The sequence below is a fragment of the Sphaeramia orbicularis genome, chromosome 19 (genome assembly GCF_902148855.1).
Source record: "Sphaeramia orbicularis chromosome 19, fSphaOr1.1, whole genome shotgun sequence".
Classification (NCBI taxonomy): Eukaryota; Metazoa; Chordata; class Actinopteri; order Kurtiformes; family Apogonidae; genus Sphaeramia; species Sphaeramia orbicularis.
The window spans coordinates 33,682,786-33,814,219 of record NC_043975.1 but is presented as its reverse complement, the minus strand read 5'-3'; the positions used below and the strand labels follow the sequence as shown (position 1 = coordinate 33,814,219).

At 37.2% G+C, this 131,434-nt stretch overlaps 6 protein-coding genes across 10 annotated transcripts; 4 read left to right on the top strand and 2 right to left on the bottom strand.

Annotated features, from left to right (window-relative positions):
- The first annotated feature begins 18,792 nt into the window (after positions 1–18,792).
- lrrc4bb (leucine rich repeat containing 4Bb) lies at positions 18,793–29,353 on the top strand. Its single transcript, XM_030121588.1, has 3 exons — positions 18,793–19,184; positions 23,071–23,660; positions 23,762–29,353. The coding sequence occupies exons 2-3, from the start codon at positions 23,418–23,420 to the stop codon at positions 25,751–25,753; spliced, it is 2,235 nt and encodes a 744-aa protein (XP_029977448.1). The 5' UTR covers positions 18,793–19,184; positions 23,071–23,417; the 3' UTR covers positions 25,754–29,353.
- A 7,770-nt stretch (positions 29,354–37,123) lies between these two features.
- LOC115410659 (testicular acid phosphatase homolog) lies at positions 37,124–46,290 on the top strand. 2 transcript variants are annotated; one of them, XM_030122396.1, is made up of 12 exons: positions 37,124–37,263; positions 37,509–37,638; positions 38,652–38,747; positions 41,493–41,579; positions 42,724–42,879; positions 43,134–43,232; positions 43,988–44,083; positions 44,578–44,710; positions 45,010–45,092; positions 45,214–45,320; positions 45,583–45,764; positions 45,946–46,290. In XM_030122396.1, the coding sequence occupies exons 2-12, from the start codon at positions 37,549–37,551 to the stop codon at positions 46,053–46,055; spliced, it is 1,239 nt and encodes a 412-aa protein (XP_029978256.1). In that variant the 5' UTR covers positions 37,124–37,263; positions 37,509–37,548; the 3' UTR covers positions 46,056–46,290. The 2 variants fall into 2 exon arrangements, with proteins under 2 accessions (XP_029978256.1, XP_029978257.1); XM_030122397.1 differs by having other exon boundaries at positions 37,183–37,263; positions 37,503–37,638.
- Positions 46,291–46,296: 6 nt separating this feature from the next.
- Positions 46,297–81,899, bottom strand: LOC115410658 (myosin-binding protein C, fast-type-like). 4 transcript variants are annotated; one of them, XM_030122392.1, is made up of 30 exons: positions 81,793–81,829; positions 77,699–77,716; positions 72,441–72,461; positions 71,798–71,818; positions 62,818–62,886; positions 61,870–62,018; positions 61,628–61,745; positions 61,467–61,515; positions 61,177–61,236; positions 60,879–61,045; positions 60,518–60,650; positions 59,113–59,237; positions 58,908–59,013; positions 58,606–58,772; positions 56,898–57,063; positions 56,677–56,783; positions 56,545–56,574; positions 56,282–56,424; positions 54,272–54,431; positions 52,834–52,938; positions 52,572–52,760; positions 52,346–52,480; positions 51,926–52,093; positions 50,956–51,044; positions 50,217–50,412; positions 49,993–50,132; positions 48,839–48,998; positions 48,465–48,601; positions 48,048–48,234; positions 46,297–46,424 (listed from the first exon to the last, which is right to left on the bottom strand). In XM_030122392.1, exons 1-30 carry the CDS (start codon positions 81,812–81,814, stop codon positions 46,399–46,401), a joined length of 3,363 nt encoding a protein of 1,120 aa, XP_029978252.1. In that variant the 5' UTR covers positions 81,815–81,829; the 3' UTR covers positions 46,297–46,398. The 4 variants fall into 4 exon arrangements, with proteins under 4 accessions (XP_029978252.1, XP_029978253.1, XP_029978254.1 ...); XM_030122393.1 differs by having other exon boundaries at positions 71,798–71,815; XM_030122394.1 differs by lacking the exon at positions 71,798–71,818 and having other exon boundaries at positions 81,793–81,899.
- Positions 81,900–104,001: 22,102 nt separating this feature from the next.
- Positions 104,002–105,426, bottom strand: LOC115410321 (tripartite motif-containing protein 16-like protein). Its single transcript, XM_030121927.1, has 5 exons — positions 105,328–105,426; positions 105,078–105,110; positions 104,827–104,889; positions 104,582–104,724; positions 104,002–104,482 (listed from the first exon to the last, which is right to left on the bottom strand). The coding sequence occupies exons 1-5, from the start codon at positions 105,377–105,379 to the stop codon at positions 104,054–104,056; spliced, it is 720 nt and encodes a 239-aa protein (XP_029977787.1). The 5' UTR covers positions 105,380–105,426; the 3' UTR covers positions 104,002–104,053.
- A 3,299-nt stretch (positions 105,427–108,725) lies between these two features.
- On the top strand, positions 108,726–113,080 carry LOC115410624 (stonustoxin subunit beta-like). Its single transcript, XM_030122348.1, has 5 exons — positions 108,726–108,855; positions 110,869–110,901; positions 111,018–111,080; positions 111,807–111,949; positions 112,261–113,080. Exons 1-5 carry the CDS (start codon positions 108,807–108,809, stop codon positions 112,687–112,689), a joined length of 717 nt encoding a protein of 238 aa, XP_029978208.1. The 5' UTR covers positions 108,726–108,806; the 3' UTR covers positions 112,690–113,080.
- A 3,844-nt stretch (positions 113,081–116,924) lies between these two features.
- On the top strand, positions 116,925–118,385 carry LOC115410583 (stonustoxin subunit beta-like). The gene is made up of 5 exons (XM_030122284.1): positions 116,925–117,035; positions 117,302–117,343; positions 117,442–117,504; positions 117,587–117,726; positions 117,812–118,385. The coding sequence occupies exons 1-5, from the start codon at positions 116,984–116,986 to the stop codon at positions 118,220–118,222; spliced, it is 708 nt and encodes a 235-aa protein (XP_029978144.1). The 5' UTR covers positions 116,925–116,983; the 3' UTR covers positions 118,223–118,385.
- The last annotated feature ends 13,049 nt before the right edge of the window (positions 118,386–131,434 follow it).

Here is a 131,434-nt window from a genome sequence, read left to right as displayed (position 1 = left end):
AAACGACCTTTCTGGTGTCATTACTCAGAAATAGGGTTGCAGATGGACCTGTGGAGTTGAATTAATGAAGAACTCAGACCCAAGTATAGGATTTACAGTTTGTGTAGACCACAGGGAAATGTTTTAAAATGCATAATTCAATTTAAAAAAGCAAAATATCAATTCTTTATGGCCTATGAAAGTGTAAAGTTATTATGTCATGTTCTTATCTTTGCAAAGTTTGCCATTTGTTGGTCCACAGTTCAGACTAACCTGTGGATTCCAGACAGATCTTATGTGCAACAGAAAACAGAGGTGATTTTTGCTTTTTCTGTGGCTGTTTTCTGTCTAAAAACAGAGCTAAGCTGACAGAGCTATAATGTAAACTATCAGCTGATGCAGCATGTGAAGATTATACGACACAGTGTCAATGAGCTGTATACTTTATTCAGTGAGTGATACAGTCTGTAGATACATAGGGCCTGATTTACTAAGATCACAAATAACGGGCGCAAATGTGCTTGCTCGCATAAAAATATGCTTGTGCTATTGATTTCCATGTCAGGGGTGATCAACTAAGATTGCCTGCGCAAATGACAACAGGCACAAAGTCTTAGAGACCGCCCTAATTAAATGAAGATTTTGCGTGCGCTACTGGTTGTTGTCATGGACACAGTGCGCTGTAAAAATTGCTCTGGGATATGCCAGCACTCATAAATATGAAGTTGCTCTTTTTCCACACAGAGGGGTGATTGGGCATTTCTCTGTTGTTGTTTATCAGTGGTGAAGTGTGTTATTAGTGAAATAAATACCTTCTGTCTTTATGTCGCTATGCATGGTGAACGAAAACTTTTAAGTCTGTGGGTATGAGAGAAGACCTTCCACATCAGTGCTTATATAGGAGGAGCCCAGTCACAACACTGTGGACATCGCTGTTTGTGTGTGTCTGTGTGTGTGCGTGTGTGTGTTGTGCAGCGCTAGAACCTGTCCCATTCAGTTTCCCTTGCATGCGTGTGCATGTGCCGAGAGAAAGAAAGAGAGAGAGAGACATCTCTCAGGAGTCAGGCCCTGGCCTAATGTGATGTGTCACAGGTGGAACCGTCATTCCAAAAATGTTGATGTGATCAGAACAAATTGGTTCTCTGCGTTGTACCTATGCCTCCTCCTCGCCACAACTACTGCAGCCAGTTTTGCGCGAAGTTAAAACCTGCCTTTCAGACGCACTAAATATAGATGCAAAATCAGCCACCGCAATTAGTTTCAGGTTTGGTAAATCACATTGCATGCGCTAAATAAATATTTGCATTTACTCCTCCCAGTAATTTTGCGCATTCCTGGCAGAAACGCCTATATTGCATATTCATCAGGGCAAACATGCTAAATGGGTTGCGCAAGCTATTTTGCCCATTTGAGAGGCGCAAACCTCGGTGCGCCCTGTTAATAGATAAGCTTCAACGTGTTTTTGCGTGCACAGTCAAGTTTGTACGCGCAAACCTTTCGTAAATCAGGTCCATAGTGTTGATTTGTTGGATGGTTTCGATGGTCCTGTTTCCATGTACACAGCTTCCTCCTGCTGTTGAGAATTTAGAATATCAATACTTCATAGAACCCCTTTAATCACAGATAGGATTAGAGTTCAGCCTGTGAACAGAACGTTTTGTATTATTTTCTTATATGATTAATATTCTTTTATAACAATGTAGAGTTTAAGTGATAGACTCTATAGTTTCTGATTTTGTTGTGACAGTAATGTGGGGCAAATGTCATAAACAATCATTAACTACAAAACGCAGTACTACCAGGTTTTCAGTAGTCTACCTAATCTACCTAGTGTACCAGACTTAAATAATAACGAAATCAAAAATGAAACACATAACAATGTTGAAGGGTCTGAACAATTAATATCTTCTCTTTTCTCCTGCAGGACTGATGAAGATATGTCTGAATAAAGACAAAACACTTTTGGGAAAACAACAAAAAAGCTCAAGTAAACCCAACCCAGCTGAGCTCAACAGTCTCATTCACACATTTTGAATCTCCTTTTTTTCCCCCTTTGTTATTTTCATGTTGACTGACCAATGCCAAATTTACACCCCCCCCCCCCCCCCATTTGAACATGTAAAATATTGAAAATTATATAACTAATTTCATTCTTTTGAACTCGTTTCCTGCACATACTGAGCTATCCGTCCACTTATACTCCAGAGTGCAAATGTATGTGCCCCAAACCTTTCCTGTGTCCTGTATTAGAGGGGGGGTCTACTGCACACGCACCATTTATGACGAGAGTTTATATAGTAAAGGGAGTTAAATCTAAACTAGACTGAAATCTAATCATGAAGAGACAACTGTCTGTTCAAGCAGCATTTGGGTCTGCATGAGAAACAAACAGTCAGCCACAGAAGGTATGGGATGTATTATTATTATACAGTCAGAACTATAGAACTGAATGGACTGAATATTAAATATCTTTGAGTTGCCGTAGAACAGTCAGTGATTGAATGAATCACATTGTCAAACACAGGCCTACACCACTGCTGTATGCTGTTGTTTCTAATTTTATATTATTTGGAATGTAATGGAATTCATTGTCATAACTGAGTCCAACCTTATCAAAGCCAACTCTTTGCTTTGGTTCCAGTAGTGGTCACATTAGTGAAGTTAAACTGTGTTCATTTTATTAGCGTATGATAAAAAAAAAACAAAAAACTGTTTTATGTGGTTTAAAGCATTTATAATGTTGATTTTGCTTTGCTTCGCCCCCTTGATCCCCCACTGGGGCTCTGACCCTGTCTCCCCCCACCACCCCTTCCATTTTTTCTAGATCCACCACTGCAGATGCGTATATTTTTGCTCCTCTTCATATACATAGAACAATATATGTCTATATAGGACCGTTCTGTTTCACTTAATCATTACAACTCTTCAGCTTACATTTAGCTTGTATATTACAGTGTAACCTGATTGCTTGTTTTAATACATGGTCTTGAGTGTCACATTAAGGCAGGGGTGCACACACTTTTTCAGCATGCGAGCTAATTATAAAATGACCAAGTCAAAATGATCTACCTACTATAAAATTGCAAAACATGTATTTATTCATAAATATATTGAGAATTCTTTATATGAACCAGACATGTTGGTGTACCTTGCATAACTGCGTGAACCCATATTGCTCAATACAACTCTGTACATTTTTTGTTATTACCTTACTCTAACTGCTTTCCAGACAATTGGGATTTTAGTTCCTTCACCTTTCTCCTTCTCAGGTTGCTTTTCAGAGGGAAGTCAGTGTTGTAGTTTTTATGAACAAAATGCCGCTCCACATTTTCCTTTTTTGTTACAGCGATGGCAGACTGGCAGATGAGGCAAACGCACCAGTCCACCTCCCAGTCCGTATGGAAGTGGTACATTTTTGTCTTTTAACTAGGTCCAGCTCCCCCACTCATTTTTATACCCTTAAGTTTAGAAGACATAAATTGGAGGTAACTCAATAGCTTGCTAGAATGCGCCGTTATGTGCGCATGCGCAGTGACACCTGTGTCAGAAAAGGTCAGATTGGTCAGACCGGCTGCCCTGCATGTCAATCAAGTGACAAATTTCATAGTGAGGACAGACGATAGGCTGACATCTACGTTTTAATGCCATGCGATCTACCCACACTACTTTTGCGATCGACTGGAAGATCGCGATCGACGTGTAGGGCACCCCTGCATTAAGGTGTTTGTGTGCATATGGGTTTGGCTACATGCTTTTCAGAAACTTTGTTAATTCTGCTGCTTCCTATCTTTACTTGTGTAAAAGAAATGTTTAATCTCATGAATGTTTCATGGTTAAATAAATACATTTTTAAAAAGTCTAAATAAAGCAGTCTCATACATACTTGTTTTCCAAACTGATCTGGGTTCATTTGCAGGCTAGAATGTGGTATTTTGATAAAGCCTTAAGTGTGTGTATCTTATTTCATGAAGTTGAGAAACTTCTGGTAAATCACATTTGTGTGCCCGGTTTTCCGCAAGGAGAGGATATTCCCACCAAGCCATGTTCAAAACAGAGTCATAAATAACATGTCATCATATTTGGCTAAAGAGTCTATCACGTACACGTCAGATAGTTTATTCCTTTTATGGTAACAATGATGTCAGATCACCCCTGTATAAAACCCCTGTCGAATAAAGAATGGGAGACATTCCCTGAAGTCGTGGTTTCTTCATTATTTTAGCCACAACAATTGGCACCCAACGTGGGGCTCGAAAGAGGCCTTGGTCATTTAGCAGAGGGGATGTGGTGACACTGTGTTTGGGGCCCAAACTAAAGGTAAGAGATTTCTTTCTTGCCAAATACATGCACAGCCTCATCACACCTTACTGTGAGTAGAATTTGGGCTCTCTTCAAAAAAGATCTTGATTTAAAGTGATTGGATGCAAGCTGGGGAATCTCCACTCATCGACAGGCTGTGGGACCCCTTGGTGTTTTAAATAAATTGACATGGGTCTGGAATTTAAGAATTGGCAGTTAGGAGTTTGTGTGCCATCCATGAGGGACGAAGTGTTTTGTTGAAGACATAACAGTAGTGAATATGTAAATGCTGTTTGAGAGGGACGAAGTGCTTTGTTGAGACAGAGCAGAAGTAAATGTGTGTGAGTGCCATAGCAGTCCTCTGGCCCTGGGGACAGTATTGGATCTATATATAAGGTTGATTGCATTATTTTGAGTCATGGTTATAGTGTTCTCTGACATGCGTTTGCATATCTACGTTCCAGCCTATGTTGTAAGTACTGCACATAAGGTGTAGGAAGTGTTAGAGAAAGGCACCCTAGTCTGAAATATTGAAAGTTCCCACCAAGCCATGTTCAAAACAGAGTCATTAATAACATGTCATCATGTTTGGCTAAAGAGTATCACATATGCATCAGATGGCTGATTCCTTTTTTGGTAACAATGATGTCAGATCACCCCTGTACAAAACTCCTGTCGAATAAAGAATGGGAGACATTCCCTGAGACCATCCCAAAGTCACGATTTCTTCGTTGTGTTAGCCACAACAGTTACTGGAGTCTCATCAGGTTTTCTTACATTTGCTACAGTGTTCCATATAAAACTAGGAAAACAGACAGAGCTACAAGACAGAGCCACCTGCAGGTACATTGATCCTTTTCTATACTACAGTTCTTTAGAGACTTTATTCTCAGCTGGTTAGTCCTCTGAGACTTGAAAGTCAGCACAGCTTGGAGGAGACAGAAAAATCTGCTCCAAACCCCAGTTCTACAAACGTTAGAGCATTTTCTAAAATGAACTGAAATCTGTTGTTTTTTAGTATAGTTGAACCAGTATTTAACAGACGCAAATACAAAGAAATGATTTTCAGCATTTTCATTGACCAGCTACATACACTGTTGACCATAAACTTACATATTTATATTATTTATTACTTATATATCGTTGTGACTACTATTACTGTTATCACTTTATTGTAACTTTTATCCTGTATTTATTAAACTATACATATACATATTGTGCATATTATAATATTATTTTACAATATTAGAACATAATAAACTATCCATTATTATTATTATTATTATTATTATTATTATTATTATTATTACCACCACTTTTTTATTATTACTACTTTGCTACTTGTTTCTACTACTAGTTTCCAATGTGCAAAAGCAATTTTTCACTACTGTTTTTTTACATAAATGTCCAGGGTGTACCCTGCCTTTGCCTGTAAGTAGCTGGGATAGGCTCCAAGCGACCCTCGAGACCCTAGTGTGGATAAAGCGGGTTCAGATAATGAACGAATGAATGAATGAATGCTTTTTAAAAGTTATTGTTTTTGCTATTTTCTTGTAATATTTCTTGTGTGTATATTCAGTATTGTGCTGCTATTAGAATTTCAATTTCCTGAAGGCTCTGCCCAAAGGATCAATAAGGTTCCATTTAATGTAATGTAATCTAATGTAATATGATCTAATCTAAAGTTGAAATAAAATGTGATTTAGTTTTTATAGATAAGAACAAAGAACAAATCATTGCAGCCAGTCAAAGGGGATTGCTGATGTGTATAAATAGGAATAAAAAGGAGAATGTACTTGAAAACATAATTATTCTAATGTTACCGGCAACAGTGTATAAAGGAATTTCATACATACAGGACCTATAGGTAACACTATTCTGTCAGATTCCGCAAGTTAAAGCTAATTAATAAAGTGCAAATCATGACTGGATGTAAAAGGAACACTAACCAGAAGCTTAGTCTTTACAAACAAGGATGAGTCATGGCTCATGAGACAATCTTGAAAATCATTAGTGTTGGTCACTTCCAAAAGAATATTTCTCAATACATGTCTTTCACCATCTCACTGCACTGCAGCCAAAGAAAGAAAACAGCTGTTGCATGTGTACAGTTCAAGACCTCAGGTAGCTTGAACAGTTCACTCAGGTAGCATTATATATTAATGTTTATGTGTCAAAACAGCATGAACATCTCACAAACTGTAACCATGATGTGTCCCAATATTTTTGTCCATATAGTTTATAAACATCAATATTTCCTTAAAGTTTAATGGGAGATTTTTCTTCTTGAGTGAGATGTGAAGTAAATAGAAGGTTAGCTGTGCTACAAAATTATTTACAGTCAGACCACAAACAATATTTTAGAAATTTATAGATAGAACATTTAAAATCATAATCATCAATCAATCAATTAAAAACAAAACAAAACAAAAAAACAATGTTGAGAGAAATTAAGCAAAAACTATCTCTGAGGCATTTTGGAAGCAAAGATAACAATTTAAACCAAACTAACCAATGCAATGATATTTATCCCAATATGAAACTATATTATGACCTTACCTATTGTTTTATTAAAAAGGAAACACCTGCATTCAACGTGTCCCAATACTTTTGTCCATATAGTGTGTAACTTAACACGGTATTACACAGAGGAATCCCTTTATCAAATCTTGAAACAAACAAACAACGGAGGCTTGTGTGGTCTGTTGTACATGTGGACCACACAGCTTTTCAGTAATGTCACTTGGCTTTAACAAACTGTGGAACAGGTCCTGAAAGACCAGCATGTACAAAAATTAGTGAAATCAGGGACATTACTTCATGTGATATTTATGTTGAAGTTAAATCAGAATATAAACTCAAAAAATATCTGTTATATGAAAACCTTGGTTACAGGCAAGCAATTTGTAACTTCAGAACAAACAACACAAGGATCCCTAAAGGTTTGGAAAGAAGTGTCTGAGAGTCCGTCATTTGTGCTGTAATGGTTGTGTGGGAGATGGATTGCATATTTTATTTGAACGTACTAATGTACAGGTTATTGAATTTAGGTAAAAGTGTTTGCCAAAATACTACTGGCAGCATTCATCAATGTATAAACTTATAATGCTTCTTCAGTCTGAACAACCAAAGACAATCCATAAATTGGGCGCCTTTCTGAAAAGGGTTTCACCTCTTTTTCAATGAATTTGGTTATTATTGAATGTATATCATTCTTTTTTTTCTGTTATGACATGGTGTTTGTGCTCCATACCATGTATTTGGTGATGAGCAAAATAAAATAAAATAAGATGAATGTTTTAGTCAGATATCATATGTTTCCATTCCATTTTGCTTTCGGGAAAAACATGTCAGATTCTATGACAGCGTATTAGGGCCACATAACAGAAAAAAACAAAACAAACACTTTTCACTATGAGAATAAAGTCGTTATATTTCGAGAATAAAGTCATTTAATCAGAATGAAGTCGTAGTTTTAAAAAACTCATTATTTAACGAGAATAAAGTCATATATTTCGAGAATAATGCCATTATTTAATTAGAATAAAGCCGTTATATTTCGAGAATAATGCCATTATTTAATTAGAATAAAGCCGTTATATTTCGAGAATAATGCCATTATTTAATGAGAATAAAATCATAGTTTAAAAAAAACCTCATTATTTAATGAGAATAAAGTTGTAGTTTTAAAAAAACTCATTTAACGAGAATAAAGTTGTATTTCTATGAGATTAAAGTCAAAATATTTTGAAAATTCGACAGAGTTTCTGGTTTTACAGTGAAGGCAACAAGTGAAGCAGCAGTGTGTTCATAGGGGGATGGGCTCAGTATTTGGCCGAGCGTAACCCCAAATGAAAGTATAACTTCACAAAATGTTCCAAGTTGTCCATTATTTGATGAGTGGGTACGATTTTATTCTCATTACATTATGACTTTATTCTCGTTAAATAATGGCTTTATTCTCGAAATATAACAACTTTCTTCTTGTTAAACGCCGTCGTAAGATTCTGTGTGTCAGTGATGAAAAAAACTGTAAGTGCCATCATCTGTGATGGTCTGGGGCTGCATCGGTGCCCACATGTCCGTCCTGGAAACCTGCGACACTACTATAGCTGTGAAAGTATAGCTGGGACTGTTAGAGAGGCATATGCCACCATCTGCGCTCTGTCAGTGTGTGGTTGTTTCAGGTCTGACTCTGCACAGGTTCCACCAGTGCTGCCTCTTTGCATAACCTGGACTGTCATGTTTGTCTCCTACTGAAAATGTAGAGGAGGACCAGACAACAGTGTCCATGGAACCCATGATGTATTGTAAACAAGAAGTATGGGCAAAACTTCCACTTCAAAAAGTTAAATAATTAGTTTAGGAAATGTAAGAAGTACATTTGATGCAATACTGTGGTAAATGTGTCTTGAATACTGTACATAAAAGTCATTGAAAGCAATTTTTATATTTGCAAAATACATTGAAGTTGGTAGGTAAAGACACTGCGAAACCTTTCTTTGTATTTCTGACAGTTAAATGAATGTAAAAATGTATTTAACTTTACATTTGTTTAAAAGGTAAAATGCATTTTCTTGTGACAGATATGTCTTTTGGATATTCCGAGGCTCCATAGCAAACACAGAGATATATTCTGCAACAACAATCCACTAATAAAAGCCATGTACACTAGTTTGACAAATGACAGTGGTTATAGATGCGTGTTTTTATGGTCACTTCATATATTTTTTCAAAAAAGTCACCTTTTCTTCAGTTTTCCTTGATGACAGCCTTTGAATTTACTCTGAGCTTTCATGAACATCTACATGGTCAGTGGATTAAATATAGGAAAATAACAGATTTTCACTGCAAAATGTAGAGAGATTCAAAAGTTTTTTTTTTTGTTTTTTTTTAGTTTAGTTTATTCCGAATATGCAACACAACAAAGTAATCTCACTTAGTCCTTAGAAAGAAAACAGGTAGTAGAACATCATGGAAAAAAAAACAAAAAAACAAAAACAAAACAAAAACAAAACTCATACATATACATGACTTCATTTGTACATTCGAAAAGGAGTGGGAGGAAGTAAAAGTAAAAAAAAAAAAAGGTTGTAGGTCTTAACCCATAAGGACCCAGTGTGACATTTGTGTCAGTTCCCAAATGATTTTTTTTCTCTATATTTAACCATCCTCAAGAGGTTTATCACTATTTATTGTAATATTATCCTCTGTATTCTGTATTTTTCGGTGTAAATCATGTTCTTTCCAATGTTTAATTCACTGATCATGTAGATGTTCATGAAAACTCAGAGCAACTTCAAAGGTTATTATATCAGAAATAGAAAAAAAAAAAAAGAAATAGTGAGTTTTTCAGCAAAGATATCAACAATTGAATGTAAAAATGAGTGTCTACATCCACTGTCATTGAGCCAACTCCATGGGTTTTACTGGTGAATCAATGTTGTAGAAGATGACAGTGTTTCCACGGTAACTACAGAGCCCCTAAACGTTCGAATAGGTCATATCTGATGACCATTTAAAGATGACAAACTGCATTTTACACCAATTATTTTCATATATTGATAGGATTAATGGATCAACAGGTATTAAACAGTTTATATCAGGAGGTGGTTTTGGTCGATGGTGGATGTTTGGGTCTTTATGGGTTAAAGTGTTATCAAAGTTGGCAGTTTTTGTTTTTCATTGCATTTTAGGAGATCTAAAACCTGTTTTTGGAACTAGGGTTGGTCCATATAGTATCCAATTCAATCCAATCCAACTTTATTTGTAAAAGCACTTTAAAACAACTGCAGTCCTATACAGAAGAATAAATAAAAACCAAAATAAAATAAATAAAATACAAGGATAGATTAAATAACATAAAAAGCTGCACAAACAATAAAAAATAATTTAAAAAAAATAAGAGCAATATATCAATACCAGCTAAAACAATAGAATAAAAATAATACATTCAAACATCTCACATAGTTTTGAAAGCCAAGGAGAAAAGAAGGGATTTAAAAACAGACAGAGAGGAGGTCTGTTGGATATGGAAAGGTAGATCGTTCCATAGTATATAGAGTAGTATATTCTCTTTTTTTACATTTCACTGGAATCAAGAGTCTAAAGAGGACATGACTTCTGGTTTTTTAAATAAAATGTACCTGAGTTCCTGGTACCGGAGTTTTCTGGTGTAAATACTGGTGCTGAGCTGTGTGTCAGTCCTGGTTGTCTGCCTCTGTTTTGAGCAGGAGTAACTTTCCTGTTTTTTACTCATATTTCTCTCTTACATATGGTTGAGGACGTTGTGTGCTTGCATAACAATGATATGCTGAGATGTGTACATTTTGCTGAAGCGTTGCCTTAGCTGAGCGTTGTACATGGATTCCTCTGGGATGTGTTGTAAACTCTATACTGACAGGATGGGTAGTCTGACTGTGTGTGTGTGTGTGTGTTACTGTCTCCACTGATTGGAATAATAATCCTCAGGTAAGTTATAGATCTGAAACAAATCCCCCGTCCTGCTGAAGGTCTCTGTCATGACTTTTCCTTTTATGTCTTTAGTCATAGTTGTATCCTTAAAGCCAAACAATGATGACATTCATTTCTATTGTCCCATGATGACTCTTGCACCTCTTGGCTTTCATTTGCCCTGGTGTCTAGAGTATAATTTCTGTGGTGTCAGGCTTTTGTAACTGTATGCAATCACAGGCCTGTTACCCTTGAGTTGTCTGCTGTAAAAACATTGTAATCTCAAGCCTGTAGAACGTGTTGTGGCGACTTGAAAATTAGTTTTTCAGTTTCCTTTTACAGTGTATAGAGTTGAGATTAGGCTCTTTTCCATTCTATAGTTGGTGAACACAATATTGTGCACACTTTAATGGTGTCATCAATCTCTCTGTGTTTTTGGTAGTTTCTGCTCAATGCATCTGCAAAACAAAAGCATTACTTTTAAACACCTTTGCAGCCAGCTGTGCTTCTATATGAGGGTTTTTTTTTTTTTTTTATTATCAGTGAAGAAAAATAAAAATCACACCCAAACACGTATGCTGTCATGGGTTTGTTTGATGAATTTGGAGTCTCACAAAAAGCACAGGAGGAAAAAAGGCAACACATCCCAAAAGATGGTGGTTGAAATCAGTGACAGTCTTTATATATATTTGTATATGTATACAGGGGTTGGACAAAATAATGGAAACACCTTCACCTCAAGATGATAATGCCCCAATCCATACAGCTAGAATTGTTAAAGAATGGCATGAGGAACATTCTAATGAAGTTGAGCATCTCGTATGGCCGGCACAGTCCCCAGACCTCAACATTATTGAGCATTTATGGTCAGTTTTAGAGATTCAAGTAAGACGTCGATTTCCACCGCCATCGTCTCTAAAAGAGTTGGAGGGTATTCTAACTGAAGAATGGCTTAAAATTCCTTTGGAAACAATTCACAAGTTGTATGAATCAATACCTCGGAGAATTGAGGCTGTAATTGCCACAAAAGGCGGACCTACACCATATTAAATTATATTTTGTTGATTTTTTAAGGTGTTTCCATTATTTTGTCCAACCCCTGTATATATTAGTGCTGGGCAACAATTGAAATTCTTAATCACAATTAATCACGTGGATTTCTATGATTAATCATGATTAATTGCGTAGTTATATGCGCGGGGGGGGGCATCAACAGTGTATATTGCCTTTAAGTGATATTTCAGACTGGAAGTACTCCGGTGATAAAAAAATAATTCCACATTGCAGTGCTTACAAACAACTTTGTCCTTCTCAACCCCACCATCTGAAGACATTTAAAAAGAAAATGTCCATGGAAAAGACCGGTACTTTTCTCCATGTTATGTCCCCAACAGTTTATTTCTGGTTGTTAGTGATTGACAGGAGTCTTAACCCCACTAATAAGTACTAATACTAATAAGCCCAATAATATGTGATGTTCAGTTGTTAAAAGCAAGCAAAGGGGGCCTTCTTGTGGCTGGAATAAATTGCACTAACATATGTTTTGTACTTGTGGTGTTCCCGTAGTCAATTCGCACATAAGAAGCAACCCCCCCCCCCCCCCCCCCCCCCGCGCCCCATAATAACTATGCGACTAATCATGATTAATCACAGAAATCCATGCGATTAATTGCGATTAAAAATTTTAATCGCTAATTGTAAGTTAGGCAGACTATCATTTAGACAGTTACTATGCGTAATATACATCAGTTTCCCTAATCTGTTTACTATCTGTTATTTATATTATTAGGACTCTAAACAGATGTAACTTTATCATTAAGGAAGCAAAAGTAATGTGTAATGTTGCATAAATGAGAGGTGGGAGTAGGATTTAATACGTTTTCTTCTTACCCACTCCTTTTTGAGCAGTACATGTTGAATTTATTTTGTTATTATTAGTGTACATGACAAATACTGTATTGTCTTGATCACCTCTATTTATTAATTTATTTGCTCTGCTATTAGTTCCTTGTACACACGAAAGTTTAATTTTTTCTTCTGCTCGAAACAAATAAATGAAATGAAAATGAGTTATATTTTCTTTGTGTGTCAGTTGTGAGATAATTAGGAAGAAAAACAGGCACAAAAAAAATAATTGAACCTTTGGATCTAGTGAGAGAATACAGCTTATTAAAGTTTACATAAAAAGGGAATAACAGTAACTCAAACAGCTCTAAATACATTGTACTGTTTTGCTTTCCTTGAATGTACTTCACTCCACTGCTCACAAGATGGCAGTTGAAGATGACATTTGCTTTGTAACGGAGATGCTGCTCAGTACACGGACGGCACACTCTGTAAATACTCCATTACTGGCAAAGCTGACGGTGGAAGTCCAGGCTAATGTTTTACAGATATCCTGAAATTAGTCAATTAGTAAGATGTCCAACTAGTGCTGATAGCAGCTATGAACTATTTTGTGGGACTGACTGGGACTTCATGCTCTGCAAGAACATGGTTTTCAAATAGTTAAGAGCAAGAATTAAGCACATATGAAATCAAATTATTTTTATTTGCATGTGTAAGATTTTCACCTAATTTTTATTAGAAATAGGATAATGTTACAGGTCAGTTAAAGTTGTAATTTTTTAGAAAACATGGTCATAAATGAGTAAGTAGTAAAAACAGACCGATATAGTTGTCCCTGGTGTAAATGGTTACGGTTCTTCCGAATTACTGACTTAAAATGAGTGACATTCTTTTACTGAACCACCAGATTAGGTCCTGTTTCCATTGGTTCACATACTGCAGGCCTATATCTGCATATGAACGTGGACGTACGCCAGCACACACACACACACACACACACACACACACACACACACACACACACACACACGCACACACACACTCACACACACACACACACACACCTACACACACACACACATGCCCTCAAACTCATACACACAAACACACTGTGTATAAACCAAAAAGTGAGTCCTCACAGACAGGAAATGATGTCAGTTCTTGTCTCCAAGGAGATGGAGGCAGTTGCTAAGATACTGTGACACTAGGATTTTTCTCTCTATTTTCTCTCCCTCTCTCCCTCTCTGTCTCTCTAACATGCGCGCACACATACACACACACACACAGGGATGTCACCATGAATAACTCGAAACTCTCCCTGGTATCTCTCTTATACTCTTGTACAGATGGCAATGAGAACCATTCCAACTTTTTCAGTTTCATTTCTAAAAATAACCGTCAAAATATCACTTTGTTCGTAATCCCAATTGGATGCTCAGAGCCATTAAACAGATCACTAATGCTTGTCACCCAAATCTAACATCAGTGTCGCTATAAAAATTACCCACATTCTTAATCTTTGCTTTGAACTGTTTGCAATTACTCAGCCACCCACTTCCACAGTGGTGGGGCCTTTAGCTCGTATCCCGAAACGATGGAAGTGATGGATGTGTATCAGCACCCCTCCAAAGCCTCTTCACAGTGTGAGCTGCACCTCTCTAGTGCTATCAGCATGCCACATATGTCTTGGCACTAGCATGTTGCTGCCAAATCCTCATCCCCCTCCCCTTCTCCTCCCCTGTGGCTCCACAGCATTAAGAGTTTATGGGGTTTGGGTTCTATTGGAAATGCCATGCACTCGTCCTCTGGATAGTGGGATTAGCTCCCTGCGCTGTACTCCAAGAGCCTTCCTGTACTGATGACACAAGCAATACAGCGATGAGTGTTTGTTCATTTACTGTGCACAAATGCATGTCCCTCTCCCTCCCTCCTTCCCTCCCTCCCTCCACTCTATTGCTCCTGCACACACAGACACACAGAAACACAAGGGCTCAAGGTTGCCTGCATACACACAAGCCCGGCACACATGCATAAGGGGAATATCAGATTCAATGTGCAATGACACAGTGAGGACATAGAGTGGAAAGAGGGGGGAAGGCGGAACAGAGGCACAGGGTGGGTTTGGCATAGGCGGCGTGGAATCATTTTAAATGGCGCGGGGGTTGGAAGACGAAAAAGATGTGCAGAGAGGAGACGAGAGTGGCAGCAAAAGCACCAAAAGGCAACCAGGGTCGGCGAGCAACTGGATGTGGGCTAAGATTTCAGCATGAGTGAGAGGGAATGAGGGAAGAGGGAGAAAGAGGGAAAGGAGGAATATCCTCTGCACCACTGTGTGACTGGAAATTTAATAGAGGGAGAAAGAGAGGGAAGGAGAGAGAGGTAGATGGGTGGGAGAGGGAGAGGGAGAGGGAGGGAGGCAGAGGAGGGGGAGGGGAGAGGAAGAGAGAGGCAAAAGGCACAGAGACCTCATTGCTGTGCGGCTTTCAGCAAAAGCTAGTGGTCGTGAACAATGCTCACTACGGCATTCACGGAGAGGGAGGGGAGGAGCGAGGGAGAGGGATGGAGTGATGGAGGAGAGAGAGTATATATCTTGGGGGTCTTGGAAGCATAACTGGCCTTCTCTGTCCTTTGACCTTTAGTGTGAGCTGAGACAGAGTAAAGACGTACTGAGATTTATTTTTATCCACAAACAAATCTTTGGAGGAGAACGCAAAGCTACAAACCGTGATGCTCCTCTTTTGCACATTCTCCTCTTTTGCTGAAACAAAAACCTAGCGAAGGGGTTAATGACGATATAGATGTGGTAAAGGACTCGATGCATGTAGACGTAGACATGACAAGATCAATATGGGGAGGCTAACCGGCATCCGTTGACTGACTGAAGCTTTCTTTATTGGCTAATAACTTGTTTACATCCTTTTCAATCCACTGATTAAAACAGGCAGCACTAGTGGTCTAATAAACTCACCCTGCACACAACACTTATATTTCAGAGATTAAAAAAAAGGAAAAAAAATATATATAATTGTTGGGGTTATAGTTGTATTCAGACTTCACAGAGATGGTTGGATGATCAGATCCAGTCAGTGGCAGTGGTGGCTTCTTTATGTACGGGCTTTAAACCTGAAACTGAGAACTGCTTTGGGGAAAAAAACCTCATATGCAAAGTCTGCAGAAAACAGACCTCATTAGTTTGCTACATTTAATCTTAGCTGGCCGTTTCCAAAATGCATGTGCTAGCACTGAACACTCATTATGAATATGGACATTAGTAGGCCTACAATGTCTTTAAGGATCATTGAACCATAAATATTTCCTAATGCAGATACTTTGGCAAAAACTGTAAACAGGTGTCCATTAAATGACAGCATCACTGTAAACACACATGGAATCTTTAATAACAATGATTAAAAAAAAGACATATAGAATAAAACACACACATACACACTGGATCTAACGTATAAAGACCCAAACAACCACCAGCGACACAAACCATCTACTGATCTAAACTGTTTAATACCTGTTGATCCACTAATCCAATCAATACATGTAAATAATATGTGTGAAATATAATTATTCATTTTTTCATGGTCATCAGATTTGACCCATTTGGATGTTTAGGGGCTCTGTAGTGAACGTGGAAACACCGTCATCTTCTGCAACACTGATTCACCAGTAAAACCCATGGAGATGAAACAATGACAGGGGATGGGGACACTTGGTTTATGTTCAGTTAATAATATATTTTGCTAAAAAACTCACTTTTTCTTCAGTTTTCTGTATTTTGATATAATAAGAACTTGAATATGAACCTACTGTGAGCTTTTATGAACATCTACATGATCAGTGAATTAAATATAGGAAAATACATGATTTACACAGAAAAAAAACGCAAAATAAGGGGGATAATATAACAATAAATGGTGATAAATCATTGAAGAAAGGTTAACCCTTTATCGGGGAAGTGACTATTATTGGTAATTTCCACACATTACAAGACAGTGACTGCAACAGTTACAGTGAGTCAACAATCTCCAATGTGGTCTACAGGGTCTGTAAGGTCCACCTCTGCATGAACAGTGAGTGTACCTGCTTTGTTAGGTACCATGAAGTAATGGTACTAACGTAAGGAATGACGTTCAAAGGGATGATGTGGATGTGGACAAGTGTCTGGATCAGCACTTATGTTGGTCTAATGTTACAGAAGTGATGCTCTAATGTTCTAAAAGACATGTTCCTTTCACATTATGTGTGTTTTTCTTTTATTTTTGATATGTACTTTTTGTATTTATTTATTTTTTTTGCTACATACAGGCAAAGGAACCAAATACGCTAACTTCACTGACCTTTATTTTATTTTATTTATTTATTTCGAACATCCAAAGGGACAAAATAAAGCAAAATGAAGCAAATTAAAAACAAAAACAAAATAATTAAATGAACAGAATCTATCTTCAAGTATGTGCAAGTCTGAATTTTGCTTGGTCGAAAAGGAGTAGGAAGAAGTATCAACTTATTTAATCCTACCTCTCAAGTGCTTTTACACTTTTATCACTAACTTAATACAACAATCAAACAACACATCTTTCCCAATTTTAGCACTCAAACACAACAAATACACAATGCAGTAACTGACCCACACACAACAATATGTTCATGGCAGTACAGTCATACAAACAGACTCAACAGTTCAACAGTTTTCTTCAATAATTACAGCATATATATCAATTCAACATTATCCATAGACAAACAGACCTTGATTTTCTACATAACAATACATTTTTTTAACCTCCTAACACCCAGCTATGGGTTTTCTGTCCACATTTGTGAACAAGTGTTTCACAACTTTATACAAAAAAAAAAAAAAGAAAAGAAAAGAAAACTGTCCACCACGAAGGACATCCCATAAAAATTTTAAAAACTGCATCTGAAAAAACTGTTGCATCATGATGTTTCCAATATAGGCACTTTTTTAATAAAAAACATAAAAAGCTTGTACTTTGCTGACATTTCTTGGGTCTTAGGAGGTTAAATATTTTACAAAAGTTATAAAGTCTTGTGACGTCCTTTAACAACACACTAAGGTTGAAATTTGGAATTTCAGAGTATTTCTATGACCCTATAACCCTATAGAGCACAGGTGTCAAACATGCGGCCTGGGGGCCAAATCAGGCCCGCCAAAGGGTCCAGTCCGGCCCTTGGGATGAATTTGTGAAATGCAAAAATTACACTAAGATATTAACAATCCTTTTAGTTCAGGTTCCACATTCAGACTAATCCAATCTCAAGTGGGCAAGATTCAGTAAAATACTATCATAATAACATATAAATAATGACAACTCCACATGTTTCTCTTTGTAAATGTAAATATTTTAATGTATTTAATCTAAAACAAAGTATAATTTTGCAAAACAAAGCGTATAACCTGAAATGCCTTAAGAGAAGCAAGTACAATTTCAAGAATATTCTGTCTGTTACTTAATGTTTTGTGTATCTGTAGATCCACTGTGATCTGTAAGTTATAACGTACATGTGTAAATGATAAACTGAGGCAGAATATTGTTAAAATTACACTTATTTTTTCAGATTATTCATGTTATTCACATCTTTTGAAAGGATAGTTTGTAGATGTAAACCTGTTCATAATGTAAATTTACTTTTTTTACTCTAAAACATAGACAAAAGTTTGGCGTTGACATTATTTCTGTATTATTATGTTATTATTTTACTGGTTCGACCCATTTCAGATCAAATTTAGCTGAATCTGGCCCCTGAACTAAAATGAGTTTGACACCCCTGCTATATAGAGTTAAATATAGAGGAAAAAATTCATTTTCTCTACATTCCCAAAAGTATCACTGGGTCTTTATGGGCTAATATGTTGTTGATGATGAAGTGCTGCTGAGTCATATTAATAAATATTCTCCATGACTTCATACTCATTACATGCATAAAGCTCATGTCCCACCTGTTAAACACAATCTGCACATAAATACAAACAGGCTTTCCTTTTTTTTTCTTTTCTTTTTTTTTTTTTTTTTCTTGATAAGATCTTTCTATGGATGTTGATTTTAATCGGTTTAATCATCCGGTTAACGCAGGTACATCCATGAGTCGCTGGTCCTTCATCTATTCTTCTAATGCTGTCTTAGTGGGATTCTGGCTCAAACATACGGAATGTGCGTAAAAGCGCCGCTTGTGCTGTACGTAAAATGCTCTGCTCAGCGGGCGCCGTCGCGTTTGCTGCCTGCGTTCCTCTCCAAGGATGATAAGGCGCATGGATGCATTCGTCCCAGACCTCGCCGTTAAATGTGATAATACTAACATCATTTCCACCGACTATCCTTAATTTGATCTCCGTGTCTTTTCCCCCCGTGTGTGTGGATTGTGTTCATCTGTAACCTGCCATCTCTGTAGCCCCCCGCGTTGCGTTGGCGCTGCGGAATAGCCTACAAGAACAAGAGTCAGCTCACAGCCCGTGGAAACAAGCGAATCAATTTAGGGGAGAGAAAAGAAGAGACAGATAGGGACGATCGGGGAAAAAAAACAGGGGACGAGAGGAGAGAAAACATCGACCTTACAAACGCATCCTCCGAAACATGAAGGTACGTGTATATTACAGGTAGATGGAGCTGAAATGGCCGGCGTAATTATTGCATGTGTTACCTAATCTGCATGGATGCTGAAGCCAATCATGGAATGGTACAGATTGTATGAGAAAACGTGCAAAGGTTACACAGATGCATTAGAAATAAACAGAAGAATACGATCCAGTCAGCGTCGAGGTCAGTGTAATAAACCTCCTGCAGTCCTGGAAATTGTGTGGAAATAACACGGTTCCTTATGTAAGGCTGTGTTCGGTTTTTTTTTCGTGTCCACACATAATTATTTGGAAAAAAAAAAAAAAAGCAGCCTATGGATTTTTTTTTTTTTTTTTTTTTTTTTTTTTGGGGTGCAGTCATGTTGTCATTACCCTGAAGAGAGAATGGATGCAAGCCATTTTGTAATGCAGCATGTGCAGAATTAGGCCTATTCAGAATTTCAATTGCGTTCCCGAGAAGGTGCGCCGTAGTGAGCGCAGCTGCATTGATGAATAAGGCCATTCTGTTGAATTGTAGGAGATATTATGCTAGAGGCTATATGATGATGAGGAGGAGAGATTGCAGATTAAAGGTTGCGACTGCAGAAGAAAGCGGTCAGGTTTTGCCCCCCACCCCCCCCACCCCCTCCTTTTTAATTTTTTTATTTTATTTTTTTTTATTTTCACAAGTTGACATTAAGTAAAATGCCATCAGTTGAAATTCTACCAAATATCTGTCTGTCATCAACCTGTTATTTTCCTTTTCTATAGGGCTGAATATTACCATACTGGTAAAATGCGTTGCATCCTACCCTGATTCCCACGTCCTGAATCAATCTAGTGTTGTCATAGTTACAGTAGATGATGTTGGCCCTGCTGCACCTGTGTCGCTTTGTGTTCATCTAGACCATCTGTAAATACATGGTCTAATTGGGCCTTGTGTAGACTACAGGAAACATCCCACAGGCCAGAACTTGTGTCTTTAAAAAAAAAAAAAATACAACTCTACAATTTTTGCCTCTTCATAAACCTTAATGTCTCTGTTGTGGAGAGCAGGGCATTGATACAATCAGGCGCTTACGATGATGTGCTTGGTTTGTAGCAATTGGTCAGCAGCTTGCAGCTAATTTGTCTTTTCACGACTGAGCGCTCTCTCGGGCCTGATCGAATAATCGATATCTACATGGCTGCAATCTGCTCTTGACATGAAAAAACAGCAAAGATCAAAAAAGAGAAATACCTTTGAGGTAAATTAGTTTGAAAAAATATATTGTAGCAGATGTTTGAGCCATGTCATAAATGCAAAGGAAGAACATTTCACACAAGGATAAGGATGAAGGCCACAGGCAACAAGTATGGCCTAAATAAATAAATAAAATATAGACCATCGCTGGTGCATGCTGTTGTTCTAGTGATATGGAGAACTTGAAGATGGGTAGCCAAGGCAACAGGCATCCTACCTGCAGATTCAGGGTCTCTTCTCTTAAGTACATCCAAAAGTTTATGTTTTTAATATCTCACACCCCACCATACTTACTAAATACAAAAAATATCTGTAGTTGATTCATATGTACTTGGGATTACATTGAAAACTGCCCAAGGCCTGATGTGAAATGAATCTATCTTGTAACATGCATACATTTAAAAAATATGAAATCACTATCATGCATCATTTTTGTTCAATATAATTTCTCATCCCTTGTATTCAAAGTAAAATAGATTAGGGAATAGTATTCTTGCAATCATATTTGTCTAACAACATTATCAAAACAGATAAGGGAAAAAAGGAATGAAATGAGCTGACATGAGTGCTGATGTATGAAACACAGACCTATAGCTTAGTGTGCATGGAAAGCACATTCTGTTTTGAGAGCAGAGAGATGATCAATTCTATGGCCAACTGAATATTAATGATGTTTTGTTTGATGCCTCCATGAATCATTTAATGATGAGTTGATCATTGTGACCATCAACTCAGGCATGCTGGATCAGATACAGCTCTGACATGTGGGGGAAAGATAAAAATGTAAACATTTTTTTCCCTTTGTGCATAGTATTAAAATGCGTAATTATCTGCTGGAAGAGGAAAAGAGGGAGACTTTAAAAGCAAAGAAAGCAGTGTAATAAACACCATAATGAGTAGCTGCTGCAAAGGGGCTGCATAACATTTGTATTTATACATTTATTATGATGCGTTGTTACTTTTTGGTGGCAGTTACAGTTAGAATGTGTATACATGTGTGTATGTGTGAGTGTGTGTGTGTGTGAAAGAGAGAGAGAGACTGTGGGATGTGCAGATCGTCTGAAAAAATCTATTTTTAGCATACATTCCCTTATGAGCTTTCTTAATAGCTGCTTTAAGAGTTCTCAGAGCTATGTCTTTAATAAAGATTGATGTTGACCTAGTCCTCGGACCTTGTAGATGTTATGATTCATGTTAGATTTGCTGCAATCTCCGTGAGGTGTTATATCCTCATATACATTTATTTTGGTTGGCAAGGCAATGCCAAATGAAATGTGTTTCATATCTAGTACCAAAGCAAATGCTCCGAGACAGAAATCCTTGAGCTTTAAAGGAAATGTATCTTGATTTAGACTAAAAATTTGCAGCAAATGTTTAATAGCAAATGCTCATCAAGCTCAGCTAAACACAGTAATGTGGAATAGGGCACTGGACAGTAAAAACACAAGATGGTGAGTGAGCAGGTTGCCACAGTAACCGTGTTTCTAGGAGCGCATGCATCGTCGCTGCATAGGAGAGGAGATGTTAAGGACTGGCATGGAACCTTCCGAAAAACACCCTCCTTATCCAACTGTAAATGTATTATTGTCTAAAATAAAGCCAAAATTGTAAAAGGATGCGGTTATTTAAAGTGACGAGTAACAACGATTTCCTTATTTGTTTGCAGCAGACAATACAGGCTTGTGTTGTGTCTGCTAGAGTCACAGCCTCGTGCATATCATGCTTTGGGGAAAAAATAATGAATACTTTCTCTTTGGTCTTATCACAATAAAGAAAAGTGCCCAATCATTTCTAAATTTAGTGAGTCTGCTGATGCTTGCAGCCATTTTTTGTTTCAAGATGTGTGACTTTCCTTTAAGCAAAGCAGAGCTATATGCTGCTATACTGTTAGTCATATAGATTTAAAGGTTAAAACATTTTAAAATTTTTCCGAACCACGTTTTTCTCATATTATATACAATCTGGGTGTCATGTTTAGCTCATCGGCCTAAGTGGATGGGCTTTTTTGTCTGATGCACATTGATTATTGTACACAGAATGTGCATTGCAGTAAAATTCCAGGAGTCAATAATCATTCCTTCATATCTTAATTGCTAAATTACTGCATGCGTGCATCATTTGTTATCTCATTTGTAATGCTGTGCTGCTGCCTTATGATGGATTGGATGGATGTCTGCATTAACCTTAGCTCTAAATCCCTCTGGCGTATGCATCTGCACCCTTTGAAATAACTTTGCATGCTTTTAAATGTGTTTGTCTTACTATGTATCTCATCTAACATACCTGTATCTTGAAGTGTATCATTGGTATATGTTAGTACTTCCAGTTGAATGGTTCTGCTGCAGCACTTGTGACCCAGCTTTAGGTTTCAGAAATTTGTGGCCATTTCAGACCCTGACCCAGATGTTAAGTTGAACCTGTGAAGAAAATGGCAGCTAAGTCACTAGAAAGATTACAGGCCAACATTTAAAAGTCACTTTTTCACACAAGAAAGCCCAAGTCAGCCTGTCACGTCCTCTAGTGACAGAACATTAATATTTTATGATTTAAATTCAGTCCTGTGACTACTTGCATGTATATCGTGTACCAGTATCTTAAAGTTACTGCACTGTGCACTTATTTGACCTCTTTTCTCTCTCTCTCTCTCTTTTTTCTCTTCCTCCTACAGTGAACAGCAACAGAGTCTACAGAGGAAACACATCCAAGACCAAGACCTCCCAATTTTTTTAAATTTCTATATAATTGTCATGAGAATTAAAAATTCATAGTTCCATGAAATAACATGCTGAAGAGATCAACTGATTTTATAGTCAAAGAAGCATGAGCAAAGTAAAATAAGAACCTATCTGACAGCGTCATTGCACCCCTTTTCCTCCCAGTTTTTAAAGGACTGCTCGAAGGCATAAACAGAACAAGAGCGTAAAATATGAACATCAAGACAAGCACTTAAATCCCCTTGTCTGGAGGTGACTTATCAACATCATAGCAATAGGGGTGGGTCATGACTCAGTTGCCATGCGTGTTGTCATGGTGACCAGCCCCTGTACCCCTTCCCCCCTCCTCTGGTTGGTCCAGCTTTTGTTGTGGTTTCACAACCATGGACCTCAGCTGACAGAGGCAGCACCCCCATGCCCCACCCCTTGTACCTGCTCCAATCAGGCAAGCCGTGTCATCTGTACAAGGAAAAGTTTAGACCAAGTCCCAGACAATATTTCAGATAAAACAAGATACCTCAATCTTCAAGAGAACACCATCCAGGTAAGAGGCTGTACTTTCACACTTAAGGCTTATATTACATTATAACAGCAGTGATTGTGACGTTGCTACAACATACCTCCATGTGTTTGTTTCCAAACTAGGTGATCAAGTCTGATACATTTAAACACCTGAGGCATCTGGAAATCCTCCAGCTCTCTAAGAACCACATTCGAGAAATTGAGGTGGGAGCTTTTAATGGCCTTCCCAACCTTAACACACTGGAGCTTTTTGACAACCGTCTCACAGTGGTACCTTCACTAGCCTTTGAGTATCTTAGCAAGCTACGGGAATTATGGCTACGAAACAACCCTATTGAGACACTGCCGGCATTTGCCTTTCACCGAGTTCCCTCTTTACGCCGCCTCGATCTTGGTGAACTAAGGAAACTGGGTTTCATCTCAGAGGCTGCCTTTGAAGGTCTGATTAACTTGCGCTTCTTGAACCTGGGTATGTGTGGCTTAAAGGACATCCCTAACCTCACCCCATTAGTGAAACTAGAGGAGCTGGAGCTTTCGGGAAACCAGCTGGGAATAGTGCGACCTGGGTCCTTCCAGGGTCTAGTGTCACTTCGCAAGCTGTGGCTGATGCACTCCAGAGTGTCAGTCATTGAACGCAATGCTTTTGATGACCTCAAAAACTTGGAGGAGCTCAATCTCTCCCACAATTCCCTGCATTCCCTGCCACATGACCTCTTCACTCCTTTGCACCAGTTAGAGAGGGTACATCTAAACCACAACCCCTGGGTGTGCAACTGTGATGTGCTGTGGCTCAGCTGGTGGCTGAAAGAAACTGTTCCCAGCAATACCACGTGTTGTGCTCGCTGCCATGCTCCCCCAGGCCTAAAGGGCAAGTACATTGGGGAACTGGACCAGAGCCACTTTACCTGCTATGCCCCGGTGATTGTTGAGCCACCTACTGACCTCAATGTCACTGAGGGCATGGCTGCTGAGCTGAAATGTCGCACTGGAACCTCCATGACGTCAGTGAATTGGTTCACTCCAAACGGTACTCTGATGACCCATGGATCGTACCGAGTTAGGATCTCAGTGCTTCACGATGGAACACTGAACTTCACAAATGTGACCGTGCAAGACACCGGGCAGTATACGTGCATGGTGACCAACTCTGCTGGAAACACCACTGCAACAGCTGTACTCAACGTGTCTGCTTCGGATCCCAACAACAGCTACAGTTATTTTACCACCGTCACTGTGGAAACAGTAGACTCACACCAAGCGGAGAAAGAAGCAAGACAGGAGATTAACGAGACTATGATTGAATTCCCAGGTCCCACTGTTCTTGGAGGGGTGGTAGATGGGCGTCCTGGCATCACTATTTCACCCTCTCCCGCCTCTCTTTCTTCACTGTCTCCCAGAGCCAATAGAGGGAGTGATGATACAGTTACTGTGTCTTTCATGGATGTAACTAATATTCCAGGCCTGGATGATGTGATGAAAACGACTAAGATCATCATTGGTTGCTTTGTGGCTATTACTTTTATGGCAGCTGTAATGTTGGTGGTTTTCTATAAACTCAGAAAGCAGCACCAGTTACACAAGCACCACGGCCCAGCTAGAGCTATTGAGATCGTAAACGTAGAAGATGAGCTTGGAGCAGGAGCTGGCAGTGGCATTTCAGGTGGTTCTACCATGAATTCTGGCGGTGGCGGGGAAGGAACCTTAAGGATACATCACCCTGAAATCGTCAACATTCCCAGTATTGGCCGCACAGATACTCTCAACCACTACTACAAGACTCATCATTTCAACAACAATGTGATGGGTCTAAGTATTGGCACTGAAGGGTTGGGACCAGGAGGCATCCTCAGTAGCAAGAACCAGTCAGGCCAGGACATCCCAATCTCCTGTTCTGCTGTCCCAATCTCAACATCTAATTTGCTTACAACATCAGGCAATGGCACCAACACCAACCCCAATTCTATGTCGCCACCTCTGCCAATGTCTCTCCCCATGCCTACTATGGGCTTGCATGGATCGATCAAGGGTTTTATGGGCCAGAACCAGAATCCCCAAATGGAGCCCCTTCTCTTTAAGGGGAGCTCGAAGGAAAATGTCCAAGAGACTCAGATCTAAAAACAAAGTGAGGGTATGGAGAGAGAGTGAGCAAGAGTCAAAGACAGAGAGGGGATTGATGTTGGGTTTATGCGCCGAATGATAAGACACTAGAGTGCATTGACATTACACCAGGAGAGAGGATAGACTGACACGGCAATACAAACACGTAGACTTATCCGTGACAGTGTACTGAGCCAAGGATTGGACCACAATGGGCCACTTGTGTTTGTAGTAACGATCATGGCCATGGAGATCAAGAAATGGACATTGCTACAATGTAAATCTGTGCCAAAGCAAATGTTTTTTGCAGTTTCTACAAGCTCTGTTCTCATAAGGAAAAACTAGCCTTTCAGAGGAATCAGTCCCAAAATTGTTGTTGGCCAGCAGAGATGAAAGACATGCACAGCACTTACCACAATGAAGATTGACAATATTACAGAACAAAATTCAAGAGACATTTTCTTCCACACAAAACAACAAGCCACACTCTCTCTCAAGAGACTCAATAGACTCCTTCAAGGTGACAATTATGTAGGCATAAATAGAAGGACAAAAAGGTACAGTGCAGTACAAACTACTGTGAAAAATCCACAAATTATATAAATATATTTTCATTTAAATATGTATCATTGCAGACTCCAATGCAGAGATATTTTGGGGTGGATGTATAAGCTGGTATAGTTTGTTTCTTTGTTAATAATCAGGGGTGGCAATGGTGGAGGTTGGTTATGATACATGTTTTAAGTTTGGCTACTTCTCAGAAACATAAGGGCTCAATTGCAACACTCATTGTGAATCTTTGAATTGGCTTTGTGACATAAAGTCCATTTAGGTTGTAGAACAGTAAATGCAGATCTCTGTTTGACAAACTTTTGTCTGTTGCTTCAGTAATAATCATTACAATCTTTTGTGTTCTGAGAGTGTATTACGTATTTTGTAAAAGCCAGGTACTTAGTATTTGAATTGACAATTCTGATACTTAAATGCCAGCATCAAACAATGGTAAAATAATGTTTCACAAACACAGAACGGTATTCCAATGCAAAGACCTGTATGGGTAAAATAAAGTGTTGACAGTGTGTTATTTGAATTAGCTCAGTAGCCAGATATTTGCTTTTAGAATGGAATTTGATATGACCTCCTTGCTCGTGGTTACCATAATCATGCCATAAAATGCTGTCATAAGGATGACTAGACATCTATCTGCAGCAGCAGCATTCAAGAAGGGATTAAACATCCATCTAAGGATGATTGGAATGGAAATGTACAGTATATTAATAATAATAATATCTGGTTGTATGACAATTGTAAGATCCACATTTTTACAGTGTAACTTTCATATGTTAAATGCCATTTACGCTTCTTGCGTTTCAACTATGTATTTCTTTATTTTTGTTAGTTTGATATAATGTGTACAGTTGTCTAGCCATGTATCATTACGTGTGAAATAAATCAATCATATATTGGGTTGTGGCGGGTCAATATGGGAACCACATACTGTAAGTAACATTTGTAGAGTGAGACATTATGCAGGCTTCTGTGCTAAACCTGGATTGAATGTATGGTTTGCGGTTTAGCCGTTAGTCATGGTGGTAATGATAGGTGCCATCTGCTCTATTAACATGCTCAGACAGGCTTTTAGCCACTCTCTTATAGATGGTCCACAAACACTGCTACTGGTTTTATAAAATGAGTGTTTTTGAACAGAACTAGATGATCTTATTGTTAACAAAGGCACTTTGGTCTCACATTAGTCCTCACTCTGCTTCTCTCATCTTGCTGCTTTAACAGTACAACAGTTTTTGAATCGTGTGAAATGGCTGATGGATTGAGGAAAGAAATACAATTATTTTTTTTTTTCTTTTTCTTTTTTTTTGATACAGACCATATTTATCAAGCAGGAACCTAAAATGTTTGTTGCAATTGAGCAGAAGCTGGAAACACAACCAGTTATTCCAGATAAATGTACCTGAGATAGTATTATCAATGAAATCATATCAACAAGGTTTCTGACCTTAATGCAGCTCTTTATGGGATTTTTGCTGTTTTTTTTTTTTTGTTGCACCCCTCCCTCAGACCTGCATAGGGGCTGTTTTATGTGAGTGATGATGTTTTTTTCTTATCAGCAATGGGACTACACTTATTGAAAGAAAAGGACCACAGAGGAGTAGTAATAATGACGATAGCATGATTTACAATATCAGACAAGAACCCACCCGGATTGTACTGTCACAGAGGTTAATGTAACTCTATGAAAGGAACATCTTCTACATCAGTGCCCACGAAGTTCACACCAGTTAAAACTACACACACCTAAATCATTTTTTAACAATACTGTATGTCTGATTAAATGGAAAGAAAAAAATGTAAAAACCAATCAAATAACTCAGGTGGTCTAACTTGCTGCCATGTATTTTCTCTATTTGGTGTCACTGTTTATGGGGTGTTAATCGGATTCAAAAGTGTTATACCATAGTAAATGTAAATGTTTTGCCACCCAGCAGACAGATCTAGTGGGCAGGGTTCAACTGTAGCCCCACTGAGACACAAATAGAATATAAATGAAGGCTAACGACACAACATATGGCCGCTCCCTTGATGTGCTACATTCGGTGGCTCTGTCGTCAGATTTCAAAGAGCATACGAGATATTTCCTCGTGGGCTGCGTGTGAAGGTTCATTTCTGCATATTAACCATGAAACATATTCACTCACATGAACGCTGCTGTAGCAGCATTTAATAATGATATTTCATCTAACCAGCACAGAAATGTTCCTTTCATACCTCTGGACATCCATAACATGCAACAGGGTTATTATTATTATCATTATTATTATTATTATTATTATTATGAACATTTGGAAGAACTGCAGAAGGGCTTTGTTGCATCTTAGTATAGTGGCTGCCATTGTACATACAGAGCTTGATGCTATTTAAAAGGAGGTACATTCAAGTAATGTAACCATCACAAGACCCCTTTTAAAGAAGATGATGAGCTTGAGACTGGAATCTGAATATATGCATATTCAGAAACTGTACCACACTGTATAATATTGTGTCAGTTGATGCAGTTTGGCTACAGATGGAGTACTGGCATATGTTTATCCACTGCACCACCCGTCGCTTACGAAGGATGCTGCAACCCAGATGACATTTCTTGGTTTGTCAGAGGCAAACATCCTTAATTAATGGATTATTGTATCTGACATGACACCATATTGCAAGACAAGAAAAGGGACTGACCTTTTGGTCCTTTAAAGGTAAGCTGTTTTGTTTGATAAAACAATTAAAAAGGAAAAGGAGCTGGGTGTGTCAGAAATGTTTTTTAAAGAAAGGCCGAACAGTGTTAAGCTATAGAAAATTTAGATTTCTTAAATGCAAAACAATAAAAAAATGTCATTTTTTTTTATGTTTATTTTTTCCAAGTTGTTGGTTGTATCTCAGTATGTGATATTATCAATTTGGGTTTTTATGTATTGTCATTAAATGTCATTTTTTCACACATTCATCCAGGTACACAGTGTTGCTGAACAGTGTATTTCTTCAATTATAACAAAATTAACGAGCTGTATTTGCACCTCATTGATGTTCTTACATTATATCACTGTTTATTACTTATGTGACTTCAATTTTTGTTCGCTGTAAGAAGTTCCTCTGATGTTACAAACTTATATCAGTTTCATTCTTTGTTGTGAAATTATCTTACAGAACACTACAAACTGACTAAAAGAGAAATGACTTGAACTTCAAAATGATGTTTCAAATAAGTAATAGTATAACATTTATATTAAAAAAAAAAAAAGAAAAAAGAAAAGAAATGGACAGAAAAAAGTCCTAACAATAATGTTTTTATACTGTGTTTTTTTCTTTTGATTTATTCTTCAGAAAATTAGATAAGAAAGGAGCAAGAAAAAAGCTTAGATAAGGTGGGAGTAGCAATGCAAATCTATAACTGATCAGTCCTGTGTGTGCACACATGTGACAGCTGGTAATCTGTGATAAAAGTCTACAAGTCCAAGCAAATGTTATGGTGTTACAGAAAAACGCACAAGTGTCCACTGTTAAATAACCTGTCATGCAATTTGCTGAAGCTGGAAATACATAAAGGGGATTTATCTTTTTTTCCCTTTTAATCTGAAAAATGTTTGTCATCTTTAAAAAAAAAAAAAAAAAGACTAAACAAAAAAGAAAAAAAGAATTGACCTTTAAAAGCATTATGATGCTGTTGGGCTTTATAGTTTTCCTTTCCTGACTGAAAATAAAAAAAATTAGCAGACTAATTGATTTCGAAGGGTAGCTGTAGAAGTACAGTCATATTAATCTAACAAATTCAACCCAACAGTACTCAAGCTGTAATCACTACTGCATGGTAAATGCCTAAATAAATCAAATGGTCCTTCATGTTGCATTAGCGTAACTGTACATTATCCTGACATCATGTAATTAATTACATTATTAGCATATGCTGTGAATTTGTTGAATATGTTAAAATGAGTTAAGTTTAACTGTACTGCAAATGAAAAAAAAACACACCTTGCTGGATTCAGTTTTACATTGTCCAGATGTGTCCAGATTTAGGGCTTTTCTGAAATGTTCACATGCAGGACAAACATTAGTGAGACGAAAGGGTCTAGGCATTTTAGATGGGTTTACAAAAAATAACTTTAATGACTTGCCTGTGCTGTGCTTTCTTATTCCATTTATTTGCATGTAGCACATTTAATTTTTGTTTTTTTTGGGGGGGTTTTTGGGTGAAGGGAAATTTGTAGAGACTATCACAGATGTCCACAGTGCAGACTTAGTCCAACCCACATCGCAAAACAACAACCTCAAGGGATTCATGGAATAACAAATGCATCAGCCATGCAACACTAACAGTGAATTTGAATAATATGTTTAGATAAAATGTTTGGGCCCTACAGCACCGAGACTGTATTTGAAATGTCTTAAGGGGCACTATGTAAAGTAATTTTCCTGAATGTAATTGCACTTGGCTTGCACTTTGGTCTCCAGAGACTTCTGTCCCCATGAGATTTCTTGGACATCGTGTAAAAGGCCCATGCACACTGAACAGGCAACAACAGAGCAGTTTTTTTTTTTTTTTTCTAGAGACCATAACCCAGAGTAAAGGAAAGCTATTGAACCAAATGTTCTGTAACACCTTGAGGTGGCTAATTTTCAAGCTGATTATTAATATCAGTTTTTTGCAGCTTTATGCTGCTTCTCAGCTTGGGTTAATAGTAAGCAAACATATGGCAAATGCTCAGAAAAGACTTGAATATGTTGCTTTAGTTGAAAGAATGTGCAGTGGGGGGGTGTGAAAGTGAGAAAACGTGTGAATGCAGCAGAAAAGAATAACATTAATATGCATTGAAGATGAAAGCGCAATCCTAAAATGCAAATACATTTAGAATATTCTGTGATCTTTGCGTGAATATAATATAATATGACGGAGTAAGGTAATTTTAAAATAGAAAAGGTAGGATTTTAGAATGCCACTTGCAGCCCTTGCAGCAAGAAATAACTGTATCCACATGAGGTTTGTTTACAACATAAATTCTCTCGTGTAATTTTAATCTTTGCTGTAAAAGAGACACACTAGATCTCCTTCAAAATATAACTTTGTCCCTGTGCATCAGCGTCTCCTTTTGTACGGGTATGGTGCAGCCATTTAAATCCATTGTGCCTGCACTACACTGTCTTTTCCCTTCAAATTCAATAACCTCCCAGCTGTATGTTTCTCCAGGGAATCCCTTAGCTCCCCTGGCCCACAGACAGACTGCAGAGTCTGTGGGGAACCTGACACAACATAAACTCCACTGTGAAGCAGAGGTGTCAGAGTCTGTGGGCTGCATCTCCGCTGATCGAGGAACCATGAAATTGTGAAAGCCTTTTATTTCTTCACACTTTAGAGGCTACAGTGAAAAAAAACACGTGTGTTTAACACAAGAGTAGTGTGTTCGACGTGAGCGTGTGGGTTGCAGCCATTGCAAAAAACTAAGTATAGATTGCTTGGCCTATTTAGACATTGCTTATATGAGGATGGACTGCACAGTATCATTAGCAGGCTTAGCTTCGACTCAGTATCCCAAGTATTGTGGGAAATATGAGGAAAAGATGACAGTGACCCAGTTGGACTTAATTTGTGCAAGATGGATAAAAGGAAAACAGAAGGCTTTTGAATTACAAATTTTCTCTTTGTTTAAAGATTCTGTTTTTTGATTCTTATTACATGAAGCTATGTTGGTGTATTATGAGCCCACTACAGCTGTTCTCAGTGGGCTTCCTTATACTGTACTGAATATACTTTGCTTTTGTTTCGGTCTGTATTTAGGTACCTGCTCTTTTCCCAGTGTCATTAAGAGCAACACAGCAGATCTTTTGACTTGGGCATGTTTCAGTTCCTTATTCACCCACAGATCTCAGACAGGGCCGATACACAGAAATACTATCGGGAATGCTATTTTGGGTACGCATGCATTGTGAACCAGGGCACTTTGCACATGCTCAGACACCCTTATAACCTCAGACACTTCTTCACCTCTTCTGGGGATAAAACACTCAACTGGACCAACAAGGCATGTCACCCGTAAAAAAAAACTGTGTTTGTTTCTCTTCCCTCTAAATGCATCTAAAGTGGGTGTGGAATAGAGTCACTGTTGTGTGTATGCGGTAGATATGTAATGTCAGGTCTCCACATGGTAGATTTTCCACTTGTGTTTTTCTCATGCCCAGTTATTGTAAACGCGTCAGTGTTTGCTTATTAATTTATGCATTGACTGTTCATGTGTAGCAGCTGCATGTCAATATGACACAAGTCGATAGAGGTTCACACAGTCGAATCTGATCTCTCTCAACGCTGAATCTACATGAAAATCGGACTAAAACAATATCTTTAATATACCAGCGCACTTTAATCCATCCTTATTGTGCCACAGGTTGCCAAAAATAGCTAAAAGGAACAGATTTTATTCTCACTAATCAGGCATGTAGGCGCAGGTTGCAGGATGTGATGTAGTTACTGTCCTATAAATATTTTGTTTCCAACATACATTATAAACAGATGCTTTCCATGTAATTACTTGATGAGAGTCTGTAGCAAATTGTTCCCCCGTGTATGCACACCTACTCACAACAAGCACACTTTTTAGGCACTCTGCTGATGTTGTTATTAGATTATCACACTTACTTGAGTATTGATTTACCATAACTGCAGATAGGAGAGATGTTTTTACTTTGCTGGTGAATGTTGTGGCTTGTAATGGCACTCTGGTTTATTGCAGCTTTTACTTATCATATTGATGCTTTGTTAGTGTTCCCTACCCTGGTTTAGTGAAGATGCTCTACAGTAGATAAGGAAATCCCTCCAAATGCTTTAATTAAGATCTAGTTTCTGTAATATTAAAAATGTTTTTATTTTAATGGGATTACCATCATACTATGAGATCATATATCAGATATTGGCTTATAGCTGGAAAATCCCTGTAAAATCCTTAAAATAGATCTATTTTGTTCCAGTACTTTACTCATTTAAACAGTGTGTGATTTCATACAAATAACGGCACCATTCAATATAATTCAATAACCTATCCGGTTGCTTTGGTCTGGTCACAAAAATATAATTTGTTAAACTGTATAGTCGAAGAAAAGGGAAAAACATGGACAGTTCATGCTTGAAATATCACAATAGCAGTGCATTCATGTTTTTATTATTCACATGCCCTTTCTCACATCTTGCTTATTCTCCTTCTGTCCTAAAGAAGGACATTTTTGTCCCACAGGGGATCACAATATTGACGTCTGGAGATGAGTTATTGATTGAGAGGGGAGGACAGCAAGACAGTTGACATGCAGCTGCCTGCTTCAGGTAACAGCATAAGCATTTGTACATGTACGTGGCATGTATGAAGGAATATTCATTTCAGTGTACGCTGATATGCATCTATTGAGTTTGTACCCATGTCAACTAGACAGAGCAAACAGATTGAAGAAAGAGGAAACTGTTCGCGCTCATCTTCTCTAAAGGCCACAAGAGCTTTGCTGCTTGCTGCCCGTCTTTACATGTTTGGGAAATTGATGCAACACGGCTTTGTTCTAATGCCTCGCGATATATATGAAGAGATAATGAGATTGCATTCTGTTCTGATTAAATGGGATGATGACATCGATATGAAATAGCTCTGGCCTTCCTATTGCATCCATATAAATGCATCTTCTTGTCTTGTCGGTCATTTGACCTGCATTGGTTTGCACTGATTGAATCACTGGAAAATAAGTACATAGCAGTTCAGCCCCAAAACTGCATATAACATATTAATGCACCAGCAGGAGTCTAGTCTGCTTCCTTATCTTCCTGAATGATGTTTAAGAAAGGACTGAAATTGGATGCAGGTTCTGCAGAGCTGGTCAATGTCAACTGAAAAAAAAAAAAAAAAAAAAAAAAAAAAAGAAGAAGAGTCAAATGGCTGAGCAGAGGCAGTTCTCATGTATCATTTTGTTGAAGATATCAATGACCATAGCAACATACAGAGCAAACACATTCCCACTGGCAATTATGCAAATGTAGATGTGACATGTGAGTCTGAGCCCAGTATGCGACGAGAGGGGAATTCACCAACACTTGGCTGCTCTGCTGCTGCTACCATTAGCATTAGCATTGTTCACACATACACTCATCCTAGGCTGCTTGCACCCCCTTTTCCTCACCCACCCACCTCCACCAACACCACTACCACCTCCTCCACCACCACCACCACCTCCACCTCCACATCTCCATCTCCTCCTTTCCCTCCTCCCAGCCTGCGTCCTCTTGCTCCTGTTCTCGCTGCGGTGTTGCTATAGCAACGGAGAAATGTGGGAATACCTCCGTCCTTCAGAGCACGGAAGAGGGGGAGAGAGAGAGAGAGAGAGAGATAGAGGCAGAGAGAAGTAGAGGGAGAGGATGGGAGACAGCGAGAGAATGAAGTGGTAGACAGAAGAAGAGACAAGAGGAGAGGAGAGGAGGGAAGTGTGGAAAAGACTGTTAATTAAAAAACACAGACCAACTGGCTGTGACTCACTGACTGAATTTCCTGTCATTTCCTGTCACTTAGCCTCTGACTCCAACATTTATCCCCCCCTCATCCCCATCCCCACTCCCTAAAATCTACCCTCTTATTGATATTCTTTCTCTGTGAAGAAGTAGAAGATGCCAGTGTTATTCTCAGATGGGTGGGAGTGGGCCTGTGGGTGTGGGTGGGTTTTGACCGAGATGGCACAGTGTCGCACAGCCATGGCGTAGCTTTATGCTGGGCCCTACGCACGCCATTTGTTTGACGATCCATGTGTTCAGGATGTCTCCATTTGTAGTGAGGCTGCAGTTTCCATGACAACGCCTGGACTAAAATAGCACCCCGCTCTCTCTCTCTCTCTCTCTCTCCCTCTCTCTCTCCATCGCTCTCCTCCGCTCACACTCATAACTGTTCATTCCTGATCTTGGGCCTTGTTTTAACAGTCTGAGATGTCCCATACAGTTCATCGTCATACATCATATGGAACCCCACACCTCTCCTCCGCCGCTCCTCGCACATACTCGCACACAAATACACATGCGCACACGTACACAAACACACACATGCGTACACGCACAATCATTTCTCCTCCCACCTCTTATCTCCCATTTTCAGTCTCTCGGTCGCCCTGCAACAGATTCTGTCAACATGCATCAACCTCTGTGTTGCCATGACAACGGTCTTGAAAATCGCTGCAGTTATTTCAACAAAGACAAAAACACTACAGCCACATGGGGGAAGAGTGAGGAATCGGATAGTCTATGTGTGTGTGTTTGTCTTTTGTGTCTTATACCAGTATGAATGACAGAAAGAGAGAGAGAGAGGTGCAGTGTTTGGAGTGAGTGCATGCGTGTTTAGTGACCCCTCAATGAACTGGTGTGTATCCACTGTAGCTTCTTTTTTTCTGCAGGAAATGTGCAAATGGTGATGTGTGTGTGTGTGTGTGTGTGTGTGTGTTTGTGCGTGTGTGTGTGTTTGGAATGTGTGTCTCTAGGCCTCATGTGGTGGAACTCCTTTCCTTTCCTCAATGCATACCCTCGAGGATGTATATGCTGTTCTGTATATCAGCGCAGGTGGACTCGCTAACCCATTTGTACAGGTGTATGATTTTTAAACATGTACCAGCTACAGCTCGTGTGTGCTCATGCAAGGGATGATGATTACTGTACCATAACATGACATAATGCAATGCATAGATACACAGAGCACTGGGGTAACAATTAGGTAAATAAATCAACTCAAGTGCTGCACTTCAAGATACTTGTCCTTTTTCCATGTGACCTTTATACTTCAATGCATTTCATTCTGAACACTATGGGCCTATATTTATTTTATATTATATGCTTGGCAAATACTTGATGACCACATTTCACCAGCTTTGTCTGTTTCACTCATTCCAAAGCCTGTTACGAAAGAATTAAACACTGGAAAACATTTCACATAAAAAAAAAAAAAACAAAACTTTTTTTGATTTGGATTTTTGACCATCGCTGTTGGGACATTTTAGCCAAGACTTGTCGGGCTACATTAGGTTTTGGCTAATGTTAAGGTAAAGGGGCAGGGAAATGCATTAAATAAATGAAGGTCCTCACAGAGATGGAATAACAGATACGTGTGTGTGTGTGTGTGTGTGTGTGAATGTGCACTGGTTTCTTTCAGATGACTGTTGATGTGTCTTAATTTAATGTTTCCACCGTTTATGTTACACAGACAAGAGACTGTGAATTATGTTTATTACAATAGATTGTTATCTCATACTCATCAAAATATGATGTCAATGCTGCATAGCTCAAAATTTTCACACTCACTAATCCCATTGTATCCCATAAAGCTGCTTTGATACTAACAGATACTTACATGGGTGCCAAGTCAGGGAAAACACTCCAGGCTCTGTAATTTTGGGGCCAAACCCACAGTGGATGACATAGCAAGTTATAATGAGTGTTTGTGGCCTAGGGCCATGTGTGTGTGTGTGTGTGTGTGTGTGTGTGTGTGTATGTGTGTGTGTGTTGTGTTTGTTCACGTAGGAGTACAATCTGAGAAGCCAGGTGCCTCTGTCCATGCTAAACCCACTTGTTTGTCATTGTCACTTAAACCTAGACTGTCCTTAAGCATACATGGCTGCCTTAAAAGTGGACTTTATCCACAGTGAGGGGCCAAGCGTGAATCCTTAAGATCAAAAGCGGACTTGTAAATGTCCGACAGGGTGGGTTGTCATGTCACCACACGCTGAGAAATCGTCAGAGACAGTGATTTGGACTCTAGTCGACAATGAAGTAGATTTGGACCTGAAGTCCCTGGGGAGAGAGAGAAGTGAGAGAGAGACGAGGTCAGGTAGGAGGACTATAAAAGCGCTGCCTCTTTGACTGGAACATTCATTTAATGTCACATCTGGGCATGACTGAGGATTTGGGATGCACAGCAGGTCACTTGTCTCTGTATCAGGTTTGACTAAAACAGCAGAATCAGTATGCTGAGGTAAGTGCATGTGTTCACTTACATGATCTGTTTAGTCAGTCACTTGCAGATGTATTGTACAGAACCAGTTCTTACTGAATATTAACATTATGATGTGCGCCACAAGCTAAAGTATTTTAACAATGAAGGACCAGATATTCAGAACGTATTGAAATGAATTAAAATGTGCTACAAATATTGATCTAAAGTCCCAAATGACTGTTTATAGTTCACACTTCTTTCTATTATTTTCATTACAACAATAGGAGAACACTGTGAAGGACAAAGAGGTCTCTAACCCTAAAGATGAAGAACTTTTACAGAAGTTTGGGCTTTTTTTTCCTTCTCTGCTGCATCTGCTTGACTGAGTGTCGGGTGCTAAAGTTTGTTGTAGCTGTAAGTATTTTTTTTTTTTTTTTTTACAGTACAAATATAAACATCACAGGTTGACGCTGTAGTTTCCCTGTTTCAGAAGCCATGCTGTGCCAGTATTTATATGTTGAATGCAGGTTATGATCATGCAAGAGTGATATTACTGCACATTGTCAGTGATTACACTGTATTCTTACACTTAGAGAACTTTAATATTTTTAGTCTGTCACAGGGTGATAAAAGCATTTTATGTCTTAAACCCAACAGTGTCAAGCATATCTCTGCCTCACATTACAGCTTTATGCATAAACCTCTTTGCATATTTTCCTTTTACACTGTTGTTCAATAATCGTATTTTAATGACAAGATTTAAGATTTTTAGGCACGTTATCTGTTTCCTCACATGTCACACTAGTGTGTTCATCACTTCATACTTGCAAAGGTTGCAGTACTTAATGATATGTCTGTGCAGTTTAAAATGTAATCTATTCCCTGTTTGTCTGCTGGTTTTATTTATCTACTGTCTGACAGTTAATATTTACATAGGATGAAGTTTTGGTTTACTACTTGCTGTCTTATGATCAATTGAATTTAATCAGGGATATGTTTTTATGTTAAGTTTTCTAGCATGTCTAAAAATTATCTTTAAAAACCAGCCATGACTCTGTTGACCTTACTTCGTGGTTTGCATTTGCTTGAGGTTTTAAACTTAAATAAGTTGAAAATACTGTGATGCTAACAGGAGTGACTCAGACGTGTGTTCATAATCCAGTTTAATCAACCTGTGTGTTGTGTCACTGCTCAGAAAGTGAGTCCTCACGCTTAATAATAAAGAAACAGTTCCAGCATTTATGACATAATCAAAATGACTCCACTCTGCCTCTAATCCACACTGAACCCTCCAAAATCACACGTTTCTATTTCTGACTTCTGTCTCATGGTGTTTTTTTTTTCCCCCTCCTAAATACACGGTGTCATGGCTGGCATAACATCATGTGATCTGAAAGCATGTGACATGATCTGTTATGATTTTAAAGGTGTTTCGACATGGGGATCGATCGCCCATTGAGTCGTATCCGAGGGATCCTCATGGGGAGGAAGTCTGGGCTCAGGGTTTCGGACAGTTGACCGAGGTACTGTGAGTTTGATTGGACAATTCTGGTTTTAGTGAACTTTTAGGGCACAGGTGTCAAACATGAGGCCCAGGGGCTAAATCCGGCCCGCCAAATGGTCCAGTCTGGCCCCTGGGATGAATTTGTGAAATGCAAAAATTACACTAAGATATTAACAATCCTTTTAGTTCAGGTTCCACATTCAGACCAATTCAATCTCCAGTGGGTCAGACCAGTAAAATACTATCATAATAGCATTTAAATAAGGACAACTCCACATTTTTCTCTTTGGAAATGTAAATATTTTCATTTATTTACACTAAAACAAAGTATAAGTTCGCAAAAAATGTGAATAACCTGAACAAATATGAACAACCTGAAATGTCTTAAGAGAAGTAAGTACAATTTTAACAATATTCTGCCTGTTATTAAATGTTTTGTGTATTTGTAGATCCACTGTGATTTGTAAGTTATAATGAACATGCATAAATAATAAATTGAGGCATAATATTGTAAAAATTACACTTATTTATTCAGTGTGTTCATGTTATTCACATCTTTTGAAAGGATAGTTTGTAGATGGAAACATTTTCATAATATAAATTTACTTTTTTCGCTTATAACAGAAAAGTTTGGAGTTGACATTATTTCTATAATATTATGTTATTATTTTACTGGTTCGGCCCACTTCAGATCAAATTTAGCTGAATGTGGCTGCTAAACTAAAATGAGTTTGACATCCCTATTTTCGGGTGTCTTAGGTGGGATGACCAGAGTGTGAATATGAGAGTGAATGAATAATGGATCAATAATGTAAAGTGCTTTGGGGGCCTTGTAAAGCACCATAGAAATCTAATCCATTATTATTATTATTATTATTATTATTATTATTATTATTATTATTATTATTATTATTATTATTATTATTATTATTATGAGTTGTACGGCTTCATTAGGGACTACTGAGCTTTTGTTCCACGTCCCACATATTGACACAAGTAGATAACAGTCATCCAAATGTATCACACGCCTGAGCTGATACTGATTAAACTCTTAGAAAAGCTGCAAAAGAAAATACTGATGCACATTGCGATCCACGACTGTTGTGTGAATGTTACAAACACAGTACCGATTACTAGTTACTCAGTTAAAAATGTAACAAGCAAGTGTTTAAATATTAGCAATATAGCTCATTTTAAACCAACTCTGCATTGTTATGTTGGAGGTTTTGTCTGATTTTGAGAAGGACAGCATTGTTAAATTAAATTTTATTTTGGTTCATTCTATTGATTTAGTGCCCGTTTTGTTAGTTTTGTTATATAATTTGTTATTTCAAATTCATTTGTTGATGGTTTTGTTTTGTTTAATGCTCATATCACTTAATTCCTTTCATTTTCAGGAGCAGAAAATTCTAAGTAATGTAAAGATATGATTTAGAAGCTGTGTCTTAAACATACTCTGTAACACTTTATAATAAGTACACACTATGAAGTATTAGTTAAGCATTAACAAATACTGAATTCATCATTTATAAAACATGTTTCTGACATGAATACTCATTAGTATATGGTTTATAAGCACAGTTATAAATGTTTTACTAATCATTCGTAATCATTCATCATTCAATCATGCAGTTTGTTTGATAATCCCATGTACCGTGCCTTTCCTTTGTTAGAATAACTGAGACTTTTGTGAGTCTTTAAGGCATTACCAACCTTTAAATCTCATTTGTGAATGCTTTATATGGCATAGATAGTGCACACTTTAGATGAGCTCACACCATAGATTTAATTAATGAGTAGTAAGTGCTTTATAACTACCTGAAAAAATGAATTCTTGTATTAATAACTGTTTATAGGACATCTATTGGAAAATAAATGACTTAGTATAAAATACACACTAACATATTCACTAACCATTAGTACATGTCTGAATACTAAATATTTAAATGCTGAATCCATAATTTATAAAGTATGAAAATACAATCATTAAGCACATTGTAGATGAGCTTATTAATGATGAGTAAAACCATTATAACTGTGCTTATAAACCATATATTAATGAGTATTCATGTCAGAAACATGCTTTATAAATAATGAATTCAGTATTTGTTAATGCTTAACTAATGCTTCATAGTGTGTACCTATTATAAAGTGTTACCACATACTCTTTGTCCCATATTTGGTTTGTTGGGATCTTTTCACTCTCATTATATCCTGTCATATCTAACAGCCATTTATCCAACTCACTCACTCTACTCAAGGTCGAGGCAGTTGTAGCCCATCCCAGTCTGCTCTTGGCCTTGTAAATGCCATCAGCCTTAACTCTAAAAGGTGCAAAATAAAATTCAGATGTCTCAGATGATTTGAAAAGAAATTGCTGAGTCAGTGTTAGCTCATTTTGCACCTCTACATTGGCTGGGGTATGCTGTAGCTTTGATATAGTGTCACGAAGACCATATATTTTATTTATTTTACAATATAACATCAGGTTCTAATAGACTTAGGTCTTGAGGAGGAAGAAAAGTTCCTTGTATATTGTTTTAATTAAATTTCCTCCTACTGTGACATCGTTCTGCTCACAGGCAATTAGCCAGTTTACAGTCAAGAAACTTATTATTTCTGGCACTAGGAGGCCATGTAGAAGGGGTAAAATTTGTTATTTTATGTAAATAAGTTCAATCTGACCTTAAATCCTCAAAATCTTCAGTAAAAGGTCAAATTTAACAGAAAAAAAAATTAACAGTGCTGGCAATTTTCCTTTCAGCTGGGCATGAAACAGCAGTTTGAGCTTGGCAGGTTTCTGAGAAGGCGTTATGGAAACTTTCTCGGTGAAGATTACAACAACAAAGAGGTAGGTGTATTGATGTGTTTGTATTTCACCTTCTTTTCTTCCTTCTTTCCTCAGTGTCACTAAATCCAGTTGTCATAAATGCTCCCACAACCCAACATGTGAAATGAGGTTCATGTGTGGCCTGACACAGTCTTTATTAATGACTGGAACCTCATACACTACATTAATGAGCATGACTCATGTTGGTGATATCACTGCCACGGCCTTGTAATAAGCTGTAACATGTGCAGTAATCTTGCCCCCGGGTTCCATGCACAGTACAGTTGGCAGCATGCATGTGGGTTCAGCATGCCCATAGGCTGCAAGCTCAGCACACTGTCATTAGAAAGATACGATTTCCCTTTTCTTCTCCACTGTTTCTCTCTCTCATTGCTTTCCTTTCTATAAACTCTTTCTCACTGTAACAGCATCTCCTGCTCCACTCTTGCTTTCAGTTCTTTTCTCGTTCTTTGCCTCTTAAATAAACTGCAATTACCACAAATATAACAGCTCTTCTCAGTACCTGTCATTGGCGATTTGTCGCCCAAGTCTCAGTCAACTTGTCCCGTACCTTCTCCTGCGCTGCCACGTCTATTTTAATTTGACAAAAAAGGGGGGGGGGGGGGGGGGGGTGTGCATTCTCTGCATCACAGGAACATCCAACCTTATCAGTGTGATTTACTGTGTGCAAAAACCTGACACAGGGTGACAGAGAGATATAGATGAGCGAAGGCTGATGTCAGAAGCGATCATAGTGAGACAGATCTTCCCCCCCTCCCTCTGTCATCCTTTTGGATCTCTTTTGAGTCCCATCCTCCTCATGTTAAGGGAATACCTCAGTTGACTTGGGATAAACACAGCACATTTACAATACACTGCTACTTTGCAGGCTGCATTAATTTAGCATCTTTATTAAATCATAAAAGGACCCAAATTATGTGCATTTTCACTTTGGAAATGCAAATGTAGTGCTTGTGGGTTTTTAAGTACGATATATATATATATATATATATATATATATATATATATATATATATATAAATATAAAGACTAAGCATGAATATACCACAGGAGATAGAACATTGCAGATAGGAGTGTCAGTGAAAAGTCTAGTACTAACATATGCATGCAATTTAATACCTTGTTACCTCCATGCTTACTGTAGGTGTATGTGCGGAGCACTGACTACGACCGCACTCTGATGAGTGCGCAGGCCTGCCTTGCTGGGATGTTCCCTCCAACCAGACGTCCCCCTCCAATCATGCCCCAGTTACTGTGGCGGCCTGTTCCAGTGCACACCATCCCTAGGGCCCAGGACAAGGTGGGCTGCTGAGCTACATAAATATTTCCCTTCACACGGCAGCCAAACTTGAGTTGAAGTAATTGGAGTCCCACTTTGTAGATCCACGTTGCAGTGTCTGTTCACCTCAGCTGTGAACCTGAACTGGTGAAATTCGTCACCATTTTCAAGTGTGAAATGAACATATAATTGCGCCCAGAAGAATTGCAGCACCTGCAGCAAATGTGCATTATTGACACTGATAACTGTTGTGCTGTTGTTTTCGATTTTTTAAGCTCTTGAAATCTCCAGGGAAAGACTGTCCAAGGTTCAGAGCGCTGATGTCGGAGACCTTTGAGAGTGAGCCTTACCAGAGGTTTCTCAGGGCTCACCAGGTACAAGACAAACCCTAAAATACACTGTACTATTAACTTCATGCTCAGCTTCTTCTTAGTGATGTGAATGTGGTGGCACTTTATCATGACTCATGTGCTACTGAAAACTTTTGTTACTCTCATTTTATGTAATGAATTATAAAATCAAATGTGCTGTAAATAACACTTCCCCAGTCCTCTTGTTTTTTCTATTTATCCGTGCATCAGTTGATATATTAACTAACGCTGAGAAAAGCACATTTCTGTGAAAAAGTGAAATATATACTTCACAGTTACTGGTGCCAACGTTATCAGCACCTCCACTGGACGTGTTAGTTATGCTGTAGACATTGTGTCCTCTCAGTGATTTTCTCAGGCACGGTGACTCCAGTGCCTACAAAAAGCTGCACAGTGCAATTTCTCTCACATTCACAGAGACGCTAATTAACAGTTGGATTGAATTAGATTAAGAATTACAATGAAAAGGTTTTAATTAAACTGAGTCCCATGTGCTGTCTATTAAGGTGGTGTCTCAGATCAGGACGGTACCTCCTGCATTGAATTTTAACACCCTCTGCTGGAGGCACACTACCTGCAAGTTATATGCAAGAAGTGAGATAGGGCCATTTCTCACTCACTGTTGGTGGTTCAACTCACAAAAAAACCTCTCAGTGAAATGTATTAATCCAAATAAATTACATTTCCTCCATGTGTACACTTTAAATCAAAGAGAACAAAAGTGAAAAGTTACACATCATGGTGTTTCTTCTGTGCAGTATTTTGTGGAGGCGCTGTCCAACCACACTGGCTATCCTGTGTCCAAACTGGTCGGCAAAAAAATATGGAGGGTCTACGACACTCTAACCTGTCAGGTAAATGCGATATTTAACGGAAAGCATGCAAGCATTACCATATAAGCAGATAGTGTAAAGCTTGTAAAATACCTGTATTGTGTGTTTAACAAATGGGTCAATTGCTGATACAAACATCAGCTGCAGAGTAAAGAGAATAAAACATAAGGGGGAAAGAGTGTGTTTTCTCCGACACATCTGCAGAGGGGGGGAGGGGGAGGGGGAGGGGTGGGGTATGGGGAAGTAATTTCTATACATGCACTGTTACATGAAAAGGACAACATATTGAAATGTTAATTAAAGTATTATGAGATGGGTGGATTCTAGGCCAGGTTGAATATGCTCATTCACACTTGCAAAATGAACATCTGCTATCTTCAGAAGAGTGCTAAAAATAGCCAGGATAATAGAAATGATGAAATACAGCCGTTTAAACCCCCTTTGTTGCAATTCATGAATTGTATAATGTGATTAGAGGCATGATGCTGGGTAATGGATGTTATTTTCTTGTGCAGAGGATCCATAACTTGACTCTCCCACGCTGGGTCACCCAAGATGTTCTGGACACCCTGAGGAAAATCGCATCCTTTGAGGTTATGTACAGCATCCTCAGTCACAAGAGAAAAGAGAAGGCCAGGCTCTCAGGAGGTGAGCCTTCACATTAGAGGCAATTAATTTAAAGCACCGTTCGGAGAACAAATGTTATTAGAGTAAAAACTCAAATAAACTCGGCATATCTAATGTTGTAACTGCTGGCTGAGACTTTGTTTATGCTTCAGCTCGTGGAAAGTGCTGGGTCAGGTTTCAGAAAAGCATATTAGCACATATTAGCTAATGGAACAAAGATGATTACAGCACTAAGACAAGCTGCTCAATAAGGTCAAAAGAATTGTTTTAGTGCCTGGGAAATTTTCATTTTCACTGTTGACACTATGCTAATTTGCCAGGGGTTCTGCTGAATGCCATCTTGAGGAATTTCTCCAAGGCTGTAGAGCAAAGGAGCGCTCTCAAATTTATTATGTACTCAGCTGTAAGTTAACTGTTTGGGCACATGCACAAATCACACAATTTGCAATCCGTTCTCCAAAGCAATGTTTCACACAATGTAACGGCTTGTATATTATTACTGTGATGTTTCCTGCTCTCTCCAGCATGACTCCACACTCATCACGCTCCAGGCTGCTCTGGACGTGTACAACGGCCTTCTTCCTCCTTACGCTGCCTGTCAACTCTTCGAATTCTACCAGGAGTATGATGGGTAATGACTGCTTTCCAGCTGTGTACTTTTTTTAAAACACTATATAGGTCAGATGTCCAAATCGCTCCGCATTTTAATCATTGTATCCCACTGTTGCACCACTGCACCAAGCCATTCAATTCCATTTTTGTTTTGATTAGATGGAAATCTGGCAGCGATCCAGGGCTGCAATGGCCAAATTAGCACATGATACAAACCCATTTACATAACACTTAGCACAAATGTGTGTCATCTCATTGTGTTGACCCTTATAATTCCCCAGATCCTATTCACTGGAGCTGTACTACCGCAATGACTCCTGGCGTGACCCCTACCCTAATCCGGTGCCAGGATGTAATGGGCTTAACCCCTGCCCTTTGTCACTGTTCACTGATTTGGTGAGGGATGTGATGTCCAATGACTGGGAGGTGGAGTGCGGCTTCAGAACGAGATGGTCGAGCGCAGGTACAGAGAAAAGATGAGTATGGATGTGAAATGTATATTAATTTTGTCATGGTTTCAACCTGTCTTTTCATCCCCGGTGTTCAGTTTGGTGATCAGTGTGTGGATTTCTGGCAAATGACAAGGAGTTTTTTTAAATGTTCCACTTTGACTTTAACTTGAACATCATTTTTGTTTCCCACAGGTGTCATAACAGCTCTTGCAGTGGCTGTGGGAGTCCTGGCAGTGGCACTGTTGTTTAGCATAGGAGTGGCAATGCACCGGAGAAGAGCCCATTACTCCAGGGAGGTGTAGGGCAGGTCTACTTTCACAAGTGTGCCAAAAATACAGAATGGTGCTTTTTACAGCTCTAATAATAACGTGCCATGTTGTTGTTTTTTTTTTTTTTTTAATATTTCAGATTCTAACTGGGTGTGTGAAGAGTTAATGAGCATTTAATTTCTTTACATTTTCTATAATTATTTTTATAGCATAAAATGAATATACAGTGTGTGCATGAATGATTCAAAAATAAAAAAAAATGATGTATAGCAGCTGAATTTCCTCGAATTTTATTTGACTTTGTAGTCTAATACAACATTCACTGTTATTTCACTGTTTGGTTCATAGCATTTCACATTCGTTGCTGTTCGGTTTTTCACTTCTTCTCCTCCAGTACGGGAACTGTGAGAAAAGAGAGTTAAGAAAGAAGGATAAGCATCATAACAAGCATTGTGTGTAAGGATTCAAGCAATCTGATTACAAGTTCAGTGTAGTGCATGAGATTTAGTGACATCTAGTGATGAGGATGTTGATTACAACCAAATGAACAACCTTTGCTTCATCCTCCCCTACAGTGGCCATGTACGGTAAAAGACCCTATGTTTGGTTTTTCCATTTTGGGACACTATTGAAACATCAGACTGTGACGAAGAGGATCTGCTTTTGTAACAGATATAAATGTTGATTCCATAAAACATCATTCTTAGCTTCAGCTGATCATACACAGATGAAAACACAACTGTTAACACTATCTTCTACACACTGCACCTTTAGAGTGACCATTATGTGGACATGGACAGTGTCTGGCTTCTTCTTCTTTTTTTTTTTTTTTTTTTACACATTTATTGGATTTTTAACACATTATATAGGGTTTCTGACATGAATTGATAACATTGCACTGCAAAATCAAAATCTTACCAAGTGTATTTTTCTAATTTCTATTCCAAATATGTCATCACACTTAAAAGAAGACATAATCACCTAAAGAGTAATTTTTCAATAAGATATAAAAACTTATATTTAGACAACAGATCTTGAAAATGTTATTTCAAGGAATCTTACCAAGATCATTTTCGCAAGATAATATTTTGACTAGAAATGAGAAAAATACACTTGGTAAGATTTTAATTTTTGTTGTGTGTGTGGGTCTCCCCTGAGCAGAACACCCCCTGGCCCCCGACAACCTCTGAATTTTGAAAAAGCAATGAAAATAAATAACAAAATAATTGCTGCCAGACAATATAACTAATAGTGACTTGAATAAATAAATGTCTGTCTTCTTAAAGGTGGGGTTCAAGATGTTTCCCTGGAGCCTTTTTTACTATATTGCTTAAAATCCCCTTCATCCCCCGATTACAACCAATTAATTAAATGCTCTTACACAAAAATAAAAAAATTTAGTCACTTCTAGAATGGACAGGACTGAAAAAACACCATCTGATCATTTTGAGTGCCCAATCAAAATGATTGAACGGTGATATGTCTATCAAACTCAAATGCCATTTGTCCCTCCCCCCTCCGTGCGTACCCCTCTTCATGCATGAATTGTGCGTTCTCAAAGGCTTGAAGCACTTGCTCAGGAAATGAAGCCAAAGCCAGAGCTTGGCTATATTAGTTATATTAGGATGGAAAGATCACTGGCAAACTGTTTTGTCACTAACATAAATCACTAGGAAATGTAACGTTAACCAGATAGGTATGAACTGGGGCTGTTCTGTAAGAGCGGGGGTGTTGGAGGAGACTGAATGAGGTATGCATGAATTGGGGCAGGAGCCGGGGTTGGAGCCTGAGCCGGTGAATTGTTGCTGTGCTGCGCTCGTGAACCCTCGGGAACAAGCATTGCATGTGCCAGTACTCTGGAGGCGTGGCTTCGGGGGGACGTCTGAAGAAAGGGGTTTGGACTTTTGAACTGAGTATTTTCAAAATGTAGTTTGCTGGAACCGTTTTTCTAAGATCTCGTACCCCACCTTTAATTATTTGTATTTACTTCCACCCAGGCTCATTTTCACACCACCTTGCTCTTACCTCGGACATCTAACTTGCACTCCACTTCGTCCTGGCCCAGCTCATTGACAGCCAAGCAGGAGTACTTGCCCCCGTCAAAGGTGCTCGGCTTGCGAATGTTGAGGGTCAGCACTCCCTGGTTGTTCTGTATTAAGTACTTAGCATCTCCACCAATGATCATTTTGTTTTTCATCCAGACGATCTTAGGCTAAGAGGGAGAAAGGTCAACGGAATAAATAACAGCTTACAAGAAAATTTCCATTTTTATGTTATATTTTTGTTTCATGGGGCTGCTGGTAAGTGACCTTTGATAAGGAAGGTTTCTATTAAAAGGTCTGCACATGTCCCTCCCACAGAAACCTTCAGGCGTTAACTTTATTATTACAAGTGGCACTGCCAGCCTTCTTCTTTGCAGGCTATTTTAACTTGCGTGTTTACCTTAGGGAAGCCCCTGACGGAGCAGCTGATGGCAGTGCTGTAACCGGCCACTACAGATCTGTCAACCAGGGGCTGAGTAAACTTGGGCACACAGTTCATGTCCTTCTCCTTGTAGGGGTTTGGTTTGTACTGCAGGCCTATGGAGAAGGGGAGGTGGGTGTGGAAACTTAGTCAACCTCCATAAATCATTGAAGCAACAGAGACACAGCTCATCTCACTTGACATTTTGACTGCATGAAAAAAATGCGTTGCATAATTCATTGAGTGCTTATATGGATGTAAGTCTGCGTGTCAGAGACAAGAGCCACACATCATTTTTTTACAGTACACACATGATCCAAGCATTTTATACATATTTACACACAGTCTCCAACCTGTCTTGGCAATGACAGCAGTCTCCTTGCTGTTGCGTGGCTCCTCGCTCAGACCACAAAGGTTTTCACTATAGACACGGAACATGTACTCGTTGCCCATGATCAGATCTGAAGCCGTGCAGTTTGTTCGTCTGTTGTGCTCATAGACAGTGAACCATTCCTGAAGATGGGAGAGAACCAGAGAGAATCAGTATGTGGTATTTAATGACATCTAGTGGTGACCTGAATAATCCTTGTTCTCACCCTCCTCTATGGTCAAAGCTATCATCATCAGACCCAGAATTTGTTTTGTCCAGACTCAAACACAATTTAGTAATGGTACACTGGTGTAACTTAAAGCTGCCATAAAACTGATAATTGTCAATATCACTTACTTGCACACTTATCAATGTCACCTACTACACACTTGTTACTTTATTTACTTGTTATTTTATTTATTGATATTAAAGGTAAAGGCACATAAACTAATAGATTTTTTTTTTTTTTTTGCCATTTTTAGTCACTTTAACAATTTTTTTTATATTTTTGATTTTTCTATTGTATTTAATACATATTGTCTTGTGCAGCTGTACATTTGAATTTCCTCCTTGGGGGATCAATAAAGTGTATCTTATCTTATCTTATCTTATCCTATTTTATACAATCTTACTTTACCTTACCTTGTCTTATCTTATCTTGTCTTATCTTATATTATCTTACTATTCCTTTCCTTTCCTTTCCTTTCCTTTCCTTTCCTTTCCTTTCCTTTCCTTTCCTTTCCTTTCCTTTCCTTTCCTTTCCTTTCCTTATTTTACCTTACCTTACCTTTCCTTTCCTTTCCTTTCCTTTCCTTTCCTTTCCTTTCCTTTCCTTTCCTTTCCTTTCCTTTCCTTTCCTTATCTTATCTTATCTTATGGTGGACTCTGTGGAGATGACCAACTCCCTTTGTAGATATAAACCCCTAATTCAATGGTAACGAAAAAAACAAATGCTTATTTTCAGGTGATTACGTGCTAATGAAAACATAATTATTGAGTATTTCATTCATTTTCTGCAGTTAGATCACCTTAAATTCCAATACTGAGCCTATAAAAGCCGTACAGAATAAATCAAGGGTTTGTTTCAACACTGGAGATGTTCAAGGTGTAAAACATTTCCTCTCCTTCTCCTCTCACCTTGGTTTTCATGTCTGCCTTCTGGATGGTGTACCCAGTAATCTCACAGTTTCCATCATCCGTGGGGGGGTCCCACTCCAGCGCTGCATTAAAGCCCCAGACATCTGTCACTTTGACTCTCGCAGGAGGCCCAGGCTTTTCTGTTTGGACAGAGTGATATGAACACTGAACTGATCTTTATTTACTGAGTGCATTAATGAATACAATAGTTGTGACCACCTTACCGACAATCCTGATTTCAATAGTTGCCCTGTCCTCCATGTTCTCAATCTGCAGGACCAGCTCATATTTGCCTGAGTGCTCTCTCTCTGCCGAGCGGATGAAGAGAATGCTGTCCACATTGGAGTTACGGACATTGACCATCTTGGGGTCGATGGGCTGACCGTCCTTGTACCAGGTTGCAACAGGGCGTGGCTTACCCTGTAAAACAGAAAGATGATCTATTGTTACAGTAGCGGAGTACAGTACAGTTAATTCTGGGGAAGTTGTTGTTTTTGTGACATCTGTTTAATTTAACCGAACAATATTGTTTTCAAGAGCGGGATAATTGCTCAAGTGGGACTAAGACTCATAACACAGACAGAAACACTGAATTATGTACAGAATAATAATATGGTTTAATAGCATCTTTGGTTTATCATGAAGTTTATCACAAAACCTAAACAGAAATGACATGAAATGGGCAAAACTGCTCCATTTTAGCAAAAATAAGAAATAGTTGTATTTTTACATTTACTTTTTCTCATTAAACCTGCAGTGAATGATTTTGATGTAATGTCAACAGTGCCCCAAATCTCCAAATGTTCCTCCATCTCAATTATGATGTTTTAAACATAACAGTCTATAACTTCACAGCGTGCTCTTTATTCTACTCAGCAGTTTCATATTAAAATTCATGAACACTTTATGTATTAGTACAGCTCTCCAAACCAAACACATCCATCTGGGCTTTTTTTTTCTAACCTGGAAGGGGATGGTCAGGTTGATCTTCTCTCCAACTTTTCTGATGTACTTTGTTCTCAGATCACGAGGAAGACGGATTTTAGGATGTTCTAAAAAGGAATAAGAAACACCCATTAAACACAAAAAGATATATCATTAAAAAGACCTCCTGACATACTACAGGGTTTATAAAAAAAAAAAAAAAACAACTACACATTTTGAAAAATTACCCCCAGTTCTGCATTTGATGATTTTTGGAATTAATTTTATTGATGTCAGTAGGTAGGGGATTGGTAGATATTCGTCCAAATTTACAGACCCAGGTTTTCATGCATGAGTGAGCAGGGGCAAATTGCGCAATCCAAGTTAAAACTAGTTTACTCGAAGCAGCGGTGGGATTTAAATCCAATCAAAGGTCATGGGAGGGGACAATGGGCATCCATCTTGTTTTCCACAAAATTGTCAGGTTTTGCATTAACACTTTGGCCACCATGTAGACCATGTAGGGTTAACTCTAACCCTAACTCTAACCCTAACTTGGCCTTTCCTCAGTGACATTTTCAGGCCTAAACAAGTTGAATTAACTTTGAAAAGCAGGAACAGCTGCCATGGGTAAAGAAATGAAATTGACATGGTGGCCAAAGTGTTAATGCTGTAACCTGGTAATTTTGTGGAAAACAAGATGGATGCCCATTGTCTCCTCCCATGACTTTTGATTGGATTTAAATCCCACCGCTACTTCGTGCAAACCAGTTTTAACTTGGATTGTGCAATTTGGCCCTGCTTACTCAAGCAGGAAAACCTGGGTCTGTAAATTTGGACAAATATCCACCAATCCCCTACCTACCGACATCCATAAAAGAAAATTCCAAAAATTATCAAATGTGGAAACGGGTAATTTTTCAAAATGTATTGTTTTTTCTATACACCCTGTATAGAGGCACAAAGCTTTAGTCTATAGAAAGTAACATGTGGACCGTCTGTGACTCACCCATGATCTCACGGATGGTAACGGGCTGTTGCAGTGTAGCTGGAGGACTGCGACCAGCGATGTTCACCGCCACCACCCTGAAGTTGATTTTCTCTCCCACGGGAAGGCCACGCACCGTAAATCCCTGCTTCTCACACAGGTCCTGGTTCGCCACCACCCACTCAGTGTCTGAAATTAAAGATTAATAAGGCACAAATTAATGGTGTGTAGGAACTCCAAGTTTCATCTTTTAATAATATTACTGCAACTTCATATTTTATATACCTATTTATTATGTATTGGCATGAGTAATAGTCTAAGCACTATTATTAATGTTTGAATATATATATAGTGTTATGTGTCTATAGACTCTGCATTAAACAAGCTATTAAATCCTGAGTTCTGATGTTGTATTATGTGTAAAATGTGTGGTCTTATCACCTCCTTCCTTGCAGTATTCAATGACGTAACCATCAAGGCCACCAGCTCCAATCTTCTCTGGGGCGAGCCACTTCAGGACACAGGTGCTGTCTGTCACATCATGCACTGTCAGACGTGTTGGCTCACTAGTTGGGGCTGGGGGAGAGAAAGGGAGACTCAAGGCAGTCACTTCATGCTTTACTTTTTTCTTAACAAAAAGAAAAACAAAAGCAGCTGTGATACGTACCAATAGGCATGAAGGGTTTGGAGCTGAGACTTGGCGGAGACAAGCCGATGCTGTTAACAGCGAACACCCTCATCTCATACAGAACACCCTCAATCATCCTCTTTGCCTCATAGGTAGTCGATTCATATACATCGAAGTTGAGTTTCGTCCATCTGGAAGAGCCTTTCTTTTTTCTCTCCATGAGATAACCTGAGGGTAGGGAGTTACAGTGAGCAGAGATGTGAGCAGAATGAACAGAATATACAAAACCTCTTTCTTGTACCTTTAATTGGTGCTCCGCCGTCAAACTTAGGAGGCTCCCAAATGACTGTGGCACAGTCTTCTCCAACTGAGGTGCATTTCACATGCTCAGGAGGGTCAGGCACATCTAAATTAGGAAACCAGTGTTAACATAATTTGCCATTAGATACTGAACATAAAATACTATTAATGATTAATTTTAACTGAGCTTGATAAATGATATAAAGTGTAGTTTAACCCATAAAGACCCAGTGTTTGTTTTCTTGATATTTAACCTTTCTTAAGTGATATATCACCATCTATTGTAATAATAACCTCTGTATTTTGCATGTTTCACTGTAAATCATGTATCTTCCTATATTTAATTTAGATGTTCATGACAGCCCAAAGTAAATTTAAAGGTGATTATATCAAAATAGAGAAAACTGAAGAAAAAGTGACTTTTTCAGTAAAGATATCAATAACTGAATGCAAAAACAAGTGTCTCCATCCGCTGTCATTAATCCAACTCTATAGGTTTTACTGGTGAATCAGTGTTGTAGAAGATGATAGTGTCTCCATGTTTACTACAGAGCCTCTGAACGCCCAAATGGGTCATATCTGATGACCATGAAAAGATGACAAACTGCATTTTATACCAATTATTTACATGGATTAATAGGATTAGTGGATCAACAAGTATTAAACAGTTTAGATCAGTAGATGCGTTTGGTCAATGGTGGATGTTTGGGTCTTTATGGTAGGGCTGGGCATATCGATCTAAATATCGATAGTATCGATATCAAGGTGAGTATTGGTATCAGATCAACACTAGCGTGATAAGATCAATAATTTTGTTGCAGTTTCTCTTCTATATGTCCAGTAAATTACTCGAATTTCTTCACAGAGTTCATGCAAGTGCAGCTTCTCTCCAAGTCTGTCTGTCTGTGCCAACAGTGCACCTCTCTCTCTCTCTCTCTCTCTCTGCTGCTCTCTCAGGCACACTTTGAGAGCGAAGAGTCAGAGCACTGACTGAGAGCAGTCTGTGATGGCGAAGAGAAAGAGAAGCGCTGTGTGGAGCTTATTCACTGCAGCTGACAGGGAAACTGACACATGTGATGTGTGCAATAAAGTCATTTGCCACTGTGGTAACACCACAAATTTAAAAGAGGAATTATTTTATTATTTTTATACTGTTAAATTGATTTATATTGTAGTTAATAAAAAACATGTTTATTTGCCTAAAATCTTTGTCCTGTGTTTTATCATGATCATAATAATCAACTAACTAAAGGCAAAATCACAAAATTATTCAATGATCATGACATTTGAAGTAAAAAGTATCGGTATTGGCAATACTAGCCCTGTATTTACTTGGTATCTGATCGATACCAAAATTCCCAATATCGCCCACCCTTACTTTATGGGTTAAAATATCTCATTAACTATACATGGGGCAGCACCTGAGCTACTTCACTTACCCACAATCTTAATAAATAGCACAGCCTTGTCTTCTCCAGCTGGGTTGGTGACACAGATAGTGTAGTTGCCCTCATCATCTCTCTCTGCCCCCTCTATGACGAAGCAACTGAGGTCTTTCCTGGACTCCACCCTTACACGGCCAGTTGCTTCTGTAACTGGCTAAGAAATACAAAAAAAGCACTGTGAATTACAACTTTGTGCAATTAACCAGTTAGCATTTGCTGATATAAATACCTACATTTTGCATATGAAGAAAACAAGGGAAGGATCTTGTGTGCAATGTGGACAGACATGAAATAGTTGCATCAGTAGCATAAAAGCAGCTTGAGATGTAGAAAAAGTAGGTTTCCCCTGGTGTTTATGCCTCCATATACGCATCACATCTCAGTTTACACCCGTGTTTTCTGGATACTGGATTTTTTTAGTGAAATAGTCTGAATCCAGAGAATATTTTTTTTACAATGAAACATAATGTCTGCACTTGCACACTATTTTATATTAGAGTATGATGATGTCTCAGTGAAGATGACCTTTGACCTTTTGCAAATAAAATATCATCACATTAGCATTTTATCTTATTACACATATGTGTTTTTTAGATATGTTCCATACATCTCTACATGGTGGTGGGTCTGCCTGTCAACTAGTCTTCATCAGATTTAAAACATGATATCTCAGGAATGGTCCGAATGTCTTTGGCAGTAACATTAACTTGGACTCATGTATGAACTGATGACATATGGGCAGCAAGAGGACAAAGTTCAAGGTAACTATGAGCCCACAAAACACAGTGATCAAAGTGTATGATTGTGAAAAAAAAATGTTATAGGTGTCATATTTTATAGGATAATACGATGATGTAACTACATTTTATATTCTATAGGTCAAAGGTCAGCTCCTCTGTTGTGAAGGCAATATCTCACAAATGGTTTGAGGAATTCTTACTTAAATACAAAAACAAAGGTTTACGTGAACTTGAGGCTGAACAGATTAGGTGTTGGTAGCCAAAGGTCAAAGGTCATAGCTATTGCAACTACGTTCCAAACACATTTTTGGCCTGAGCTGCAAGTAACAGAGAACTGCATGAGTGTATTATGATAGAGGATACATGCAATTGAAAACACTGTACTTGTTTCATAATTACCTCTGCCAAGGAACGGTGGATGTTATGTTTTCATCAGGGTTTGTCTGTTTGTTTGCTTGTTTGTTTGTTTGTTGGTCTGTTAGAATAATAACTCAAAAAGTTATGGAAGGATTTTGATGAAATTTTGAGGAAATGTTGATACTGGCACAAAGAACAAATGATTCAATTTTGGTGGTGATTTAAGGGGGGGGGGGGGTGATCTGCCTTGGCAGAGGTGCTTTTCTAGTCTGTTTATGTGTTCTTGAGTTTGGGCCAAAAACGTGTTTATGCAGCCATCGTGACCTTGACTTTTGGACTTTGCACGCCAAAACGTCATCAGTTCATCCTTGAGTCCAAGTGAACGTTCATGCCAAATTGTAAGAAATTCCATGGGGCCGTTTCTAAGATACCTCATTCATGAGAAGAGACAGATGGATTTACAGCAGGACAGACGGTCAACCTGAAAACATAATGCCTCTGGCCATGGCTGTCATCTCTGCTGAAGCATAAAAAGGGGCATAGTGCTGTCACAGGACTGTTTTCAGAACAGAGAATCTGGTACTCAGACCAAAAACACGAGGAACAGATTCCCTTCCTGGCAGCCCTCACTGTGTGTAGAAACAAATATACCTCTTGCTGCTCAGATTTCACCAGAAGAGCAGTTTGGTCTGATGAGGCAGCATTTAATTGAAATCAAGAATGAACGATACAAAAAAATGAGGGGGGAAACATAATGGTAGTGTTGATAAAAGGGCCATAATACAATACAACAGCTGTCCTGCTGCGTACGATGGGCGCCCACCAACAGGTCTGGATTTTGTAGTTATAATGTTTATGCATTGTGCATCATATGATGTACTCATAACACCCGCTGCAGTGTCCTTACTTGGTCTCCTTTTGACCAAACAACGGTGGGCGCTGGCTCTCCTGTGATCTCCACATCCAGACGGAGCTTATTACCAGCCACAACAATGATGGTGTTTTGGGAGACCATGTTTCCAGTGGTGTCCAGATGGATCTTTGGAGGATCTTGTTAATTCACAGTAAAATGGGATAGATGGATAAGGGATTGTTTTTCTTTGTAGCATACAATCTATGCATGAATGACTTTTTAAGTGTTTGTGAAGTGAAAATGTTGAGATTACCTACCTTGTCTAGGCACATAGTCAATCTTGATTTCTGTTTTAAGAAAAAAAAAAAAAAGAGTTGATTGCATTACACCGAATGCAAATGATTAATGGATTCACAATGGTGCTTTAGTAATCACTCTGTCTTCCTCACCCAAGAAGTTGAGTTTGGCAGAAAGTGACAGAGCATATCCATCAGGAACAAATGTGTAGTCTCCAGCATCCTCTGGCTTCACATTATCAATTGTCAGCCGGTGAAACCTGAAACAAGCGATAGAGACATTCTAATGGAGAGAAAACAGCAGTTTTACATCTGCCTCATGGAACAAAGACAGCAGAAACTGATTTCAACCTTTATTTTCTCATATATCATACCTTCCGATGTGAGTCATCTTAATGCGGTCGCTTGGCAAGACCTCCACTCCATCTTTGTACCACTTTCCTGTAACCTTGTCATCAGACACCTCGCACTTGAACACAGCCTGGTCTGTTGCCTTGACTGTCAGATCAGCAATGTCCTGCAGCACCTCCAGTTGTTTTTCTGAATAGAGACATTGGAAACCACAAGAGTAAAGATGAGGCAGGAGAGAGCGCATGAAGAGAGCAGGAGAGGGAGGATAAGGTTCATCATGGCAACATCTTGACACCCACTGCCATGAGTTGTTAGTTTGTCTATAAAGAGAGCCGTTAAGCCCTTGAGCTAACAGTTAAATTCAGCTGCATCCACCACCACACTGAACAGAATATGTTTAAATAGAACACATCCAAGCCAAATGTATGCATAATTAGGTACACACATTGGGGCAGCAACTTTGATTATTTTTTTAATTTTAAAATAACATAACATGTAGTTATACTTTATACATGAGTTTAACCCTGTAAAGCCTGAACCATTAAATAATTGACAGAAAAGTCCAGTTATTTGAAAATTATGCTTTTATTGGTCCTTTTGAATAACCCAAATGTTTTTTTCAAATATCAATTTCCATGTATGAGTTTCAATTTTGTATCATATTTGATACATCGGGTCTCAGTGCTCAAATATCATTATTTTTGAACAAACAAAACATAATATAACACAAACATGTCTAATAAATTGGTAATTTCTTTTCAAAATTGTCAAAGTTCTGCCTCCTTCCTCATTAATGACAATCTTGTAGTGTCACTGGAAAGGCCTCTGGTGAATGAACTCCTCCCCCCTGGTGGATTATCTGTGTATTGCATGTAGCTCATTGTATACATCAGGTTTGTCAAGAAAAAAAAAACATCACACTGATCATATAGAGGGCTTCAAAACTCATGTATCAAATATGATATGTTTGGTGTTATAGGGTTAAATGACCAAAAATCAAATGCAGTTATTTAAAAAACACAAATGATGAAATACATGCAAAAAAAGGAAAAAAAGAGAATATGTATATTCTCCTTAGTGTATACATCAGTGGTTTCCAACCTTTTTTGGCTCGTGACCCCATTTTAACATCACAAATTTCTGGCAACCCCAGACATTCAAAACAGACTTTTTTTTTTTGCTACAATTTAGTTGTTTTTGATCATTTAATAATTTGCTATACTACATTGCAAATAAACGTTAATTTTAGTCAACATTTAGTCTATATAATATATATTATTATGGACGGAGGCAGAAAATCCAGGTGTAGATTACTGCACAAAGTGAGAATTTTATTTTCCTTGGTCAGGATATGTACAGTGAGTTCAGCTTGTATTTACAAGGCTGACAATTAATACTGAACAAACAATAACTCAGACTATGAATTATGAAAGAGCTGCAGCATCTGAAACCAACCACAATGAACATTTGAAAGATGAACAGTACCACAGTGTTTCAGTTTCAGCTTCAGAGTTTTTCATGTCTTTGATATATTGGGATTGTCTCTGTCAACTCACCATATATTTTTTATTGGTACATTTTTTGCTTTTTTTTTTTTTTTTTTTTTTTTTTTTAATTTTGATCAATTGCTAGAAATTTCAGGCAACCCCATTTGAATTCCAAGCGACCCTACATGGGGTCCCGACCTCATGGTTGAAAAACACTGGTATACACTAAATCTTGATATGGTACCTTCCACCTCCAGCTCTCCTTTGGTGTGACCCCCATTTGTCCATGCGTGGTACATTCCGATGTCCTCCAGTGTAGCCTCCTGGATAATAAGTGTGTGCTTCTTTCCATCCTTTTTGAAGCGATATTTTGTGTCTTTCTCTTTATGAAGCTCTTGATCCTCAAAGAACCTGAATGTAAATGAAGTTTTTAGAAAAGCAAATCTGTTGTAAGTTTCAAGGCAAACTTCAAACAAAACAAGGATAGGTCCCCTTATAAAACATAAAGACATGCTTCTATATTAATAAATTACTATATTTACTGACCACATGACGTGGGCGCCCTCCTCTGATACCTCAATCTCAAATTCCACTCTTTCTCCAACCACCACATGATAGTCATCCATCAGTTTGGTGATGGTCACCGGGGGCTCTGGAAGGAGCAGCGGGGGACATCAAAATGCATCAGTTAATGGCATTAATAAGCTGTAATTCTGTCAGGTTTAATCTGTTGATAAAAGGGGTGTCACACCTTTGACAAACACTTCTGTGAAACACTTGTCCTCGCCAACTACACACTCATACGCAGCGTCATCAGCCAGGGACGCCTTATTGATTGTAAGTGTCCTAATGTTGCCATTTGCCTCCATGATATACCTGGCAAAGTGACAGAAAGGTCAAAGGTCAAGGCCCACAGGTTGGAGTGCAAACACAGCATCTTGATCAAGCTGTCAACACTGAGCTGTTGTAATACAAATGCAGTCATAGAAAAAAATATTAGACTATCAAAAGTCAAACAATGGTTATGCAATGAAGTACAATAATTGTCAAATCAGTGTTTCTTTCGAGTTTAACAGCTGATATTTCTTCTTGTTTGCAAGTTGAAGATACCAGACCATTACTTGTGCCTTAAATGATTATTTAAGGTCAGAATGTTGCTAAATTTATACTATTTTTTCAAAAATGTAGAAGTGGAACAAAAAATATAATGCAGAGTAAAGTTAAGTAAAAACAGTTTATGAGCACTTTACATGATAATGTTAATAAAATAGAACAGAATGTACAATCGTGGAAAAAATTATTAGACCATCAAAAGTCATCAAAAACAATGGTTATGCAATCAAGTACTAACTCCTGTGTGTATCATGTGACTAAAACAGACAGAAAAGAAAACATGGAATGCCTTAAAGCACTGTTTTTGACAGTACAATGCCATAGATATTGATGTAAGAAATTCAGTGATTTTGGTTATTATCAAGAAAACATGGAAAATGACTAGATATCAGCTCTGAAATTAAACTCTGATGAGATGATTTTTGTTGTTATCATTATATTTGTCTAAACAAATGTACCTTTAGTTGTACCAGGCATTAAAATGAATAAGAAATTGAAGAAAACAAGGTGTGGTCTATAGTTTTTTTCAGCGACTGTACATGTGAGATCATCATATTTCTAAAGAACAAATGTTGGTTTAATTTTTAAAACTGACTCACTTAATTCATTTCAGTTTGCATTTAGGCCACTTAACCACATGAACGTTTCTATATGGAAATGGCCCTGTTCCATTGAGTCCATTACAGTATTCTACAGGAGGTAAGATGTCTTGGCAGCTCGACTTCCTTAACCCTCTGGGAGGCAACTTATGACCGACTAAAAATAAAACGTGTTGATGGGAGCATCGTTTCATAGAACGACTTTTTGGCACAGATAATTTTAGCTTGATATTTTTAAGACATTGCCCATCATGTCTACCCAAGTCTGATTAATATGATACAGTTGAAAGTCTGCGGTCTAATTGTGCAAATATCTGGCATGATTCTTATCTCTGTGACGAGAAAAGAAAAGATGCGCAAGTGGTTGAACGTGTTTATAGGTTAGGGTGAGTGTTAATGTTTTCATATATGCCACGTTATGTGTTTATGCTTTGATGTATGTACTTGGCTGAGGGTTTGATTTCCTGGCCATTCTTCAACCATTTGACCTGGACGTCGGGATCAACCACCTCACATGTCAGGACAATCTTCTTGCCTTTTTCCACAGAGTAGCAAGATTCAAGTTTCTTCAAGAAAGCTAGACAGAAAAGGAAAAAAGAATTAACCACTCATCTATTCATAAAAATCCTCTCCTCTCCTCAGTCCTTTCTGCAGTTGAACTCTCATCCCCTCCCCTGTCTCCTCTCCTGCCCCCCCCCCCCTCCTCCCTACATCCCTAAGGTACAATCTCATGTCTTTACACATTTCCCTCTGAATGCTCCTCCACCCCCCACCCCCCCTTCCCTTCTCGCCTTACCCTACTTACCCTCACTATGCTTGGGCTCAACAGTCATCTTTTTCAGACGTTTCAGCATGCCCCTCAGGTCGGTGATGCCATACTCGAAGGCGATTTTCTCGTACTCGCTCGGATGGGCATTTTTAAGCAACTCCCACACATCTATTTGCGGCTTCTCTTCTTCAGGCTTCTTCCTCCTGTCAGTCAAAGAAAAGGGAAGTAGTTCCAATTGGCACTTTCAGCAAAGAGCAAAAAAAAAAGGGGGGTTTAGTCATATACGTATGACAAGGTGCGTGATTATTTTAAAAACCAAAATAAGAGTTCTCACTTCTTGGTGGCCTTCAGCAAAGCACTGAAATCCAGGTCTCCCTCATCCTCTCCAGCATCCCTACATGTGTGAAAACAGACATACATTACACCGCTCAAAATACACTCTGTAACCAAGATCTTGCATACCTTTCAACACAATTGCATATACCATTAGCATTGAAAGACCCTTCAATGCATACACTGGAAATATTATAACTAGTCTACGCATACATCTTCCCTCTTGTGTATTTGCAAATATGTATATACACACACTAAGACAGGCTCAAACACAAACCCCGGTGCACTTACGCTCTCTTGAAGGCAGACAAAATATCCTCCTTCTCCTCCTGGTGTGCAGCTGAAACAAGAGAAGTTGCAGAGAAGGCACATTAGGGTTGGATCAGATAAAAAACATCAGTGCGTATGGAATCTATGGCAGTGTCACCGAAGAAGCATCTGATTCCTCTCACCCTCAACAGAGATCTCAAAGGTGGTGCTGTCACATTTGTCTTTGGCTGTCACTTCACACCTGTAGCCGCCAGCATCACCAGGGACAACTTTGATAATTTTCATTTCATATGTGTAGATCTGGGAAAATGTGTGAAATTATTACTTAAATTACAAGACGATATCATACTGCGTCTAAGATTAATGCGACCTTGTCTCTTTTGATGTCTCAAAGATACACTAACACAGACACACACACACACACCTTGGTATTTCTGTCGTAGGTTTCTTTGAACTGCATATGTTTCCCAGCCTTGCTGGCAAGATCCAGCCACTTGCCCTTCAGCCATTTCATGGTGGGTTTCCTTGCAAGGGTGGTTGAGTCGACCCTGGCTATGAAAGTGACATCCGTTCCTGCCATGCACAAAGGACAGTCAATATGTTTGAACGGTTTCCACACTCTTAATTCAAATATCATATACACACGGATTACATGAGATCACAGTAGTTTCTACTTATTTGTTCATGTTTTAAAGGGGTCACATTTTGCTAAACCCACTTTTATTAGTTTTTGTAAATTTATTTGTGTATTTGGACCCTAATAGTTCAAAAAGTTTGAATTTGAACCCTCCAGGTGCTGCAAAGCTATCTTTATATTCATTTTGGCAAAAATATAGTGGATTTCTACAAATGTTTTAGTTCCTTCTTAATTTGTTACGTCTATAACTCGTTACATCACAACATTTGCACATATAAGGTCAAGACTTCCAATGAACATTCCCTCCGAATACGACATAATTGTTTGTCAGCAGCAGCGGTTGTAGTCCATACTGAAAATATGTCCAAACTTCGAGCAGATTACCTAAAATGTTCAGTTGTTGGTTGTATTAATGAACACAAGTGGCTGAATGGGACAGAGCAGTACGGTCAACAACCTGAAGGGGGTGGGGCATGAAGTAGCTCATTTGCATTTAAAGGGCCAGCGCTCAAAATGACCTTTCTAGTGTCATTAGTCAGAAATAGGGTTGAAGATGGACCTGTGGAGTTGAATTAATGGAGAATTCAGACCCAAGCATAGCATTTACACTTTATGTAGACCACAGGGAAATGTTTTAAAATGCATTATTCCATTTAAAAAAGCAAAATATCACTCCTTTAATGCTTATCATTTCATCAAATCCATCCATCCATCCATCCATCCATCGTGTGTAACCTGCAATGGCGACCACTTGTTCTGGCGGCTTCTCCACAAAAAGCCCAGTGAGTTCAGTTGACTCGGGTTCTAAAAGGGAGCACAAAAAAATTGATAACTACTCTAAAATGGATTGATTTGATGCCACCTCTTAAAAATTGCAGACAAAACTCCATAACTGGCAGACTGGTGTGCAGAGAACAGTGAAAAACACATCGACATCTACAGTAGTATCTCCATACTGTACATACACTGCCTGGACAAAAAAGAAAAAAAAAAAAAACCCTAACTGATGCAGTGAGTAGCTTCTGATTTCTTAAACAACCATCAGTTTGTAGAGAGTTTAAAGACTGTGTTTCAGTGGAATACAGTGATGTGGTCTGATGAGCTCTAGCATACCTGTCAACACTAGAGTATATACTGTACCATCAGCAGTGAAAGACCCTTCCACTGACCCTGTTCCAGAGTACATCAGTGTGAGAGGGGCAGTGCACGAGGTGATTACCCATCATGCCTAGTGCCTACACTTGGTCAGGTCTACATTCAGCAATGTTATGCACTTTAAAAATAACAGAAATAGATAAATGTACGATTGCATAAGCTTATGGAAATTATGAAATGGTGAATGTGTATTGTAATTAAAGCTAAAGGATAAATAATATAGTGCTTTTTTTTTTTTTTTGAAGTGGCTATTGACACAGTATTGTGGCACAAAATATTGGTTTGTCTATTACCACAGAGCCAATCAATGCCCTCGTTATATCATGTCTAGACTGGTAATTTACATCTCAAAAAGTACCACGGCAATCACACAGCGAATAGGTCAACCTAAAATACACTGATGATTTAGCTCACTTGGTAATGTATTGGACTGTAACACGAAAGAGTAGGGTTCAATACCCGGGGCAGGGGGGCACGGCACTGGTAGGTAAATCTGACATTGATATATATCTGCCACTGGGACAACATTCAGAGTGTAGAATTCCACAGGATCACAGCACTCAACTGACACAAAACTGATGCAGAACTGAAATCACACAGCACACTACCGCATCAATCTAACATGTAGCTCCGCCCACCTTCTCCAGCCTCCAGAACACCATAAAACAACATACAGAGTATTTAGAACAATAATTCCTATTCTACACTATATACTATCACTAATTTGTCGTTTCTTCCATCAGTTGCCACAGTACTGTGGTAGCAAAATGCACAAAAGAACGCACTGAAGTGTACGCCATATATCACCACAGTACTGTGGTAACAAGAGGCAAATGAGTAAAGAAAAAAAAAAAAAGAACAAGAGGTGAATGAGTTCATGTAACAGCATCCCTGGTTGGCTCTAGTACAAAAGCAAACATCTGATTGGTCTGTGGCAATAGGCAAACTGATATTTTGCACCACAGTATTGTAGCAGTAGCCATTGCCTGTTTTAGTTTTTTGGGCCAGGCTGTGTATAAATGAACACATAAAAACACTAAATGACAGCATAACAGTATTTCGATAAAACACTGAGGCAAGATACTGTAACATGTCAACCATTAAAGCATTAAGACATAACATATAACATACTGATGCAAAGAGTGTTGCATTTCTGATTTTCTTACATAAAATGACAAATAAAAAAACAAAAACAAAATAAAACTAATAACAAATATTCAAATGCATGCACATGTTTAGACCAGGTTAACATTTCTGTTCTCTAATCCTTTTCTTTTAGGTATCATAATATTGTAAGTTTTGTCCTTGTGTATTAAATATACATTATATATACATTAACAGATACAGAGCTCTATGTGAAATATAAGACGAAAACCACAGATCAACATTTGAAATCTGATTTTCTTGTATGTCTAGATGAAGTAAAAATAACACCAGGGTCTGTGGCTCTTGTACTGAATGCAGAGGATGCCCTGAATGCTAAACAAGGGTTAGCAAGTGATGTGTATCTACATCAGGTTTTTAGGGAACCAAAGATACAGTGATACATAATCCAGCAAAATATCATTTCCAAGACCCAAGACTCGCTAATGAACTCTCCGTGCTAAGTATAACACTCTTAACAAGTGCATCTGTTGATCTTCGTATATCAGCACTTTCTATCCATATAAGGGATTTAATCCATGCTATAAAATGATGAACAGTGCATACTGAACATTAGAATTACCATCAAAACAAAGAAGTGCAGTTGTGGTAAAATTAAAAAAAAAAAAAAAAAAAATACAGTTTAGAATTTCTTTTTGACCTTGCCTTAACAAATTAAATCTAATTCTTATATGTGATAAATTACACCACATTACACATACAGAAATGCAGATGTATGCATTTCATATCATGACATTTGCATGCAGTGGATAATGAAAGTCCCATATTGAGACGTCAGCTTTCCATTGCCCTTGTCTGCAGGGCTTGCCTCAACTGGGAAAAACAAATAGTTCAATTTAACATATGGAAGTATAACAATTTACTGTTATACTCTACCATAAGTCAGTGTAAACTCAGAGGGTAAAACAAGGCAAATGAACAGCAATTACAGAGCTGTTATTCTGTCAAATTATTACATTAATACAACACACGGTGAAATGCAATCAAAACAGGTTCGTGGAGGTAAGATCATGACTGTTATCAATCAAATCGAAGTAATCAAATGTGTTGATTACTGCTCTTTTAATCACCAAACTGGAAATAAATAATTATTTGAAATTACATTGACTACTTGTTTTGGACTGATCTTACAAAGCTGCTTGTCGAATAGGAGGCAATTACTTTACCCCACACAGAGCTGGTGCACCCCAGGCACCCCAAACAAACTACTGAAGTGTGACTTAAAAGACATTTTGTGTATAATTTTTTGTTTAGAGCGTTGACGTGTTATGAATATGTTTGTTAGTTTCAAAGTTTTCCCTCCGCACACCCTTAGAATAATAAAACAGGCTAAATTAAGAGGTTGTATGCAGATTTTGCCATGGCAGTTTTTTTCCAGGACAGAATTGGCTGTAATGTTCTACCTAATATTCATGTACAATATTGGCGCAAGTGACCCAGAACAGCCTGCAGTTGGCCAAGTTATGATAATCCCCACGCTCACTCTATACCCCAGTGGGGAGAGCAAACATCCTTGGTATGATAAGCACTTCCCACACATGATTTAACTCTAATAGACACGCTGACGGAAAACTCAGTGTGCTGTAATACTCACTTCAGAGTAAGGGGATCAGACGAGTGATAAGGGAGAAGTCGACATGATGTGCATATCAGTCTTTGTAATTAAAATGGTCAAATAAAATGATTTTAGGATGATTCCAGGCGTTTGGATCTTAACTAAATTAAAGATCATTACATGGAATCACATTTTTTTTTGTGTGTGTGTGGTTTTTTTTTTTAGATAGAACTTTATTAAACCCCTGGGGAGAGCCCTCGGGAAATTACTTTTTTGCACAGTACTGTAAAAAATTGGTGAGTGGAATGGAGATCAAAAAAGAGAAAAATGAAATAAAGTGGTTTCAAAATAGGATTCAAAGCAGTTCAAGGTCTGGGCTCTTCACCATGCCACATTTAAAATGATTTTTTTTTCATTTCAGTAAATTGTCATGTGCCTTTTTACTCCCCTATATTATATCAAAATAAGGCACATGTTGCCAGTGTATGCATATTTTAAGTTTCAGATTAAAATACCTCACAGTTCACCCATTATATCAGGCCTTTTCTGTGTCTGTTACTTTAAATAAATAAGCTGCTGACCACACCCCTTTACGGTCGGTGCCATGGATACCCTTGAAAATTATGCCAGGGTGATAGGAGGGTTCTGGTGGTTCTGGGGGACTGACTAAAGACGGTAAGTGTACAGCTGTGACTGAAAATTATCTGAAAAGAGTAAAAGTATATTTCTACATTTACTGATTTTTTTGACAGTTCAACAGTAGTTTTCGTTTCCCTAGACATATTTTCCTATAGAACAAGAAAGAAAGCCTTTTTCTATGGAAGGAAATCTGTCTCATCAGATTTTGAATTATAAAAGCCATTGAATTTCTCGCGCTGAATTTTTTTGCACTGAAATGAAGTATCTGATTTTTTTTGTCTCTCAGTTTAACTATGTTCAAAAATTTAGAATAAAAAAAAATCAGATGCAAAAAATTTTGAAGCAAAAAAAGTCAGATTACACATCCGCGACACCAAGGATAAGCAATTGATTCTATCTCAAGTCGAACCGACTGCCAGCCAGTCAGGTTATGTTAGGTTGGTCATGTGATGCCGATGCAGGAAGACAGTCAGCGCAGATGTGTGATCTGAATTTTTTTGCAGCTCAATTTTTTGCATTTGAATTTTTTTTTTTATTCTAAATTTATGAACATAGTTGAATTCAGAGACAAAAAATTCAATTACTTAATTTCAGTGCAAAAAAATTCAGATGCTTAATTTCAGTGCAACAAAAAAATCAGATACTTAATTTCAGTGCAAAAAAAAATAAATCAGTAACTTAATTTCAGTGCAAAAAAAAATTCATATACTTAATTTCAGTGCAAAAAAAAAAAAAAATCAGTTACTTAATTTCAGTGCAAAAAAAAAAAAATCAGATACTTAATTTCAGTGCAAAAAAAAAAAAAAAAAAAAAAAAAAAAAAAAATCAGATACTTAATTTCAGTGCAAAAAAATTAGTGATAGAAATTCATTAGCTTTTATAATTCAAAATCTGATGACACAGATTTACTTCCATATTTTTCCCCTCAGTATTTTACCTTTAAAGTGCTGTCCTGTTTTGAGAAAACAGGCTAAACAGCGGGTGTCTTTGCTAGTGCCCGTGGCTATAATCAGATATGGATGTCCTTGTTTTTAAACTATGGGCTGAATTATGACAGTACACCTTTTCTTTCTTCAGACCACCTGCAGGAGTAACTTGCTGAGTCACAGATGCAATAATGGGCATTCTTGACAGACAAGAAGGACGATGACAAATGTGTTTTCCTGAATGTGCACTCACAAATGCCAAGGTGAGATAAACAGACCCATCACAGGACCCGTGTACAGTAAATTTATGGAGGTGACGTCCAGGGCAGTAACCAAACTTAACATTTAATGGTCTAACTCAGACTGTTTGACCCTCTCAAAAACTCAGCAGGCTGTATTTCAGGTTCAGTTCTTCATCTGACCACCCCAAGTGAACAGCCTTATTGGGAGGTCACATAGCCACCACCCCCACCCCACACCCCTCCCCTCCCCTCTACCACCACTACTCCTCTGCATTACACAAACCCATGGGCTAAGTCCTGTCACATGCTCAAAAAGGAGCCTTACTCATCTTTAAACAGGCTGGAGGATGTGCAAATGACTGCTGACCTATCATTTGGCATCACCACCTTCAGTCTAATGTGTTTGAAAGGAAAAAGAATACTATCCTTCTGTCTATTTAAGGGGATTAGCCCTTTAAACCCCAAGCCTAAAATGGTCCGCTTGAATTTTTTTTTCCTATTTTGACTATAAAAAGGTAAGAAAATACGCTGTGAATGAATCCGTTTGCCCATTTTTCCAGAGCACTTTTTTTTCCCAGATCTTTCAAAATCTAGGAATCATTTACAATTTACTGCCTGTTAATATACTTTTCTTTTTTTTCTTTTGTTCAGACAAGGTATAGTTTTTACATGTTACCTGCTTGACAGTTTTGATTGTGACTCCAGTCTTCCTCAGAAACTATCAAGCAGGTAACATCTAAAAACTATACCTTGTCTAAACAAAAGAAAAAAAGAAAAGTATAATTACATTAACAGAAGACAAAATGATCATTAGCTTTACTGCATGTTATATTTCTGCTAAAACCACTTCTTCTCCAGCCTCTAGTACAGGCGTGAGTAAAATGACCATAACGACCCAATAAAGTTTATAAAGCGCAACGTCTCAGGTTTCAAAAACTGTTGGAATTTTTCCAGTTACACAAGCAGTGAAAGAGTTACAGCCATTCAAATTGCATATGTGCGGGGTGTGTCACTGATGACGTGTCAGGTTTTAAAGCGTTAAATACTTTTAGGGAATGTTATACCTTTCTTCCCATAACTTTTCTTCTGTCAAACAATCATGTTTGACTTGATCAGGCTGCATTTGTAAATAAGAATCTGTTCTTAATTGCTTGCCTGGGTAAATAAAGGTTAAATAAAAAATAAATAAAAATAAAAATTTGTTGCAACTGGTCAATTTTTGTCACCTTTTTCCTGACTCGTGCCGCAAACTTATGAGTTGCACTTCATGGATGTGAAACAAAACAGTAGCATAGTTACCAGAGATTAGGATTGTGATGTATAGTCTTGATTGATTTTCTTGATTACTTCACTGCTCAGACTGTGCTTTTAGTTTCCTAGTGCAGCTTGGCTTGAGGAGCAACTATAAAAGTGCCATCATGTCAGATGATACTTGGTATATTAGCAACAGCTGCCATTGTTTCATGAGGACTTTTACGCATGAACCACAGCTGTGGCTCTACTCTCATTGTTTAAATTGCCAGAGGGATAGAACAAAAAAAAAAAAAAGCAAAAAAAAAAAGCTGGTATCATAGTACACAGACATGATAGGCCTTGGCAGCGCTCTTCTTGTGCTAAAATAAATTCTGGTTTGCTGAGAAGGCATGAAGAGCATAATTTGTCAGTCTGATCAGTGAAGGCCAGTTGTAGAGGACAAAACAGGTGAATGACACTGAGAAAACATCAGCTCCATATGACCCCATATGAGACGGTGGAAACCCTGAAAGGTATTTTAGCATCACCCTCCTTACATTCTCAGTGACATTTCATAGAGGTATCCTGATATAAAACATGTCATCAGTGATAATTTTGTCTTGTTGTTTGATAGTTTCATATTTTAACCACTAAAGACCTAGGTATATTTTTGTGGTGAGTCCCAAATGAAGTTTCTCCTCATTTAACCTTAGCTAAGTGATTCATCACAATTTATTCTATTATTATACTCTGTATCGACTTTTTCAGCAAAATATCATTCAATGAACATAAAAACAAGCATTGTTAACTGCTGTCCGTATTTCCATGTTCACTATAGAACATCCTAATGGGTCATATCTGATGAAAAACAAAAAAAACAAAAACAAAAAAAAACGAGACAGAGAGAGAAAAGCCGAGAGACTCTTTTACCTGAATTATTTCAATGTATTGATCGTATTAGCTGTTCAAAAATGTAAAAAGCCATAACTCAAAAATGGTTGTGCAAAGATCCCCCAACAATTATGAACTGGACACATGTTGTGAATGAAATTTATGACATGGAAAGGCTAATTCTCATTAAGACTCACTGCTGATAAATGTAAAAAATATGGAATGTGTATGTTAATCAAAGAAATCTTTGAACCTGTATAATCTTCAGCCTGATCACAATCAAGGGTACCAGAAAGGGTGCACATATAGATAAAAAATAATAATAATGCTCTATCAAAAAAATCAGACAGGCCATTTTATTTGTCTGATATTTCTCTTTTAAAGTCCAAAATATTTTTGTATTATGGTGTCTACTAAAAATTTCGCAGGCTCGTACCCGTCAAATCAGAAATTATTGGGTGTACAGACACTACAGCCTAATAGCCTCCATATTTAATGCCTACGAAGATATACAAATGTTTCAGCACTCAGGATAATCATGCATTGTTTATTGCATAGATGTCGTGTCCAAAGCATGCGTGCTGAAAAATTCCATATATTGACAGAAACAATAAAATTAGACCCACATATCTGATATGGTGTACGGACACTACTTGGTGTACGGACTCTACAAGATTGGAATGGAAATCTGTCTTACCACATGGTAGCACAACTGTAAGATCTTTAACTAAGTCTTCCTGGTACAGGAGGAAATAAACATTTGTGAACAAGTTAGAGCAATATATCTATAAGGCAAATATGCGATATTATTGATGGAAGTATATTGGTGCACAGACACTACATGAATCTTGGTGAACAACGAACCATTGAAAACATGCGGTTCGATGTAAACATCCGTTTGACACATTGTTACCAAATTTTCTGCAGCCAGAGAGCAGACCAAAATCTGTCTAGTTGTGCATATTTAGTCATAATAATACTGAGATAACAGGTTCTCATTCTATTATTACAATTAAAGGGCTGTAAAAGAAGGGTTTTCAAAACAAAATGGTTGATTGTCTTAATACTGAAAATAAGAATTGATAATCAAACAGCTGTTTAACAAAAATTATCAATAAATAAAAAGCAATGTGATGTGTGTATTTTGTAATAAAAAAGACGCAGGAGTTGAGTAGGAATTATTTATTGTGTTACAAAACATTATGTACAATAATTTTGCTCTCTTATGACAATAAAATTGTGCACATGTTTTCACGCTCATTGGGTCGCCATTTTATCAGTTTTTATCTGATTTTCTTCAAATTTGGAGGATTGCAAGATCTAGTAATAAGATGGCCAAGGAAACATTTTGGGAATGGTTTTGGGGGTATCTTTTTGCAATACTTATTAATAACTGATGCAAATATACTTGTGCACCTTGATTGTGATCAGGCCGCTTGTCCTAATTTGTCCTGAACCTGTCTGTATTCTGTTTGTCTGGAGATTGAACCTGGATGCTCTGATTGTTGTAGCCTGTCTTTTGTTGTTTTGTTTGTTTGTTTATTTTGCCTATCATATAATATGCAGATAAAAATAAAGAATATAAAAAAAGTTTTGGATCAATAGATGTATTTGGACACCAGTGGCTGTTCAGGTCTTTGAGGGTTCACCTCTTAGTGTTTAGATTAAGATTGTATTTGAAGTTTAAACCTTTGTGAGACTTTCATTTCAGTCCATGATGAAGTAGTCAAAATTATTTCAAATAAAGATGGACGCAGGTCCATTTAACACTTAACTTATTATGTGTCATCTTGACTAGCACATAATACGCACATGAAGTATAATACAACAAACACTCAAACCATACTTTTGGAGGAACAAAAGTAAATTATCAGCAGACAGGAAGTAAATAAACGTTGCTCTTCTCTTACCACCTCCATCGTCTGATTCTGCTGTAGACAAGGAAGCAAACTTAACTGATCAAAGCAGCCATGAAACGAATGATTTTTGCACAAGACATGACATACAGATAAACAGTGACTCAAAAAAACAAAAAAAACAAACAAAACAGAAGCAGCAACATGCACCATTCTATATTTAATTTAAAATTAATTTAAAATAAATGTAAAAATCATAATTAATACCGCATTTGTACGAATCACATTCAGTTTTAGCACATGCAAAAAACCTGGATGTACAACAGCAAATGACAAAACCATCCATGTTACACCCACTGTAAAGTCAAATCAAGGTTAAGATCACACAAAACATATACTGTACAGTATATGTGACATTAAAAGAGGAAAACAACAAACAGCACTCAAACAGGAAATGTATCTCTCTGCAAAATGAGACAGGAGATTTACTGTTGCCGAGTTTGATAATTTCATATTTAACATTTATTCAAAGGCAAAAAAAGACCTTCATCTTACAGGATGAAGGATACAATATTTCTGTCATGCAGCTTCTTTATATTTCACACAGTGTGTCGCATGTATACACTCATATCTGTGAATACATTAGATGGATTTTACAGTCAAACGTATAAAACCAGGAACCAGGAATCTGCCTTACCTCCATCTGCAGGGGGGGCATCTAAGGAAAATGAATGCATGTTAGCTTACATCCTTATATAAGTGCAAATATATTTGGTTGAGTGTGTGAAGTGTGTTGTTTTGTTGCAAAGCTAAGGAGCCTACCATCTTCTTCCAGTTGGACATTGGCTGGACAAATAAAAAATCAGGATTAAACAATATGATGGAAAAAAGGAAGATGATGATCCGGCGAAGGTTACACAAAGACAAAATGCAAATCTAAAACAAAGACATACACCATTGCATAATTCCTCACACTCCACATGCCTGCAGTGACAGATAACCCACAGTCGCTTGAGAGAAAGAGTGTCCACTGACTGTGAAAATTCATCCAGTCAATAAATATTATTGTAAAATCCACACAGATGCCTGGTCCGGTCTGTTTCATACAAACAGATCATCACTCTATTTGAAAAATACACACATGCTAAAAATCAAACTCATCTAGAGATCAGTAACACAGTGAAACAAGAACATTAATTGTCATTAGACAAGTTGTTATCTACGACAGCGTATTAGGGCCACAGTAGCAAATAAAAACACAAAAGTGTAAAATATCAAGATAAAGCCTGTCATTTTTTGAGAATGAAGTCGAATGCAAAAAGAGCCATAATTTTACAAGAATAAAGTTGTAATATTTTGACAATTAAGCCATAATATTATGAGAATAAAGTCGTAGTTTAAAAAAAAGTCATACTTAAATGGAAATAATGTTGTACTTTTATGAGATTAAAGTCATCATATTTCAAGAATAAAGCAACAATATTATGAGAAAAACATTGTAATTTAAAAACAGGTGGGAAAAATATCATAATTTACCAGAATAAAGTTGTAGCCAATTGTCGCATAATGGAGAACTTGGAACATTTTGTAAGGTTATACATTTTATTTGGCGGAATACTGACACTTTTAGCCACACCCACCATCAACAAATTAGCATTAGTTGTCCGGTCCAATAGAGGTGAAAGTTGCTGCTTCGCTTGTTGCATTCACTGTAACCGGAAACTCTGTCATCAACTAGGCTTAAGGCTTACAATATCTGAATTATGGCTTTTTATTGCACTATTGCGAATTTATTTTCAAAATATTCTGACTTTAATCTCATAAAAGTACATTATTTTTGTTATATTATGAGGGTTTTTTTTTAAACTATGACTTCATTCTCATAATATTACAACTTTTTTCTTATAAAATTATGACTCTTTCTGTATTCAGCTTTATTCTTGTAAAATTATGGGTTTTCTCTCGACATTTTACGACTTTATTTTCGTAGTGACAAGTGTTTTTATTTTCTTATGCAGCCCTAATACACCGTCGTAGTCATCATAATAGTAACACAGTAACAAAATCAGACTCACATAATGCTGAGATAATTAAAACACACAAACAAAGATCATGGCTTCATATTTCCATTTCATTCCAATACAATATGATCGCATAATGAGAGGTCCATTAATATACACTGAAGATGTAGGTTTAACTAATACAAGTGATGCATGCTGTAGGCTAAGACAGACACACACAAACACTCCATCAAAGTAGCATAATAATTCTATTTTCTCCTTCAGCAGCTTCATATAGACTCATGATCCAATTGACTCATAGCCCTATCTTCTTGACAGAGTACTTGCTCTTTTTATTATCTCCACCAAAACCACTTGTTCTGCATTATTCAGATAATTACCCTGACTGATTAGTTCAAACACATTTCTCAGGAGCACTCAGTTCAACTCAAAACCACTCCACGTCACATATTAATACAGTACGAATACAATGAAGCACTCAAAACAACAAAAATTGAAAAAACAAAAACCAAAAAAACACAAACGCCCTCACCCTCTTCAGCTGTCTCCTCTGGGGCTAAAATTGGTGAATTTTTGTCAGAAATAGCAAATGAGAAGTGACACCTCACCAGACCCCACAGAAAACATACATTAAATACACTTCAGCAGCTGAGTAAACCCTTCGCATCATTGCAGAGCCCATAAAATCCACTGGAGTATGACATGACCTCAGTCAAACTAGACTTGTGAAAGTCATAGCACTTCTTTCTCACTGCACCCTCTATCTGTTGTGACATAATTTAAAACATTTGAACATCACTCCATTCGTAATATGGTAATGTATTATAGGATCTCAGTAAGAATACCTAAGGCAAAAACACACACATACACACACACACACATATATGGAGCATATATATATATATATATATACACACACTACCGGTCAAAAGTTTCAGAACACCCCAATTTTTCCGTTTTGTATTGAAATTCAAGCAGTTCAAGTCCAATGAACAGCTTGAAATGATACAAAGGTAAGCAATGAACTGCCAGAGGTAAGAAAAAAAAGGTAACGTTAAACAAAAGATCAGTCCATAACCTCTTCTTCCAGTCTTCAGTAGAGATGCGCCGATCCCGATACAGTATCGGGATCAGGCCTCCGATATCAAATTAATTAAGTATCAGAAAGTATCTGAATATGACATGACGTCGCCGATCTACCTTCCGATACAATAGTATCAGAATAGTAAAATAACAACTTAGTAGTAGTGAGGCCGCGTCCACACATTTGTGGCAACTAGACGGAAGTGACTTCTTCTTTGAGATAGGCGAAAGTCACATCCGCTTAGTTGCCGTAAATGTGCCGCGCGCAAAAACGAAGAAAGCACGTCCTTAATTTGGAGGTACTTTTCACTTGAGACGCAAAAAAGTGCCACGGCAAAATGCAACATATGTTAATCCGATGTTCCGAGGGGTAGACTAAAACCTTCAACGTTTAATACCACCAATTTGGCCAAGCATTTACGAAGACGCCATGCGAAAGAACACGAGGAGCTGGAGCAAGCTAAACAGCAACAACAACAAGCGCAGCAGAGGATAACCGATTCATTCAAGGGGCGTGAAAACCTTCCGACAGACAGTCCGAAGGCTCAAAGGATTACAGAGAAGGTGATAAATTTCATTGCACTGGATGATCAACCTCTCTCTGTTGATAATGTTGGCTTTCGTAGCCAGATAGAACACCTTGAGCCAAGGTATTTGATCCCCGGTAGAAAATACCTAACAGACACTGCTTTACCAACACTATACAAAAGAGTGTCATCGCAGCTAATGGTGCAGTTAAACGATGTTAAAGCTATGAGTTTTACAACTGACATATGGTCCTCTGAAGTCCTCTTTTACTTGTTCCAACCTAGATACCTCATGTTAAGTTCAAGGTAACAAGACAGTGACTGATGTCAGTGATGTGGGTTCTTTCATTGTTTATAGTGGTTGCTGCTGCATTAAAACAGGCCTACAGTATTTTATTTATTTTGTGTTTAATATAATTTTAAGAAGCAGCTATGCTCATTATTTTATTTATTTAGGTATACTGTTATTGTACTTATTACCTCCGCCAAGGAGGTTATGTTTTTGCCAGGGTTTGTTTGTCTGTTTGTTTGTTTGTTTGTCTGTCCGTTAGTGTGCAACATAACTCAAAAAGTTATGGACGGATTTGGATGAAATTTTCAGGGTTTGTTGGAAATGGGATAAGGAAGAAATGATTACATTTTGGTGGTGATCGGGGGTGGGGGGGCCCACAGGGGGGGGGCACTGATCAGCCTTGGCGGAGGTCTGCGCTCTCCGAGTGCTTCTAGTTAATATTGTAATTGCACAATGTTAAGTAAATAAAAGGAGGTTGCCACTTGTACTGTTGCCTTTTGTACTGAACTGGACTCATCATTAGTTCAATTAATAAATGGCTTTAATTGAAAGGTAATGCATTTTTTTATACTTACATTTTTTGCTATGTAGTCTACTTAAGTATTGGGTATTGGGAAAGTATCGGGAAATAACCAAATTAATATATCGGATCGGATTGAAATTGAAAAAACATACAGGGTGGGGAAGCAAAATTTACAATATTTTGAGGCAGGGATTGAAAGACAGTGTATGACCAATTAGTTTATTGAAAGTCATGAGAATTTATTTGCCACAAGAAAATTTCCATAATAGAAAATGTTTTTATTCTATGTGTCCTCCTTCTTTCTCAATAACAGCCTTCACACGCTTCCTGAAACTTGCGCAAGTGTTCCTCAAATATTCGGGTGCCTGCTGAGAAAAAACAACTAAATGTTCATTGTAAATTTTGCTTCCCCACCCTGTAGATCGGAGCATCCCTTGTCTTCAGTAGTCCACTGGCGGTATTTCATGGCCCAGGCAAGCCTCTTTTTCTTATTCTGAAGTCTCAGCAATGGCTTTCTTGCTGCAACTTGACTCATCAAACCTGCAACTGGAAGTCTTCTTTTCACAGTTGAAACTGAGACTTGCTTACTACGACCACTATTGAGCTGTGCTTGAAGCTGTTGTCCTGTGAGTCGCCTATCACTCCAGCTGTTGACTCTCAGAAACTTGTCTTCCAATTCTGTTGTGTCTTTGGCTCTGCCAGACCTCTTCCCGTCAGCATTTCCCCCAGTTTCTGAGTGCCTTTGGATGGTGAAGGAAACTGGACTTTCTTGGCAATTTCTCTGTAGGAAAGACCTACATTTTTAAGTGTTATGATGGTCTGTCTCTCTTCTATCGTTAATTGCCTTTTCTTCTTTTCCATTTTTATAGTAACACACTACTGTCTGCAGTACAATACTGTTCAAATAATGCTCCCAAAAGTATGGTACCAAAGTGTGTTCCAACACTACTTTTCTGCAGACAGAGGGGGTTGGAAGGAATTCAGAAATGTTGGGACACCTCTAGGAATTGGTAGCACCAACTTTCTAGGCTTGGTCAACCTCCATTGCTGCAGAACTGCTTTAAGTTGTTAACCCATTTCTTGTTCACCTTTTTGAATAATTCTGAAATGTACATTATTTTTCAGTTTTGTTTAAACTTACCTTTTTTTTTTTTTTTTTTTTTTTTACCTCTGGCAGTTCACCGCTTACTTTTGTACCATTTCAAGCTGATCATTGGACTTGAACTGCTTGAATTTCAATACACACCTGCAAAAATTGGGGTGTTCTAAAACTTTTGACCGGTAGTGTAGATATAAAACAGAGACTCTGTACATTGGTAAAGTTTCTCTCCTGACGCAGCAATCATGAATGAACGGTTTGTGCAGATGATGAAGACTATTAAAGCAGAGGCAGTTGACAATGTATTTGAGCAAAAGTGAAAATGTGAGAGCTATAAACACATCAGTGTGTGATATTGTGAAGGCACATGATAAGATCAGTATTCAGAGGCTGTGGTGCAGCTGACTTACCACCCCCCTCCGGTTTAGCTGAAAAACAAAAGCAGAAGAAAAAAACAAACAAAAATCAAATCAGAAACATGCATTGCATACTGTATTTCTATGCATCATTAACAGCATATTATGTGTGACTGCTCTTTATGAACTTTCTGTTGGACTGAACTTCTAATTATACATATTAACTACACATAGTTTATGATGCGTCACTGACTGTTTGCTTGAAACTTATGATTTTCCATTAAACAGGAATGTTTACATTATATCAGATGTCATAGTCTACGTAGTAGAATGTCATGTATCTAAGGTAAGAGAATCCAGTCCATAATATGACTACTTTGACATTTCTGTGTAGCTGCATAATGTCTGGCACAGATCATGGAAACTGATATGTTGACTCCTGAATTATTTTCTCACTCTTGTATTTAATTTATTTAACACGGCGTCTTTGCTGCTTTGTAAGACGCGTTCAGTCATTCAAAGTGGAGCGTCAGAAGATGACATATAGTCCGTTTGTTTACACAAGAGTGTGGAGATTTAATTGTCGAGGCCTAAATCTGGCAAAACTAACTTCTCCACTGAACTGGAAGGATACGGAATACCCAGCCCCCCGGGGGGTACTATGGGGGTCACTGCAGTTCTGCTAAAGGCCAGGGACGGTATCTGATGACCTCCCTGAAGTCATGCCACATTCTCTTAAGCCCCATGCAGTTTCCTTGAATAGTCACTCAAACTTGACCTTGCCTCCTCCACTGTTCTGTTAAGGCTTGTCATAAATGTCTTTGCTAAAATAGGAGCTGGAAAATGAAATTGTATATTTTTTTGGCTTTGAGCAAAGACAAAGTAATTATCTATTTTGTGTTTTCACTCTACTCATGTGAAATGATCATATAGACTGATTTATGAGGTCGTCTTGCAAATAAATTATATTTTAATAGAATTGTATTAAATGTTGAAATTGCTGCGTACAGCATCTTACATCACGGTCCAAACATGTCTCTCAGCTCTAAACGATAAAATCTATGAGTAATAAAATTAGTTACTTTCTTATTAAACAAATTGCTGATGTAGAAAATGGAGCACTACCCACTGTAACTTTATGTATAAATACAGTGCTTTACATTCCCTCTGAGAGGATTTAACACCTGCATTCAGTGTAAATCTGCATCAGCATCTGCTAAGTCAGTCCACTTGGGTTGATAATCTTGATCGTCTTCAACAAGTTTGTGGTAAATGCAGGGTAATGAACTTCAGAACAGCTGCTCCTTACAGTTTCAGTGTTCCCATCAGAGACCTGCAGCGCTTTCCTTTATCGGCAAAACCAAGCGTTATGGTAAATAGATGATTTAGCAATATATTCTTTATAAGTATAATTGTGTATATTTCTTCAGAGATGTACCTGTTTCACTTGGAGAGATTATTTTGATTGTTTTTTATGTAGATATCCTGTTTACCGTACCGTTTTGTCCTCAGTTACCTTACACGTAACGCATGAATTAGCACTGATGCTTGTACTATTTCTATCATGGTTGTTTAGAGCACTGCAGGTCTTCACCTCGCTGTTTATTTACCTCTCCATGCACATGTTGACATCATTCATCATACATGACAGCTCGATTTACTACATGTGTAACGACCCAGACATAAAGACAGGTATTGGGTGACCCAACCTTATGAAACTGCTAAGGATCTCTCCAGACAGTATTCAAGTTCAAGTTTGTATGGGCGTCTCAGCAGCATTTTAGATCGTCTTAATGTAAACATTTATAGAAACAAAGGCTATCCAGTCCTATCAAGTAACAGCTTAAAGTTTTACACACTGCAGGTTTCATCATGCAGGAAAATACGGCTTTTAAGCTCTGATTTGCAGCCTACATGTGCCAAATGGGTGATTTACAACCATGTCTGAAATCACTGCGTCAGACTCCTCTTTACATCACTGCTGTGTGTATATTCAATGAATTCTATAGGGATTACATTTTTATTTCTAAAAATGTAAACTCTGTTGGTTGATTCTGTATAGCTGGCAACAGGTCCCATTGATTTGAGAGACTTGACATCATCCCAACAGCATTTCATCAGGTTGAAATGATGAAAGAATTTACAACCATGAATCAAGCTATGGTTTCAAACCACTGACAAACCGCAAGAGTATTTGGATGAAAGTGAAGATTACATAATGATTTACTGCAAAAGGGGTACAGCAAAACCTGATACATAGGGGTGTGTGTCTAACTCTATGAACTTATGAGGAAGGGAAATCAAAGTGGAGAAAGGACAGGGGTTACTGCAGAGTATTTTTAGCTGTTACTAAGGGTGGGATCTTATGATGCACCCCAGAAAACAACTCAGTCCAACTTGCTTATAAATAGGGAAATAATTCATATTTTTAGGAAATTAGTAGTAGTAGTGAGGCAGAATTGAGGCTTTTTTATTAAATATTATATGAAGTTGTTCTATGCAGCATCACATTGGTTGATAAATTTACTCAACGCTTTACAGATGATTTTGTTTTGACAGACGTCTCTGTGGTTGAGCTGTGAAAAGTATACAAGGCTATATCTGTGTTTGCACTGTATAAGGTGAATGAAAGTAATGCCTGTTTATGTGTCTGGGTTAAAAATACGAAAGGATGAGATTAGATATTAAAAAAAGATTCCGTCAAGCGCTCGCACTAAGCACAGAAATTAAAAACAAAGTGCTAACAACGCCAACAAAGCACATTACAGGTGTTATCAAAGTCTGCTCAAGTGGAAATTAGATGTAGGGCTTTGAGGGGCTCAGCAATCTTCCCGCAATCTTGGCCGGTAAAAGTCAACTCCTCTAATATAGTCATCCCCTGTGGTAGTTTGCAATCTAAAGTTTCTGTCAGGTCAGTGATTTAGAGACCTGCAGGGTGAAAGTGCACCGAAGTATGTCTCCAGGGAGGTGAAGGACAACAGTGACAAGTGTTCATCGACAGTATCTTACACATTTTCACACCAATAAGCATTATAGGTGTTAAAATATGGATTTACACATTATTTAGGTTCTTGTAAGTATCGATTCTATTATGTGCAACTGCTGTTTAGTTTGTTTATGATAATGACACAAAAATCCTCCTGTGAAACCTTTAGGAGTGTTTTCTTTGAATAAAAATAACTACTAATAATAGATGTATTTATTTTTATTTTTATTTTATTTACTGGTTTACTGAACAGGGTCATTGTTCATTAATTCAAACTGCTGTAAATTTACTACAGTGCAATGCATTTGAATGGCTACAGTTTATTTTAAACCAAATGTAAACCACATGAACCAGTCAGTCACAGTAACAAGTCTGAAACATAAGCTGTCTTTCATGCATCTTACACATAGTACGCATATAGCTGGCGGCTGAATTCACTTATAAAGTTTCCATCGCACTACTGACCCTGATGATGTCATGGCAGCTGACTATGTGATTATTTATTGCCTCTAAATATTCTTTATGGAGAGCTAACAACATGGAGACAAAAGAGTAAATATCTGTTTTTATGAGATATTTAGCATCTGTAACTAGTTATAAATCATGCGTAGCATCAGGTCGTATTTCCAATAGTGTGTTTTACCTATTTTGATGATCTACTATTTACTAAAGGTTTTGATTGTGAGGTGTTTGTATAAATCATGCTATATAAATAAACTTAGTGATTACAGTATGTGCTGCTGCAAGCTCAGTTATTTTATGTGACAATAGGTGTCAAAATAATAGCATGTTTTCCTACTGTTTTCTCTACTTTTGCTCTAAAATAAGTTCCAGTTGTTGATGAAGTAATATTTTTTGTATTTGTAAAATAAGTTTTTAACAGCCTGATGAGTTCAGTTCAATTCCTCCATCTCTACAGGATTTTGTCATCTTCTTCTCCGTTTTTCCTATCACTCATCATCGTCAGTTTCCTTGTTTTGCATCATAAAACAATTACATGTCAGACACAATTTTAGGAAAACAATATTTAACAAAAAGTCATCTTCAACATCTTCAGTAACTTTCATTTAAAGTAGAAATATTTCACTTCCAAACACTATCCTATCATCAGTCTCTAGACTAATTACAATCAATTATTTTCTCACAAAACATACGTGCATACCTGCAGGGACTGGCTCAGGCATGGTTATTCCTGTGTCTTCGCTTTGCGGCTGGAAGACTGTAGGCTTGGGGTTCTTATTCCTTTTATTTCTTCCCCTCTCTCTCCCTGTTATTCAAAGCTCTCCTGGCACTCAAGTCTCCCACACCCTCCCTTGAGCAAAAAAGAGCAGGAGAAACTGACGACACCCTTAAGAAGTTCACTGCTCTCACAGGAAGAAAGCGATAAGGTGGTGAGACAAGAAGGTGAAGTGGCGCTGAAAGGGGTCTTACACTTTTATGATAAGATTAATGGTCTGACTAAACCTGTTGAGCTCTAATGTTCGAAGGAGAAGTACAAAATACACCAAGATGACCCACAACTGACCCGATTTTGACACATTATCTGGCGCTGCGTGGTGTTAAAAGTACCCTTCAATTATCACCAGCCTTATATCTGGATCAACAAGTATTTGCTGATATATTTGTGGTTTCTTCTAGTTTCACTCAACATTATATTAGACGTAATAGTTTGGCAGTACATCCTCAGAGACTAATGCTAGTTAATACAAGCTGTCCGTTCTGTTTTTTTCTACACCCCTAACAATGTTTAATAGATGTTGTGTTGATAGATCTCATATTAACTGTCATTTCATCTGTAGCCCAAACAACAGTATACGTGAAAGATTAAGAAGAATATTATATCTGAGATTTATATATATATATATATATATATATATATATATATATATATATATATATATATATATATATATATATTACTTAAATACTGTAAAATAAGATGCATAGCAGGTCAGCTAGAGGGATGTTTCTTCACATTATTGCAAAACTTTATTCTGTAAAGACATTTTACATGCTAATCATGATAAATTTATCTGATATGTTGTTCAGCAAAGCATCTTAAAGCTTGTAAAACTTCCCAAACCAAACAGAAGTTAAGTATGAATAGCTAATGGGGTAAATTCACAGTACTAGTCACATTACAAGTTTCCTGGACGAGCTCCCAAATTGTAGCGCGGTGCATCTGAGGTCCTATTTGTAGCACAAAAGCTGGACTTGACTTGGACTAAGTGCAGTCAGCTGACCACAGCACAGTGTAAAGTAACAGTGTTCTTGAATAAAGTTACCCTCAACAGCATTTTCTGTCCTCTGTTCCCAGGCGTCACATGATGAAGATTCTCCAGCCTCCAGAACCTGTCATCCTCTATGCGTTCATTTATCAGAAATGTGCATGCATCAACACTAAAACCCACTGCGGAGACAAGTCCCCTGCTGATAGGGTGAAAGTGTGAATCTGTGAAAGCGACATGCATGCGAGTCTACAGGGACCCCCAGACGGCTGGAACTAGAGTTGAAGAGATTGGAATGTTGGAATGTCGAATGAAAAGAAGAGAGAGGAGAGAGATGGTTCCAGGCAAGAAACGATGGGTGAGAAGTCACTAATCATGAAGTGGAATATCATCCTGTGTTTATGATCAGTCTGCAGTTATTTTGTTGCAAAAATGGTTGAAAACATAACAGTCCAGTAGAAAATGACCTCCTGTTTCAGTGTCAAATGCACAGATATGAATATTTAAAAAGTGGACGGAGGAAATGTTATGTTAGATATTGGCTTCTGGATGGCTTCCATTGCCACTTTAGCTCTTTGGAACCTGAAGTGACAATATTTGGACAAAAGGAGCAGTGCTGCAAAAATGGGTTCAGACCCATCTGCAAGAGGTCATGGGTAAGCTCCTACTATTAAGTGCTACCCTACGGACTGTGATTTGGTTTATTTTTAGACTTTTTTTTTTTTGCACTTGTGCTCTTGTGTGCTTTTCTTGTGTGCTTTTCTTGTGTGCTTTTGGTGCTTTGCAAATAAAATAAAGGCTTATCTTATCTTATCTGATCTGATCTTGGTCGTCACAGCTCCCACAGACAGTATAATTTCAGCAGTTTTACAAATGTATGGGCAGTTTACTACCAATGCACAACAGGGATGTGATAAACTTAGGGTATGACACATGTGCATCATGCAGTGATAAAAGTCTACTGAATCTCAGGCTTTGACGCATCACTGTAAGATCAAATTGGAACCAATGTTTTCTCATTTTACATCTGGGATTAACCAAATTAGCACTGTGTATGTCTGCCTTAATTGCAGTTTATTAACCACAACTAGAGTTGACCTGTTTGTTGAGAAAAAAATAAAAAATAAGAAAAATATGATTTCTTCTTGGTCAGTAGAAGCTCCAAAGTCCAACACAGCATTTGACTGAGCTGTCATTCAGACCTGTCAATCAAAGCCCTGTGCAGCACACATCAATGCCTTCTATTTGCCAATAGATCTTATTAGGGAATGAAAATTATCAACAAATTATTTATTAGAAGGTACAAATAAAATAAATGAGACTGGAATGGCTCCTGGAAAAAAACATGGACTTAATATTAGTAGAGAAGTTGCATGTACGTTCTATTGTATTCTATTACTTTCTTAACATCATCATGTAAAATGCTTATAAACTGTTTTTACTTAAAGGCACAGTGTGTAGGAATTTTGTAGTGTTCTTTCCAACAATCAGTTAATTATTGATTATAATTGAAAAATAGTGCTCAATCAGTAAAAAATGTAATTTGATTACCTTTAACCTACAAACACCCATTTATATATACATAGCACAGGTACTGCTTTCTGGGCATTATCGATGCCATTTTGCCATTTTTCCCCTACATGAGCCTACAGAGGACCAAAATCGAAGTAGCTGCCTGCAGAACAGGGTGGGCTTCTTCATATCTTAATCGCCAAAAATTCCGTGATGGGCCCACAGAAGTGATAGCAATGTAAGTCAGTGACAGGCATCAGCCGTGGTCCACGCATGGATCCCCTGATTCAAATATAACTGCATCGGGATCATTCATTTTATGTGGTTATATTTGAAAAAGGGGATCAGTGGGTGGACCACGTAAAATGAGTGATCCAGATGCAGTTATATTTGAACCACGGCTGATGCCTGCCACTGACTTACACTGGTATCACTGCTATGGGCCCATCATGGATTTTTCTGCAATTCTGTGATACCACCACAGATTTTGAGGTAGGGGTCTGTGGTCATTACACATGATTACACAGAATTCTGTGAGGCCAGGTTGATGAAAGGGATGACAGAGAAGTTGAGGTGTTTGCCATTTCGGCAGGTTGTGGAAATGAAGTGTTTGAAAATCACGAAAGATACAGCCAAGGCTTTCTGTCCCAAAGTGCCAGCCGATAGGTAAGTGCAACACCAGAACAGAGAAATTATCCTCTCTTTGCATTGATTCAGGTATTTGCTGCCACCTAGGGTGGGGGAGTTACACACTGTACCTTTAACTTTAATCAACATTAAATTTTTTGTTTCTGCTTCTACATTTCTGAAAATTTTGTATAAAATTAGTAACATTCTGACCATAAATAATCATTTAAGGCAAAAGTAATGGTCTGGTTTCTTCAACTTGAAAACAAGAACAAATATCAGCTGTTAAACTTGACAGAAACACTGAATTGACAGTTGTTGTGATAATTATTGACATCAACTAACATCATTTTTATAATGATTATTTAAATCCTACAAGTCCTACAAGCTGTAGGTGTTTGTGTCCTAATATTTTTGTCCATTTAGTGTAATCCTATAGGAGGCAGGACCTTTTTGAGCTACCTCCAGTGGCTGTTAGCAGGATTAAGCTTGAAGAAATTTAAGCATGGGCTTCATTGTGGAAGAATAGCAACTCTGATCCCACTATCCCATTCCTTTAAATGGGAGAATTGAATGTGATCACAGATAACAGCTGATCCTAGTGCTTTATTCATCATCCAAGTAAAAATTGGAGCCATTTTTCAGATGTCATATATCTTCTTAACAGTTTGATGAAATGGCATTTGTCAGACACACAAATCAGGAGAAAATGGACTTCATTTGCTAACTCAGCTACACTGTTGCAAGATCTGACAACACATATCTCTTCTAAAGAACATAAAAACCTGATATACAGTGAATGATAATTACAATGACGTAACGTTAGTTGCCAGTAAAAACATTTTAGTGTATTATTATGCATTTATACCATATTAATGTACAGTGTATGAGGTCCTCAACTCTTCCTATGCAGCCTCTTGGGAGGTGTAGTGTTTCATACTATCGTTTCAGTGTGCTGTGCTCGTTCTTTCTTTGACATTAGCTAACTCTACTTTTAAAGTGTAACTTTACTCTCCTTCTGAGTTGAACACCACCCTCTGCAAGGTTCAAAAAAGTCCTACAAAGCACAAAAAAAACAGGCTGAGAGTGTGGTGATCAGTGTCTGAATGTGCACGTATGGATGAGAGACAGGAGCAGTTCAGGAGCATCTGCATGACAGCGAATCACAAGACCCCTGAAGAACCATAAGAGGGTCTGACAGGGTTAGTCTGAGTTACTTTACTGGCTTTACCAACTGAGAAAGCCTGCCTGAAAACATTAACATCTGCTTAAGTGAACACTATATTTAGATTTTTATTTCCCCTGCTATTTCATCATACAATTTATGAACAGACACACGTTCTGCACCTTGTGTCATTGTATCATCTGGTGTTTTAAAGGGGTCATATTTTTGCTAAACCCACTTTTATTAGTCTTTGGTACATTTATTTGTGTATTTGGACCCTAATAGTTCATAAAGTTTGAATTTGAACCCTCCAGGTGCTGCACAGCTATCTTTAGATTCATTTTGGCAAAAATCCAGTGGATTTCTAGAACCCGTTTCAATTCCTGCTTAATTTGTTACATCTATAACTTGTTATGTCACAACATTTGCACATATAAGGTCAAGACTTCCGATGAGCATTTCTCCAAGTACACCATAATTGTTTGTCAGCAGCAGCGGTTGTAGTCCATACTGAAAATATATCCAAACTTTGAGCCGATTACCTAAAGTATTTAGCTGTTGGTTGAATGGGACAGAGCAGCACAGCCAACAACCTGGAGGGGGCGGGGCATGAAGAGGCTCAAGTGCATTTAACCCATAAAGACCCACTGCTACTTTTGTGTCAGTTCCCAAATGAATTTTTCCTCTATATTTAACCTTGCTTAAGTGATTTATCTCCATTTATTATAATATTATTCTCTGTATTTTATGTTTTTTCTGTGAAAATCAGGTATTTTCCTATATTTAATTCACTGATCATGTAAATGTTCATTAAAGCTCAGTATAAAGTTGAGGATTATTGTATCAGAAAGAGAGAAAATTGAAGAAAAAGTGACTTTTTCGACAAAGATGTCAATAACTGGATGTAAAACAAAGTGTCTCCATCCACTGTTATTGATCCAACTCCATGGGTTTAATAAATAATAATAATAATGGATTAGATTTATATAGTGCTTTTCTATGAACGAATACTCAAAGCGTGTACAGAGGATCCATTATTCATTCGCTCTCACATTCTTCCTCTGGTGGTGGTAAATTACATTTGTGTCCACAGCTGCCCTGGGGCAGACTGACGGAAGCGTGGTTGCCAATCCGCGCCTACGGCCCCTCCAACCACTACCGAACATTCACACACATTCCTACACCAGTGTGAGTAGCAGCACTGGAGGCAATGCCAAAGGACACAACAGCACATGGACAGAGCAAGATTTGAACCGCCAACCCTTTGGTTATTGGACAACCCGCTATACCATCTGAGCCATGGCCGCCCCGGGTTTTACTGGTGAATCAATGTTGTAGAAGATGACGAAGCCTCTGAACGTCCAAATGGGTCATATCCAGTGACCATGAAAAGATGACAAACTGTATTTTATACCAATTATTTACATGTATTGATAAGATTAGTGGATCAACAGCTGTTAAAGAGTTTAGATCAGTAAATGGGTTTTGGTCGCCAGTGGCTGTTTGGGTCTTTATGGGTTAAAGGGCCAGCGCTAAAAATGACCTTTCTCATGTCATTACTCAGAAATAGGGTTGAAGATGGGCCTGTGGAGTTGAATTAATGAAGAATTCAGACCTAAGCAGAGCATTTACAGTTAATGTAGACCACAGGGAAATGTTTTAAAATGCATAACTCCATTTAAAAAAAAAAAGAAAAAAAAGCTAAATATCACTCCTTTAACATGCTATATCCGATTCATACCAACGAACAAGATAACTGATCAAGGCAGTGGTTTATAAGCTTCTTATCAGAGCAGCATAACAGCTACAGTATGACCAGAAACTGAGGAAGGTTTAGCCAACTCCAAAGGGAGGGTAGATGGACTCAGTAATGGAGTCAGTAACTTAAATTGTTTTGTTTTGTTTTTTTTTAAACAAATTCCATGGCCGATATAACATTTTCTGTGAACAAGTGTAGAAAGACACTGAAGACTGAGGAACGTCAAAGACCTTCTGGATGTATTACACAGGAAACAGTGGAGTGGAGAACATGGGTCTGAATGCACTTCACATTGTACAAAACTTAAATAGTACAAATAAAAGAATTCAGTCATTTGTCTAAGATATAGGACGGAGTGTGTGTTTCTCCATAATTGTCTGAATAGCACACACCTGCTCATACACCAAATTTAAGGAAAAGACAGTGACTGACACATGTATGCACATTCCTAAAGGAGACAGAAACAGATAATTTAGGCCCAATATGTCTCAGAACCTCAGCCTACTGACATATGGTGCCCATAAAAATCAGATGATTGAAATAATCAGATGTGACACATTTACACGCACTTCAGAAATATAAGAATTTAGACGTTTCTGTCAATCATCGGATTTCTTTCAGAGTACATACATAGTGATGGTAGAATTAAACTTTCTATTATTGTCTCCCACTCACATTTGACTACATCACTTCCATTTTCTACTTTTTTTGTTTTTTTGTTTTACACATACATAGATGTAAAGTACCAAAATAAATTTGATTAATGGATATATGTGCATGAAGACATTGGAGTATTGGGGAGAAATGCAGGTGTGTTAATCTGATTTCTCATAATCAGATTACTGCCAGTACGTGATAAATCATATCAGATTTTGCTGCATACATGATCACTGGAATAAACTGATAACTGCAGAAATCAGATAATGACTGGAATATTAGTTTGTGTGTAAACGGGCTTGTAGAAGCCAATAATGTAATAACAGCTGATAAAGTAATAAATTTGCCATTTTTAAATGTAATAGACCAATAACGTAATATCTGGCCAATAACATAATAAAAGTCCTGAACTGATAATATAATAACTTTTGGCCAGTAACGCTATAACTTATTGGCTGGTTATTATGTTATTGGCCTGGTAAAAAAAAATTATTTGCAAATGTAATAACTGAGCCAATAACGTGATAAGTTATAACGTTATTGGCTAAAAGCTATTACGTTATTGGTTCAGGACTTCTGGCCAGATATTACGTTACTGGCCTATTACATTTTGAAAATAGCAAATTTATCACACTATTGGCCGTTATTACGTGATCGGTTATTATTACATTATTTGCTTCTACAGGGCTCATCGTCTGCACATTCAAATAGAGGTTATGGGAACTGCACACCATGACCTGTGTCTTAACCTTAGAACTAAGAGACGACTGAAGCCAGGGGTTTAGTTAGGATTCATAGCGGTTACAAGGACTTATTCTTAATGTGTGACTCAGCTTCATCATCAAGGTGGGAAGGTTTAAGAGGCCTTTAAAATAGGAAGCTGTGTGTGGATCTGTCTTCATGGACAAAATGCAGGTTTTATACATGTTAGTTGATTTTCATGTCATCACCAGTGTTAACTGAAAGATGTTTCACCATAATTAGGTCAAATACGTAACTCTGTTTGCAACTTTAAAGACATGTTTTAAGATAATAACCCTCCTGACTGGCTATATTCATAAACCTGAAACAATCTATGTAATGGTTTTTATTGACAACTTTTTTTTGCTTTAATGCTTTTTTTCCCTCTACAGCAGGGATGTCAAACTCATGTTAGTTCAGGGGCCACATTCAGCCCAGTTCGATCTCAAATGGGCCAAACCATTAAATAAAAGCATAATAACTCATAAATAATGACAACTCCAATTTTTTTTTGTTTGAGTTCACTAAAAAACATTAAAGTATGAAAATATTTACATTTACAAACTATCCTTTCACGAAAAAAAATCTGAATAACCAGAAAAAAAAGAAATTTCTTAAGAAAAATAAGTAGTTTTTTTTTTATATATTATGTATCAACTTGTCGTTTGTACATGTGCATTACACAGAGTGTTACACAAACATTTGGTAATAGGCATAATATTGTTGAAATTTTGAAGTTTGGAATTTGGAACTAAAACAAGAATAATTTCTATAATATGCAACTTATCAGCTTATTACTGACACAACTTACAGATCGGATCTACAAATGCACAAAACATTTAGTAACATTTAGTGGATGAATATTGTTAAAATTGCACGTAATTGTCAGGTTGTTCACATTTTATTGTTAGAGGATTATTCTGCTATTATTTTACTTGGTCTGTATGTGGCCCCTGAACTAAAAAGTTCAACTCCCTCGACTGTTAATATCTTCAGTGTAATTTTTGCACTGTACAATCATGCCACGAGCCGGATTGGAACCTTTGGAGGGCCGGTTTTGGCCCACAGGCCACATGTTTGACACCTGTGCTTTCCAGCAACTACAGTATAGTAAATTGAAACAAAACTAATGGTTTTTTAGACATTTGAAATTTTGCCCATTATAAGTAAATGGAAAAAGAAAAGATTTTAAAAATTCATAAAAAAATTTAACTTTGACCTACTATTATCAAAATGTAATCAGATCTATTCTGGATCACTGGCAATCTATAAATCCAGTCTGGTATGAATTGAAGCAATAGTTTTGCTGCAAGAGTGTTAACAAATAACCAACCAACCAAACCAAACAAACAAACCAAACCAAAAACAGTACCCCTTGCCTCCCCTTCAGAAGGCAGGGTAATAAACATACACAATGGACAACGCAGACCACAGGATAGACTGTACGCATATGAAGGACTTTAAGGTTATTTTTAAAGCAACACCATGGAACTTTTGTTCGTGGGGTCCCCCTAAAGTCAAGCAACGGTATTGTCGGCAACAACTGTCGTAAAATCTGTATCTCAGTAATTCTCGCACATTTGCTGACAAGCCACTGATGCCGGCAAACTTCCTGAGGTAAGACAATAAATATGAGTTCAACCATGTCTTCAGGACAGGTAAAGTAGCCTCACAGCATTTTATACAAACATTATTGTTTTATTTTCAAAAATATCAGAAATGAAAAAACGATTAGCATGTTAGCTTGATAAAACTGCTGAAGGCTGCTGCTTGAATAACTTGGTGTATGGGTATAAACAGAAGGCTATAATTTCAATAACACGACCTGAGACATAGTAAGCTTAAAAGCAGAAGATTTTATAGGATTATTCATACTCACTAGTCCAACAGTAACAGTGACAGGTTTCCATGGGTGGGGCATCCCTCCTCCTCTTTCAGCTCAGCCCAGTGGGGGAAGGCTGGGCCAGTATTCACCCTGGTCCAGCCTCTTATTTCATCACTCTCACGCTTTCTTTTCTTTGTCTCTTTGGACAACACCCTTACCCTCTTTGATTTTCTTGCTGCTTCAGCCATGACCATTAGCCTGTTTGTAAGTTTCCTTCACTCATAACTTCGTTTACCTGCCTCGTCTTCTGAAGGTGGCGGGGGATGTGACGTATGCCGAAAAGCAGTCACATTTTGTAGTTCTTTTTGTGTAGGGTTTACAACCTGACACCAGAAGTTGCATAGTGCCAGTGCAGGCATTACAGGCGCTCAGGAGTGATGACAAAAGTGTAACTGAACCTATAGTGAGTTGTTGTTCCATCGAAATGACCTTGAAACTAGTGGTGCCAGGCACAACAAACCCCACCCTTCACACATATTGTAGCTTATTTTGGCATCGATCCAGCTGGTGTCATCATGTCTATGCATGTGCTGATGTCAGCATATCAACTGCCTCTATGTGTGTCAAGCATGAAGTAAATTGTAACAAAACTGATATTTTTATAGACATTTGTAATTTCACCCATTATAAGTAAATGGGAAAAGAAAGATTAAAAAAATTCTGAAAAAATTTAAACTTTGACCAACTTTTCCCAAAATGTAATGAGATATATTCTGGGTCACTGGTAACCTATTAACCCAGTTTGGTATGAATTCAACCAATAGTTTTGCTGCTAGAATGTTAACAAACAAACAAACCAAACCAAAAACAATACCCCTTGCCTCCCCTACGTGGGGCAGGGTAATTATAGTTTGAAGGCTGAAAAACTCCATCATGCTGCTTTAATTTGTTGTAACTTCCATATTATGTAAAGTATCTTCGTTCTTATGTGATCATCTGCTTCAAAATCAAAACACAGGACACTGTCTCCAAATGTTGGATGTGGGATGAGGGATAAAAATGCTGTACGGTCTCTAACTGGGACCCTCCTCATTCTACTCATGACAGATTACAACACTGCCATCTAGAGGTCGGAGGTATGTATTACATACAAACTATTAATTTAGCGTCAATGCTGTGTTTTGAGAGTTAATACTAAATAAATAAACATATATCCAGTCTGATCATACATTTAGTCTGTTTTACTCAAGTCATAAACACACAAGAGTGTTCTTCAAAAATTTAACAAGTTGGTATTTTGAAGTGAAGTTTTTCCAGGCAGAAGAACACAAGTGTTTTGATGCATTCCAGTCGTATGGTTGACCTGACAGTAGTGGAACAGAATAGTGATGTGATAGATAGTAACCATCTAAATGATACGTAGACAGACTGAATCAAAATAACCCTGATGAGACACAGATGTGGAAATGTAAATAAAATGATGATGAATGACGGTAGTGAGCAGTGTGTGTCCACACACACTGTGATGTGTAAGTGTGTACGAGCAAAGAAAGAGAGACAGATGGGGAGGGCTGTGTGTATATTAAATTTCCCGGAGAACACTTTGAGTAGTTTAGCTCCTGAAAATAAAAATTAGAATGGTTGTGAGATGAAGATTCATTGGCAACATGAAAATAACTCTTTCCCAGTCAGCATCCTCTGTATCTAATGTGATTAGTCAGTGATTAGTCCAGAATCTGTGAAGATACGCTTTAATGGAGTGTCTGCTCCTACAGATTTAAATTGAATTTAACTGACAATTTGCTTTGCATGGAGAGGACTCCAGCTGATGTAGTATTTTCAATAGAAATGCTGAAATGTCCGTTTGAGGCCTGTAGCATTTAACAGTTGAGATATGGCCAAAGCCTGGAGGGATATAGTATGCATACTGCATTAAGGAGGGGCTCGGGGGTGCTTCATTTACACTGCTTTTTATTTATGTGGTTAAATATTCTTTATTTCTATTCTTAGACATTTCCATCTATGGTGACATTTAAAACTTTGATCTTGGAGGCTGTATTGAGATGTTCCGAGTGTCAAGTTTTGATGCTTCTCTTTTTATCTACTTGCTGTCCCATGGGTGGTATGTATTCCTCAATTCTACAAGTGCACTTAACATTTATATTCTCTGCCTCCATAACTATTATTTAGACTTTTCATCAAGACGTTTTTGGCATTTTGTTTCATTTGAGATGCAGCTATGTTGTTGGTGACTTTGTGTCATATAGTGCAATACATTTTCTAAGTTTAAAGCCTGCTCCCAAACCCACGCTATGATCTGATAAGGGAATTGAATTGGAGGACAGCTATAAATATCTAGAGACTTTCACTGATAGCAAACTTCAGAGACAGTCACAGAGATAATTTGCAAGGAAGTGCAGCAGCTTTTGTTTTCCCCACAGAATATGAAATCTTTTAAAATCTGTTAAAATGATGACCTTGTGCTGCCATCTGTTTTTAGCTTTGTGAGTCGCTCTGCTCTGCTTGGCTTCTGATCTGAGCTTCGCATAGACAGTTAAAAATCTGGAAAGGTCATGTGTTGAAAGATGAACGTCTTCTGATACGTTGTTGTTTCTCTTTATGTTAGGGCAGAAGGACCAGAGTCTTATTCTTTTCTTCTCCAATTAGATTTCTTAATTTAAACATGAAATCCAGCACCAGGGTTTGCCCGTGCACTGCCACAGCTTTGCACTGTACACTCATGACTGCCTTGTGTGGTCAGTAATATGGGTTCAGTCAATCAAGCTAACTCTTGATGATCATGCTTTTAGTCTATATTCAGTCTTGTCTATGTGGACTATTTCTATTTCTATTCATTCTGTTGATTGCAGATTCCATCACACTGACATGGCATACATTAAATTGTCTTTAATTGCATTTGGGTGCTTCTATGAAACTGGTCCCTAAAAACAGGACATTGGGCTAAAAATTCAAACTAGATGTAGACTAATGTTATGAAGCAAGTTTGGAAGCACTTTGGGTCTATTTTAAAAATAAATACTTACTGAGATAAAAGAATAAGTATTTTTCAGATAAAACACATTTTTATATTATATTACATAATATTTATTACAAAAATCTGTATGTAACACGATAAAAAGGACATGAAAATTAAACTACTATTTTTTATTTATTTTTTTTTAATATCTCTTTATTCTCTCACAGGTACATTTTGGGAATTGAACTAATAATGCAAGGCAGAGTGTTTCACAAAAATGACCGCTGTTGCAAAATCACTCACGATTTATATGCGTTTAACTGGGCAGGTTGTGTATGTCACGCAAGTGGACACGATGGGTTACAAACAAAACCTGGAATGAGACTGAAATTCATGAAAAACCCATATGTCTGGATTAGAAAAACCACTAGGATCATCAAATTTAACACAGTGTCTTTATTTATAGCGGTATATAAGACTGTTTTAAGCTATGTTTTCAGATAACATGCACTGACACCTAGGTAGTTTTTCATGTCCTAATTTTGGTTTTATTTTTGCCCCAAATATTTATTAAAAATTCCTTAATTTTGGGATGGCTCAGAGCAACAGTATATATTTTTTTTCTTTTTTTTTTTTTTTTTTTTTTTTTTTTTTTTTTTTTTTTTTTTTTTTGCATTTATCTGAGGTCATCATTAGGTACATCCTGGGGGGAAATATGTCTAAATTTCTCTTTTATTACTGGGTCTAAAAAAGCTTTCAAAGTGCCAGATACTAAAATGTACCCAGTTTCATAGAAGCATCCATTTTCTATTTGAAATATATCTATAATTGACTAGAATTATGTTCCAGTGAATTTGTTAATCAGCTATTTGGAATGAAAGCAGTGAAATAATATCTTAACCCATACAGACCCAAACATCTACCAAAATCATCTACTGATATGAACTGTTTAATCCCTGCCGATCCACAAATCCATGTAAATAATTTGTGTAAAATACAGTTTGTCGTCTTTTCACAGTCATCAGATATGACCCATTTGGACGTTCAGAGGCTCCGTAGTGAACATGGAAACACTGTCATCTTCTACAACATTGATTCACCAGTAAAACCCATGGAGTTGGATCAATGACAGTGGATGGAGACACTGGGTTTATGTTCAGTTAATGAGAGATTGAACGGAAAAAGTCACTTTTTCGTAAGTTTTCTCTATTTTTTTTAATATAATAATCCTCAACTTTACTCTTTACTTATGAACATCTACATGATTAGTAGATTAAATGTTGGAAAATACCTGATATTCACAGAAAAAAGCCCCACAAAATACAGAAAGATAATATTACAATAAATGGTGATAAATCACTTAAGGACGGTTAAATATAGTGAAAAATTCATTTGGGAACTGCCAAAAATGTCACACTGGGTCCTTATGGGTTAAAAGAACTCACAGTCACTAGCTGTTGTCTGTGATGTTTATCATCACTTAATATATAACACTGTGGCTCCATCTTGTGGATATATTGCAAAGTTCATAGTAACCCTTTAGAGCAGTGGTTCTCTTTTCGGGGTTTTCACAGGGTCTTAAAAAATCTTAGAAGTCTTGAATTTACAAATTTGCATTTAATACCTTAAAAAGGCTTTTAAAGGTATTAAATTTTATATGATAGGTCTTAAGTTATGTTGCCATAAACTTGTTAATTGTGTTGTGTTTAAATGTGTCTGTTAAATGTCCAAGCTGCAAAGAAAGCAATGTTATTCTACTCAGTTCCATCTGTTACAACTTGACAATTTATACTGTAATTAGGAACAAATTATGCTAACTTTGGAGCCTCAGGTGGGAATCAAGGTATTGGAGTAAATAAATATTTTTTTCTAAATTCTAGGAGTCACAAATTTTGCCAGTATGGCTGGAAAATAGGCATTAAATTCTGTTCTAAGTAGTCTTAAAAAGGTCTTAAATAGTCTTAAATTTAATTTGTAGAATCCTGTAGGAACCCTGCTTTTTCTCTCGAGGCCCCCCTTGGAAGGATGAAAAATCTCCAGGCCCCCTCAACCCCAAGAACATTTTAACAGTGGTGCAATTATAACTTGTTGAAAGAAACATCAATATTGTAACAATACTTTTTGCTTTTCCTTGAATAATGTTTTGTTCAAATTGAAAATAACTTAGATTTTTGCTTGAACAATACAAATAAACTCAACAAAACTGCTCCCTGAGACAATATTTTTCCAAATAAAAATAGGAAATGTGCAATTATCTTACAACTATGACAATAAAGTTCCTTTTTTTTAGACAACAGACAAATTTTGGTAACAAAGATGAACATGTTAACAATATCAGTGGCTGCAGTGAGCCCATGTACATTGCACATCTCAGAACATTAAAATACAAACTGTGCAAAAACAGACACGTTGCACATTTTTCTTTTCCAGTCCAATCCTTGTCCATTTTCCAAACCTAAACTCTTTGTCTAGTCTAGTGACAGATCACCATGGCAGTAGATTGGTTTGTTGTACGTCACTAAAATGAGTCCAGGGTGCTCCAACACTAAAACATTAGTTCCACCTGATACATGTTCTGACCTGAAGAAAAAAAAAAAACACCCAGGACTGATCCCATGCCCCCCTGGCAAGCCTTCGCGCCTTGTCTAGGGGGCCCACCCCACAGTTTAAGAAACACTGGTTTAGAGGGAATTTTCTTCTTTCGTTATTTAGCAATTAACATGTTGTCTATTAAATTAGAATACACATTTTTTAAAACATTTGTCATGAAATGATTGTGACAAAGTGATTCATTCTTGATAGATTAAGTGTAATAGATAGATAGATAGATAGATAGATAGATAGATAGATAGATAGATAGATAGACGAACGGATGGACGGACGGACAGACAGATAGTAGGCCTGTGTATCGGCAAGAACCTGGAGATACGATACAAATCACAATACTAGGATCACAATACGATATATCACAATATATCATGCTACTGTTAAACAGGCAATTTTTTGTTTGTTTCTTTTTTAAAAATGATTATTTCCTTGAAGAATTGAATTACACCACAAATATGCACAAATACTAACCACATTTTTATTTGATCAGAACAGGCTCTAATGTTATATCACAAATTTTTCCTGTTAAAACCTAAATTATTTTTTACAGACACTACAGTTTAAGATCCTGCTCAAATGTTCATATTCTATTAGTTTATAACTAACTTCATAACATTATTTTTGTGCAATCCCAACTAAGGAGCTACCATCTGCCTCTCAGACAGTAAATAGTGCTTTTAGGATGCTTCAAATAACCATTATTTAATAAAACAGTGTTAAATAATAATAAATTGGATAAAAATAAAAAAAACAAACAAAAATAAACCTCTGCCATATCTGCATTTGAATAAATACCTAAAAACATCGATACAGTACTTTTTAATATCAATACAGTATTTTGAAATGAAATATCGCAATATATTGCAGAACTGATATTTTCTAACAGCCCTAATAGATAGATAGATAGATAGGTATGTACTTTCTTGATACTGAAGGAAATTCTGTGAACTCCATTGCTCTCATACATACATACACGACACAGTATACAAACATATGTACAATAGTGCAAATAAGGATAGAATGGTAGTGCAAAAAAAAAAAAAAGAAAGTAATAATAATATGTAATTATCACTTTAACCCATCACGAACTGAACACACTGCACATTGCAGACTAGGAGCAGTGTCCCGGTGGTTGGAGAACAAATAAACAAATCTTACAATTTCGTTGTACATATGTATAATGACAATAACGGCATTCTATTCTATTCTATTCTATTCTATTCTATTCTATTCTATTCTATTCTATTCTATTCTATTCTATTCTATTCTATTCTAAATAGGGGTGGAATGCCTTGCTCAAGGACATGTCAGCCAACAGTTTCTCTGCCGGTCTAGGGAACTAGGGACCTGGTTACCCGTAGGTCACAAGCTGCTTCTCCAATCTTCTAGATAATTTTTTACATGTGACCTGGCCTGGAAAACTAATTTATTTTGTAAGTTTTTTGTAGCTTAAAATGTTTTTATATAATATAGCCTATGTTTACTGGTTATTAAGCTTTTACAGTGCTGTTGAAAACCTTATTCAGGTACAGCATAAGGATATAATACATATATTGGTTAGTTTTACACACTGGCAGCACATGGGTAGAGCTATGGAAAGTAATTAAGTCTATAAAAAGGGGTTAAAACTCATAGGATATGTATTGATATTTAAACTAAATCTCTATTTCTTAACCCTAACAACAGAGCTTTTATTAACTATTTACATGAGCCAAGTCTTAGATTTTGTGTATCCAGCATCCACAACAACCATGTACTGAAAAAGCAAAAAAGTAGTACTTATAACACTGTTATGATATAGTGCTACACATATCTAAAAATGCTGATTCAATACATATTCTTTGTTCACAAATGTTGACATTATACCTGAAATATAAAATGACTTTTTGTTGTAGTCTGTGAGCACATCTACATAAAATCACTTTGCCAATCATAAGGGGAATGTGTAGAATTACACTAATAATGTGTAGCATTCTAGTTGTACATTTAGTGTCTATGTTGGATCCAGTTGTGTTAGAAGAACGTGTTTACATTGTATGTGTAGTTTTAAAGTTAATACAATATGTGAGTTTATCCCAAGCATTAAACACAACATGAATGATCTGCATTACACACATTTCCTCATCTATTTAGTTCAGATGTACATAGTTTGATAATAAGACTGACTTTTATCATATTGACTTTATTGTGTGTGGTTGTACATACAGTACAGTCATACCAAAAATACTTGCATTTACTTACTTTTATGTAGAGGAGTATGTTCACATTTTCTATTAGTACACTTTTAGAAAATTACATTATTTATTTACACAAAAAATAGTCTTAAATTGGTCTTATGTTACTGTGAGTGACTGAACAAAAAATATAAAAAAAATCAATTTACAGAATTCAAACATTCTGGGTCAAATGAACAAAACTCTGTACTGGGTTTTTTGTCTGCTTGTTTGTTTGTTTGTCTGCTTGTTTGTTTGTTTGTTTGTTTGTTTGTTTGTTTGTTTGTTTTACAACAAAATATATTGGCCCTCAGTAATGCCTACTACTACCCCTACTTTCTTCATTTGGTTCCCCATTGGTAGTGACATCATTGTATGTTTCCATGAATGTAGTTTCTAAGAAAAATGAACAGTTTAAGCAGTCACATGATCTTTGTTCAACCTCAGAGCAACAGGAAGAGATATATTGTTATAGAACTATATTGGAAGGTGTAGTTTATTTGAATTATTGCCAGTAATACGGTAAATCAATTATCAATAGAGATTTTGTATGTTTTTCTCTTACTAAGAGCTGCTTGCATCATGCAAAAAACAGACATTGCTTCTCTTTTCTAAATGACTTTGTGTTCTATTTGACCCATCTGTAGAAGCCCATGTGGCCAATATAACCTGTTAATATGGAACTGAAACTAAAATTGACGGTAACACAACCAGGACACATGCCAGAGGTAAGCAGTGTGTTCCAGGTCATATGCGATTATTTCTGTGATTCACAGATTTTGGAGTTACATATTTTATATTAACTTAAACATGATGTGAAATATCCAGCAGTTAATGAAATGTACATGGTTGCAAATAACTAACAGTTCTAAAGATTTTCAAGATCCAAATATTGAATCAAGAACTCTATGTCACCATTCATTTATTTTTGTGTATATGTCAAAATGTCCGCATCAAACTACCTCGATACCTTTACTTTATGGGTTTGAACCCAGAGGTGGCCCCTAGGGGTCAGAGTGAGTGGTCTTTTTCTATGAATGAACAAGTGCAAGTCCATGGTGTATCCCAGCTTTAGGACAGGCTACAGTACCCTCAAAATGCTGCAAAAGCTGAAGGAAATACAGAAAATGAATGAATGTCATTAATTAATTATGTGTAACATGATAACACTTTTTTGTCTCTGGGTTAAAGAATGTTTTATAAAACAATTTGTGTGGCCAAGCACAACATATAATGTGTCATTGTTACATATCTTCCCATCCTGACACATTTACTGAGTTAAAATCTTAAACAGAGCGAATGTGTTAATATTAGCTACACAAACTGGCAGGGTTTGAGAAAGTTTAACTTTTTTTGTTTTTTAAGGCAATACAGTTTATTGAAGTGGAATGGAGTTTTCAGATAGATCACTTTTAACTTTTGGCTCATTAAGACATGTTATTTATTTTGACTCACCCATACGTTTCTTTTTCACAGAGGAAAATTTATTATAAAAGCTGTAGCTTTTTCAGCATGAATATGTTATAGTTATAAGATCCAATAGGGGGAGACAAAGACAACTTATTATTTACAAGTCGATTCATTTGGCTTTAACTATAAAACAGGGCAACAAGCTTGGATTGGATGAAGGTATTAAAGTCAGTTTATATCAAGTTTATATCACTGGATTAAGATGCATTTTTCTTTTCTATTTTTCATTCACAGAGTATACAATATACATCTGTGTAAGTTTATGACCAAAAATACAGTATATTGACCGTCCATACAGCCAGTAGGGTGCTTAACCCTTTAACCCCTGAGACATTATTTCAGGTAAATGTGCTGCTGTGAATTTGCATCTCTTTCAGTGTCATAAAAGCTGCTGTGAGTATGTGCTTTTCTTCAGTGGTGTTGTTTTACTGTATGTTTTTAGGTCAAAACAGGGTGGAATAACAGAAAAAGACAAAGAGGAATTTAAGTTTGACAGCTTTTACTAAATAAAACACTCAGAATGTACATCAATTAGAGATTTAGGATGTTGAACATGAACTGTGAACTAGAACACACTGATTTTGGCCCAATAGTTTTTGTTTTGGGGCTCATTTTTTTCTAAATCATTCCAGCTGCTTTTTGACACCTGGTTGAACTCCAAAAAACAGTTACATGGTCCAAACTTAGTAAAACATAGTAAAAAAAATAAATAAATGAAATTCACCACAACACTGCAAACAACAGTAAAAACACAAAACACGAAAATGGTGTAAAAAAAAAAAAAAAAAAAAAAAAGCCCAAACTGCCTATTTTTATAGCAAGTTGGCTTCACTCACTGCTCTGTGTTTTACCCCCCATTCCACAGGCGGCGGGGGTGTACTGAGCATGCTCAGATGTTTATGGAAAGAACAAGGTCTATTCTATCAGCACGTTTGGAAATTTTTTCAATTGAGCAAACGGTTGAATTATTATGAATATTTAAATAAATCCTACATTCAGAACGCTCACCACATACACGTCAGGAGTTAAAGGGTTAAATCAGCTACATGTCTGCTGCATTATGTATCTAAAGTTATATGATTTTTGCTTTTGTAAATTATTTTAATAGGTGAGGTGAATGCGCAAATGCAGTTGCTGTACAGACTTTACAAAAAGAGTCGTTTTTCTACACAGTCTGTGGTTCTTTCTGATCATTAATCTTCCTAAAATCATTTTGATATCTTAATTGAGCGAGCAGTTCCGTCCTAAATCTCTTGTCCTATTTTATCATCCATTCTCCTCTATCCACACCCTCTAATTTGACCCATTTATGTGCTCGCATGTGCTCTTGTTTATTACTTCCCCCGGACCCCACCAGTCTAATCCTCTGGCTGCCCTGCGCAGTGTTAACAAGCGAAGGTGAAGAATGAAAGATCCAGAACAGCTGAAACTATGGTACAGTTTGTATGCTTCACATGACATTCATGGATTAATGTTGCCAAGCCATAAAGTTATATTTATAAATCATGACTTATCACTAAGGGGTTGCATCACTAAATACAGAGGGCATGACAAATTAAAGGAAAAAAAGCACCATCCTATTAAGGTGATGGGGCTCCGTGCGATGCCAGAACAGCTCCATTGCATCATAGCATTGATTCTCCAGTCTGTGAACTCTGACAAATGGCATGGACCAAAATCTCCCATAATTTATTTCCTGGATTGAAATCTGGCCGCCGTGAAAGTCATAGCATATGATTCGTATCATTTTTGCTCAGTGGCGCCTCATTCCTGATGGCGGGGTGCAGGGAATTCCTGAAAGAGTCTTAGGTTTTCCGCTAATTTATGACCCGTCTGTATATTTAGCATGAAACATTAGCCGGGCACTTGCAGACTCAAGTTTACGCAAGCGCATGCATTGTTCCTGGAATACTGTTTTTAAAGAAATGCAGGGATTTAAAAGCAAACACTAATGAGGAGATTAAATATAATAACAGATGACTGGATGGTGTTAGATGATTTATGGAAATGTGAGGCTAAAACATCCCAGTTATAGGAGCTGCCAGGTTGCTTCTGCGCCATCTGTGTCTGCATCTGATGAAACCTCAATAGCAATCAGTAATTGAAGCTGTCAGCTACATATTTAATCCCCCTAACTCTTTGAAAACCCCCACGGGAAACCAAAATGTTCCAAGATGGGGTTGAATTTCTACAGCGTCAAGAGGAAGTGTCCGCAGGCCACTTGAGTTACAGTTTGTTGAAAGGTAATTATCCAATATTAGACCAGTGATACTAAAAAAGAATCTGTCTGCAATGATTAAGCTATAAAAGAGTAAATGAAAAAAAAAAAAAAATTGTTGCGACTTGTCTCAAAATTAGTCATGGGGTTCTTTTAAGTTGTTTTTAACACACATTTTCACTTTCTCTTTTTTTAAATGTGTTTTATTGTCTTATTTTTGGTATATTCATGTGTCTGTTTTTAATGCTGTGAAACACATTAGTCATCTTAGGTTGTTGTAATGTGCAATATAAATAAAGATTGACTGATTGATCAATTCACTCAGTGTTTAGTTGCTCTTTACATTTATTATCTTTTTCATTGTAATATGATGTTATCATTGTTGTTCATCACTACTCTCTTGTTGTTTTTGGTTTGTGTATTTGTTTGATTTTCCCTTTCTTTATGTGTTGGTGTTTTTCTGTGCACAAAAGCCGCTTTTCCATTGACCCTCAACTTGCACAAATACAACTTGCACATAAAAATTTACCTAATGGGAAAACGACAATTTTGCCCAAAGTCAAATTTTTCGATTAAAAGTTTTTGTGCTGGCAAGAGGTGGTTTTTTGGGCATAGCGCAAATAGTATATCACGCAAAACTGCAATGGAAAGACCTTTTTTCACAACTAGAGTCAAATGAATTAAAAAAACAGATGTTGACGGACGTTACAACAAGCGAAGAAGAAGAAGAAACATGTCGCGGTATATGTGGACACACCAGGAAACCCAATCATTTTTTAATTTAGTATGAGATAGAGGGATAATGTATAATAATAATGAATATATCTGTAAATCAACACCATATTTTCGTTCATTGCCATGTTTATGGAACAACTCCTTGTGTCATCTCGCGATAATACATAAACAAATCATCTCATATGTGATTTAATGGAAAAACCGACATTACGCACTTCTGTTTTTTCGACATTTAGTAAATATCGGTAAAGTTTTGCACAGCTGTCCAATGGAAAAACGACTAATATCTTTTAACTATCACTAAAAAAAAAATAATAATAAAAAATCACTGTTTCAGTGTTTAAGAATCAAATCGAATCATTTATTTATTTGTATTTTCACACAAAATTTCAAGATAAAAAAAATACATGCAGCTATGAATTCAAAATGTACAGTGCACAGGGCTACAAAAATAAAACAGTGTGATACAATTAAACAACATTCAGTGTTCCAACAAAGAAAAAAAAACATGTTACAGAGACACAACAAATAAATAGCAGCTTACAGGTGAATGTATACATACTGTATATGCCGTTTGTATTATTAATGATTCTATAATGTGATTTTAGTGTAATGGTGATATTCCAATGGAGGGCTATGCAAATACAACAGACATTACTTGAAGAATGGAAATGGAAAGTGCTCACTGTTTATTCCTCACATTTAACTAACACACATGATGACTTCTGTCCGACCCAGAACCCTGGCATCATTTTCCCTTTAAAGGAACTCTTAATCCTTTGGAGTAGTCGGACCTCCTTCCTGACCCCACTCCCGTCTCCTTTGTCCACTTCTTCAACTGCGTAGAAGTTGATGACACCGGCTGGATGGTCAATGTACACCCCGATGGTGGAGCTCTGGGGAACATCCCAGATTTCTGTGTTAACACCACTGAACCACACCTGGTAGTGGGATCCTCCCCAACCGAGACCCCAGGAATCGTCATTCTCCCCCAGCCCACATGGTCCATCAGTTCCCCTCCTGGCAGCTCCTTCATATGCAATCCCAGCGACCACCCACCCTAGATATTTAATTTCCCAGTATGCTCGGAAACCCAAGATGCCTTCTTTGCAAAGAGCCTTAAAGAGAAGAAGGGAAAATTAATTTAGTGTAAATTTAAGAAAAAACAAAAAAAAACAGGAGGTATGGTTAAATTTGGATGTGTGAGTCAAACCTGCCTGTGGGACATGCTCATATCTCTCTGGTCTGTCCAGAACGGGACAAGTAACATCATCGGTCATGCGTGCCAACTTGGCTCCGCCTTCTGTGATCCACAACATCTTATTAGCTGTCTTGTCGTCAAAGGAGAGGTTGATCCAGTCTGTGGGACAAGAAAAATATAGAACCACAAGAGATGATAAGAGGAATAATTAAAAGAGAGGTACGAAGCAGCAGTTAAGGTAACCTAAACTGTTGTTCTTACATTTTAGAAGATCAGATCTGCATGTAGGCTCCGGTATGTTGGGCTCATAGTCTGGCATATTCTCTGAGCAATGGGAAAATAACATTAAAGACTATGAATGACAGAAGTCGAACAGTAATTAGATAAAATAAGAAACGCTCTTGTAATATGACAGAGACACCATCATGTCCTCAGTATGTTCACAAGCAATTTGATCTCCATAACAGTGAAATGGAATAACACATTTTAGAGAGAACAGATGAAAATCTCACCAGCAGGAGAAGCTCCATCCATCGATTTTCTTCCTATTAAAATGAGACAAGCATTACTTTGTTTCATGTCCAAACCACTAGTTTTTAGATCAAAAAACTAAACTGAACAAAAAACAGATCCTGTCCTTTGACTGGTGGCCTTATGAAGAGCATCTGAACTTGCTTTTTTACTAATTTGTGCCACTTAAAATCATATTCCACTGTATATGATCTGGTGTTTTCTGCCAAGAATTAAAAAGCTAAATCTTACCAGCTCTGTTGGCTGCAGGCATGATTCTCTTATTGGGAGCACTGGTTGGCATGCTTATCGCTTCTCGCTGAGTTGAGGCTTTCAGAACGCTACCGTCTGTCAGCGGTAAACTGCTGCAATGATGCAAATGGCTTCCTTATATACTCCCATGAAAGGGGGTATTAAAGGTTTTGGGGCCCTAGGGGCTCCCTCAGAGAAGTTTTGGTCAGGTATGTGGGGATAATGAGCTCACTAATGGGCGTGCAGCGCAGTCTGCCAAACCAGGATATCCACATCAGTGCCAACACCTGACCTGCTGACCGATATTTATCTAAGTTCTGGATGTGTTAGCACAATTATCCTGTCATCTCGTGGTAATCAAACACACATCTAGAAAACTGATATGGTGTCAGAAACAGAACAATAGTATTACCTAACCCTGGATAAACAGAGCTTAACTGCACTTTTGGCAGAGGAGGGAAAAGGGGAACCTGTTTCAGTGAAGTTGATCTTATGTTATATTAACCATTTTGTGCATGATGTAAAAGTATCATGTGTTGAAAAAAGTACCTTGATTTTGTTTGTGTCCTTTGATAATGCTTTAGGTCAAGATGTGGGTGGATGTAAAACCTTTGGCCAAATAAATTACGTACAGTAAAAGTTGTAGCAGTATGTAAGTATTTCTGCCAAAGCCACGAAAAGAAAAACAAACTTTTATTTTGAGATATTGAGTTTTTCATTATATCACTATAACAAGATCCCTTCGTCTACTGCACATTTGTTACTTTATTTATTATTACCTCCGCCAAGGAGGTTATGTTTTTGCCAGGGTTTGTTTGTTTGTTTGTCTGTCCGTTAGTGTGCAACATAACTCAAAAAGTTATGGACAGATTTGGATGAAATTTTCAGGGTTTGTTGGAAATGGGATAAGGAAGAAATTATTACATTTTGGTGGTGATCGGGGGTGGGGGGGCCCACGGGGGGGGGCCACTGATCAGCCTTGGCGGAGGTCTGCGCTCTCCGAGTGCTTCTAGTTAGTACTATTTTTTTGTCATTTTTAGTCACTTTGACGTATTTATTTATTTATGTATTTTTTATCTTTTCATTTTTCTATTGTATTTGATACATATTGTCTAATGCTGCTGCATGTTTGAATTTGCCCCTTGGTGGATCAATAAAGTAAATCTAATCTAATCTAATCTAATCTAATCTAATCTTATCTTATCTTATCTTATCTTATTACCTCTGCCAAGGAGGTTATGTTTTTGCCAGGGTTTGTTTGTCTGTCTGTTTGTTTGTCTGTCCGTTAGTGTGCAACATAACTCAAAAAGTTATGGACAGATTTTGATGACATTTTCAGGGTTTGTTGGAAATGGGATAAGGAAGAAATGATTAAATTTTGGTGGTGATCCGGAAGAAATCCTGGATTCTGGTCTTATCTTATCTTATCTTATCTTATCTTATCTTATCTTATCTTATCTTATCTTATCTTATCTTATCTTATCTTATCTTATCTTATCTTATCTTATCTTATGTGAAATTATGGAATGGACCAGATGATGCACTTAAGTTGTTCACTCCTTTGGCAATGTTAAAAATAAATAAATACATGAATGCCTGAAGTTTAAAATTGTTTAAGACTATTGAATTGAGATGGTAGATATGTTTTTGTTGTTGTTGATTTTTTTATGCTGTGAATGTTCGATGCTGTACACGTGTAAGCAGTGTTTCAGGTGCAAAAGATATAAATAAAATAATAATAAGCTTTTGCTTCTAGCCTATTCTTTTTTTGGATTTTATGTTTATTATAATTATTGTACTAAGTGTAACGATTGATGTACAAACCTAAATAAATAAATACATTCATTCATTCATTCATTCATCTATCTTGTCATTTTTGTCATTCAACCTTGATCATTTTGTAAATTTAAATGTACATGAAATGGTCTGTTATTTGATAAATAAACAAGAAAAATCTGTATGTCCTTATTACTTGGAATTGTCTTGTGAAAATGTGAAAGTATCTTGTCATAGCTATACATTTTCCACTTATTTTTCATTGAACTTTAAATTTTCATCAACCTTCAGCGAGAATAAAAGTTCCAGTTTTATACTTGATATTCATATACACACACATTTTCTGTCAGATTTAAAGTAAAGCAGGTAAGACCACTGACTGGTTTGTCTTTTATTAGAGATCACTTTTCTCCCTGTTCTATAGTGTCTAGTTTTTTATGACTGCATATACAAACCAGTTTCAGTTGCCTCTTTAAACAAATACCACTGGGCAGGCTGGGACGGCTCCAGTACCTGTTACTGTACTGTAGTATGTCAGTTAACTGCAAACATTACCCCGGTCAGTCATCTGTTTTCACAGACTGGAACATTAGAAGGACAGCGCAGCCTTGAGTAGAGGTTTGGCAGGGGGCCTAAACAGTAAACACCTCGGACACGCCACCTGCAGTGGAGACCACATCACAAGAAACGGTTTACGACCAGTGAGATTTTTTTCACTCAAACCAGCCTGTGTGTATTCGACCATGTGTGATGGTAAATGGTTGATGTGATAATACAGGTCAAGAGTACTACTAAGCCTGGCAACCTTCAGTCAAATGACACAGCTGCCGTAGTATTTAGGTTAATATTTAGGTTAATCGTAGCCAATACAACCATTGTGTACATGTCAAATAAGCTGCCTGTGTGTATTTATAAGAATGGAACAGTCATCTTGACGCCAATTTAGTGTGAGGCTACAATAAAGTCTCATACATCAAAGTAAATGTTTGCAGAGCACTGGAGTTTTTCTTTTATGAACAGTATATATTTTGTGTATTAATAAATATGGATTATGACTGTACAGTGTGTTGCACTGTGAAGGTAATTTAATGTGTATGTAGAAATCAGAGCTGAATTCTCTGTTTTTTCACTTAAGTATTTTAAGATTTACTACTTAAGAGAATTTATTATTTTTCATATGATGCGTGCTTGTTCCAAAAAGCTGTTTTTGCACCTGTTGGACCTCTTGCTGTTCCTGGATATAAGTCTTTGCAGCTGCATACTCCGAATATGTGTATATATGTGTGCATATGTGTCTGTGTATGTGAATGCATGAGGTCGGGTGTGTGTTTTTGCAAATATGAATCATCCTATACCATGAATGCTGTCACTGTGCAATGTAGTGGTGTTGGATGGGGCGGGGTCTACTAGGAGCTGTCTTACGGACACTGAAGCATCCACCCGACCTTTTTAAGGAAAACCATACATACTGAGATCCAATGACAAGCCTCTTTCCTCCCCCCATCCCATTGGCAAGTGTTGTCTCACGCTCAAGTCCACGCCACTGACTGTAATTCCTTCACCTCTGTCCTGCATTTAAGGTATATAAGCAGGGCTTTAAGCTGTCACACAGTGGAGCCCACAACGACTCATCATACTCCACTCCAGGGGCATCAGGCTGAGACAGGCTTAAACTCTTAGTCCATCCTGAAGTTGGTATCAAGATGCCCACCACCACAAGAATCATTTCTGAAACCCAGAAGTCAGACAAAGGTGAACTTTATGTTTTGTTTTGTTTTGAAATTTCACACCATTTCACATGTTTTTATACTTAATCTCATGACACATTTCTAAGGAGTTAATTTTAATGGGTCTTGTCAAATTAAACTGCATTTTACAGCATTTAATAGTATGTATCATGAGCAATGCCTGTAATGGACTGATTATACAACCTCAGCAGCCGCAGAGTCTGTAGAGGAGCAGCTTGTTATTATCCTCTTGAGAAGGATCCTGAGTGAATGGGTCACTAAAGTTTATGTCAGTGTGAAAAAATGTCATATTTCACCGTCTGATTTCATGCCTGTCTTTATGAGGGGCATTTAATGGTTTTACAGCCTGAGGTCTGGGAGTGTAAGCATTTTCTTCATTAAAAAAAGACTGAACATGCTTTATGTATTTAACACGCTGCATGTGTAGCATAAGGTGTGAAAAAAGCAGTTTTGCAGCCAGTTAATGTGGATTGAACTGCATGTAAAATTGCAAGAATACGATGTTCACGGGAAAAAAAGGTTTGCATTTACTTTTTTCTTTTTAAATGAACTTCCTGTATGAGTAAGTTTTAACGGTGAGCATATCTGTTTTGTTTTGAGGCTATCCCTCTGTTATGTGGATTTTACATGCAAGAAAAGCACAATTTTAATGAGATTTTTACTATTTATGTACTTAAAATTTACTTTAAATACAGTAGATGTAGTAGATTTACTGACTGTTAATCAAAAACATTCAGTCAGATTTTGTGCATGAACAAACCCTGCACAAACAAGCCATGCCTGGGCTGCTTTAGGCTTAAATGTTTTGTGTGGTATCGTTTTGTAATGTAATGAGGGTGAACAAAGCAGTTATTTTCATCACCTTGTTCTATATCCAGACAGGTGGCTTAAAATTCTTGCATGGTCTTTTTCAGCTGCCACTCAACACAGAGATAAATATCAGCTCATTTAGACATGGCATGCATACTGTGTAACATAAAAATAACTGTTAAGTAAGAAAAATGTGCATAATGATGACAGGGAGATTTACAGTCCGAGCGGTGGAGGAACGCAGTCTCACCTTGAACCTTTTATAAACATTTTACCAAACATAAACACAACTTTACTTTAATTTATTTCCCCCCAAATTCATACATTTGATTACTTTTATGATTGTGGAGACCAACTGCCTTATGTGAAATATGTTAGGGTTCTTTTGGAGTTGCTTGCACTTTTTGTTGATATAAATAAACACATTGGTTAATGTTAGTCAATGTTGACAAGTTAATGCTCTGGGGATCAATGGGATCAGCTTTCTGATTTCTTTCCTTGGCAAAAACCAGAAGACAAGACATGTGCATAAACATGATACGAAAGTATAAGTTACCGATTTGGCACCGCATTTAAGCTTATTATGTAACAGTGATTAATCAAAATCTGACATCAACAATTAAATCTAAAGCAAGCTGTATAATTGAATAAGCACTTTTTTGTTTTTATTTGTATTTTATTTAGAAAAGTCCTTCATATTAGTCAATTTAGGGATGACAATAGTTTTTTTTCCTTCCTTACTTTAACTTCACATGGAAAAAGCCTTCATCGCATGCTGCTGTTAATTATTAAAACAAATGTAACATCAGCACAACCTCCCTCTCTGATCTATTCAAGTGTCCCTATCTTCTCCTCCGATAAATTAATGGAAGCTCCCTATTCCTAGTATGACTGGGGCCAGAGCTGCAGCATGTGAGGTGTCTTAGTAATTCCAACCTCTTGGCATGAATGAACCACTGGCTCCAGAAAGCATGCAGTTGCTGATGTGATGATCTGACAGAGGCAGATGGTTTTCTAAGTATACACCATTTTTCAGAAGCTCCCTTCATCACCTGTTGATACACACCTGACACATACTATTGCCTATAGTATTTATAGCAACCCAGTATGGTCATCTTGATCTGCGTTGCTGTGGTGAAACCTATTTTGTTTTTGTTTGTTGATGTTTTCTTTCTTTTTTTTTTGTTTTGTTTTTTTTTTTTTACAGGGAAGAGGTCCAAATCTGGCAACCCACCTGTAGGTAAGACAGTCACATTAACACAGGCTTAACTGATGCAGAGTTGAAACGAGGTATAAATCTCACCTACATTTATCTGGTTTGCCTGACCTTGTCACTTCTGTCACTTCCCTCCTCAGAGAAAACACCTCCCTATGAACCAAATATCCCTGAACCCAAATGCAGAGCTGATCTCATCAAACGTAAAAACATTTCCTTATTTATTTTGTGCTAATACTACAGGGTGTATCCAAAAAAAACTATATATTTTGGAAAATTAGCCCCAGTTCTGCATTTAATAACTTTTGGAATTTTCTTTTATGGACAATGTTCTTCTATGGACAATGGACATCCATCTTGTTTTCCACAAAATTGTCAGGTTACAGCATTAACACTTTGGCCACCCATTAGGGTTAGGGTTAGGGTTAGGGTTAACCTTTAACCCTAACCCTAACCCTAACCCTAACTTGGCCTGTCCTCAGTGACATTTTCAGGCCTAAACAAGTTGAATTAGCTTTGAAAGGCAGGAACAGCTGCCATGGGTAAAGAAATGAAATTGAAATGGTGGCCAAAGTGTTAATGCTGTAACCTGGCAATTTTGTGGAAAACAAGATGGATGCCCATTGTCCCCTCCCATGAGCTTTGATTGGATTTAAATCCCATCGCTACGTCACGCAAACCAGTTTTGACTTGGATTGTGTAATTGGCCCCTGCTTACTCATGTATGAAAACCTGGGTCTGTAAATTTGGACAAATATCCACCAAATATCTCCCGCACCTACCAACATCCATAAAATATGATTCCAAAAAATATCAAATACAGAACTGGGGTTAATTTTTCAAAATGTATAGTTCTTTTTATACACCCTGTATAGCCCAAATTTTACTGATTTTTTTCTGAATCTATAGTTTCTCCTTGTTTTCATCAGACTGGATCAACCTTTCACTTGATGACAAGACAGCCAATAAGATGCTATGGATCACAGAAGGTGGTGCTAAGGTGGCTCGTATGACTGATGAAGTCACTTGTCCAGTCTTGGATAGACCAGAGAGATATGAGTATGCTCCACAGGTATTTAACATTGTTAACATATCTGCATTTTAGTAGCTATTTGATTGTAACATCTGTAAAATGTGTTTCTCTTTTATTCTCCACGGGGTTAAAATAAGTTGGGAGTGCCATGAATTTTTCCCTGACTTGTCATGGGGTGGGCTCTTATGTGTTTATAAGTCTGTGGCTGTCCCTCTGGGTTTATTTTAAATCCCGAGCCAAAAGGGACTGGCATTGCAAACCTCAGAAATTTGGCCTGCTCCGAATTCTTCACAGCAGCCGCTGTAATAAATCACACATTACACCAGTCATTCTCACTCATTCTTCAACAGGTTCTCTGCAAAGAGGGAATCCTGGGCTTCCGAGGATACTGGGAGGTGGAGTTTTCAGGCTGGGTCGTGGTTGGAGTTGCGTACGAACGAGCAGGAAGGAGGAACTGTGATGGAGCCTGCGGATTCGGAGAGAACGAGGAATCCTGGGGCTGCGGGTGGAGTGGTTCCAGCTATCATGGCTGGCACAATAGCAAGAGTACAGAGATCAGTGATGTTCCTAAATGCTCTATAATTGGTGTATACCTTGACCAGCCTGCTGGTATTCTCAATTTCTATGCAGTGGAGAAGGTAAAGGAGGGAGAGGAGGACACAGGAACGAAGGAGGTTAGACTTTTGCAGCAGTTTAAAAGCAGCTTCACTGAGAAAATGTTAGCAGGTTTCTGGGTGGGGACACAGTCTCACTGTTTGATTATGAAGAATGAGGAATAACGGACTGAAAAAACACTATACCCAAAAGTGCCTAAGAATTATTTTAGTATTATCAAAGGTATCGTCATGGCAAATTCAAACATAAAAATCATTGGACACAAAAATGATCATGATATTATTCATCATCCAGGTCAAAAATCAAGTGCCCATTTATTGTATGAATAACATTATCGTACATTGATGTATTTATATTTATTTTCCTTACTATTTTCAGATATATCGTACATAGACTTTCAATAAAGGGAACAAAGTGCAATAAAGTAGGAATTCAGCAGTGATTTACCTTTGACCTTCCAGTTTTTTGGACTTTCCTGGAAATCCCCGGACCACTCAAGATATATACTGATATATTTATGTTTTTACTGAATATTTATTCCTCTTTTGTTTTTGTTTGCTCAAAGTGTATAAAGCTGTATAAAAGCAGAAGGTTTAGTTTGAATGTACACAGTGTATTAAAACTGTAACCACTAAGATATGGTAATAAAAACAGTGAGTAAGACATATTTTCTCCAGTATTGTTTGTTACCCCAACCCCTGAAGGGGAGGCAAAGGGTATTGTTTTTGGTTCGGTTTGTTTGTTTGTTTGTTTGTTTGTTAACACTCTAGCAGCAAAACTATTGGTTGAATTCATACCAAATTGGGTTTATAGACTTACAGTGACCCAGAATGGATCACATTACATTTTTGGAACAGTAGGTCAAAATAAATTTTTTTTCTGAATTTTTTTATATATAGTTTTTTTTCTTCTCCTATTTACTTATAATGGGCGAAATTTCAAATGTCTATGAAAACATCACTTTTGTTTCAATTTACTTCATACTTGGCACATATATAGAGGCAATTGATATGCTGACATCAGCACACATAGACATGATGACATCAGCTGGATCAATGCCAAAATAAGTTATAATATGTGTGAGGGGCGGGGTTTATTGTGTCTGGCACCACTTGTTTTTTTCTTCGAAGTGGCTTCTGACACATCACTGTGGCACAAAATATCAGTTTGTCTATTACCACAGAGCCAATCAGTGCCCTTGATATGTCTAGAGTGGTAACTTGTTACATCCCGAAAAATACCAAAGCAACATAGCAGATAGGTCAAACTTAGATAGATAGATAGATAGATAGATAGATAGATAGATAGATAGATAGATAGATAGATAGATAGATAGATAGATAGATAGATAGATAGATAGATAGATAGATAGATAGATAGATAGATAGATACTTTATTGATCCTTTGCAGGAAATTGCTTTGTTACAGCAGCAGCAGTACAAGAAGAAAAACACTCTGAACATCCCACAAACAGCCATCAATGGAACAAATAAATAATAAACAGAATAAAAGATCTATCTATCTATCTATCTATCTATCTATCTATCTATCTATATATATATATATATATATATATGTACAATACAAGTAATGTATATAATACAATAACCTAAAACACCTAACACACCTAAGTATGCACAGCATACAATAATAATTTATCGCACAGCGATATTAAAAAGTCTAATAGTAGAACCAGTGGCGATTTAGTTCACTCAGTAATGTATTGGACTTGGGTTCAACTTCTGGTCAAAGTTGTGTGTTTTATTATTTGTCTCTGAAGGGGGGTGAATGGCGGCAAGGGCACCAGAAGGTAAATCTGACATTGATTTAAATCAGCCACTGGGACAAACTTCAGAGTTCAGAATTCGGACCACAGCACTCAATACACTGAACTGACACACTGCCGCGTCTAACATATAGCTCCGCCCACCGTCTCCAGCCTCACTGACTGGTCAGAGCACAAAACACCATAAAACAACATATAGAGTATTTAGAACAATAATTCCTATCCTATACTACATACTATCACTAATTTGTCATTTCTTCCATCAATTGCCGCAGTACTGTGGTAGCAAGAGGCTAATGAGTTCATGTAACAGTATCCCTGATTGGCTCTAGTGCAAATGCTAACATTTGACTGACTCTGTGGCAAAAGATAAACTGATATTTTGTGCCACAGTACTGTGGCGGAAGCCATTGCCTTTTTTTTTTTTCTTTGAAAAAAGGAGAAAACAAATTTGAAACCGATACCAAAGGTGATTCAACTAAAGGGGAAGATCCAAAACTCTGTTTCATTAAAGTGGCTAAACTGCATCTAAATAGCTTAAATTTAGGTATTAGTTCTCAAAACACTAAACACGGTTCTGTTGAGCTATTGTGAAGGTGCTGCGTCTGGTGTCATCTTTGTTGCCACTGTAGTTGTCGTCTTCATCATCTTCATTGTCTTCATTAGCAATTTTTTTTCAAACACCTTCTCCGACAAAACTACTTATCAGAGTCATTTGAATTTTTTATGTAGCTTTCTTGGGATAATATCAACAAAGTTTGTTCACACTTTTGAGAAATGTTGATTTTGAAATTGTTGAAATATTAAAAGTATGCCTTTACTTATAATGAGTCATATTTAGATGGTTTATAACATGGAAATGGTTACAGATACCAGTATGTTTACTGTTGAGCACTGATAAGAAGTCATATATGGACTCTAATTTAATTAGCTGAGTTGTCCTCCAGTTAAAGCACCACCCACTTCTATTGAAAGATTGAGCTCTTGCATCAAGACCACAGGACTCTAACATAGCAGCAGAACCTGACAACCTCACATGTTTAAGTTGTTATTGAGTCTTGATAAAACATGCCAGTGAGATACAGGGACATTGGTTCTTTTTTTTTTTTTTTTTTTTAATGGCAGTTAGCCTTATGGTACAGCAGAGTAGATTTTCATCATTCATAGCGTGGTTGAAAAATGTTTAACTTTGGTCTAGATAATTCAAGAAAGAAAAGAAAGTAAATCCCTTGGTGACAACACCTTAATTCAGTTGTCACACAAATCAGTCATTTCAGGGATTATCAAGAGCTCTCATGATTTGCTAATAAATAGACAAGATGTTTAAGATCATCACAGATGTCTGATTGTCAGTGTTTGGAGTAACACGTTACAAACGTAATGCATTACAGTACTTATTACTTTTTGCTGTGACGCAGTAGTGTAAGGCATTACTAATCAATTTTCAGTAATATTTTACTCGGTACATGTTCAATAGTGCTTGCGTTACAACACATGTTCTCCCATAATTTAATTGCTCAAATGACAGAATAAAAAGCAAGACCATGAGACCTTAAGGAATCAAAAATGTGCCAGGAAAGTTCTATAAGACAGTCCACTGTCCACATGGACGTATGTTCATTACTAACCCTAGCCCTGCTTTACAGAAGCTCGTTAGCATGATCCCAGTGATCAGCAATGACAAGGTAAGCTAATGTTTCTATGACAAGTTATAATTCTTTATCAAATGCAGATTTATTGTAGACTGTAGCATTACTTATTGAGCTATCTGTCCACATGTACTTCAGGGTGCAAATGTATGTCCCAAGGCTCTCCTATCTCTTGTATTTGGGGGGGGGGTTCTACTGCGCATGTGCCATTTATGTTGACAGTCTGTATGTAACTCAAAAGTAACACAGGAGTCATATAACACATTATAATTCTGAGACAGTAATATTGTAAGGTAAGGAATTACTGTTAAATAACAGTAATAAGTAATCTGTAATGGATTACAGTTTGGAAGTAACTTGCACAACACTGCTGATTATAACAAAAATGACAAAAGTAGCTGTGTGTTGAACATACTGACCCACCTCTCCCAAACGTTCAGCTTCTATATTTAAATATCTACTTATATGACTCTCTCCGATCATGCGATGAAGTAAATATTCCATCTTCAATTACTTGATCATCATTTTCTCTTTCCACGTATTGGTAAGTGTGTTTTCCGGCACATTTATCTTTAGCAGACATCCTAATTAAAGATCACATTCCCCTGGTCAAAGAGGTCGGTCACATGGTTGAACATCTTAGACACCGAGGTGCCTTCGATGAGGTGCTTCTACTTCTTCTTGGGCCACTTGCGTTGACAACAGTGACATTATTTTCACTTCTGTTTGCCATCATCCTCTCACCTTTTTGAACTGACTAATGTTTCAGTAGAGGCTCGAATATCGACACCATCCTGGCTTACATTCTCCCATACGTCAAAGTCATGTATAGTCACCCCTTTCACCCCATGCTGATCAGCCGTTCCACTGACCTCAACACATCTTTCCTGAAGCCCAGCTCATCTTCTCGAGGGGTATAAAAGTCAACGCCAAGACAGGAGTGTTACCCTACTTACCCTACATTTGGATGGATTCATAGTTTTTGAAGCCCCTGAATGTAACTCACCAACGGAGATCCTAAAGATGCCTGCCAGACCCAATTCCACAAGAAGTATCTCAGAAACCATCAATACAGGTATAAAAGGTTTTGTGCATTTAGGTTCTGTCTTTTTAGGGTCTTTGTGTTTGCTCAAGAACCAAACATCATACATTCATGATTCTATGTAAGAACACCAAAAACTGTTAGATCATCATTTTTGTCAAATTTCTCATACATAAAATTTGTCTTAAATTCTTTTGAAGGACAAAATCTCATGGTTGTGCTTCATGTTTCTTTTTTTGCCAAATGTCAGTTAATTCTTCATCTTCTTCTTTTTTAACCTTCACTGTTTATATTTTTAGGGAAAAAAATTAAATCCAGCAAGAATGAGAAGACACAATCAGGTAACTGGTTCAATGAATATGATGTTTTTTCTTTATTTATGCACAGTATGGTATGAATTAGCTTGTTCTCACTATGTTTATTTCTTCTTTTAAAACAGAAAAGGTTTATCATTATGTTCCCAATCTCCCTGAGCCAACCAGCAGAGCAGAACTCACACAGTGTATGAACAGATGTTTCAGAAATAAGAAAATCATTTTCACGTTGATCCACAAATACAACAATTTTCCGTTTATTCCCTTTAGATTGGATGAATTTGTCTTTGGATGACAAGACCGCCAATAAAATGTTGTGGATCTCAGACAATAGCTCTACGGTGTCTCGTAGGACTAAGGAGGTTTGTCCAGTCCTGGACAGACCAGAGAGATATGAGTACTCACCACAGGTAAGCAGACCAAGAAGGAAACAGAAACGAAAACCATATGGACGGAGCAATGTGGAAGATTTGACTTATTTTTTATTTTCTGAAGGTGCTGTGCAGAGAGGGAATTTGGAACATGCGGGCATACTGGGAAGTGGAGTTTTCAGGGTGGGTGGTAATTGGAGCCACGTATGAAGGAGCAGGACGGAGGGCAAATTCTGGACCAAGTGGTCTCGGTGAAAATGATGAGTCCTGGGGTCTGTGTTGGTCAGGATCAATGTACCAGATCTGGTTCAATGGCGTAAACAAAGACATCTCCGATGTGACATTTTCCCCCACAATCGGAGTTTATATCGATCAGCCTGCAGGGATTATAAACTTTTATACTGTAACTGGTGTGGGAGCAGAGAAGGAAGTTAAGCTGTTGCACAGAGTTCAGACAACTATTGAGAAAAAGTTGCTTCCAGGTTTTTGGGTGGGGATGCAATCCTCCTGTAAACTACTGCAGAAAACAGACTGACCTGCTGAAATTAATGATAATAGCATGCATTAAAACAATACCACTCTGACTTTAATAATGTGATACTGTTATCCACATTTTCTAAAACAACTTCTAATCAAATATACATTCTTTTTTTATTTTCTCATCAAGATTTTTTTTATTGATTTTGAAAAATATTATTGTATTTGTCCTGACTTCCTTTTAATCCTTGATTGTACAAGTTTTATTCTTTGGCAACGTATATTGAATATGAATTCTACAATAAAGTATTTATTGCCATAGACTGATGGTGGTATACTGTGGTTTTTATTCAAGATGTCATCGCCATTTATCATATTTACAACCAAACAGATGCAATTCTGTACTATTTAAAGTTTAAAGTGTATTGCTTTACACTGTCACTGTCATAATACATATAAATAGTTACTGCCTCTTATTTTTGTATTTACGGTCATTTTTCGTATGTGTTGAGGATTAGGTTGCACATGTATGTAAAGTGCTCTCAGCATCGATCCCCTCTGGATTTGGCTGAGTGGGTGGGGGCCTCACTTATGGGACTCACTTTGATATGTGAGAGGCTCCAGCTTGAAGATCACTTTTCCTTCTCTGACAGGTGGTCCTCAACTTCTGCCGTCTTCACACCTAAAGCTTGAGCTTTACAAGGACTAAAAGAGGGGTGCACAGACACACATCCATACACTCTGCTGGGCCGAGAGTAGCATGCAACCTCATTTAACAAGTGCATAGAGCCACGGTGATAAACATAAAGCAAGTACTTCAGACACTAGAGTCAGTTTCTACTCAACCTACAGTACAGTGAAGGTCATCTTGTAGGAGATAAAATGTGAGGAAAGACATATAGACTTGTGGAAAGGCATGTTTAAAAACACATTTGACATTACACTTCGAAATGTCATCACTGGTTGCCTAAACAAAATTAGGTGGCAGTTTGAGTGGCATGTCATATTTTTTAAGTATCATCTATTTAACGCTCTAAAAACAATTAAAATGTATCTTCAGAAGTCAAAAATTGTTTGATATCCTCCTGAGACCCAGAAAAGTGAAAGTTTTAGCTTTTTTATATAAAACAATTGTCTTGATTGGAAACTGCATAATGCAATAGTTATTTCAGATACATTTTTTGAAGTAATTTTATTTATTGATTGATTTTTAATGGAACTTTTGTCCCCTACAGAGGACAAAAATGCATTGCTGGGTCTCAGGAAGATAAAATTAGATTTGCCATTTACTTCACAACAATCATTTTCTAGTTTACCAAGTCCCTGAATATTTCTATATTCCATAATCTCTGGATTGTCTATAAATCTCTGAGCAAAATTTTGCAGGATTTGCTGAAATAATTTTACACAACACAACAAAAACAAACAACTGACATGAAAATGAGTAAAATTAGTAAATTAATTGGCAAAAAATGTCCTTTCTTTTTCATTTTCCACATTAAAGTTTCCTTAATGTTACATTATATTGTTTGCTTGTTATTTTACTGTAATTGGCTGCAATACAAAGTAGATTAATTCAACTTAATATTTGTTAATTTACTGTATTTGTCACAAAACTGACCTTACTGTAGTTATGTAAGTGTGTGTTTGAGGCAGTCTCAAATGTATTAAATTTGAGTGTAAAGTCCATAACATAACATAAACACAGTAATTAATGCACATAAATACAGTTGATTTCCAGCACATATAAACAGATAATATTGACATCATACTGACTCACAGCAAAACAATGGTGTAAAGATTAAAAAAACCATAACGTGCATCCTTTCTGCTGTCTTCACACCTAGAGCTTGAGCTTTACGAGAACTAAAAGTGGGGTGCAAACACACATGCATCTGTACACTCCAGGAGGCCCAGGCCAACACGCAACCTCTTTAACAAGTGCAAACAGTCATGGTGATAAACAGCACGCATGAATCTTGCAGGTACTTCAAACACATTAAGTTATGCAGTTTCTACTGTGTATACTGCACAGCAAAGGTCAGGCCTAGAAAAGACAATGTGTGGAAAGAACTACAACCTTATGTAAAGGCATATTTAAAAAGCAAGTTTAGTATGAGGTTGTTTTTGGATGAGCTCTGCAGTATTTGCTGAATAAGATGTGAAAGGTCTTTTTTTTTTCACTTAAATTTTTATTGAAATTTTATAAACACATAATCAGCAAAAAGCGAACAAACAAACCTTGCTTAGGTACACTACATGACATTACATTCACATTATTCAGTTCTTCCACCATGCTGGATTCTGTAATCATTCCTTTTATTCCATTTTTTGTCCATTTGTGCTTCTTGTAGTCTCAGTTTGTGAGTTATTTTTTTCCATTGTATATATTCCTTCAATAATTGTGATCCATTAGTCCTTTGTTGGTGGTTCTGTCTTTCCCCAGTTCCTTGTAATAGCTTTTTTGCAAGCCACTAAAAGTACATTAACTAAGTATATGTCATTTCCCACTACACTGTAAGACCAGATAAGTTGAGTTTACTTTAAAAATTTGAGGAAACCGGTTGCCTTAAAAAATTTAAGTAATGAGTAATGAAAACTTCAGTGTATTAAACTTAAATGCTTGATTTGAATGGCATTGCTATTTTAAGTACAACACACTAAATGTCAAGTTAATTTTTACTTAAAATTTGTTGCAATGTCATTTGCTTTGCATAATCATTAGACTTAATATCATCAGTTCTAGTGATGTGACGTTCATGAAACGAATCGAATCTTTTGAAGAGCTCTTTGAAATAAACGATGGGAACCGAGTCTTTGTAAAGAGCCGTTCATTTTTTTTTTTTTTTGATTAATAACAGTGATCAATCACTGTTGTGTTTTGTGCAATTTTTTCCATTTGTTTGCACACATTTATTGTTCTTGTTCTGAGGGAAAATGCACTACAGTTGTTAAGGTATTTAAGTAATTGCAGTGATAAATCGCTTTTGTGTTTTGTGCATTTTTTCTGTATGTTTACCAGCACACTGCTCTTGTTTTGAGAATTGCACTACAGTTCAGGTATTTAAGTAACTGCAGTGATTAATCACTGTTGTGTTTTGTGCAGTTTTTCGTATGTTTACACACATGTATTGTTCTTGTTTTGAGGAGAATAAACTGTTATTTCATAAGAAAATGTTTGTTTTCTTCTTCATTTTTAGGCTACAGACTAGTCCACATAATGTACCGTGATGTTTTTGGTCGAATTCCAGCATTTGCCTAATGTCACCTCTCATGTCATGGATTTAGCCCACACATTTGAACTAACTATTCTTTTTTACGGTAAGATAATATTTACTGCCGTGACAATTAAACACCTTTAAAATGTAATGTCAATCATCACATGTAGCCTATTTAGTCATTAAAACATTGGTGTTACAAAAGGCTGCAAAAAACATGTTGAACTTTTGAACGGCTCTTTTCAGTGAACGGCTCCTGATTGAACGGCTCCCTTCAAAGAGCCAAAAGTCCCACCACGAATCAGTTCATCGTACTCCATTCCAAGTTAAGTAAAATTAAAATCTTTTGCAAAATGAATTGCTTTGTATAATTATTCAACTTCATATATTGGTGTGTTGATGGAAGTTAGGCAGGAAGTCAGCTTAATGTTACACAGCAGTGAAGGAAATGCTTTTAATTAAATCAAATATTAAGACTTGTACTGACTTGCAATCTTAGTACATGAACAGGAAAGCCATTGTCCAGCTTATGGCTCTCACTCATGGTGCAGGTCTACAAAAATACAAAAACAAAGACAAAAAGGCCAATAAACATTGGCATACACACATTGTCAAAATTAACACTAACACCACAGCCCCGCTGAACCCCTGCACACAAAAAGAACACATTTTCAACAACATGCCCAATACCCACAATGCAATGCAGAGATAAAAAGGTGTGTTCATGACTGAAACTTTGTGATTTAAATCCATTCAACTTAAACTTTTTCTTACTTTTGACTATATCTACAAATTAGTAGAATATACTTAGCATTTTATAGTAACATAATAAAACTCAGTCATTTAAGTACATTGTAATTAAAGCATTTTAGTAAATACAAAGTCCGGGCTTACAGTGTAGATTTCCATCAAAGTTGTGAAAGGTCATTTTACTGTAGTTTTGTGTGTTTGAGGCACAGACTCATTTGTATTAAGCTTTAGTTCAGTATCTTAGTACATCATCTAATTTGAACTGATTTCCACAGCCCATAAATATGTAATATTATGTAATATACATACCTCATCCTTATATGTATAAGTCATTTCTAAATAAATATTTGCTTCCCATATAATTGCATCATCATGTGCAGCCTGTGTGTTAATAGGACGCCTCACATCTAAGTGTGATTTATGTAATGGTTCCTGTAATGAGGGTAAGTGAGAATTTATAGACACTGTTAAGCTCTACACTTAAACCTATGTGACAGGTACAAACATCTATCGTCAACCCAACACAACACAACACAAGCAAGCGCCATGAGCCGAGAATATTCACTCCCAGAGCGCCGGCAGCCTCAGTGTTTCTATCTGTATGTGTGACTTTATGCCTGGCATGTGAGTGAGTGGTAACTCTAAGCTTGTGTGGTATAAGCTATATATGTGACAAATATAGTTTGACATGCAGGCTGAGGGGAATGTGGAAGGAAGAAAAAGGGGGGGCTGTCCCACATTTTACAGTGTTGCATGCGTTGCTTTTCAGACAGTACAAATTTAAGATTTATATCTTAAGCAGACATCTATGAATGTTTTATGGTAAATTTTAACAGTAGTTCCTGGTCTAATAAACTTCCATGACTTTGAAATGTTGAAAAATCTCAAAGGATGACAAGTAAAAACATCACTTTTTCTGCACTGTCCACAAGTTCTCCCCTGCCAAAATTTATGAGCTCATGTGAACAGTTGTTCAACAGCTTGATGAGTTGTTTTCAGTAGCCGGTCCTAAATTACATCCTCACATGATATTATTCCCATCTGGTACAGCACAGCCCTATCGATGATATGCAGCTCTCATTTATTCTAACACTATTGGTCCCTGCAGATTTACTGTCATGTAGTTACTGGCTCACATTCAAACTGTCTAGAGTCCGGCCCAGCTTGGTGTCAGTTTCAGTTACATGTTGCTCTCCATCCGTTTGACTCTATCCCTGTCTATATCTTTTGATTTACTCGTCATCTACTGCAGCCAAATTATTTTATATTTACACATATGAGCCAAGGACGCGTGTAAATAACTTGTCCACACATGATAGTGTACCTGGAGATCAAGATCTGTTTACTTTGCTTTATTTAATTCTGTGATGTCTTAATCTCAGTTGGTTTGATGTACACTGTAAGCCTGGAATTTGTATTTACTAAAATGCTTTAATTACAGTGTACTTAAATGATTTAAGTTTTATGACATTACTATAAAATGTTAAGTATATTCTACTAATTTGTAGACATAGTTGAAAGTACGAAAAAGTTTAAGTTGAATGGATTTAAATCACTAAATTTTAGTAATGACCATCGCTTTTAGCTCCGCATTACATTGTGAGTATAGGGCATGTTGTATTGTACAATGGAAATATTGATACTTTGCCTAATTAAAAGCACTTCCTGTACTGGCAAATTACATCAAGCTAATGTCCTGCCCAACTTTCATCCACGCTACAATACATTAAATTGAATAATTATACAATGCCATTTATTTGCACAAGATTTTAATTTTAATCAACTTGGAATTTAGTACAATGAAATGATGATATTAAGTCTGATGATTATACAAAGCAACTGACATTGCAAAAAATGTTAAGTTAAATTAACTTGGCATTAGTGTGTTGTACTTAAAGTAGCAATTCCATTCAAATTAAGCATTTAAGTTTAATACACTCAAGTTTTCATTACTTACATTTTTTTAAGGCAACGAGTTAGCTGAGATTTTTTAAGTAAACTCAACTTATCCGGTCTTACAGTGCACGTTCTGAATGGTACAGAGAGAAAAAGGTAAAAACAGAGAATTAATCACATATTTACCCACACTATATGTCTGAAAATGCCTGTGATAACATTAAAATCTGCCCCAAAAATGATCAAACACTGCAGCCATAACCTATGAAGTCAATTTTTAACATCAGTCATGGATGTAATGTGTCATTGAGTTTTCTCTTTGTTTAAAATTATTACTCTTATTACAATTTAAAGTGTTATTTTGTTTCAGTGCTCATTATTTTCTCTAGTTAAGTTAATTCATCTAGTTTATTTTGAAGATGTATGGGCCCACCAAACTTAACAGTGACTGCAAAAGACATGGAAATCCCTCATTACAGCCAGTGTTTGTGTTTGTTTTCGAAGTACACCAGAAACATGGCGGACTGTGTTTATACAGTTGTTAAAGCATACTTATAAATATTTATAAATATAATATTTTATTTCAGTAATTACGTCTTCTTAAATTTCTGAAAATTGGTTAAGTGTAATAAACTTAGCCTTCTACCCCCCCAAGCATAACATTCATAAGTTTTACTCCATTACTCCTGACAGATCATGTCAGGACGCTTCAACTGTCTTCCTCCTGCACTGCAAAAATCTAAATCTTACTAAGTGTATTTTTCTCATTTATAGTCAAAATATCTCATCACACTTAAAATAAGACATAATCACCTAAAGAGTAACTTTTCAGGGAGATATAAGAACTTATTTTTAGACAATAGATCTTGAAAATCATATTTCAAGATATCTTAACAAGATAATTTTCACTCATTTCATTGGCAGATTTTTTTTTTTCTTAATTATCCTTGCATTGATGATTTTTGCAAAAAAAAATCTGCCAATGGAACAAGTGAAAATTATCTTGTTAAGATTTCTTGAAATAAGATTTTCAAAATCTATTGTCTAAAAATAAGTTCTTATATCTCCCTGAAAAGTTACTCTTTAGGTGATTATATCTTATTTTAAGTGTGATGAGATATTTTGACTAGAAATGAGACAAATACACTTAATAAGATTTAGATTTTTGCCGTGTGACTTAATTTTGTCAGTCATTTGTCCCTTTTCCATTGGACATCTGCACAAAACTTAACTGATATTTACTAAACGTGGAAAAAACAGAAGTGTGTAATGTCGGTTTTTCCATTAAATCACAAATGCGATGATTTGTTGATTTATTATCGTGAGATGACATGAGAAGTCATTCAATAGACATGGCAACGAACGTAAATATGTTGATTTACAGATATATTCATTTTTATTATTTATTACCCTTCTATCCTGTACTAAATTAAAAACTGATTCGGTTTCCTGGTGTGTCCACACATACTGTGCCATGTTCCTTTTAAAACTCTTGTTCTCCGCTTGTTGTAACGACTGTAAACATCCTTTTTTTTTATTCACAAAGTCATTTCATTGCAGTTTTGCATGACATGCCCTTTGCACTACACCGGAAAACCACCTCTTGCCAGCGCAAACACTCTTAATCCAAAATCGAGAGTTTTGGCAAAATTGTCATTTTCCATTAGGCAAATTTCTATGTGCTTATGAGAGTCAATGGATAAGCGACTATTGTGTCCAAAAACTCCTATGTTTGTTTCTTCTGGCCAGGGAATATTCGTCAAAAATGGCATCGACAGCTGGTGCTAAACAGGAGAGGAGTACACAATATGAGCACAATACATTCACCCATATTTATGAGTTTGGGTAGAGAGAGAAAAAAAAGATTCAGAATTTAGCTGATTTATCATAACCTCCTATTTAATACTTGACTAACCTAAACCGGTGTGTTTTGCAACAAAAAAATAAGAATATTGATTAAGCTACTTGCAAGAATTGTATCGTGGTTTCCCAGGTGAAAAACCTGTGACATAATCATTCACTCACGTTGTAAGATAAGATAAGATAAGATAAGATAAGATAAGATAAGATAATCCTTTATTAGTCCCACAATGGGGAAATGTATAGTGTTACAGCAGCATAAGGGAAGGTAAAATGAAAAGGTTTAAGGATTAAGATGAAAAATCAAAAAAGAATAAAAATATATACAAACATAAAAATATATAAAGTACCACACAACTGCAGAAAAATACATATGAGCAAAGTACTGTATGAACACCATTTACAACCAGTCTGAACCCATAAAGACCCAGTACTACTTTTGTGGCAGTTCCCAAGTGATTTTTTCTCTATATTTAACGTTTGTTAAGTGATTTATCACCATTTATTATAACATTACCCTCTGTATTTTGTGATTTTAAGTGAACAATCTGGTATTACCCTATATTTAATTCACAGGTCATGTAGATGTTTGTAAAAGCTCAGATAAAAGTTAAGGATTATTATATCAAAAACTGTGAAAACTGAAGAAAGTGACTTTTTCAGTAAAGATATCAATAACTGAATGTAAAAACAAGTGTCTCCATCCACTGTCATTTGTTAAACTCCATGGGTTTTACTGGTGAATCAATGTTGTAGAAGATGATGGTGTTTCCGCGTTCACTACAGAGCCTCTGAACGTCCAAATGGGTCATATCTGATGACCATGAAAAAATGACAAACTTCATTTTACACCAATTATTTACATGTATTGATAGGATTCATGGATCAACAGGTATTAAACAGTTTAGATCAGCAGATCCTTTTGGTCACCAGTGGGCATTTGGGTCTTTATGGGTTAAACAATGTTAAGGCTATTTACTACATAAAAATTGCACATTGGAAGAAACAAACTGCATATCCAAAGAAAGAGTCTGTCATATGTATGGATCTGAGTATGTGAGGCCTACTGGATACGATGCTGGATGTAAAGTTTTTCTGCAGCAGGAAGGAAGGATGTGGTGTACCACTCCCTCACACAGTTAAGGTGAACTGTGGCTGAAGGAGATCTCCAGTGACTTTAGAACGTCATACATGGGGTGAGAGATGTTGTTCAGCACAGAGGCTAGCTTGGCTTCATCCTCCTATCTACCACCAGCTGCACTGTAGTGATGGGACTTATGGCTCTTTGAAGGGAGCCGTTCAATCAGGAGCCGTTCACTGAAAAGAGCTGTTCAAAAAACTGGCTCTTTTATGGTTTTTGCATTATTTTGAAACACCAATGTTTTAATGACTAAATAGGCTACATGTAAGGTGGCCCAGAGGTGCAACAGGCCAAAAAATTATCCACTAGACGAAAAAAATTATCCACTAGATGAAAAAAAATATCTACTACAAGAAAAAAAAGAGAACAGCCCAAAAAAATTATCCAGTATAAGAAAAAAAAAGAGAACAGCCTAAAAAAATTATCCACTAGATGAAAAAAATTATCTACTACAAGAAAAAAAAAGAGAACAGCCCAAAAAAATTATTCACTATAAGAAAAAAAAGAGAACAGCCTAAAAAAATTATCCACTAGATGAAAAAAATTATCTACTACAAGAAAAAAAAGAGAACAGCCTAAAAAAATTATCCACTAGATGAAAAAAAGTATCTACTTCAAGAAAAAAAAAAGAGAACAGCCTAAAAAAAATTATCCACTACATGAAAAAAATTATCTACTACAAGAAAAAAAAGAGAACAGCCTAAAAAAATTATCCACTAGATGAAAAAAATTATCTACTACAAGAAAAAAAAGAGAACAGCCCAAAAAAATTATCCACTGTAAGAAAAAAAAAAGAGAACAGCCTAAAATAAATTATCCAGTAGATGAAAAAAAAAAATCCCCTATAAGAAAAAAAAGAGACCAGCCAAAAAAAATTATCCACTAAAAGAAAAAAAAGAGAACAGGCAAAAAAAATTATCTACTAGCCCAAAAAATTATTCACTATAAGAAAAAAAAAAAGAACAGGTGAAAAAATTTATCTACTATGAGAAAAAAAAGAGAGCAGCCCAAAAAAATATCCACTATAAGAAAAAAAAAACATCATCCACCTTTTCAATTACGGGGGCGTTGTTTACCCAAAAGGTGTCTTGCTTTAAAATTAAGGCCACCACAAAAAATAAAAGGATAGGCTGAAAAATTTTAAGGCTTTCGGCTAATGTGGCTAATGCTAAGGAAGTACCCCACCGGAAGTGGAGGTCGTGCGCTAAAAAATAAAGTTATTTTAAAATATAGATATTTACATTAATATAGTTTGCAAAGCAGTTAAATGATTAAATACGGTTCCAGTGTCTGCTCAAGGTTAGGCATGGGCGTTAAATGGTTAAGGTTAGGGTTAGGGTATGGTTGGGGTTAGTTTTCAGTGGTAAATGGCCCTTGTGTGCACTGTGTGAAGGTTCGTTGCTAAGCTAATGCTAACGCGAAAAGTTGACGGCAACTTTGTGTTATTTTATTTTGAGAGGAGGAGAAGAGGAGCTTCCTGTGGAGCTCCACTATCATGGCATTGCCCATTTGTTTGCAGGTAGACCTCTCCTCCTCAACTCAAACGGAGTGTCTTCACTAACACTAGATCAAGAAGGACATTTTGTGGAGATAAAGATGTGTGCCGTGGTACCGCAGTGCCTCGGCACCTGGCAACGAGCTGAGCTGTGGTACCGAGCCATGGTACGCGGTGCCGTGCTGGGGTACCTGGCACCGAGCCGTGGTACCGCGGTACGTCGCGGCACCAGCCGAGGTGCCACGGTACCTCGCGGCATCAACCGTGGTACCGCACCAGCCGAGGTGCCACGGTACCTCGCGGCACCAGCCGAGGTGCCACGGCACCAGGTGTCGGTGCCGCAACATGCACTCGCTGTCTCTCAACAAATGGGCGATGCCATGACAGTGGAGCTCCACAGGAAGCTCCTCTTCTCCTCCTCTCAAAATAAAATAATTTTAGAACTTCTTGTAGCGAATATTCATCAAAAATGATATTGAATGTCAGGCAGTTGAACAATTCAACACCGTAATCACACAATTGTTTACTCGCACTGGTAGTTCACAAAGTTGCCGTCAACTTTTCGCGTTAGCATTAGCTTAGCAACGAACCTTCACACAGTGCACACAAGGGCCATTTACCACTGAAAACTAACCCCAACCATACCCTAACCTTAACCATTTAACGCCCATGCCTAACCTTGAGCAGACACTGGAACCGTATTTAATCATTTAACTGCTTTGCAAACTATATTAATGGAAATATCTATATTTTAAAATAACTTTATTTTTTAGCGCACGACCTCCACTTCCGGTGGGGTACTTCCTTAGCATTAGCCACATTAGCCGAAAGCCTTAAAATTTTTCAGCCTATCCTTTTATTTTTTGTGGTGGCCTTAATTTTAAAGCAAGGCACCTTTCGGGTAAACAGCGCCCCCGTAATTGAAAAGGTGGATGATGTTTTTTTTTCTTATAGTGGATATTTTTTTTGGGCTGCTCTCTTTTTTTTCTCATAGTAGATAATTTTTTTCACCTGTTCTTTTTTTTTTCTTATAGTGAATAATTTTTTGGGCTAGTAGATAATTTTTTTGCCTGTTCTCTTTTTTTTTCTTTTAGTGGATAATTTTTTGGCTGGTCTCTTTTCTTTCTTATAGGGGATTTTTTTTTTCATCTAGTGGATAATTTTTTTTGGGCTGTTCTCTTTTTTTTCTTATAGTGGATAATTTTTTTAGGCTGTTCTCTTTTTTTCTTGCAGTAGATAATTTTTTTTGTCTAGTGGATAATTTTTTTAGGCTGTTCTCTCTTTTTTTTCCTTATAGTGGATAATTTTTTTGGGCTGTTTTTCTCTTTTTTTTTCTTGTAGTAGATAATTTTTTTCATCTCGTGGATAATTTTTTTAGGCTGTTCTCTTTTTTTTTCTTGTAGTAGATAATTTTTTTCATCTCGTGGATAATTTTTTTAGGCTGTTGTCTTTTTTTTCTTGTAGTAGATAATTTTTTTCATCTAGTGGATAATTTTTTTAGGCTGTTCTCTTTTTTTTTTCTTGTAGTAGATAATTTTTTTCATCTAGTGGATAATTTTTTGGCCTGTTGCACCTCTGGGCCACCATATACATGTGATGATTGACATTACATTTTAAAGGTGTTTAATTGGCGCAGCAGAAAATATTATCTCACCGTAAAAAAGAATAGTTAGTTCAAATGTGTGGGCTAAATCCATGACAGGAGAGGTGACAGTAGGCAAATGCTGGAATTTGACTAAAAACATCATGGTACATTATGTGGACTAGTCTGTAGCCTAAAAATGAAGAAGAAAATAAAACATTTTCTTATGAAATAAGTTTATTCTCCTCAAAACAAGAACAATATTTGTGTGTAAACATACTGAAAAAATTGCACAAAACACAACAGTGAGTAATCACTGCAGTTACTTAAATACCTGAACTATAGTGCAATTCTCCAGTTGCATGCCCATTTTTTCTTTCTGAAAAGAGCATCCAAATACTCCTCCTTTTTCTTTGGCTCATTACTCACAGATGGTCACTCACTCACTCTCAAACTTTTCTATGCTAAGCTCACGCTTAGAACTGTTTTTTTTTTTTTTTTTTTTGCTAACTTCTTGCCATGAGACATGCGCAGTGCACTCTTTTTTTTTCTGCTCGAACATTCTCCTCCTGCCCAATGCCTCCCCAGTGATACTAAATTGACAGACAATTGGACACTCCTTCCTTAAAAAAAAAAAAAAAAAAAAAAAAAAAAATGAACGGCTCTTTACAAAGACTCAGTTCCCATCGTTCATTTCAAAGAGCCGTTCAAAAGATTCGATTCATTCGTGAGCATCACATCACTACTGCACTGTGCTGAGAGGGGTACTCAGGATGCAACTGGCTTTCTCTATTAATCTGTAAATCTGCTGGTAGATAGAAAGTGGCTGATGTCACAACTGAATCAAACAACATTTTCAAAAGTGCTTCCTGAACCCAAATGAACCTGAACCTCCACAGCAGGTAGATCTTACTCTGGCCTTTCCTGTAAAGTTCAATTGTGGTGCCAGTCCAGTCCAGTTTGTTGTTTAGGTGAACACCCAGGTACTGGTCAGAGTCCACTATCTCAATGTCCATTCTATGGAGTTTCACTGGTATCAGTAGAGTGTATCTGCTTCTACAGCAGTCCATCACCAGTTCTTTGGTTTTTCCTACACTGATCTGAATGTAGTGTCAACTGCACTAATCCACAAAGTCCTCGGGTACTTCCCTTTACTTTTGTCATCCTCATCTGTGATGAGGCCAACAACTGCAAAGTCATCAGAACATGTCTGCAGGTGACAGGTGGCAGAGTTGGAATTGAAATCTGGTGAAGAGGAATGGAGCCAAGACTGTGCCCTGTGGAGTGCCTGTGTTGCAGACCACCATATCAGATACATCGGTCAGTTC

Coding starts and splice junctions, on each gene's coding strand:
- LOC115410321 (XM_030121927.1), bottom strand. CDS start 105,379: ATGCCAACCAGTGCTCCCAATAAGAGAATCATGCCTGCAGCCAACAGA. Junction 105,111..105,327: donor GCCTGCAGCCAACAGAGCTG/GTAAGATTTAGC, acceptor TCATTTTAATAG/GAAGAAAATCGATGGATGGA. Junction 104,725..104,826: donor CAGATCTGATCTTCTAAAAT/GTAAGAACAACA, acceptor CTTGTCCCACAG/ACTGGATCAACCTCTCCTTT.
- LOC115410583 (XM_030122284.1), top strand. CDS start 116,984: ATGCCTGCCAGACCCAATTCCACAAGAAGTATCTCAGAAACCATCAAT. Junction 117,036..117,301: donor CTCAGAAACCATCAATACAG/GTATAAAAGGTT, acceptor TTATATTTTTAG/GGAAAAAAATTAAATCCAGC. Junction 117,727..117,811: donor GATATGAGTACTCACCACAG/GTAAGCAGACCA, acceptor TATTTTCTGAAG/GTGCTGTGCAGAGAGGGAAT.
- lrrc4bb (XM_030121588.1), top strand. CDS start 23,418: ATGCGTGTTGTCATGGTGACCAGCCCCTGTACCCCTTCCCCCCTCCTC. Junction 23,661..23,761: donor TTCAAGAGAACACCATCCAG/GTAAGAGGCTGT, acceptor TTTCCAAACTAG/GTGATCAAGTCTGATACATT.
- LOC115410659 (XM_030122396.1), top strand. CDS start 37,549: ATGAAGAACTTTTACAGAAGTTTGGGCTTTTTTTTCCTTCTCTGCTGC. Junction 37,639..38,651: donor TGCTAAAGTTTGTTGTAGCT/GTAAGTATTTTT, acceptor ATGATTTTAAAG/GTGTTTCGACATGGGGATCG. Junction 44,711..45,009: donor GAAGGCCAGGCTCTCAGGAG/GTGAGCCTTCAC, acceptor CTAATTTGCCAG/GGGTTCTGCTGAATGCCATC.
- LOC115410624 (XM_030122348.1), top strand. CDS start 108,807: ATGCCCACCACCACAAGAATCATTTCTGAAACCCAGAAGTCAGACAAA. Junction 110,902..111,017: donor ATCTGGCAACCCACCTGTAG/GTAAGACAGTCA, acceptor TTCCCTCCTCAG/AGAAAACACCTCCCTATGAA. Junction 111,950..112,260: donor GATATGAGTATGCTCCACAG/GTATTTAACATT, acceptor ATTCTTCAACAG/GTTCTCTGCAAAGAGGGAAT.
- LOC115410658 (XM_030122392.1), bottom strand. CDS start 81,814: ATGCCTGAGCCAGTCCCTGCAG. Junction 56,425..56,544: donor TGACTATGTGCCTAGACAAG/GTAGGTAATCTC, acceptor TGAATTAACAAG/ATCCTCCAAAGATCCATCTG. Junction 48,999..49,992: donor AGGCAGACATGAAAACCAAG/GTGAGAGGAGAA, acceptor TCCCATCTTCAG/GAATGGTTCACTGTCTATGA.